At 39.5% G+C, this 144,179-nt stretch overlaps 2 protein-coding genes across 3 annotated transcripts in view; one reads left to right on the plus strand and one right to left on the minus strand.

Annotated features, from left to right (window-relative positions):
• The first annotated feature begins 13,463 nt into the window (after nucleotides 1–13,463).
• GADL1 (glutamate decarboxylase like 1) lies at nucleotides 13,464–81,864 on the plus strand. 2 transcript variants are annotated; one of them, XM_008933512.3, is made up of 14 exons: nucleotides 13,464–13,634; nucleotides 14,414–14,540; nucleotides 16,269–16,359; nucleotides 17,015–17,121; nucleotides 18,551–18,666; nucleotides 25,352–25,431; nucleotides 25,546–25,600; nucleotides 28,978–29,094; nucleotides 35,136–35,200; nucleotides 35,418–35,499; nucleotides 42,471–42,670; nucleotides 46,748–46,799; nucleotides 49,193–49,282; nucleotides 79,166–81,864. In XM_008933512.3, exons 1-14 carry the CDS (start codon nucleotides 13,485–13,487, stop codon nucleotides 79,337–79,339), a joined length of 1,506 nt encoding a protein of 501 aa, XP_008931760.1. In that variant the 5' UTR covers nucleotides 13,464–13,484; the 3' UTR covers nucleotides 79,340–81,864. The 2 variants fall into 2 exon arrangements, with proteins under 2 accessions (XP_008931760.1, XP_017931261.1); XM_018075772.1 differs by lacking the exon at nucleotides 79,166–81,864 and adding an exon at nucleotides 59,084–59,243 and having other exon boundaries at nucleotides 13,470–13,634.
• Nucleotides 81,865–95,732: 13,868 nt separating this feature from the next.
• The window catches only part of TGFBR2 (transforming growth factor beta receptor 2), a 59,204-nt gene continuing 10,757 nt past the window's right edge, over nucleotides 95,733–144,179 (minus strand). The window contains exons 2-7 of the mRNA XM_029961949.1: nucleotides 127,104–127,275; nucleotides 125,250–125,440; nucleotides 111,522–112,321; nucleotides 110,001–110,142; nucleotides 102,256–102,383; nucleotides 95,733–97,902 (exon numbers count right to left, since the gene is read on the minus strand). Coding sequence (XP_029817809.1) covers nucleotides 97,723–97,902; nucleotides 102,256–102,383; nucleotides 110,001–110,142; nucleotides 111,522–112,321; nucleotides 125,250–125,440; nucleotides 127,104–127,267 — 1,605 coding nt within the window. The 5' untranslated portion in view covers nucleotides 127,268–127,275 and the 3' untranslated portion in view covers nucleotides 95,733–97,722. The remainder of the gene's footprint in view (nucleotides 97,903–102,255; nucleotides 102,384–110,000; nucleotides 110,143–111,521; nucleotides 112,322–125,249; nucleotides 125,441–127,103; nucleotides 127,276–144,179) is intronic.

The raw sequence follows: 144,179 nt of genomic DNA on the forward strand, positions 1-144,179 counted from the left end.
ATTCCAAAGTTTACTAATACAGGTGAAAGAGCCCACATATCTATTCTGGATCTGGGAGTAAAAGTTATCTAAGTTTTCCTATAGAAGAGTGCTCATGATTCCTATCTTAATTACTAGCAGGCTGGAGCAGTTCTTCATAATCCCCTTGAAATCCATCAACTTGTTCCTTTTGTAGCACAAAAGTGCTTACTGAACATATTTACATTTTCCACACCAACAAAATACCACATTTAGTAATGGACCAGTACCATCCTTGAGTTCCCTTTTATTCCTAACACACTTTAAATGTTCTATTTATCTTTGGCTCTTAAACCCTGGATTTTTTGCTTGCCTATTAACTTATCAATTTCTGTTATTGTAACTTGTAATTTATAGTAACTGTAATTTATATAATTTCTCTTTGTTTTCCATTTTCTTTCTAACAGCCACATTTGAGTTTTTATGGTAAAGTTACTGCCTTCTGTGATTGCAAAGTCACAGTCTTTTGGCCATTTAATAGAGGCTTTAGGAGAGCTCCTCTTTTGATGTTCACACTAAATATGTTTTGCCTTGTCGGTTCCCTTTACTGTTTTTCTCAGTTTGGGGAAATTAGCTCTCTTGAAGCAGCAGAAATGCATAGTTTTGACTGAGGCTGTCTTTCATTTCCCCATGATGAATACAATCAGCTTGTTCCCAGGCAACTACGAACTTTTTAATTTAGTGACATCCACCAATTTTATCTATCACAATGAGGCTCAAATACTTATCTCTTGCAGTGTAGGATATCTACTGGGCTACAAAATTACCTTCTCCAATCGTAGAAGTTTTTAATGACTAGGTAGAGTCTGCTGTTAAGTTAAAAAAGAGCTATGCTTGTTTCCCCACAAACAAGGAAAATTAGGATACTACTTACGAATAAATGTTTAATTCATGTGCAAATATTTAACTGACTTTTGAAAATCTTTGTCAAATTTCAATCAGGCCCGAATTTTAAGGGAAGATAAACTTTTGGGGGCATTGGTACTTAATTTTTGGACACTTCCAGACCTTTTTGTGACAACAGTCTAATGCCTTTTGTCCAAAAGAATACTTGCTTACTTTTTTAAGAGGTAGTAATTAGGAGGAAATTTATTTTAAGAAGTAGTAATTAGGAGAAAAAAAAGGGATGAGAATTAAAAAGGCCTGTGTTCCATTGAATAGAACTGGTGTCCTGGAATGAACTGGATGTCAGCGACAACTCACCGAGAGCCCTATTCAGCTTGGAGAAGAGTAGGCTGAGGGGGGGGGTGCTAAATGAAGTCTACAACCTCCTTGTGAGGGGATGTGGAGGGGCAGACACTGATCTCTTCTCTCTGGTGACCAGTGACAGGACCAGAGGGAATGGCCTGAAGTTGTGTCAGGGGAGGTTTAGGTTGGATATTGAAAAAGGTTCTCCACCCCGATGGTGTTTGTGCACTGAACAGGCTCCCCAGGGAAGTGGTCACAGCACCAAACCTGTCAGAGTTCAAGAAGCATTAGGACTGTACTCTCAGACACATGGTGTGACTTTTTGGGGATGGTCCTGTACAGAGCCAGGAGTTGGACTCGATGATCCTTGTCGGTCCCTTCCAACTCGAACATTCTGTGATTCTGTGAAAACTGCCCTCGGCGGGCGGCCGTGCCCGGCCAGGCTGATGGCATCGGGCTGGCTGGGCTGGGCTGGACCAGCCCGGCTGCCCACTGCCTGCCTCCGGGAGCGCCACGCAGCCCCGGGGAGAGTTTTGAGGCACCGGGTCAGGTTTCAAAGGCACCAAAACAAACCGTCAGAAGCAGCGACAGCCACGACCCCCCGAGTTGGCAAGAAAGGCCACCCCCGGGCATTATTACCATCCACCAGTGCGCCGCCTTTACGCCAGTTCCTCTTCTGACTCGGGGCAAGCCAGGGCTCCACTGCGGGCGGGCGACCGCTCCCGGCTGCCCCGTCCCGGCCGCCCCCGGCCGGGGGCAGCGGAATTGCGGCGGGCCAAGCGGGCCAACGAGCGATAATAGGCGGCCCGGAGGAGCGCGGGGCGGCTGCGGCGTGCGGGGCGAAGGGCTGCGGGAATCCGGTTTCTCTCGCGCGGGAAGCCACGGGCGGGGAGGTGCCCTCCCCGCCTTCTTCCGGTTTCCCAAACGCTCGACGGCGAGATGGAGGGTAAACGGCCGCGGCGGGGCCACGCCGCCTTCTCCCTCTTCTCTCCCCGCTTCAGCCGCCCTGCGGCCGCCGGGGCGGCGCCGTCCGGGCCGGGCGGAGGGGCTGGAGAGGGCCGGGAGGAGGGGAGAACCGCGCTCTCAGCCCTGCTCGGGGCTTTGAACTCGTTCCCCGGCCCGGGTGGGCTCCAGCAGCCTCCCCACCACGGGTGTCGCTGGGCTTGGCGAGGAGAGGGACCTCTGGGCAGAGGAGGGAGGCAGGGTCTGCGCGCAGCCCAGATGCGGGAGGTGTAGCTGCCTGCTGGGTGTCGACCTGTAACCTCCATTTGTTACAGCGCAGCAGCAGCGTAGCCAGAATGGTTTAATAAGGTACAGGGTTTGCAACAGTTATCGTAAAATCATTGCAGAACAGTATTTTTTCTAATATAAAGTATACATGAAATAAATGATCTTTATTTCATATCTAATATAAATAAATGAAATAAATGATCTTTAAAGAGAGTTACCTTTTATTTTAACTCTTTTTTTTTTTTTTCTTTCTGGCACCAGAATAAAATAGGCATGGTAATACAGTGATTTGCTTTGGAACAAAAGGTCTCAGTAAGGGAGAAGTTAATCCTGTTTTATAAATGTGTTGTCAAGTTTTTTTACCTGCATTAAGAGGAAGGCTTTGCATCATTAAGTGATGAAAAGTAAAAGTTGGCCATATGTTTATGAAAGCTGAGAATGTGCATGACCTGTGGCTAATACAATAATGAGACTGCTGGAGGAAGTTAGCAAATGCAGAGATTAAATTGTGGTACACCTAGGATTCAAATGATTATTTGCAAGGTTAAGAGGCAAAGAATTCTTCGGTCTTGTGAGTGGAAGCTGGTTGCTAAGTCAGAAAATAGTAAAAGTGTTTGCAGATGGCTGCCTCCTCTCCCTCCCACAAGATCAATATTCTTGATAAAAATTTCTCCACTTGTCTCAAATTGGGAATCTCTTATGAAAACAGTGAAAAAAGGCTTGAGATCTAGTATGTTTCTTTTTTCTTTTTTTACCCTAAACATGGGTGAAAAAGCAAAAAAGTTTTTAGCCTCAGGTTGAGAAGTCTCCTAGCTTGTCTCCCATAGGTTGAGTGTCTTGCATTCATGAGTGATCCAAGTTATTAGCACTATATTGGCAGACAAATCGCCAAATAAACTAATATATTTGAAAGAAAACTTCAGGAACTTAATGTTTTGAAAACAATTACTCCCTTTTGCTTTATTTGATATAAATTGAATGAGCATTGTAAAGTTACATGACAATTATAGTGTGATATGGTGATATATATGATATCATATGATCTGGTCTGCACAGTAGTCTAAGGCTGTACTGTAACGACAACTGTACTACGTGAGTAGCAGGAGCAGTGCTATGACAGCAGCTCCAAAAGTGATTTGCTTCAGATGCAGCTTGTATTTATATCCTCTGCCAGGACAACACCAAAAATATGCTGCCAGTAGTCACTAAGACTGAGATCCTGGTGGTTTAGCTGGGTAGTAGTGTTCTTGTTCAAATATTGTCTGATGTATGCTACTCAAAGTCTAATTTTGTTCCAAAATCACTGGCTTGTGTTGGTAAGACAGAATGTGTCTGGAGATAATATGATATCCACCCTTGTTGCTGAAGGTTTTCCAGTCTCTCTTCCTTATTCATGAGTGGCATCTGTAATTTCTGTGTACTTTCTCTCTCATGAGGAATCCTTTACTCTCCCAATCCTCTCTTCCCTTTATTTTTGGTGACTTGCCATGTTTACTGTCAGGTTTCCCCTCCCCACTCCCCCAAGAAAATGTGAATCCATTGTTAAAACCAGACCTTCTGGGCTGATGTGTGAGGTTCTTTTTTCAATAGCAATTTTATGGACTCTTAGCTTTTAAGGTTATATTGGAAAACACCTAGGAGACAAAGTCTGAAGGCACCTGCCTGTTGCAGCACTAGCATTGTGTTTGCTTTGCACAGCCGGAGCAGCTGGCAAAGTGGACACAGTTGGATTGGAGATGTGTATGTGCGTGGAGTTAACACTTGCAGTGGCTGCTGTGGTGAGCGCAGTGGCAGCAATCTTGTGGGGAGACACCGTGGGTTGTTTTCCTTGCTTCTTTTTTTTTTTTTTTTTTTTTTTTTTTTTTTTTTTTTTTTTTTTTCTTTTCTTTTTTTTTTTTTTTTTTAACACTGTTACTGTATCTGAAAGTGTGTGCTTGAGTTTGATCTTGCTGGTTGCTAATTGAGCCTAATTTCTTTCAGACGTCACCACTGTCCACAAGGGAAGCTTAATGCAGGAATGAGTAAGAGGATTTTTTTTTAGGCTATGATTCCACTAACACAAAAGACAGCAAAATCCCATTAATGAGAGGGGGCCAAGTTGTAAATTCCTACTCCTAGCTGCAGAAAGGGATCTTGACTGCACATATCCTTCAGTAATTTGGCATCGGGGTAGTTTTCCAAGGTTGTTTTGGCATGGAGAAAGCCTGGCAAATTCTGTATTCGGAGAAAAAAAATAGGTGAGCTGCTCCCTTGTGGGGAATAAGGCCTGAATGAATTAAGCAGATTCTCAGGCAAGTTGCTAGCTCATCAAGTACAACAAACAGAGTCAGAGCTGGAAACCACAAGGGAAAGGGAGCAGCCAGCATTTATGCAATATGCTGATTTTAACTTCTGAATTGCTGTCTGCTCAGTGTGTATATGGTATGTTTAGGGTGTTATGTGGTTTATGTCACCAGCAGGTTGAGGAGGTGAGTCAGCAAATATTTTGTGTAAGATGTTGCTATGTTGCCATCTCAAACCTCTGTAACATGAAGCATGGTGAAACATACTGGAAGTTAGTGTGACTTTAAGGCTCTGGTAATGTGACACTCAGGTTAGTATTTTGGTCAGAGCAGAGGAATAGGATCTCTCCTGTGTCTTAAAATCTAATCTGATAAAGAGGTCCTAGGATCTTTGCTAATATCACTTCATCAGAGGAAGGGAAACATAGGTTTGCAAGAAATGAAGCTTGCATCAAATAAGGTCATTCCGTGAGAGTGCATTCATGGTACTTTAAAATTAATAAGAATTTTCTTGGCAGTTAATGAACATTTAGTGAAGAAGCTTAATTTGACATTTGAAAAGTTCAATAAATAATTTTTCTTTCTTGATTAAGGCATCTTTTAAGCTGTCACTTATACAACAAGAGTTGTCACTTTTTAATGCAATAAGAGATCTTGTTGCATACTGATTCAGCTATTATTGCCTATTAAACAGTTTAGATTTCATGTGCCTTAATTTCCCAACCCTTAACTATTTTAAGCTGGCTGCTTGTTTAAAGACCATTGATATTTGCATAAGCCTTTATCACACATTCAAGACAGAAAAAATGGACACATTGAAGTACATGTGTATTGTATTTCTTTGTATGTATCTTTGTATTTCTCTGACTTCCACCCAACCTGTGGAGAGATTTGGGATAGTTTTTTGTGTTCATCCCAGATGTTTACAGAAATTAACTCTTTAAGATTTGCAAAAATCAAAAGATAAATTTCTTATGGCCTCTTTTGCTTTGCCTCACATCATAAATGGCAGAGGTTGTTGGAAGTAGTTGTTTGTAAAGCATTGATGAGTCAAGGATACTCAGCAGGACATGGCTAAATTGGGGCCATTTGACTCCTTTTTTATTCTCACATCTGTGCACACAAGTTATTTTACCATTAATGCGGCTTATACATGTGCAATGAGGGAATAATTAATTGAAAAGGCAAATGGTTGTTGCTTGGTGGCATGTTAGAGGTCATTTCTGTTGATTATTGTCAGGTCTAGTCTAAGGGCAAGAAAAGATTTCTTTGACCTGATTCAAATGTATGTATGTCATCCATCTCTATTACTGTTTCTTGACTGCATGTGATCTTTATTTTTTTCTTTAGTGAAAAACTTGTCAAGTGTCAGTAAATAGAATTGTCTTTTAAAGTAAAAGTCACTGGACCAGAAGTTCTTCCATGCCGTGAATAGGATGAGGAAAGTGGTTCTTAGTCACCAAGGCATTTTGTCAGCAAAGTAGCAATAACTCTACAAAGTAGTTGGTCAAACCTAGATAATCTGGAAGAGCTTGTGGCTCTAAAGCTTGGATATCTCTGCCCTTATGTAAGCTGAAAAGCCTCATAAATATGATCTTATGCATTGGCAAATGTCAGGGTTTCAACAAGAAAGGTTGCAGTGTCTCATTGAGCTGCTTAAACTAATTTTTCTCAAGCAGACCTACTCTATTGTTAAGGGATTATTGAGTCCCCTTTTGGGCCAATATATCATATTTTAAAGCTGTTGTATCAGCCTGAAGGGGAAAGAGAAAGCGACAATTGCTGTATGTGCCTGGTGTTTGGTTGCAATGCTAATGTCAAATGACTGATTCAAGTTTTGGCATGGTCAAACAAGGTCAAACAAAAACCCAAACAAAATAAGTTCTCCATCTTCTGCCTTTGTTAGAGGAAAAATGGAAGACATGGGTGTAGTCAGGCTACAGATGGTGTGGTGGCTCTGTTTGGGCCTCTTTCAGTTGCCTTACTGTGACAGGGATCATATGGTCTTGTTGATGAGTCTCAGCATGCATAGTATGGTCAGATCTGTGCTTCTACCAGGTCTCATCCAGACTGATGCTCTAGAAAAGGACTGTTAGTGTCTTCTGCTGGTACTTGCCAGTGTCACCCAGCATCTTGGCCTCTTGCAGCTCAGGAGGGGTTTCCCAAAATCACATAGTTAAACCCATGGCAGGGACAATCTGAAGTGGTGTGTCCAGAGCACTGCTTGGGTCCCTCATCTACATGACTGGTCTCTGCTGATCTGATCAGCAATGTTATAGTCTGTGCAGAGCAGCTTGCTCCATTTAGAAAGTGCATTGGGTTACTTTGAACTACTTTTACGTTGAATTAATATACTAATAAATTATGAATATCTGCATAGAAACTAGTTCAGAGGACCTAGTGGGCTGGAAAGTTACATCCTGATTTACTATGCATGAGCTTCCCTGCGTTAGTAAATAAGGGTGTATCTCAGAGATATGTTGTAGACATGAGTTAGTGAACAGCAACTGGAAATCCTTTGTAGGAAGCAGAAAATATGGAAGTGTTTATGATATTAAGAAAAAGCAAGGGGAAAGAGTTGTTTTGACTGTAAATTGAGTGTAGAGGTAAAACTTCCTAAAATGAAATTTAGACTTTTCATCTATTTCTACATTTTAACTTTCATTGAATCCCATAAAACTAAGCTTTAGTAAATTACTGCTTTCTTAGTTGATTTTGAAAGACTGGAGCTAAAAATTTATTTTATGTTATGACTAAAAATAGAATTCTTGCATGAAATTACAGGCTGTCATGAAGTCTTTTAAATCAAGCTGCAAAACTTTAATTTGGAAAAAGAATCCTTTTTGTGTCTCCATTTTTTTTTTTCCAGCGGGAACCAGGAAAATCAGAGGGATTCCATATATTCTATGTGGGTCACACATATATTCATCACTTCTGTCTGAACTCAGACTCCTGAAGTTAACTTTGCTATCCCATGCACCGTGCCTTTGATTGACTTAGATATTGCAGATTCAGTCACTTTCCCACAGAAAAAAAGGAACATTCATTAAATGTTCATTATCAGTGTGCAACTTTTAATTAAATTAAAACCAATTTTGTTTCTCGTGTGCTTCCTACACTGTTAGCAGGTGTTGAAAATTGGAACATGTGAGCTGAGAGAATCTCTTTGGGTTCAGGGAGTTGAGATTTCCATTTCATAGCTGGCATTTGCCGTTTCTCAGTTTTGCATCAGGGTGAATTCTGATTCTCCACAGCCTTTCTTCCTAATTGGAAATGTTACAACATGAATCATTCCTGCAGTTGCTTGGTTAGGGCATTATGAAGTTTTTATGAAATATTAACATCAATTCCTGAGGTTTGGCTACATAAAAGTTTCTGATTCTTTTTTCTTAACTTTTGTCTGCTGTTTTTGGTTTTGTAGTTTGGGGTTTTTTTTTCTTTTTTAACAAATCCTGCCTAGGACTGTTGTGTATAGCAAGCGCTTGGCACACAGCAAATGGGCACAACAAAATCGTGAGCTTTCCACTAATAAGAGTGCTCCCTCAGAACTGTGGAAACACCTCTGAAAGCAGGACCTCTGTCCTAGCATGGACGTTGTGTTCCCTGTCAGATATTTGTTACTGAGTCTCCTCTCCAGTTTTCACTCTCCTCCTAACCTTTCCTTTCAGAATGGGAAATTCAGGTGTGGGATGGAGAACAGGACCCATTTGTTGTGCTGTTGCTGTTCAGTGTTAACAGTGTTCTCAAAGAGTCTATTCAGGGGCTTCTGAGCCCGTACAGAAGCACTTCTGTTTTCCTTGGGTCCTGATCTATAAAGGTCACATCTGCCTTTTCACAGTCATAGGATTCCTGTGGGAGGGGGCTCTTGCAGCCCTTCTGAAGGGAAACACCCAACTTGTTCCCTGTCCACAGGCCTGGTCCATAAACCTGCAAAACAGGAATATATAATTCAGGGGGAATTGCAAGAGCCCTACCATACCTGTGCCTACTTCTTTTTGTTTGTTTTTCTTTTTTTTCTTTTGTATGGATAGCTTTGCCAGGACACTAAGTGATTTAATATGTTGGATTATAAGAAACCTGCATCTCCTTTACTAAGAAGCAATGTATTTTTGTGTTAAGGCTGAAGTGGCTTTACTTCATTCATATGTACAGAAAGCAGTGATTAAAGAAACAGATATGTCTTTAAAGATTATAAATACCAAGGGACTGAAATTACTGCATAGTGTGGGACATAGGTGCATAGGTTTGTGTTTTAATGCTTTGATACATGATATGGTGCCACAGTAATTCATTAAACATGGTGGTGTGGAGCCTTGACACTGAATTTACTTTTCTTTTGCTGGACACACTGAAGGAAAATACTGAAGTCTTCTGAAGGATTATCCATGACTAGATCATACAGAATGTGAAATTTAAAATTAGTTTCTGATTAATACTTGCAGTTATTACTGCATTTGTTACAAAACAGAAATAAGCCTTTGATCAAAGGCAGCTTTTTGCATTCCCTTGAATAGTCAGTGGTGCTAATACAGTGTAAACTGACAGGATTTGGCCCTGGCATCCAAGCACAAGCTGCTCTTTCACAACAACCCCCCTCTGTTTCCTCATTTTCCTTGTGAGCAATAAATCTTTCTGGTCATCTCATGCTACTTTCCCAAATGTTATTACAATATGTTGTTAAAATGGGCCAGGTACAATGCTTCAGTTTCTTTTTGTAGTGCAAAGATTTAGCAGTCAAATACGGAAGCACAGATGCAGCTTTTAAAATACTTGGTAGTGCTTACATGAAGATACAGAAACATCTGAAAAAGTGTTTATTTTTTCTGTACATTATTCCAACTCCAATTAGTTTATGTTTTCTGCTGGGAAAATAGTATTGATTGTAAAAATGAAATGCTGGTTGGATATTCTTAGGCTTCTGTAATAGAATATTTCTTTCAGGATGAAATGTGGGAATTATGAGCTTGATTTTCCTGCTGCTAAAGCCAGTGGCTGAATGCCCAATTGCCTTCAATTGAAGCAGGATTGAGTCTTCTGTTTTGCAGAAGGATATTTTTAACAGACAATAATCTTTAATCTCTGGTTTAAAGCACTTCCATTTGGTAAAGTTTTAGTTCTGTTTCAAGCCTGGAGCCATTTGGATGAAATTGTATTTGATATATTTTCTGGAAGTCTGTTTTCTGAGTCTGCCTAGGAGTCTGTTTCTGTATTCTCAAGTAGAAAAGAACATATTTGTTGCAGCCTCATCTCTAGATTGTTTCCCTATCATGTCTGAAAACAAGAGAGGTTTATGTGATGAGATGCTGTTTCTATGAAGTGGGCTTCATGCAGAATGTGTTCCTTTAGTGCAATCAGAGGTGTTTGAGACAGATATAAAAGGCCTAAAATTCTTGGAAAATAATATTTTGAGCATTTGATGATGATTTTTTTAAAGAGGCAACATGTATTATCACCTCATAAAAACAGTGTATGTTTCTTAGCATGGATACTGAGCTCTGAGATGATGTTAAAGGCTTACTATTTAACTTGGATACTGCGACATAAAAAGTGAACCTAGAACCTTTTTGGAGGTTCATCTATCTAAAACATAAAAAATTGGTATTGACTCTTTTAAAAAATGTGATAAAAAGAAAAAATGTTATGGAATTTCAGATATTCATCATCTACTTAGTTTTCTTCTTCAGGGTTTTACTGCAACCAAGAGGAAACATGTCTATTTTTTTTGGAAATAATAATTTGGAAATTTCGTAAGAACTCCAGATGTCAGACAGTTATAAGTAGAAGATTAAGTATCATGGCATTTGCAGAAAAATCATGATATGGGAATACTGTATACATCCAGGAGTGCTTTGCAAAACCTGAAGACCTGTACCTCAAAAAATGCATGTGTTTGGGGCTTGATTTAAATGCTGATTGTGAAATAGTTTTCTGTTAATTTCAAGTAAAGGTCTTATAGTATGTTCCAGGGCAGAATTTATCTCAGAAAGTTCAGGTTGAAATAAGTGATAACCAAAAAATTATTGAGAAAGTGGTAAATAATTGCAAGGAGTATTATTCCAGGAAATAAAATATGGGCTAAGTCATGAACTCTTTGCTGAAGCTTTGCACAGGTAAAATGCTGTTGAAATGAAGGCTCTCTTTCATCCCTTCCTTCTAACCTCTCTGCTTTGCCTTTCTCTTCCATGGACTGTGACTTAGTACCAACACAGATGTGGGGACTAGGATGATAGTCCTACCTGAAAGTCCTACCCATTTTCCAGAGTATATCTTCTTCCTCAGGATCCACAAAGTGTCCTAGGGAGACTGTAAAACTGTGTGTAGAGGTGAGCAGACTTGCTTCAAATAGGGAGATGTCAGACCTATCACCCAGCCCCCTAGAGACATGGTAGAAAAACTAATGTAAAGTTCTGCTTTTGCTTTTTGCAGAATTCCTGGAAAAAGATCACTGTCATGGAAGTATTTTTACGTCTGTGCAAAAATGACAGGAACAGGGCTGATGGCATTACCTATAGAAACCTTTTGCACAGCTCTGGTTCTACCAGAGACCTGAGAGGTGGAACAGAAAAAAAAAAAGGAGTTAATGAGTTCTCTTGCTCCACCATCTACTGTTCTTATAACCAAAGGAAGTATCAACATCTGGGCTTTGTGATAGATATTCGTCTCCTGTATATTTTTTTTTAGATCCCGTCTTATTTTTTTTTTGTTGTTGTTTCTTAGCAACAAAACACCTGTGGCATAAATAGAGATGATAGCATCTCCAGGTGATGTTAAGGCTGAAATTTTTTCTAGTGTTTATGTTAAACCTGGATAGCACTTAGGTAGCTATTTATGCATCAACTAACTCTCAATTCACAAATGGTCTCTGCTCTGTCTGCCCAAAGACCTCATGCCTTCAAATTCCTTGGTAATACTTGGTGTTTCAAGTCTTGCAAAGTTGACCTACTAGCTTGCATTTTCAGAGAGAAACCTCTAAGACTTTTTCAAAGCTGCAGTTTCTTTACAGTGCCTCTGCTGTGATGTTCTGGAAAGCATGATGAGAATTGACATTTTTGATGTCTGTGATTTTCCCTCTTTGCCTGTTAAAGATTTAATACTGTTTACCTGCTTGTTCACTGTCTGTCCCATAAGAACATTTATGTCTATCCTGTAACAATGTGCTGAAGGCTACTCTGTTCAGCAAAATTTAGTATATTGCCCATTTGGATTAAAAATAGAAGTAATTTCAGAAATGCATCTGCATGTGTCTCATTTTTGTTGGCAGCATTGTGGGAAGCCTGAGGTCCCATCTCATGTTAGAGTTTTGTCTTGTTTGTCATATCTCTCCTGATAAGTCAAAGTGAACTGAATAGCTTTTCTGAGTTCTCAGAAAGCAAAAAGTCATGGGATTGACAGAGTTTCTTTCAATCAGTGGACCTTGAAATGATGAACTTTTCTAAGTAGCACTGTTGTTCTCCTATATCCTCCTGTGCATGAGGAGCTGTAATTGTGATAAAAATGATGAATGTGTCAGACTGCAGTATCTAGCAGTCTTCTGGAAAGGTGATTGTTTATTTAGACCTGTGAAAAAGGCATCTGTCTTCTGTACTTTGTAACTGGAGCAAAAAGTAAAGCAGAAGATAAAGTCGTTTTGGGCACGGAGCTTTCTCTGTACATCACAGCCTTCCACCATCCTCACTGTAGGTGGAGACAACTTTTCATGGTAGTGCTGCCTGGCTTTATAGATCTTGGCTATTCTAAGGCAAGATCAGTGAACAGATACTGTCTGTAACCCAGATAATTTGGCTGTGGTAGTTACCGCTTCTCCTTTCAGCGCTATAGTGTTTCAAATGTCTGTTCCCTTGATATCTCTAAATGTCTCACTTTCATCTTCATCCTCACGTTGATGAAAACTGGAGTCCTGATCTTGCCATATGAAATCAATACATGAAATAGATACGTAGTTGTCACTATTGGCCAGCGTCTTATAAGCATCTTGGATGTGCTTTCAGAAGTACTGTAAAGGAGGAAGTAGCAATGTGCATATGAAACACATCTGGAGAGTATGTCTTGTGGGTAAAGGTGAGGGGAGGAAAAGGAAAGAGATCATCATTGGAGAAGCGAATGAACAAGATAATCTGCCTAGTAGATTACTGTAATTAGTGACTGAGGGCTCTTAATAGGATAAGGGCAGAAAGGAGTACAGGTATGTGATATTGATAGCAATCTCAAAAGCTTTTATTTTCATGGAGTGTGGGTCAGTGAAGCACTTTGCAAAGAATCCAGAAGACTCAGAGCAAGAGAACTGGCTGGTGAGAAGGAGTAGCACAAAGATACAGGAAATGAAGCTGGAAATTATTTCATGAAAAAGGCGGAGCAGAAGGGATGGCATGTGGAGGGAAACATTTTCAGCTAAGAAAAATGCCCATTACCTTTCACTGTATTTCTGTTTATCCAGCTGTAACATATTCTAAGCCAGAACTGTATTTTCCTCTGTGTTTGGAAGGTTTCTTGCATGCTACAGAAAGCAGTAGATACAATACACTAGGTTATTATTACTTACAGAATAATGGTCTAGTTTCGAAGTAACACATAATTTTCTTCTTTTGCCTGCAAAGATTCTTCCACTAAAATATAGGATTTTTGTACACATTAAAGTCCATGTGAGTTTTTATTTAAGTTTACTGAATCAGCAATGAAAGCATTTTTTTTTTTGTTTATTATTTAGTTATCCAGGCCTTGCTCTCATGATGAGTTTTTCACCTTACAGTTGGTGTTTGCAAACAGGAGATGCTCCAGAAGAAGAATGCTGTTTTGGTGGATGGGGTCATCCTAAATGGTCCAATAATGGACTCAAAAGCAGGAGAGAAGTTTGTGGAAGAGGCATGTAAGATTATAATGGAAGAAGTTGTCCAGAAAGCTGATGATGTAACAGAAAAGGTAAGCAATAAAGTGTTGTTGGGAATTTGTAATGGACATAATGAACAATAAATCAATTTTTTTTATAAGCTGTATTTTATTGCAGAGTCTATGCCTGACTCTGAAATAAGACAGCCTTAAAAATGAAAAAAGAATATATTGTAAAAGCTTTTAATAATATAGTTACCATAAATATCTGCCAGAAAGTAATGAGGGTGGTTTTTTTTTTTATCTCAGAGTACACTGGTCATCTTCTGTGTGATCACAAATGGCTGTAGTGTTTTTCTTGTTTGAGGTGGGGGTGAGTTATTTGTTTGCTCCTCGGGGGCAATGGTATTGGAGAAGGAGGAACAGTGGATTTGGTACCACTGTGAAAGGGCAACATTATGAGATTGCTCTGGGTTTTGTAGAACCCCTGCTTAAGGGGCTGTATGGGAAGAGGACCTGCAAATAAACTGTGCTTGCCTTTGGGCGTGTACTGGTTGCTCCCTCCCTTTGGCAGAACAGCATCTGAAAATGCTGTGATTACAAATCCTTAGCTAAAGGATAGAACTTGAGCTACAGGCCTCTTTCTGTTCTGCCTTCCAGCATTCCCCACTCATTTTTATGGTTGAGCAATGCCCGAGATGCAATAAAACCAACATCCCATGAGACCAGTTTACGATATATAACATATATTACCCTGCAAAGGGAAGTTTTGTGAAAGCAGTGCTGAATGTGGTTCTTACCTTGTACCTTTATAACCTCTTCCTCCTGACAAACCTGTTCACTGATGGTGTCTGCCCCCTCCTCATCACTAGGTCTGTGAATGGCAAGCCCCTGAAACTCTTAAACAGATTCTTGACCTGGAAATGAGAGACACTGGAGAATGTCACCAGAAACTCCTGCAACTCTGCCAGGATGTTATACGATACAGCGTCAAAACCAGTAGGAATGTGATTTCTAATGGAGTTATTTTGTATGCTAACTTAGGAAGACAGGATAATGTTTACAAACCTCTGTTCACCTTTCAGAGAACCGAGGGTGTGAATGTTTGTTTTCTGCTTGCCTATACAAGTATGCAAACACTTGGTCATGTTTCTGTTGTTTGAGTGAATGCTGGTCACCATAGGTTTGACTAAAATGTATAATAATGGCAAACTAATAAAAAACTAATTAATGTAATGTCATTGGCATTAATGGTAAATTCTGTCATTTTAAAGTCTTATGAAAGTCACCAAGACAAGTATCATATAACAGTCTAGCAAAACAGGCAGGAGAAGGGCCTTTGTATGTTATTTCCTGCTGTCTGAGTGATGAGATTTGGAGTCACCATCACTGCCCTCGTACGTTCTTAGTGATGATTACCCCCCATTTATTATTGTTCTTTTTGAGCAATAGTCTTGTAGGGTGTTAATTTGCTGATAGGCAGTAATTCCTGATCCAGACCCTGTGAGAAGAGAGACTGCAGTGTTTCAGAGACGGTACACCACATCTCTGCAGGATTAGTTCTCTCCAGAACCTTTAGTTCTCTCTCAGTTCTCTCTCTAACCTTTCTGCAGCATGTGTAGGATAATTCAATCCTAGCAAAAAGGAATGAACAACATATGTTTAGGAAATAGTGCTGTGAATCAGTAGCTCAGGATTTCATATGTGGTATGGCTTAAGCTGTGTTTTGGAAAGTGAGAAGGACGTTTGATACAGTTAGTTGTGCATTTTGAGGTCGCAGTCCCTGCTGCAGTCACTGTTGCTACAAAGTAAAACGGTAAAATAATTTTGAGAATGAACTCTTGCCTTTGAAAACCGTAGAAGAGTAGCACTACTGATCTACAGGAGGAATACATTAATAATGTGCAGATATAATTACTGAGATACTGGAAAATGTTCTGTTTATCTCACTTCTGTAAATTGCCTTTGAATTATAATTTGGCTCACTATGTTACCTTGGAAAGGATGCTGTATATAAAAGTACGTTGTGCAAATAGTCTTTAATATAAGTAGAGACATTTATTGAGGCCCCAGATATAATATAAATGGAGCCATACAGTTTACCTGGTTTTGCATGTAAAAATAGTGTGCTGTGGATTAAAATTTAGGTGGTGATCCCACTGTTGAACTGACTTGTTTCTATAGTCAGTAAGAGTATAAAATTTTGTCATAATTAGTTATATCTCAGCATTTCAAGGCAGGTAAACAAGTTCTCTTAACTTCTCATTTTAAGTGTGCAGCAAATTTTTCCAAGCTGTTATTTTTCTTCTCTCTCCCTGTATAAAGACTTTGGTGGGAGCATAGTCATAGCTGCCTGGAATCAGCATGTTCCAATGTTGTACTGCTTAGCAAAGTTTGGCTGAGCATCCATTGTGGCCTCTCAAAACCACTGTTTAAACCCAATGAGTTGTCAATCCCTTTTCTTTTTTTTTGATTTTTAAAACTAGTGAACAACTTGCATTCATTCTGGACACCACTTGCACCTCTCAAGACTTCTGAGGTTTGAAAGTGCTTATTAAGTTTACTTTCAAAGGATTGTCTAACCTAAGAAAAAGACAGTGAATCCAGGGAATACTGAGAGAATGGGGTGAATTGTGGTTTGCAGTGATTGGCATTCAACTCAGAGGGACTGTGATGTATTCTTTTTTCTTGTGTATCCTGTCACTTGCTTTTGATCTCTATTTTCAGGTCATCCAAGATTTTTTAATCAGCTCTACGCTGGAATAGATTATTACTCGTTAGTGGCTCGTTTTATTACAGAAGCACTGAACCCAAGTGTGTAAGTGTGGTTCTTTGTCCTCTTGATGATGAATTAGGATGATTTTTGGGACAACAGCCGTTTTTGCATCCTTGCTTCTGATTTCTGTTTTCAGTATTACAGGAGAGGTAGGAATTGTGCAAGAATTTGGGAGAGAAAAGGGTCTGATTCAGATTGGATGAATAGTTCACCAGAAGGTTGACTAATCTGATGAGACCTTTTTTCATTGTTTGTGAGGTGGGGTTTCAGAGGAGAGAATTTTTCTTTTAATGCTTTTAAATGTAGATTTTTAACTTAGTACATAAAAATGAATTAATCAGATTTAGTTGTTCATACCCTATGAGGCATTCTGCACAGAGTTGAGTGCAAATGGTTACCTGTCTACTGTTTACTTGCAAATGTAAAGCTGAAATTTAAGCATGTGACCTACATTAAAAGCAATCTCTGATGTATTACTTTGAGAGTGGAAGTGTCAATGTGATGCTGTCAGGAACTAAGCAATTGCTCTACTGGGTCAGATGCATAATGTTTATATGTTAGAGTTCTACTGCTGATGGTGGTCAACTACTGATAGATTAAAAAGAGGTGCAAGAAGCCTTTATCTAGTTTTAGCAAGACTCTTTGGCATGAGTTCTGTGTTTTTAATACCAATTTTGATGCTTTTCTTTTTGTTCAGATATACATATGAAGTATCCCCTGTGTTTCTTTTGGTGGAAGAAGCAGTCATCAAGAAAATGATTGAGTTCATAGGCTGGGAAGAAGGTGATGGTATATTTAATCCAGGTAAAAGCAGTTCAGACCTCAAACTGAGTCACTGTAAATCACCCAATACTATTAATTCTATGAACATTGGAGTAATGTAAAATATTTGAAAATGCATGCACAAGTCTAGTGATACACACACAGAGTTATTTAAGGTAGGCTTATCTTATATGTTTCTAGTAATAATTTGGTTATTCTGATCAGTAAATGAATGAAACCAGTTCTACATTAAATATAATTATATGGAAATTAATTGTTCATAACTGATGTCCTTTTTGACCTTATTAACAGCAACACCAAAAGCCTTGTTGGAATGAGTTAACTTAGTTGATGGACAGGGAGCTGATTTACATGCTAGACCAACTGATGGTGCCTGAGAGCATAGAAGTGTGTATCCTGCCTATGAACTGTGGGAGCAAGAGTTTACATGAGCTTAAGTCCTTTGAATTTTTGAAATTTTATTAAATGTAATGGTAAAGCTAAACAGATATTTCTTAAGTTGCTTGATAATCCAATCCAAATTTTCAAATGTTCTATAAGGCAGTGTTCCAGCCCACTGTATTGAATCAATAAAGCATAATGGTGATATTTCATGGATTATTCAGATAACAAATTGTTAGGCTGTATATGAAGCTTTTATATCTATTTTGGGGGGAAGAAGAGGAATAAAATGAGTAAATGAATTTAAACTCCCCCTCCAAAACCAAACCAAAGTTAGTAATTCCAACCTACACATGTGTAGTAGAAAAATAAATAAACTAAAATCCCCTAGATTTTTTTAATACATTAGTGGTATGGATTTTTTTTCACATCAAATTTGATGTGTATTTTTAGTAGAAGCCTTGCTTTTACAGCAGAATTTCTTGCTTAAAACAGTGGGATACTGTCAAAAGATAAATTAACTGTAGTTTTTGTGCTAATAATGTAAGGGTTTTTATTGTTGTTTTTTTATTCTAACTGAATATCAAAACCCATCCAGATCTTACCTTGCAGATCTTCCCATTCCCACTCACCCTGCTTGTTGTTTTTTCTAATGAGTTTTTTCTCCCCAAAGTACTCTGAGGCCTGGTTGCCCAAGAGATCTCTGGGCTCTGTATAGTGCAGCCACAGGTGAGCTCTGTGCAGACACCTAAACTCACATTGCTTCAGTATAGATGGGAAGGAGCTGTGGCAGGGTGTTCTGTGTTGGGAAGGACTGCTTGAACAGAGCTCTTACTTCTTGAGAAATATCCCCAAAAAGCATTCAAATATGCTTTGTTTCCATGTGTACTGCAGAGCCCAGAGTTCATTTTATGTCTGTAGCCCTGGGGGGGAGGAGGAAATAAATTGTGATGGATGCATGACTAGGCTAACTGTATAGTTTATTTTTTCCCTAATAGGTCAAGTACTTAGACTCAGGACAGGTGCTAGTACTGTGACTAACGTGATATTTGTATTTCTCTTTCTGCAGGTGGCTCTGTTTCTAATATGTATGCTATGAACTTAGCAAGATACAAGTTTTGTCCTGAGATAAAGGAAAAAGGGCTTTCAGGTCTGCCAAGACTAGTCATGTTCACTTCAGAAGAGGTAAAAAAAAAACTGAAAAAAGTTTTTTGAACTTTATTTTTCCACATCTGCAAAATTCTATCATTTACATATCTGATGGAGCGCTGGTACAACAATTTTTCCATCAGCGTATGATGCAAAATATTGTAACTAAGTGGAGAAGTCTGATAGTAAATTTCTCTGCCAAAGCTTCCTTGCTTTCAGAAAACAAACACAGATGTTCCTGCTTTGAAAATTGCTGATATAAGAATAGGTTGTACATGGGGCAAACCTGAAGCAGAATGCTTGTGGTGTGTTGTGGAGGTCTGCACATTTGATTTCCCACAACATAAAGTCTAGCAGGAACCATAGGTAAGTTTTGGATGTCAAAGGTTTTTTTCTGCATGTTCAATTTGTAGTAAACTGAGCACTTGTGGACCTGTGAGGTGGCTCTCTGCAGCTCCCACTCTGCCTTGTGTCTGAATATAGATGGTTGTGGTACAGAACCAAACCTACCATATGCCTCTTAAAAAAAAAAAAGCTGAACCTTCAGACAGTTCTTTAAATAATTGAAAATATGTGGCTAGTTTTAAAGTTTTTGAATAATATCTGTCCAAAATGCCTGTGGGAAATTGAGCTACATTCATACATTTATTCTAAAGGTAATTTTTGTGACTTTTTTCTCTTCCCTGTCCCTTCAGTTTTAAGTTTATCATTTGATTAATGCAGAGTTGTTATTAATTCTAACTCCACTATATAAAGGCTCCAGTGGAAGTGAGAACCTTGTTGTATTAGAAAACATCTACTTACAGGAATAATTTTAGCTCAGAAGTTTATGCTGCAAACAGTTTGCAGTGTAAATAGACAAGAGGTTTATTTTGGAGAAGCCTGAGGGATGAAGGTGTTGTGTGCTTGTCCAAGACAGCACATATATTTTGGAATTGAGTCTTAATGTCCTAAATAAAGGTGGTTTGTTTTGGGCTTTTTCCCCAAGCAAAATATATTTAGGTTTGTTTTGTTTTGTTTTTTTCAGAAAAGTGTGTGTATGAAATGATTTGCCAGTTCATACTTAATCCGCAATGTCACATCTTCAAAATAATTAAGGAGGTAAAAGTGAGGTTGAAGCAAGTTCCATTACTGCTTTTGAAGTGAAGCACATAAATTTTTTATTATGAAGTAACATTTTATTTCATTGCAAGGTTTAAATAAAATGTATATTCTTGTACTCTAAAATAAGCAAACATTTAATTTCATGTCAAATTTTAATTGGCCCCCGGAGTAAATTTATTTTGGTGCCCACGCTTCAACAGAAAGACCAGTAGCATAAAACATAGAGCTGATGAGCAAAAATAAATTGGTAAATTATTTGTAAGGCCATGATTTTGATCTGTAATACTTTGCTTGATTCACAAAACCATGTTGTCTTCAGTACTCAGTAATCACTTGCTGAAAAACTGATGCTTTCAGTAGTTAGATAGTATGACTATTTTCTAGGATCTCTAGTGTTTACTCATAGTTATGAGAGAAGAGGTAGGCATATTCATATATACTTATTTTGGATCCACCTGTACTGAGTTCAAGGTGCGTGGCCTTTTGGGAACTTTTCAAATATGTCATATTGAGAATATATGTAATGAATGGTCCACACTGTAGATAAATATATAACTGTTTGTGTCATACAGTATTATTTGGTTTATTTTTAGTTTTTTGTTATTTAGCATTTTGCGCCTTTGAATCATGGAATCATTTCAGTTGGAAAAGACCTCTAAGATCATCAAGTCCAACCTTCGACCAATTACCCCCATGTCTACTAGACCATGGCTCTAAATGCCACATCCAGTTGTTTCTTGAAAACCAGGTGACTCTACCACCTCCCTGGGCAGACTGTTCCAATGCTTAACAACCCTTTCATTGAAGAAATTCTCCCTGATGTCCAACTTGAATCTCTCCTGGCACAGCCTGGGGCTGTGTCCTCTTGTCCTGTCGCTGGCTGCCTGGGAGAAGAGGCAAATTCCCACCTCGCTACAACCTCTTTTCAAGTAGTTGCAGAAAGCAATACGGTCTCTCCTGGGCCTCCTTTTTTTCCAGGCTAAACAATGCCAGCTCCCTCAGCCATTCCTTGTTAGACTTATTCTCCAGACCCTTCACCAATTTCTCTGTTCTTCCCTGGACATGGTCCAGCACCTCATTGACTCTCTTGTAGCGAGGGGACCAGGACACAGCATTCAAGGTGTGGCCTCGCCAGTGTCGAGTACAGGGGGACAATCACTGCCCTCTTCCTGCTGGCCACACTATTTCTGATACAAACCAAGATGCCATTGGCCTTCTTGCCATCTGGGCACACTGCTGGCTCATGTTCATCTGGCTGTCAACCAGCATCCCCAGGTCTGTTTCCACTGGGCAGCTTTCCAGTCATTCGTCCCCAAGCCTGTAGCACTGCATACTGTTGTTGTGACCCAAGTGCAGGACCCGGCGCTTGGACTTGTTGAACCTCATACCCTTGGCCTTGGCCAATTGATCCAGCCTGTCCAGATCCCTGTGCAGAGCTTTCCTATCCTCCAGTAGATCAACCTCCCAGCTAACTTAATGCCATCTGTGAACTTACTGAGGGTACACTCAATTCCCTCATCCAAACATCATTCGTTTTTGTTGTGTTGTGTGTGTGGTTTTTTATTCTCTTTTTTGTGGTTGTTGTTTTGTGGTTTTTTGTTTTTTTTTTGTTTTTTTTTTTTTTTTTAACTGAAGGGGTACTTGGAGAAGCGAATTGTTTAAAAAACAAATCCTGGAGAAGTTAACAACCTGTGTTCATCTTTGTCATGAATCAGCCAACAGCACTAGCATGAAGAAACCTTGAGGCTATAATGAACTGAGTATTGATAAGGAATCAAAACACATAGCTGCTCAAGGCCCTCTTGTCATTTTAGGGCTTGGCTGCAATGCTGTGTTCAAGTGAAATGATTTTTGCCTGGAGTTACCAAGTCCCAAAGTTTCAGTTTGGCACTGGGTGGATTGAAAGAGTTGCCCTGCTGCAGAACAGAGGAAGGCACAGATTTGTCAATGACTCAGTTTTATGTGATCTGGGGCTATAAATTTTTTGTATGTTCTTGGATAATCTGAAGATGTATGTTTAATGCATGGCCCACCCAGGGTCTGTTTGGCCTTCAAGAATAAAAAGGCTCCTTGTTCCCGCAAGTAAAATGGTGGTGATACGCAGTGAATGCTGTCTGTGCTGCTACTCTGTAGTTCTTTTGCTGGACCATTACAGAGTGATTCTTCTTGAGACAGTAACCATAGAAGAGGAATTGTTATATCCCACTTTCTTGTGGCATGATTTGTGGCTCTGCAGGAGCTGAATACAGTTGTAGTTATAGATATCAGGCCACCTTTTTCTCACTTTTTGCTATTTGAGTCCCATCTGAGCTTTATTCTGACACAAATATGTATTGCATTGATCTGAAAGGTAGAAATCTGCTAAATTTGAGGTAAGTGAGGGTAGAAGAGAATGTGTAAACAACTGAAATTTGCATGCTGATATGAGCAGTTTTTTAAATGCAATGAATCTTAATTCCTCCCCGGTGCAACTTGATCATGAAAGTAATAAAGTGAAAGAACACAACATTAACTCATCATGTTGTCCCCTGTTGAAATTAAAACAGACAAAAATGAATAATAAAACAATCTCATAATAATGTAATTGCTTTATGCAATCATGTTTCTAGGAAACTTTTCAAAATCAAGAAAAGACGAATTTATCTTTTGTTTTAATGAACACAGGATGGAAAGTACCTTGTCTTTGCAAACATTATTAGGAAACAAAAACTACATCCAGATATAGGTAAATAGTACAGCAGCACATCTTAAATCCACTCTTCCAATTTGATTTTGTGATCAAAGGTGTTAATTTCTTACTGCAAATGGCTATAGATTTAATAATTTTTCCCAACAAACAAAACTACAATAGACATAGCAAGAGTTACCTGAATTCACCTTTTATCTGGATATTTCTTTCTCCTTTTTTTTATTTATTTTTTTTTAAGGGAACTATGAACAAGTAAATTAGTTGACATTGTTGTGACTGTTGTTGTCTGGTATATTTTTTCTTAAAATGATGCACTGCAATTTAGCCTAATGGCTTCTAGTAATGATAGTGGGGGTGGGACGGGGGAGAAATTCTTACGTTTTCAATCAGTATAACTGAAAGACTACTTTTTGTATCAAAGAAAGCATATTCCAAGTCTATGTGGTAGTATGAGTCTTGTTCCTTTTCTATCCTACTGAAGGACAAAAATTTCCAAGAGGTGCAGAAATACTTTTGGAGAAAAAAATAATGTATCTTACAGCCTTTTATTTTGGTATTCCCTTTGTACTTCTCTTTTCCTCTGCTTTTTAGTATAATCTCTCAGGTGCTCAAGTCTTTTATCTTTCTCCCAGTCTTCCACACCATTTTTTATAATAAAATACGTGATTTAGTGATTGTCTGCTTACTAGTATACCGAATTTGCAGGTCTACTGCTTTCTCAATCTGGAGGAATCTGATTAATCTTGGTGATTCATACCTTTCATTTGAATATAATGGATAGAAATCAGTGATGGAGATAACTTGTATTTTAAGTGATTCACAAATCAGTCAAAAACATCTCCAAACTTCTACTAAACAACACACAACCACTTACAATCATTATTACCATTATTGATGTAATTTGATGTAATGTAAGACTAATTATCCACCTATGTATGTTATTATTCTTGTAACAGTTTAAATGAATGAGTCTTAAAAGCTTTGTGGATGTGTCATGTTACAAAATTAAGCTTTCTTAAAACTACTTTCTAGTATCGGGTAGTGTCTTTGTCTGCTTTTATTTAAAAAGTGGGTGATGGTGGGGGAAACGTTTTTGTCAAAAAAAAAAAAAGAGAGCCCTTTGAGATCATCCATCTCATCAAAATAAGCATGACAGGCTTTATTACTCTTAATGTATTCATGCCCACACATTAAAATGTTGTACATTTTTCATAATTATGTTCTGCAGTAACTGCATTTGTGTGAACTCTCTGGAAGAAAATGGAATTAATTAACCACCTGGCTTCACCTCCTGTATGAGAAGTAACAATTCTAGACGTCTTCATGGTTGCTGGGGCACGCATTATTTTAACTCTTCAGTAATAACATGTAAAAGAGCCAACTTTATTTTTTTCTGAGAAGGGCAGTGCTAATCCGAGTGTTGAATGACCTTTGTTCTGAGAAGAACTGTCTAGTGATATGGGAGGCTGTGCACTCTCAAAATTGACCCCACTGCTATGAATGGGTAGGCATTTGGCATGCTGCAGGTCCCTCAGAGTGGTTTCATCTTCTAAATATCTTCAGGTTAAGAAGGTTACTGCATCTTAAATTCCCAGGCTAATTATGAAGATGAATTAAGCAGAGATCAGTGTACTCTTATTCTGGCATAAGACAAAATGTTCTTGTGCTGGAATAACAGTACTCACAGTAGAGCAGGTCCTTATAGAGGTGAATGTTGGAAATATGGTAAGATAGTCCATGAATGTTTACTCAACAGAAAAAAAGTTGTATGGAGTGATCTGTAGGCTTGAGTATCCTTCTCCCCAAAGTCATTTTACCACATTCAGATTAAATAAATACTCATTTTGAACATCCTCTCTTACACTCACTTCACAGGCTTTGTAGACTGATGCCCATTATTCAACACTAGGTGAGAAGTGGACTGCATGTGTCTGTACTCATTCAAAAATGTCTCTGTGATGAGACCTAGCTAAAATTCTTTGCTGAAATAGTAACTTCATTTTCTGAAAAATGCAGACTAGTCCAGACTGGAACCTTTTGCAAAATCCACGTTAAATTTTGAAGATGTGCTGAGTCTTGTCTGAAGTCTGCTTGTTTTCATAATGGCTTCACAACACCATGGTTTTCAGATCCCTTTGCAGAGAGAGGACTTTAAAAGCCTTGTAAGTCCCAATTGTACCACATCTGAAGGCTTTGGTAGGTCTTGGGAAGGCTTTGGGTAGCTCCTTGATGGTGTGAACAAGAGTTGCTGAATTAGGCCAAGGGTCAGTTTAGCATGGTATCCTGTCTCTGGCAGTGGCCAACAACTGAGGATTAGAGAAAGCATGCAGAAGAGTTACAAGAATAAAGTGGTAGAGGCTTTAGATGTATCATCTAAACACACATCTTAATTAAGGGTCCAGATTCCAAGGACTAGTGCTTTTTGACTTTCAGACCTATTAATTGCTTCTAGTTTTTTGAGTTCAATAGCCTTCTGAACTTTCTTCTCATGCCTTTCCTAACTCTTACAGTCATTGATACTTTTGACTCAGTTCTAGCAAAACCTTTTGAAGCAATTAATAATTCTTCCCTGATGACACTTTAAAATTTCTACTTTTCATTCTAATGCAGAACCAGCTTTAAAAAAATTTGTATGTAATAGAGTTTCTTAGTTTTTTTAGGCCCACATTTTAAACGTGGTACACATCTTTTTTTGCATTATTTCCCCAGTTTTCAGTGTATGTTATTGTTAAATACAAGATGGACTTTGTGATTCGTAGCTCATCAGTTTGATTTTTGTGTTAGAATATGCTGTTTTCATGGCTGTTATGTGTAGTTGAATTAATTTTAGTGTCACTGTTCCCTATGTGGGAATTCCCTATGAGGAATTTATTTCTTTTGTTTTAATTGCATGTTGTTGTTTTTTTTCTCTGTGCTTTTCACTTACAGTGTCATTACTCCATGAAGAAGGCAGCCTCCTTCCTGGGTATTGGTACAGAGAATGTTTACTTCATCAGAACAGATGAAAGGTAAGAAAGCAAGAGCCATGAATGTGATCTCTCAGCCTTTTTAAAATGCATTAGTGCTATACATAACAACCTATTTGAATGTAACTGAAAAAGTTTTAAATCTGTGTCCCTTAGAGGTAAGATGATACCTGAGGAACTGGAGAAACAAGTCCAGCGGGCCAGGAAAGAGGTGAGAGGGGGAGAGAGAGCATGAAGGAGAGAGGAGTGTATGCAAACTGTGTGCTTCTGTCTGAGTGAAAGGAAGGAAACTAAGAGTGAGCAAAATCTTAAAAATAGGGCAATTAATGTAACAATGGCTTTCTTACAGGACAAATCTCTTTTCCACAAACTTGTATAACAAGTCAAGGCTTATAGGTTCTACACTCTTAGAAGGGAGGAAAATTCCACAGGGTGTTTGCTGCTAATGAAAGTCCTGAGTACAATGCTGCTCTTAATATTTAGCACATTTCTTACAGGATTTCTTTTTCCCTTGATCCTTTTTTTTTTTTTTAAATGGATATGGTATTTGTTTTCCTAAAAAGGTTTTTCAGGTAATTACAGCACCTGTTCCTCTATCCTCTGCAGTAAGCAAGAACTGTAAAGTGTCTTAGTCTCTGAAACCATCATACAAGCTACAAATGCTAAATTCAGTCCTTTCTCTTACTGTAGGAAGAGTGCAGAGGTGTGCCTTTTTTTCCCTAGGGACTTTACCAAGTAGAAAGTCAAAGGCCAACATTTAGAAAGGTACTGATGTGTATATTTGGACAACATTAGCATACATTCCTATAATCTGTAAGACATTGTTTAACTATAGTCAACATAATTTATTTTAGAGAGCCTGGAGGACTGAATGTGAATTCCAGGAACATCTTCTTTTGGCTTGGTTAGCTCACCTTAATTTTCACTTCTAGTTTGTGTATCAGAACAGTAGGATTCAGAGTTCAGTCGTGATCTGTGAATACAAAGTAATTAGTGACACGTGGATGGCATAAATAATACCTTCTATTGAATCCTATCTTGGGAAACCTGCTTTTGTGGCTGGTAGAAAAGCCAAGGTAGTGCTGTCCTGTCATGCACTGGCATGGCCACAACAGCTTTCAGTGAGATCTGATTTAGATACATCTTCTGCCTGACAGTCATCTCTGAGCTTCATGCTAGATAGTATAGCTAGTGATACATGATAGCCCTAATGACCTAGGAAACTCTCTTGCTTGCCTCTCTCTTTACTTTGCATTATCTGAGCAAGACAACCTGTACTTTATTCATTTGAGCAAGATGGGGGAAATGGCTGAAATAAAATGGAGCAAGAGGAAGCAGGCTCACATGAGAATGAACTCTTTGCTCTTGCAAAAACAGAATTTGTGTTTGTTCATGTAATACTAAATGTAGTGGTTATTTGAAAGAAATCATCTGGCATTTATGATTTTTTAAAAAAGGTCAATCCCAGTATGGTGCTGTGCAATTTAAAAACAAATGTTCTATATCGAAATGCTCTGCTTACAGGAAAACACGATTTCACTTGCATTTTAATGGAACTTACAGGTGTATTGGAAGGTTTTCATTTCATCAGAGCTTCTGTAAGTGCGTCTGTCCTTGACTAAGTGCTACTTTACAACTTTTACAGAAGGACACTTCAGTGAATTGCAGTAAATATTCTAATGACTCTAGACAAGAGAGGATGTATTTGCTAGTGACAAAACCACAAAATGATCACTGAATATGAATAGCAAGAGTCTTAGGACTCTTTTTAGAGAGTTTAGTCAGGAAGATTTGTTTAACTCTATTGTCAAGAATAACAAAAATTGAATTCTCTTCTTCAAGGAAAATGTGTAATGGTAACAATTATTGGAATTCGAAGAGATCTTAGACTTGTCCCTGTATTCAGTCATGCTATCAACTTGCTGTTTGAGGACCTTTGACTTTGATGTAGCTCTGGGAGAAAATTGGTGGGAACACTAGCAGAAACTAGATGCATCAAATACATCTTTGCCTCGCTTGCAAGTGTTTTGTACTTGAGCTTCAGGCTAGCTTGTAAGTTTGACTATTGTGGTACCTTGTACTAGGAATAAATGACCAAGAAGTGAATTATAGGCTGGTAATTCTTTGTGAATGTATGGGATTAATTTAAATTCTTTCCAATATTACTTTTCACTGCTTTAGCGATTTGTAAAGAAATTTTAAAATACAAATAAATCATAATTATGTACCAGTCTAATAGTCTTCTACACTGTAAAGAAGTATAAAACTGTTAGAGTGCAAATGTGAATTAAGCCTATCTGTCTCTGTAGATATTTAAAAGTGGCAACAGTTTTTCTTTTTTTTATGAGAGATCAGATTTCAGTTGAGTGAAGATACATGAAAGACTTGTGTAGAGTTTGATTTTTTTCAGCTGATGTCTGTTTTCACCAAGCTACATTGAGTTACATTAGCAGACAGACTTACATCATCTGAAAGATTTAATTCCCTGCAAATGAACTTCAGTGATTCCAGACTGTACAATGTAACAGCAGCTTTAGTGCCTCTTCAGTAACTGCATTGTCATGCTGTAGGCCAGATGCTAAAACGTGCAGACCAGTTCCTTCAGCATGGATTTACCAGCAAGTGAGACTATGCAGTCATTGCTAGGGCTTGATACCCTCAATTTCACAGAGCTGTTACAGAATCCATCAGTTCTTTTAATTGTTTCAGTTTCTGCTCCAAAGTAGACACAGCCACACAGATCTGCAAGGGTACGTGACCTAGCCTGCTATTGTAAATGCACCCCTGCCATTAGTTGAATGGAAAACCACAGAAACAAAGATGGATGGCTTACAGTGGTTGCCTGAGACTGCAGCCTGACAAAAGTTTTCCTTATCCCAGCTGCCTGACCTTAAAACTATTTGAGATTTCCAGTGATCTCTCTCCTAACATGCAGTTACCATCTTACAACCCTTCCTGTTTTCTAGACAGGCGTAGGAACAAGGGAATAGCACTGTACTGTAGGTCAGGCCTGGGATCAGGCAGCGGTGACCGTCCCTGTCATGGGATGTGCCAATGCTGCTGAAGGCAAATCGTGTTGTCTAACTGAAGTTTCCTCTTCACCAGGCAGAGAATAGGGGTATTGTAGAGACAGTGCAGGTGGAAACCCTAGAGGGATGAGACCTTTCCTTGCATGGATAGTCTGCTGTCTGAGCTAGTAGCTTTATTTTATCCATCAGAATGACAGCAAATATGGTAGTGAAATATGAAGACTGAGAAGTGAAAATCAGTGTATAAAGAGAGATGTCAAATATCTGGTGTGTTTTGATTTTGGCAAAACTGGCATCTGTCAAAGCAATCTGAAGCTGGTGAAGTCTGCCCTGGGGTGGTGTTAACTAGAAATGGAAAATGAACTTTCTTTTTTTTTTTTAATGGGAAAAAAAGGAGTCAGCACTTTTAAATGCAGAACCTTCTGTTGGGAAACTAAATGTAGACTGTCACATCTTTGTCCTACATTCCTAGACCTTTCTATACTTTATTCTCTGCAAGTATACTGGAGCAAATGAGCAGTGCAAATTATAATTTTTTTTGTTTTGAATTCTATTGCAGGGGTCAGCACCATTTCTTGTCTGTGCTACAGCAGGCACAACAGTGCTGGGAGCATTTGATCCTCTGGATAAAATTGCTGATATCTGTGAAAAGCATGGCCTCTGGCTTCATGTTGATGTGAGTTTGTATACTGCATGGTTTTGTTTAGCACTGCTTTTTTATAATTGCTATTTTGCTTTGACTGTTGATATTTCTTTTTAAAAGTAAGTTGGGCTCTAATAACTTTTCTTTTTAATAGGGACCAGAAGTACATTCTGACTCATCTCTGTTATATGTGCTGCAAAACAGAAAATAGCTTGGTTCTGACAAACAGTCAAAGCTATTTTTTTTAATTGTCAGGTTATATTTCAAAATTATTTTATAATCAATTTCTTATTCTTGCTACCTCCTAAAAATGCTTAAGGGGTGATTATATACAAGTATAAATTTGAATTATTTCCATGTTCGGTTGGAGAATAGACACATTAGAATTGTGGTGTGCAGTTCATACAGGTTAAAATAAAGATATGTTTCTGGCTCAACCAGTCATAAATTATTCTGTTTCATATTTAAGGTGTAAGTTTCCTTACATTTTTCTTTTTTTAAATTTCTTTGTAATTTTAGGTTTGGATATTAAAATCTATTCATGAATCTTTTTGGAATAATCCTTGAGCCTTTTTATTACCTGAAAGAGTAAATAAAGATAGGTCTTCATCTTTTCTAAAATTATATTCTCTTTAGAATTGCAATACCATGAATCCAGAATAGCTACATTAGAAGTTGTGGAGCAACAAGAAAATCTAGAGCAATGTTAATGGAGATTTTTAGATCTGCTTTAAATTTTTGAAGTATTTGTTTAAAATTGAATATCCAGAGAAAAATCACGTAGGCAGTGATGTGTGTTTCAAATAAATGTCTCACAGACATTGATAAATAAGGTCACTGTATGAGTGAGTCAAAAGAGTTTTCTTATTGACTTGGAGGTAAAGATGCAGAATCTAGGCCTCGTATTTAAAATATCTGCAAAGCCCCCTCATGGCTGTGTGCTGCTGAGAACAACCAGTAAGATTTTCATCAGAAGCACAGCACTCAAGCTTCATGCCAGTCTCTTGTGTGTCTGTGTACAGCTGATGGAAAGAAGGATGTATTTGGGATCTGTGTTGAACCTCAGGTGAGCTGAATAGATGTGGCTGGACCCATCTCCAGTGGCTGTAGGAGTACAATGAGTAGTCTCCCTGTAGCTGAACTAAAATTAGATGGGATAAGCCTGGGCCATATTCTGAACCATGGACAGCTGATAGTGTTGGAAAAGAATTAACTTTCTTCTTTCGATTTTGCCTCATGTTAAACTAAGGTAAAAATGCCTGTGAATATCTTTAAGTCAATTTTCTGTTTGAAAAATGACTGTAGGTGTCAGATGTTAATAGATTCCCAGTAGAAGGACAAATGTCCAGTAATAAATTGGGTTTATGGTCTGGAAGACCAATCATTCTGTTAAGATGTGATTCATGTTATGAACCTCTCAGTGGTTCTCAGAAGTTCTATCAGTATTTTTTCTATTTTTCACATTCTATGAAGAGTTGAATGGATGGCTGTTTCTTTATTTTTTGTTAAAAGTTTCTAGCTGTATTAATAAGAGAACAGGATATAGGGAAAGACTGAAAGCTTTCCACGTAAGTGATGTCAATCATACATGTATGTACAAGTGTACTGTGGTAAAATGAGCAGACTGTAGTTCATAATGTGATATTTTTTCACTCGGTACCACTGGAAATGGATTTAATAAAATAATATGCGAACAGATACAGTGAAACTAAGTCTCTGCCATTCAGAAAGACTGTACAAGAGACACAGGGAAGAACTGGATTTTTATCTTTGTTTTTAAGCAGGCTTACCTCCTTCTAGCCTTATAGGCAAGAATATGATATTTTTGAAAGCTTTGAGAATCTGCAGTCCTCTGGCTTCTTGTTGAATGATTTACACATTATGCAGTCTGAGTTATAAAAAGTGAGTACTGCTGTTTGGGCCTGCTGTAACTGTGAAGGAAAAAAGGTACAGTACAGACAGAACCAAGTAAAATTCTGTCTAATTTAGGACTTTTAATGTATCATTAATGGGCATCAGGATTGTCTACTGTAAATGCTCTCACGAGCTATTACTAAGAATAACCTATATGAATGTCGGTGGTGTTATTTCCAGATTTACAATGATTTATCTCATTTCAGAATATTTTCTGATCCCAAAAATCTATGTGTTTGCCTTAGGGAAACTATTTTCATTAAATATGAAATGATAAAGCTGGTGATTCTTAGGAAGAGCAAAAGGGCAAAAGGGAGAACATCAACATAAAATTAGTGAGATTCAGGAAGATAAATTTCAATAAAGTCAGAAATAGTAGATAAGCTCTCACATGGAGATAAACCAGAAGAGGTAAAGGGAGTTACAGAAATTTTAAGAAGATAATACTAGTAAGTCCAAACTGTCCTAGCAGTCAAGCTGTTCAACAGCCTGAGTGCAGAGCTATAACAAGCTTATTTTGTTCACATTATGGTATTTATACAAGCATTCCAGTTGCTTATTTTATTCTAATCCACATCTATGGTGCCTTTCTTAATAACTTGGTGCATCAATATGCACTCAAGTTCCAGCACTTACATATGTCATGTATTGTCTTCACGCAGCTTTAAGTACTATATATGAGTATTTCTTCCCTGATGGTCCTTACTTTGACTCTTCTTTTTTTTTTTTTCCTATTAGAGGCCAGTACAGAAAATCAGGTTTGACTTATTAGCCTGTGCTTAGGTAATTAGTTTAATCACTGTGAACACTGTGATATCCATCATTCAGCTGAAAGTGATTTGCTGCATATGAAACAGAGTAATTTTCTCATACCTTGTTATCAATTACATTACGTTGGACACAGGTGATAATATTAATGTTTAAACCTACCCTGCATTGATCTCAGCTGGATTTGTCATCAACAAAACGTGCCAGTCTAGTTTGATCAATCTGCCTTCCTTCTGTAGTCTCATGGATGGAGGAGAAGCAGTTAACTTTATTGTGTATTTGCAATATCTAATCAAAAAGCCAGAGAAACATGCCAAGCTGCAGCTCTGGTAGTGAGTGAAAAGCTGGCTGGAAAATCATACCCAGAGAGCAATTACCAGTGGTTCACTGAAAGGGGAAAATTTTTTGAGCAGGATTCCACAAAGGTCTGTCCTAGGTTAGAAGTTATCTGTTATTTTCATTAAATAACTTGGATGAAAAAGAATACACTGACAATTTGAAAATTATTTAAAACTGCTGCAAGAGGCAGTGGAAGGACAAGATTAGAAATCAAAGAGATTTTGATAATTTGGAGAAAAAAGTGGAAAAACTAGGCTACAGTTCAATAAAGATAGTATTCTAAGTTCTAATAATCAAGTGCACAAATACAGGCTGGATATGGTTGGCTAGACAGCAGATCTTTAGAAAAAGATCTGGGCTTTGCAGTAATTCACAAATCAGTGATATTTTCAAATAAAGTTAAATGTATTTCAGAATTAAATAAAGAAGATACATAAAATGATTCTTCCTGGTATGTACTTCATCTGCTTTATCTAGATTGTGTCCAAATAAAAAGATGCATTTCGAGAAGGTTAAGGACCTACAGGAGAAAGATTAGAAAATGAGAAAGCGATGCAGATAAACAGAACCATATCTAGAAATCATGACCGATGAGGAAAGATGGAAAGCACTGATGTTATTTAAACTAGAAAGGACAAAGAGACAATACATAATAGTCTGTAGATTCTTTAAAAAAGAAAGGAATAATCTCTACCCCTGACCACTGAAGGTGTGACTAGGGGTGACACTGTTTAGGTCTGACACTTTAAATTGAAAACAGTTTGTTACCGTTAAACACAAATTAAGTGGCTAAATTATACAGCCTCAATCATTAGAGGTCTTTAAAACCACAGACAGTGATTCTCAGTTGTCTTGGGTGTCTTCTCATTTGTGGTGGGTTTTTTTTTGGTGGTGGTGGGTTTTTTGTTTTCTTTTTGCCAGCCCTGGATCCCTAAGCACTTGATCTTTGAATTGGGTGAAGAAACATGGATCACAAATTTATCTTGTACTCCTGTGGCTCAAGGAGAGATTGAAAGGTGGTGAAGATGCCTTGACCTCCACTACTATAATTCCTCTCTTCTAGATCTCCAGCAGTAGTTTTTAAAACAAAGGCAGAAAGTAGTGCCAGTAGTGCTGTAGAGGCAGAAATTGCTGGTGCCTCTCTGCATCTTATTTTTCATTTTCATGCTAATTACAAGCCATGTATTCATTGATTAGTAACTTCTAGAAAAGACAAGCATTTGACAGAAATGAGATGAGTATGTTGATCCTGCCTTTGGGAGTGGCACACGATTGAGATGACCTCTTGAGTGCCTTTCTAATCCTATTTTTCAGAGATAGTGTGAAAATTTCAACTTTTTAAAACACAGACACCTTTAGATGCAGATTTCATGAAATTTATTTTCTTTTAATGTGTTGTTTATAAATTATAAAAGTCAAGGAATAACTAAGGGATTGTTTTGACTTTATTGAATCATAGAATGAAAAGAGTAAAATTTTCTATGAATAGGAAGTTCAGTTTGATTGTCTTCCCATAACATGGCAAATTTGGACCAGCTGGAAAAACATAGCTCAAAGTTGTGGTTCTGCAGGTAGAATCCTTTCCTACCTTAGGTCCCAGGTGTAGATTGAGCGGCAGCAAGGATGTTGTGAGCATGACAATGTAAAATATGATGTGGTGCATTAATGTACTGCATAAATGAGAATGATGTGTTAAGACAAGTTAATAACCTTTCATTTCCCCTGTGAGCCTTTACCGTTCCTGTCTCCCAGAGATAACAGATCTTACTCCTAATGTATGGCCTGTGAAGCAAATACTGATGCTAAATTTGTATGTCATCTATCATATCTGTTTTTTTCAAGGGAAAAAAAAGGAAGAAAAACTAAACAAGCATATATTCTCCATGCTTAGGTCAGGAATCTTTACATCAATGATTTTTTTTTCCCCTTCATTAGCACAAAACATATGAATCTTTCTTTTAAAATAAGCTGAGTCCAGATGTTTTGTGGACTGATGCCTTCTGTGCATCTCTGAAAAGCCTTGCTTACTTCACAGATAGTTTGCTTAAGTGTATTCCACCTGCGTGAACATGGAAAATCCTCTTATTTATTTATTTATTTATTATTTATTTATTTATTTATCAGTAATTTCTCAAATGCACTGTATGACATGTCTGCTGTTTGCAACTTTCCCCTGTGGATAAATATTGTTGTCTGAGAACTGAAGATTCACAACACCTGATGGGTGAAATCTGATCCCTGCAGAATTCATGAATAAGGATCACATTTCCTGACTCTGATTGTCCAGAAATTAAACTTGTGTAGTAAAAGCTTATTGTCTGAGTTCTTTCTGTCATCCATGGAGATGTATATCTGCAAAAGATATCACCCAAAGATGGGTGTCTGGAGTAGATGACACTCAGTAAGGAGATTCAGTAGAGAGTTCTTCTCTACAGAGAAGGCCTAAATGATTCTCAGAGTACACTATTAGTTGTTAACTGACCTGAGGGAGATGTGATGAGTCTTAAACCATTTTAAGGTCAGTTGGGTTGCTGGTAACAGAAAGGCTGCTGTTGCACACTCCCTGACTTTGCTTTTCATATGTGTGGAAAATCCAAGCCTGGACTTTGCAACTGGCAGAGCTTTTACATTGTCTGCTGTTTCCTTGTGAAATTCTCAGGAAGGGAATGGCTAGCAGGAAGAAAATATGCAAAATGGGGCCTTCTGCTCTCACTGCTGAGGTTAAGGCTGGGGGAAAGGAAGCAACTCTATTCGGTATCAGGAATGAGTCTGCTTATGCAAGGACACTTCAGTTCATTGCCTTGCTTTCACAGAAGGGCCAGTCTAGTTTGTGGCTTATGCAGTGGCACAAACCATTAACTCCTCTGTTTTAGGTACAGCCCCAGGCTGCCATCTTTATTTCAGTAGATGATACTAAAGGCAAAATGTAGCCCACTGACCATGTAGTAAACTAAGTTTTAAATGAGATAAGACTTCTTTATAAATTATTAGTTGAAGTATTATGAAAAGATCTTTATACAAATATTTTCTTGGCTCTATAAATGTTCTAACAGGCTTCTTGGGGTGGCTCGGCTTTGATATCAAGGAAGCATTGCAGACTTCTTCATGGCATCCACAGGTAAGTCAGTTTAGTTCATGGGGTCACTTACCAGGGATTGAGATGGAAGTTGTATGGCCTGTTGGCCTCCATAAATAGAAATTACTTAGTTGGAGAGATTTCTGAACCTATGGTGGGAGTGGGGGGGATGGTAAATCTGATTCGTCTGCTTGGATTGTTTTGCTGTTTTTGATTCTTTAGTACCCATGATTATAGGTGCAATTTATAATTTTCGCAGGGCTGATTCTGTTGCCTGGAATCCCCATAAAATGTTGTTGGCAGGAATACAGTGCTGTGCTCTTCTGGTGAAAGACAACTCTGTAAGTCCTCCTGTCCTTTTTTTTTTTTTTTTTCTATTGCAGTAGGCTGTCACTGCTGTTATATGGAAGTAGAAATAATTAGAAAACAGTTGCAAGTCATTTTTACTATACCACAGTGCAAAGGCTGAATTATATTATTTTGAATTTCACCACTAAATTCATTTTAATAAAGGGTGAATAAGAGAGCAGGTTCCAAGTCACTGTACCCACAAGTGGTCAGATTTTGCAGCTGGTGCTAGTTAACTTCTGTACATGATTTACATTCAGAATTGAGTATTTTGTCGCCTGGGCCTGCAACACTTAAACACAGAGCTCATCAAAGTCCTCAGAATAGCTGACATCCATCGGGACTGCAGCAGTATTGCGTCTCTGTTTAAAGCAGGCAGAGCTTGTCTTCCCATCCTCTTACATAGGTACCTCAAAGGGGGAGAGGGATAGGAGGCAGATCACATCCAGGAAAAGGTGCTGAGCCTTCTTTGCTCACTCTACCAGTTTTTCCTCATCACCAGGGTGATTTAGACTTTCCAAAAGCCATGACTAATTTAAAGGTCTAGCAAGCTAACAACAGAGCTTTGATCTCAAGATGAGTCTGCAATATAGTAAAAATCCCTGCTTTTATCTTTGTGGAATTCTTTTATCTTAATAAAGAAACCAGTAAGAGGTCAATTATTTCAAGCTCCGTTTCAAACTCAGAACTGCTAAAACTTATACCCATTTACCACCATCAGGGTTGAGTTTCACCTTATATAGGTTATAAATGACTGAACATCATGAAGATATGGAGCCCTGGAGGTTTGCACCACTATTTTGTGGCCATGGTTTGTAAATTACTCTGTCAAAACTACTGATATTTTCTATTCAACTGCTAGGGTTAGCTATCCATGTAATTTGTTACTAACTTCTAAAAGTAAGAACTGATGAAGACCAAAGAGCATAGTTGCTAATTGGCACTCTTTTGGAGCTGATTGCTCTAAGTCAGAGGTGAGACATGGCAGGACAGCAAGGAGAAGTGTGCCTCCTCATGTTCTTAGGTTAGAGTCTGTAGGATTAAAGAGGATTAGACCTCAAGATTACTGTCCATCACTTTATCTTTATTCCAGGATGAAAAACAAACAGAATGACGTTATTGACTAAGATTAATGTGGTGTCTTAATTGCAGACTTGGGAAGATTTCATTGCTGTATTTTTAACTAATTAGCCCTAGTACATAGATATAGCCCCAGGTAATGATTAGACTACTTGGACTGCATAATAGAAATTTCTCAGGAAGAAAGAGGAAAGAAATGAAGAAGTTTGAAATGTTCTAGCTGCTCAAGCATTTAGAGTCACTTTATGAGCACTGTTCCAGCTTCAGGGCTCTAACAGCCATGTTATATTCTCCTTCTGCGCAGTGTAATGTCTCTTAGAGCACTCCTGTTCCACTTTTAAACCACAGCTGGGCAATGTTGTATTGGAAATATTTGTAAAGATGAATCCTAGGTCATTGAGGGGTGAAAACACAAGTATCACTGATCATAGATCCCGTTGTATAACAAGACACCTTCTGGAAAGTAGAAGATTTCTTTGTGTTGAATAGAAAGGGCATTTTACTCTGTGTTTAATTCTTGGAAAATTGACACTTATTTTGTGTATGTGCCAATGCAGATTTTATATGGAAAGAGACACACATACAAATTTGAGTACTTTCTTATTAACTAGCTGGAATATAAATCCATAAGAAAAAAAGATCAAATGCATATTTAAGACACTTTGACAGAAAAGCCTTGCTTCACTTTGATCCTCTCCATAACCAGAATAGGTAGCTGACTCCAGTTTTCCATTAAAAATGTTATTTTCACACCAGTAAGAGAAGGAAAGAGCACGTGTATCATTTTCTCACTCGAGAGCTTGTTCCACTTCTCCTAAAGTACATAAATACCTATGGCTGCAGATGAAGCACACATTTACATGTGAACATAATTCCTTTGCATTGTGGTTAGGATGCCTCAGTGGGAGCTGGAAGAGTTTGGCACACATTGCTCTGCCAGTGAATGTTCAAAGAACCTCAGGTGGTCACTGAAATGCTGAACTCTGCAAGAAATCAAAGCAGCAAAATGTTAATCATGAATGTTAAGTCCTATTTATGAATCACACCCTATCTCCCTTTGAAAGACTGATAAAGGAAGTTTTGTTACTCTGTCTTCTCATTTGCTTTGAGGTCCATTTGGAAACTGTGGAGTACCTCAGAATTAGGCTTAGTTGATTATAAGTAAACAAATTAATCCCCTTCAGTTTTTCTTTCTCTCTTTCATACTTTCTGTATGAAAAGATAACCTTTAGAAGGTATCATCACATTTCAGTTGTGGTGGTAACACTGTAATTTCCCATTAGCAAAAGTAATAGTGACTAATTTTGTTTGGTTTGGGTTTTTTTACCACTTAGCCCCAGTATGGTTTAGTATTATTAATAGGCTTAAGACATTGTAGCTAGCCTGTTAGAATAAAACATTGTATTTAAGTATTTTCCCATACAGATTTAAAAAAAAAGAAAAAAAAATAAACTGCAGTGAAATGCTGATAAAAGAGTATCTTCCAGCCTTAGTGAAACAAAACTGGAATATTTCCAAAGAAGGTAGAGATAGAAAACAGAAATATGTATTTGACTTGATTAGATGGGAGAAGTATTTTCACCAAAGGGAAAGAGAGATTGGTTAATCCTCTATAAAAGCTCAGATCAATGACAGTAGTTCTTCATTGCTTAAAGCACTCAAGAAGTGCACAGTTATTCCTTTTTCACTGCCATGCCCTGAGTAACTTTCATCACTTCTCTAATAAGATAGTCTTGCTCAGAAAACGCTTGTATTGCTGAGGCATGAATTGCAGTGACTGTTTAAACACAAAGCTAGATGAAGCAATAATCTCAAAACATTAGTGAAGTCAGTTTTGCTCTCCAATGTTCTTAAAGTGCTAGGAATCAGTCTTGGGTTGTACGTACTCCCTTAAAACCACAGAGCTACTACAGTTTGTCCTTGCTATAATCCATATTGGTGGAAATATTATCACCATATAAATAGAGAACTACTGTTTACCGTCACTGCCAGTGACTCATTAGAGTGAAACACTAGGTTAGGTAATTAAGAATCAATTCTAAGCAATGAGCAGAATTTTCACTTATTTGTTAAGAATAAAGTCTCAATGTAGCTAATTAAATCTCAGTTTAATGAGAATATAATTGATTAAGGAGATGGCAGCCATCTACAGTGTAGTCTCTTCCTCATCATTAGCAACATCATAGAGATATCTACGTCCCTGATTCCTTTCCATGGCACCTGCAGGAAATACCTTATTCTCATTGCTTTTCACTTAGGGTTAGTGCAACTGAGAGCTCTTCTCACCTCTTGAAGTGAATTCCTAGAATGGCCTTTCACACTGCACTCCTTTTGAGAATTTTCAAGTGTGATGTTCATACTGCTTCAGATAAGGCAAATCAGGGAGATGTTTGTCTTGGGGAAAAAAGATATTTTGTTAATGAAATTGAAATTCACTTTTAACTAGCAATGAAAATGGAAGGAGATCAGAAGACTTGCTGTAGGTAACTGTTCAATGAGAAAAATGTGTTGAATTATGAAAATGGAGCTCTAGGTTTCAGTATCAATAATTATTCATTAATTTCCCATTAATTAGAACACACAGCAACTATCCGTAGACTTCATCAAAATCAAAAGCTCTTTGAGACTTCACAGTAGACTGGGGCCTCCATGAAAATAGTATTTCCATTATCTAAACTTTAGCAACCTGACTATAAGTCTCTGAAAACGGTAGAAAGATAAAAGGTGCTGAAGAAAGATAGTCAAAACTTGTCAAATGGGGCACTTCTAATGAAATTTTTGCAATTCTTCTAAACAGATGGAGCAGCTCAGTTACTGTGTGGAAAACTCTTGGCGTCTTCTTGGGACTGAGAGCATTGAGTTAGAAAACATATTTAAACCATGTTTCTTTCCTTTTTTTTTTTTTCTCTTCTGCTTTTCCATAATTTGACTAGGAAAATTGAGATGACTTTTTATGTCTTCAGCATGTAGCAAGTTTCAGTCTCTTAATTTTGAGACAGCAGCAATCAAAGAGTAACTGCTTTCTTAAGCATAACATTTCTTTTGGATTTTTTTTTTTTCTGCTGTCCTCCCTGCCCAAACTCTGTTCTGCAATGTTGCCTTTCTTTTCCATTCTCTTTCTTCTCCACCTTTCTTCTGTAATATTTCTTTCTTTCTCATGATGATTTTTGTTTCTTTTTCTGTCTACTCTGGTAACATGCGTGAGGATGTCACTGTGCTTGCCTCTGTAGATTGATAGTAGGCAGTGTCTTCAGCAGGATTTCTTGAACATGTTGCATTATCAAGCATGTTGATTATCAAGGATCATCAAGCCAGCATGTCTTGTCAGCTTTGAATGTGCCAGGAGCGTAGGACAGTACCTGCTTTTTTTTTTTTTAGTGAAATATATTCCCATGAACTGGAGTTCACCCAGGGCCATTGAACTATTTGTTCTTGTTGTGTTGTCACTCTATAGAGTTTAAACTATTAAACTCTGCAGCTGTACTGTGATCTTAAGTGAACTTCTCAGTCTTTCTATAATATTACCAATTGAGTTTAGGTTTCTTGTGAAAAACAACAGTTATTATTTTTCAGAGGACAGGCATGAGGGGAACTAATATTCTGTGATGTCCTCTATTGTGTAGCTGTGTTGCATTCTGATAAGACAGAAGATAGTCTCACATTGATCAATACGCTCACGACAGAAACACTATGCAAATATTTAAGTCAGCAAAGATAAAAAAATTAACTTAAATTTGTGGATAGACGATGCTGCCTTTTTTGCTTGGTGTTTGTTTGTTTTTTTAAGACCATGTCTAGTAAACTTGTTTATTCCCTGAAAATCGAGGTATGTAGATTTAACTGAACAGAGCACAATGGCTTCACAGAATGACTCCTGTTCCTTGTTGGGCAGCTGCTAGCCAGAGAACACAAAGCTGTAAAAAACCTGTAAAGTATGGATGCTTCAGTGCTTGACTGTCTGGTTTCTAATGTCCTTTTTCTGCCTTTCTTTTTCTGAGAAAGTTGGAAAGTAACTGTGAGAATCTTATACGTTACAAAACACTGCACCCAGCACTGGCTTTTCAGCTATGGCTACCCTGTGCTGCAGCTGCACCTTATCACTGATGATTGCAAAGGGAGAGAGGATGCTGGCCCTTTTTTCCCCCCAAGCTGTCACATAAACTGTCTTTTCACAAGGCTGAATGTGCTGGATCTATGACTAAAGAGTTCAGACTGAATTTGCTGTACTTTTAGCAAATCAGCAATATTACAATGGGATTGTCAAACCCTTACAGAAGCTGTGGAGCAACCTTTGGTGGCGTTCTCCTTTTGTGCTCTTACAAATAGGTGCGTAGGTGGGCTTTTTTATTTGCGTTGCTTTTAGTATTGATGGAGGGAATTGAAAAGTCTAGGAGAGAGGCAGAGTTATTCTGTATATGCCAGTGGGTTAATTATCTTTTGGTGTTTTTTGGTCTTGGCCTTTTTTATCTATTTTACTGCCAGTCCTAAAGTTATCAGTAGTGTATTGTAATGTAGATCAAGAATGATACCTCTGTTACAGGAATATGACACTTTGATTAAGAGTGATGTCAGACCTGTCTGCCATTTCAAAATCAGACTTGCAGCAGATGCAGAGAAAAGAATGAAATGTGAAGTACTTTTTCTGTTAGTTCAAATTGAAGAGTGATGTTTAACTGGAAAATGAGTTGTGGTCTTCTGTTTAGCAACTTGTGTCTCGCTGTCTGCTTCTGTTCCTTGTCTGTTCTGCACAGGCTCAGCTGTCACTTAAATAGGTGTTTCCAGATCTGAATCAGATGCAGTAGCCATGCTTTTAAACTCATCTAAATTTCTATTTGAGTATTATACGTTGTGTTTTATTTTTCTTACCCACTTCACTGACAGGTCTATAACCTTTTCTTTCTTCTGGGCCCCTTGTAGGGCCACCGTCATCTTTGATTTTGTAACCTGCTTTCTGCCAGCCTTTCTCTCTACCTCACAGTATTACAGAATATATTTTGATATTTCATTCTTCAGCCAATGACCAGTCCTATGCCACCTCTCTTCCTCCGTACCTTTAAACCTATAACAACCTCTGTGCTTTCTGTTTCACAGCCTTGTTCTCTGCTGGAACTTGCCACATTACTCGTTAATCTTTGTCTCTTTTCTGCTGCTCATCTCACTCAGGCAGCCTCTCAGAAACTGGAGGCTGGAGATAGCTGAATAAAAATAATTTTATTAACAAACCATGATTAGAGTATGTGAAAGTACTTTTCTCAGGTTTATTTTCAAATGTTAAATTTGTCTGAACTGTAAAATGAGACAAAAATGGGTGTACTAATCTCCTTGTGGTGTTTCTGCTCAAACAGCCAGATAGCCTATGCTAAATCTACAGTGATTATTTGCTGGTAAGGGCTAAACATTTATTTTTTGGGGCTAAAATCTTCCTTACCTGCAACTAACCAAAGAAGGAATAGATTGAACCATTTGTGAACATGTAGGAAGTTCCTCAGGGGCTGTCCTTCCATCTAAAGACTGGAGCAGTGGACGTAGGTGTCTACTTCTTCTCCCTCTTTCCCATCCATATATGTCTTTGGGCAACTCTTTCTGTGATACCCACTTCCATGATTTCTTGAGATTCTGACTCAAAATTTCTCTTCAACCTGCCACTCTTCAGTGACATTATGGAGAAAATAATAATAATGAAAAAGTTTGCTTGTTGTCAGTGCTGACTTCACTGGGTTTAAGTTCATCCAGGATTCTTAAACCACACCATACGCTTTGGAGAGTATCCTGCACATCCAAATCTGTTTTAATAAGCCGTACAGACAGGGAAAAATAGGCTTTGGCTTGTGAAGTGGTTTGATCAGGAAGCCAGGAATCTAAGTCTCTATTGTGTTTCTAATAGGGCCTTCTGAAGAAATGTTACTCTGCTGAGGCTGCATACCTGTTCCAGCAGGACAAGTTCTATGATGTCAGCTATGACACTGGTGACAAGTCCATTCAGTGCAGCAGACGTCCGGATGCATTCAAATTCTGGCTGATGTGGAAAGCATTGGGAACAACAGGCCTGGAGGAGAGAGTAAACAGGGCACTGGCTTTGGCAAGGTACCTCCTCACAGTTTTGAATACATCTACTCTGTCTAATTTGCCAAAATGCTGACACTGCTGATACTCCGTATCCCAGAACAGACCACCTTGTTACTTTTTCCCCCTCTCCTTTTGTTTGTATATAATAGGAGGAACTAATAACAATAACAGTGTTATTACATTTGCTATAATATTTAGCGGTAATTATTGCTTTCAGCAATAAGCGTAGGTGTTGGTAAACAGTGTTGTCAAACATTTATATTATCTGAACCAGACACAGGATAGACTTACCAACACACCTTCTTCTAACTCAGCTGTGTGTTCTGGTGTCGATGTAAAAACAGCCTCATGTGCCAGGATCTTAGCTGTATCTAGCAATAAGTGAATTAGCCACTCTCCTGTCACTTCATTCCTCATGACCAAGGAAATGCAGAAAGCTGATGATGCAGGGAAATTCTTATGAGAACACTGTTAATGTTAGGATGTACTAGAGGTGTATGAAGGCATATTGTTCTGACATACTGCTTGTTTTTTCTCCACAAGTTTGTTGAAGTTCTTAATGCTTACAGTGTGTTCTGTTAGGGACAGAAACACCTTTTTCTTGCGATCTTCCCCACACATGGCCTCTTCGATTTCACTAAGTTTTTGGTCTTGCAGAAATGAGTTTCTCAACTGAATTCAGCAGAATGATTGCTAGAAGGTGGTTCTAAAGTGATGGTGATGTCTTGGTTTCTGGGAAGAAGCTTCCATACACAAGGGGTTTTCTCTTCTCATAGAAGAAATGATTTTGAAATAGGATAGATAATGTCCCATTAAAAAGAATTAACTTTAAGTATCATGTTTGTTCAGAATTTATACAAGATAAATCACAATGGAAATTTCACCAGACTAGCTACACGTTTCCATAAGTCAAATCATTGATATTGACATTTTATTTTTTTTATATGAACTAGCAAGACAAAAAGAATTGAATGTTTATTTGAATGAAAATTAAAGGAATAGCCTCACTGTAATGAAGTTGCTTAAAAGGTAAAAATACCCCTGACCTAAATCCAGAGTGGATTTAAAAGGAATTAAAAGAAAGAAGCAAACCCAGAAAAGCTCAAATGAGCCGTGACCTTTTTCTTTATTTTATTTTTTTTTAAAACCACTAATTTTTTGGCTGGCTATATGTTTTTGATATCTTCTGGTTAAGTTGCACCTTGTTTTTGTTCCGAAGCATTGTACTGTTCCTTGTCTGTACAGAGTAAGTAATTCATTCCATTATTAGTAGGGGAATTCAGCCTTATCAAGGTCATTGGCCAAGATTGTTTGACTGACTGTGTAGTGACTAATGACCTTTATGGGATTGATATTTCTGTTTTAATGTTAGGATCCAGTTGGTGGCACTTCTAAGGAGCGACTGGCTTGTCTCTTCTGTTTCTTGATTGTTTTGCGGTTTTTCCATAAAGAAGAAATTTAATTTTTAAACTTCCTGGAACTAGTCTACTGACTATAGAATTTAAGGGCAATATTACTTTTTTTTTTTTTTCCCCAGTAGCCAAGCAGACCTGCAAAGGTTTTAGGGTAATTGCAAGCATGTATTTCTGGTACATCAAACTTTGTTTATTGGCTATTCCAGTAATATCTTTTTGTTCTGGAGTTGTATCATGCTTTCAGTGTATTAAATATCCCAGGAATATCGTGATGCTACCTATTTGGAAAGGCTCGCTTTTAAAATAGCTAGAGTAGAGCATCCAACTGACTGCTTCAGATTTTTTTCAGATTATTTTTTCTGCCCAATGATTTTTAATACAGGGATGTTGCTTTATGAAGTACACTAAAAAAAACCCAGAAGTAAATGGCTTTTCAAATACAACTACTGTAAGCACCTCTGCATTTTATGCTTCAGCTTCTTTGCAGTTTTTCTGCATTTTCTCTTCTGACACCCACTGTTAGCAGACGTATGTCTACTTTCACTGCAGATCTCTGCCCCTTATTTTCTGCAAGGCTTAATCATAGCAAATGCCACTGGTCTGTGTACTTCAGTCCTCACTAAAACTCAAACCCTTCTGACGTTCTACAACTGTGACATGATAATAAAACTTCACTGTCAACTGTGGAAAGATGCACAGAGTAAATTGCTCCACTGCCATCAAATAGTCCTGGCAAGATAAATCATGGGCGATGGATTTTTCTAATGGCTGCCTTCTTAGGCTATTGGCAGTGTAGTTAAGAACATGATTAACAGTGTTGTGAACTTGACCGACATCAGACAGCCTATGTCAGATGGTGGTATAAAAAGAAGGCACTTGTGGCAGGAGGGAAAGGTATCAAGCATTGTGAAATAGCTCTAACAATTCAAGACCTCAAAAAAAAAAAAAAGTGATCATGCATAGATTTCCCTTTTGTGATTTATTAAAGAAAAAATAAATTGAGGACCACTGTCTTATGAATAGCAAGCTGATGTTGCTGAATATTGGTTTTATGGCACAGACAAGTATCTTCTAATAAACAGAACAAAAGCACCAAACTTGTTTTACCTAAGACATTTACCCAACAGAAACAGGTGCCCCCCAACATGCTCACATGATATCTACCCTTCTACTTGCCTTTCATCATGCTTCTCTTTCAACCTAAGTGGTAGCCTGGGCATTAACAGCTGGATAACAAACAACTGCATACAGTGGGATCTAAATGGTCATGACAGAAACAACCCAGAACGCTGATTTGTTACGGTGAGAGGGAACATCTCAACAGTGCACACCACAACTCCTAGGCCTGCGGTGCTGTGGGAACTGGCACTCCACCACAGTGATTGCTTTGCTGGGGTGTGTGCTGAAGTAATGAGTCACAGGCACAGCACTTGTTAATGACAAACAGTGTGACAACTCCCTATGCACAGCTTTGAAAAACATGTGCCATCCAGGGTATTGTTTATTGCTTCCCTAGCCGACCTGTTCCTGCAGCACGTCTGCCAAATAGATACAACGGGGCTAGAGGTGTCCCTGTGGGGGCAAGTTTCAGACACGTGGATAGGACCACTGAGGGTTATTTTGGCAATATTTTTTTTCTTCAAGTAGTGGATAAAAGAATTACTAGAGATGACCAGTAATGTAGCTGCAGGCAGGAAAACGCCAAATAATAAATACAAAGAACAGATTTGTGCAAAATCAGTAGTTAAACTGTGTCAGTTTTATTCCTGTTAGACAGCAAAATTTTCGTGTAGAAGACTAAAATTCTGTTGACATGGAAAAGCTGTGTGAATTTGAGGTGAATTCTTTGGAGTTTTTCTTTGGAAGGCTTTGAGGGGAGGAGAATAAAGAGAGAAGTCCCAGCTGTGTCCTCTTTGCTTCAGAATTCCTGTTTGATTGTGCCATGGCAAAGTTGAGGTCATGTTTTAAAAAAAAATCTATAAACTGAAACTGTTTGTGTCTGAAGTTTTGATTCAGACCCATCTTTCCATTGAAGACTTCTGGGTTTTTCATGCTTGTCAGGGGAGAGAGAAAAGAAATTCTCATCTCAGTATGTTAGCATAGGATGTTCAGGGATTATTGTGCATAAGCAGTGGCTCACTGAGTGGAAATATACACTGTTATGTACAGTGTGGAACAAGGACAGTACTGGGAAAATTGTTGGTCTTCAAGTACGCTCAAATTTTTAAATTCTGGGCTAAACTAAGAGGTTCTGGTGATAGTAATAATGCAACAGGTGTCAGGGTGACTACGAAATAACATTGCAACACAACATCAGCACTTGAGATGGAGGGATTAATTTGTAAAGAGTAACATCAATGGAAATTTGCATTGGGAAAGTTCACAACCTAATGCAAATAGGATCAATTTGTGCTGTGTGACTCCATTGAAAATCTGTGCCTGAGGACAGATTTTGACTTCTTCTCAACGTTCCTTGGCTGGCTGTAGCCTTCGTTTGTTTCCAGGAACTGATAGCTATTGCATTTTCACAGCAGGTAGAAATGAGGTTTAACTCTGTAGTTTCTTTAGTGTGAAAAAAAAAGAAAAAGGAAAAAACCCCACACGTTAAAGACCTTTTGTTGTTGTTTTCTGTTTGTATTGTTTTGTTCTATGCTTTAAACCCCTGCATTTTTAATTACAGATATCTAGTGGAGGAAATTAAAAAAAGAGAGGGATTTCAGCTTCTTTTGGAGGTAAGTGAACATGGAACTGAACTGCTGTTGTTATTGGTGGGGAGTGTCTACTGTTTGATTTTTGCTCTCTTTAGTCAATTACCAATATGTATTTGAAGTATATAATTTAATAAGTGTGTGTATCCACAGATATGACTGAACACACATAACACGTGCTGTATTCCCTGTTAGGATAGATGAAATACAAAATATAAAAAATATTTTACACTATTTGTACAATGCAGATTGTCTCTTTAACTTTGAACACTGCTAATTGACTGAAGAATTTTAGGCCAGCCACTTTACTTTTTAGTAAAGTGGCAAGTCTGTAAAAAACTGACCACTTTTTGTTATTGTAGAATACCCAGATGTGAAAGCTGTTGAGAACAGAGGCTGCTGTTTAGTTCCTGCAGAAATGGGACATCTGGGTTAAAAGTGAGATTGAAGGGAGTGCTATAGGATGGACTATAGCACTTCCTGAGAAGGAAGTTGAGCAAGGATTAAGAAAAAGATTTCAGGAGTGCAGAGGGAGGGACAAGCAATGAGAATTCAAAGAAAGACTGCTGTCAGGCAGCTAGGCCCAGTTATGTGAACCCTTTTCCTGAAAGTAAGTTGGGCTTCAGACAAAAAGCTTAGAAAGATGATCCTCTATGGCCTGGAAATGCACTTGTGCTTGAGTCATCTTGAACTCTTTTGTGTGTAAGTGCTTACCTGCTTGGATAAGAGCTGTGGCAACATAACTAGAAATAGAGTGTGAAGCATGGCTGGGGGTAGTTTTTTAGGATGAATGGTATTTTCAGAGGGGGATGATATATTTGATGTGTGAGAGGAAACTGAGATAATCAAGAAAGCAGCACAGGCGATGGCAATATGGTAATATATGCCATCTGTCTACTCCTGCCATCTGAATTTAAATAGTTTTAAAATAAACCCTGTAACAGCGAGCTAGTGCTTGCTTCTGAGGAAGGCACTGCCTTTTCAGTGTCTGTGTTTATGTGTGTAGTCAATGCATGCTCTTTGGGGAAAGAAAAGGGACTTTAAGAGCTGAGCTTTATTCCATTCAGTGGCAACACACGGCAAGTTTGCAGCTCTGTTCCTGCTGACAATGATATTCTTCTTGATGATTAAATTGTATTTAATGCATTCTTTGAAGTGAAGCAGAAAATGATATGAGCAGCTCTCAGTGCCCTTTCATGAAAGAACATGTCTCAGCTGGTGGGCTCTCCTCGTTCAGGAGACTGCCTGGGATTATAATAGCAACCACGTTCACAGTGGGCTAAAGAGATGGTGTGACTCAGCTACCAAGCTCTCTTTTAACTTTTTTTTTTTTCTTTCAACTAGTACCAATGAGGGTGGCATGTGGGAGAGGAGAGGGGTGTGTGAGATCATAATCCATATTATAATTTAGATGCCAGTTGAATACTGTGTTGCAAATAGCGTAGGTCAAGATTGTTGTAGTGGTTTTATGAGTTGTGTTGAATGGGATTAGAAGGCATATCTGTTCCTCATGCTATTGCTCTCTGTACAAATAAAATAAAAATTGTTCCAAATTAGCAGGAAATGTATAGAGATCGCAGACTAGTTTGCTGGGAATGTGTTCTCTATCATATATGACACAGAAATCTCATAAGCACAAAATGCCTTATTTTATAATGTGTGGTGAAGAGATGCTTTTGTTGTGAGCCTTGCAGATAACTCTCTACTGAGTTTAAAGGCAAAACTTCTCTGGAGGGAAACTGAAATATGGAGTCTTGGCCTTTGCCAAAACACCTGCTTAGATATTGGACAAGATACATTCAGGATATTGCTCATACCCTGCAAAGGATCCAGAGATTCTTACAAAATGTGGAAATAGAGAAAACCATTGTCTAGCACTGTATAGTGTGCTCTGTGATATAAAAGGAGATTGGCATTGTTCAGTAGAAAAATGACTAGATGTGCAAGTGTTAAATGGTGACAAAAATTAAGCTTTTGTGTTTTGTGTAAAAGACATCATAGGAAATTTCCATCAAAAAAGCCCAAAACACTAAAAAGAAAATGTATTCTTAAAGGTTGCTTAAAATTTGAATTCTGTAACTTACCCTTCTATGCCTCTCTTACACTTTTCCAAACCAAATTTTTTTTGTGAGCAAAACAGAGTTAAATATGGATGTAGGAAGATGAAATTAAAACCCCAACAGGTTTCCTTTTTCTGGCAGCAGGAATAGAAATGGATGATATGAAAACTATTTCTAGTTTCAAAAAAGGGATACAAAAGGTGAGTAGGAGAAGGAAGTTTTAATGAAAAGGGTATAAACTCAAAGGCTTCCCTCCCTCTCACCCCAAAAAATAAAGCATAACTCTTTGACAAGCTGTAATATGTATCCCTGTCCCATTTGTTACATCTATAAGCAATCATTTGTTCTCTTGTTTAGCCGGAGTTTGCAAACGTCTGCTTTTGGTACATTCCACCAAGCTTAAGAGAAATGGAGGATGGACCTGAGTTTTGGCAAAAGCTGCACCAGGTGAGTGTCATGTGTTACCTGAGACTTACTAATTTATCTGTGTGCCAGATAAGTATGTGAAATAGCCTTTGCTCACTTTTATAACCTATCAGTAGAACAGGGATTTAATCCTTAAATAGATGTTGGTAGGATTGAAGTTTTTTCTCCGCTTAGAAAAAGCTAATTATTTTTCTCTTAATGTAAGAGGTGTAGGCATTAACAAGTATTCAGCTCACTTCAAAGCTGTTTAGCAGCTGGCAGAACTGAGAGAAGAGGAACAGCATTGTATCTGCATCTCTTGTCTAGACAGATTATTCATTACCTGTTTCATATACTTAGCGCTGTCCTTGGAACTTGGCTTGCATTATCCATGATAATCTATGATAATGCAAGCGAGGAAGTGCTTAAGAATATATTTCTGATGTTAAACATAAATGACAATAGGAATACAATGGGATAATACAGTGGGAAAGACTTCACTAACGAGTGTTTTGGTAACTCTTTGCCATCCTGATAGGAAATCATGAACATCTTGAAAAAAAGCAGCAGTAAAATTGTGAAGTTACTATCAGGGAACTCGTTAGTTAAGACTTAATTAAGAAGCCACTAGACATTGTGGTATTATGTTTTACTGAATAAGCTATTCCGTGAGGAATTGAATTTAATTCATTGTTTGCTTATCTCTGGAAGAGCTTTGGTGTTCTGCATTTATTTTTTCCTAGAATTTGCTACTAGAAATTTATACTAGAACATAGATGTGTATACCATATGCATACTTGCATATGGTGTGCCTACTATGCATACAAGCTATACATACTGTATATACATGCATGCTTCCTATAACATCTGCTCTCAGCAGCTTCCACTGGAATTGCTTTCAATTTATGCTAGGGGCTGGTGTCTTTAAGGGAGAGGTCTTCCTTAACCCTGTCTATATTGTTTTGGAAAGTATACTTTGGTAGTACAAAGCCGTGCACAGCTGTAGTGTGGATGGAAGGGCTTTGTGTGACAGTTTCTTGATTGCAAGCATTTCCTGAATATTCCCTTCATTTCACTAAAATGAGCTATTCACAGTTTGTCTTTTCACACCACATTTTAATGTCACAGTTATTCTGTTTATCCAGAAATCAATCTTCCTTTTTGTTGACCTGCATATTTGACAATAATTAGGGAAATATACGTCTTAAAAATCCCTACAGCAAGTAATTGATTTACTCAACTACTCATTCAGCAATATTGTGCAGGATAACATGCTGTCTTCTAAGGTTGGCTATGAGTTTTAGTGCTGGTGAAAGTTGATAAGCAAATTGTTCTGATTTCAGCTCCTCAGCTTCATGAAGAATTTGCATAGTCCTATGCAAAATAACCCTGAAGGTTTTCTGCTGTACTGGCTCTTCTCCAGTTTCCATGCCCACTTCATGTGGAAATGTGTCAGAACTGAGTGGGTCACGGCATGATACCTAATTCTGATGTCAGCTATCCTACATAAAAAGTGTCTTCCCCACCCCCCATCCCCCCCGCCATGGGCTGTTTATGTTGAATTCTGTGGCCTGGCCTTGAAATTTAGGTGTACAATTTTCACTCTTCAGAGTCTCCTACATTCAAAACAGAAAGGTGGTAGGAAAGAGGGACCTGAAGGATTTGGAACAGCCACTAGCTGGTTATTTGACTTATCACCTGAACACTTTATGGAAAGCGAATTAACATGGGGGTGGGGGGAAGTAAAGAACAGCATAAATAGTGCGTTGCTCTGTTAACCAGTAAAACTGGGAATTCTCTGCACATCCAGAGTGTGGTACACATAGAGTGTGGTACCACTTTGACCTTTTGGGATTACAGCAGGATGTGGCTGTTTAGTGAAACTAGTTCTATAAATAGTACAGCAAGGCTTTGGATGCAGTAAGCCATAAATGATCTGACCACGTAAGGTGTTTTTCAGTGCCATTCCTCACAAGTGAGGAGGGATTTCTTCTTGTAGAAAGTGTACAAACGGGCTCTCTGTGGTAATTGAGGAGCTGCTGTTAGATCCAACTAGAAATATCTGTAAGTGGTGTTATTTTGTCATTGCAGTCTGGGGGCGGTTGTCTCTGACCTAGAACTGACACAACTGACGGGATGAAGGAGCGATGGCTTTGCTAGTGCTGTATGCGCCCTCCAGTGGGATTTTCGCTCCTCTTCCTCTGGTGACACTGTAGGATTTACTTTGTTTGCTGCTGAGGATGGTCAGTGTGTCGCAAGGTCACAGTGAGAGAAGTGGAACTGGAAATTACAAGCCAGAAATGAAAGTGAGGGAAGAAGTAAAAAAATGCAAGCAGATAGCATTGTGATTTTCATATTTCTTCCATACCTGTAAGTATCCATGTGTATTCTTTCTTGTAACAATCTTCTCTTTAGAAAAGTCAGCTTTCTCAGCTTATGCTGAAGTGTCTGCAGATGATGTAGAATTAGCTGATTGTTAGTAATACTGTCTGGAAAGCCTCCTGGCAGCACAGAGGGTGCTAGGGCACAAGGAAGAATTTGGAGGTGTACATCTGGAACTGTCCTATTGCCATCCTGTTGCTAACCCAGGCAGCCAGTTGTGTCTTGTGTATTCTGGATCAGTTTGTAGGCTGCTCAAACTCAGTGGGTCTAGGAGACACAGAAGTAACCATCTTTAACAGATCCCTCCTCCTGCAGTAGCCTGGACCCCAGGGTACAATATCTATACAATACCTATTGACCAAGGTTTGAATGGGAAGGAAAAACAAGACCTCCAATTGGTTATATCAGTAAAGTTTGCCCTCTATATTTTGGAAGAACAAGAGGAAAAAACTATAAAGGATCCTGGAGCATAACTGTAGGTAGAGTACTATGTATTGAATACTGCTCAGTAAAGAAAGCTAGTTGTATATTGCTAAGTACCTCAAGATCAGGGTTCAAAAGTGTCAGTAGGTTCCTAGTAAGTCTTTTGTGATTTACTAAACTTTGCCTTGTCTGTAGTTCTAAAAAACATATGCTGGAGTATCAGATTTCCAGTAGTTCAGTAAAGCTTTTATATACAGTTGTTAGTTTCAGTTACTTAAAATTCCAGCATCTCAGTCTTAGACTCTACTTGTGTGGTGTGGTTGATGTTTTTTGTTTTGTTTTGTTTCCTTCCTGCCCTTTTGAGGATTTTTGCCCATGTAATACAAAATTTATTGGCTGTAATAGAAGGCTCAGGATACAATGTCATACTAAATCCTATATAGCTTGGAATGCCATTTTTACCCCTCCTCCCTCCCCCTTAGTAAAAGGTAACCTTATTCCTACCTTTCCCTCCCACTTAAAGGGAAGGCTACAGCTGTCTGTTATGTGAAGGCATATTTGTAAAATAGCCTGTCATGCTGACTGGTGTTGTGATACATTTATATAATGAGAGGTTTCATATCAAAGCACAAATGTATGGAGGGTGAACAGGTGTTGCCTTGGCAACCTCTGAATCTTGTGGTCTTTGTGGTATAAATAAAAAACTAATCAAGGACCTGATTCAGTAGTATTTAGGCATTCAAAATACCTATTGAACAGGGTACAAGGTTTGAATGGGAAGGGAAAATAAGACCTCCAGTTGGTTATATTAGTGAAGTTTGTCCACTATATTTTGGAAGAACAAGAGGAAAAACTATATAGATTATAACCATGATAATAAATGCAGTGAGCCCAGGTTTATGCGTAAGGAAGGTCCCAAGTATATCACTTCAAGTGTATTTTCACTTGGGATTTGCGTGCAAAATGTTATTTGATTTGGTGGCATCCCTGTGTGCTACACTTTGAGTTTTTCTTATGCTTGTACAAGAAAACAATTAAACAATATTTTTATGTGTGTGTTTGAGGAGTAATGAGAGAGGCATGTTTCTGTGAACTTTCCTTACGTGAGTGATTTTTATGGTACAGCAAGTAGCCTATTGCCTCTAGCATCTAGCTGTCTTTGACATGAGTTTCACTGGAGGGCCACATCAAATGACAGGAAAATCAATGGTAAGATTTACACAGAACTATATGAGAGTTAGATTGGCTAAATCATTTGTCTGGCTAAATCATTGGCTTCTATGACAGGGTGACCCACTTAGTGGATGAGGGAAAGGCTGTGGGTGTTGTCTGCTGTATTGGGTCTGGCTGAGCTGGAGTTCATTTCCCCACAGTAGCCCTCACAGTGCTGTGCTTTGCATTGGCAGCTAGAAGGGTGTTGATAACACACCGGGGTTTTGGCTACTGCTGAGCACAGCATCAGCACTGTAACATTCCTTCCTCAATCGAGGGCAAGATCCTGGGAGGGGACACAAGTAGGCCAACTGACCCAAACTGACCAAAGGGATATTCCGTCCTATGTGACGTCAGCTCAGATATAAAAGCTGAGGCAAGGAGCAGGAAGGCAGGCATTGCTTGACTCCAATGGCTGCCTGCTGAGGAACTGTTACGCGTGCTGGAGCCCTGCTTCTTGGGGGTGGCCAACCATGGCTGCTCATGGGAAGTGGAGAATAAACTGCGTTATCTTTCACTTTTGCCCGTGCAAGATTTCACCTGGCTTCTGCTTTAATAAACTACCTTTTCGCAGCCCACAAGTTGTTTTCCATCTTACTCTCTCCCCTGTCTGGCTGGGAACGGGAGTGACAGAGTAGCTGGGTGGGCACCTGGCATCCAGCCAAGGTCAACCCACCACATCTGCCTAGACTTTGGTAGTGCCATCCCTTTATCTTTTTGTTTTCTTTTAAAGCACCCTATCAATCTGTTGTGGTCTGCAAGAAACTAAAATCTACAAGGGGAAGAGATTGCTTTGGCAGGTCTAAAAGAAAGACCCTCTAGAGAGGTCATTTCAGCATATCAGATGGGGACCTCCAAAGGGGTTGTTTGAAGAAATTTAGTTTGCCAGGGAAATCTTCAAGGTCAACAGAAGCTTCAGATTCATCCTGTGTGACATGAGGCAGTTAACCAAGGAAGCTGCTTGGGGAATTGGCACAGTTTTTCTCTGTCTTTAACATGGACAACAAGAAGGGGAGCTCCAAATCATGACTTAGGCAACCTGAAGTCAGAAGTACCCTTGGAAAAGACTTCATTATTCAGAAGGGGAACCTAAGAAGTGCCAGAATCCTTGCTTGGCAGTGATTTATAAATACAAGTAAAAAGAACCTAACATTAAATCCTCAGCATGCTCTTTGCTGTTTTAGACCTCTGTTTCACAGGCTTCTGGAGAGAAGAGCTGCAAGATCTCCTGATTCAATGAACCTAGCTGAATTCTCAGTATTGTGCTCAAGAGGGGCAGAAATGCAGCATTCTTGGAGAGGTGAGATGAGGAGGCCCAGTGGAGGCAGAGCCGCAGCCAAGGATGTTAGGGGAGAGAGGTACAACAAGCACTGAAGCCACAAAATGAGTAATATGATAATAATCAACACTTACGTTGCAGTGTGACCATTCCTCAGCAGAAGGTGATGCTCAGAGATTTAAAAATTAAAATAAGCATTAATTTGTTAAAGTAACAACATCTTATTTTGCAGCTAATACTACATAATATACAGCAGCAGATAAATAAAAATTTTGTAGATTAGCTGCATATAAATGACTGTTATTGTTAAGAAGTCTGAGCTTTGATAAATAAGAGGGAACAGTACAGTGTAATATAATAGCAGAGAGAAATTATAGTGGTGTTTCAGTACCTTGTTAATGAGGGATTCACACTTTCTCTTTTAGTATGTGGCTTTTTCTGCAGTACAAAAGTGACTGTAGCTGTTAATTAAACAAGATATTTAACCTGACTGTTTTAAAGGTATCCTCCATAGAACTGAGTTATAAAAACACAAAAATAACATGCCTTTTTTTTTTTAAATTTAATTCAAAGTAGAATACTTTGGTTTCTGACTGCATATCTGCACATAACTGCAATTTATGTCTTCGTTCTCTGTTATATTTATTCTTGCATGAATGCTGAAGTAGTAGTGGTAGACTAAGGGGCCAGATTGACAGTTCTTCATCAGAAGTAGGAATCAATGCATTTTACCTTGGCAGTGTCCATTTTACCTTAGCACTAGACCCAGGTGTTAGGAACACTTTAGTATATATTTTACATTGGTGAAGTTGTACATCTGCTTAACTTTCAGCCACATATAATGGTGTGTGAGACTGACCTGATTTCACATTGCTCTTTCATGGGATGACTGGCATATCGGATATATTTGTGGGGCTAGAATGGAGCTATGTTTGTATAACTGTACTGTAACCTGCAGTAGATGGAATAAGATAAGGCAAAGGTGTGAACTGCTTCCAGCCCATGCTTTCTATAATAGTCTTGAGTGTTACTGTAGGAATTCATGATATGGCAGTTTTAGATAATCTGTTCTAGCTCTCTACTTTGTCCCTTATCCAGACTGACTTTTTAAGGGTGTGTAGTACCACTTGGATCCAGTTAAAAGCAGTCCTATTCATGTAGAAATATTTACATATTTTAGGTCAGTGGTACAGTTTCAACTGAGGCAAATAGACAAAAATCAACATCACTAAATTACCTTCCACTTAATTTTAACCATCCTTTGATAGGTGGCTGTTTCTGTTCTCCCCCCTCAGTCCCTTCCCAGACTTGGTGATATCAGGTGATATCTTGAACTGATAACATTTACATCTCATCCGGCAGTAATAACACATCTGGCAGCAAAACATCTCTGTATTAAGAGCACTGTTGCACAGCTGCTAAAACTACACCTCAGTTCTTGGGAACAAAGAGAAGAAGCCCCAGTGACTTTAACACTGTACGGTTTACTAGATGAGAATGCAGGGCAACTTTTGTCAGGGACTTAACATTGAGCTGTGCATGTTCAAGGCCCTCTGGGGACTGAGGTCTATTGATCCCTAGTGCTCAGCCTATGGAAATGATCAAAGCTGTAGGGAGGGAGCCTGCTGCAGCTCCATATGTTGCATTCAAGCCGAACAAGGATTTCATCTTCCCCAAGCCACCTGCAGAGCAAAATTGCTCAGATCTCCAGAGATGAAGTAGGTTTCACACTAGTTGTTTCTTGCTTTAGATCCTTTTAAGGATAATGGAGGGTCCAATCTTTTCTCCATGTGGTAATACGCATAATGCCATGAAATGAAGCTGGGAGTGATAGAAAAAGTGGAGAGCAGTATTGTTAGGAAATAAAATCACAAGAGATTCACAGATTCAAACTAAAGGACGGAACCTTCGAGGGAGATCAATGCAAGATGTGTTTTCATCACAGTGTGTAATGCTCTGTGAAGATACCTTATCTAGCTCAGGAACTAGGAACTGTATGGCCACAGGTTAGGTATGGTACTTGATTCAGGTTAAAAATGATCTCAAAAGGACTAGTTAGTTAATATGACTGTTCTTTCAGGACTTAGGCAAATCACCTATAATAGTGGAGTATTTTTTCTGTAGATGTACTTCCTTCTTATGGGGGAAGCATGGGTTCCACTTGCCCAATAGTTTAAAATTTTTGCATACTGCCTCACTACACCTGATGGGCATTCTAGCTTTCAGTTCAGATATAGAAAACAAACAACCTGATTTCGAACCTTTGCATTGTTAAAAGCTTCACACATAATAAGTCTTTCTATTTATTATTTATATACAGGAAGCTTCTAAAAAGTCTTATTTTCTAACTGAAAGATCAACAGAGGCTGTGGGGATTCAGTGGGATTGCATTCTCTGCTTTATTGCCATGGATTCAATTGACTGAAGGGTGCTTAAGCACTGCATAAATGCTTCTTGCTTGTCTGTGTGAACAAAGACAGTACTATTTAATTTGTATGGCTTTCAAACAGATACAGCCTGTTACCAAGAGCAGTGGAAACTTTGCATCCATTGTTAAGTGTCTCTCAGACTGTAGAAAGACCAACAGAGTAAAAGAACTCCATTTCTTTTCCAGAAAAGTGAATTTTTGGGAGGAATAAGTGAAAGTGGTGCAATTCATATAAATTAAGCAGGCAGTTGGTGGCATACCTCAGAACATTTATCTCTGTGTTTGTGCAGAATTGAAAAATCTAATCTGAAAACTATATCAACTTTATGACACTTTTAAAGAGTAAATGTTAAGCTATTTGCTGATTATAGAAAGCCAAAGGGAATTTATAATGAATGTAAGAGTTTATAATCTCTCTTTTTTCTTTTTTTTTTAATCCATCAAGAGCACTTCAACACCATCCTTTCATCATTTCCAAATAGCATAATAAAAATAAGCACTTTTTACTTGGAGTCATGTTGCCACACAGAACAGTATTGCATTTTTGTTCATTACTGCTGTAGAAAGGAAAAAAAATCCATATTTTGCAATGCAACACTGTGAAACGTTTTAGAATTGTCCATGTGTGGTATTTGAATATAAATGTGTGTGTGCCTATGCATACACATGTATATGAATATGTATTTACGTATTGGGATCATATAAAAGACAATTAGTATTGAAAAGGAAGAGGATAGCATAATGCATAGTATTACTGAAGTAACTACATTCTTAAAAAAAACTTGTTAACAGAATCAGAGAACACTTGAGTTCAGAAAGGACCTCTGGAGGTCATCTTGTCCAAGCTCCCTCTCGAACAGGGACACCTAGAGTTGTTTGTCCAGGACCATGTGGCTTTTGAATATCTCCAAGGATGGACATTCCGTAACCTTCCAGGGCACCCTGTGCCAGCGTTTGATCACCCTCACAGTGAAAAAGTTTTTCCTGATGTTCAGAGGGAACTTCCAATATTTCAGGTTGTGCCCATTGCCTCTGGTCCTCGCACTGGGCACCACTGAAAGGAGTCTGGATCTGTCTTCTTTGCACCCTCTTCAGGTGCTTACATGCATTCATAAGATCCCCACAAGCCTCTTCTCTAGACTGAACAGTCCCAGCTCTCAGCTCAGCCAAACCCACAACCCTACAAAAGCAAATGACCTCATTCCTCGAAAACATATGCTTTTTAAGAAATGGTAACCTCAAAATATATGATTTATTCTTTGACAAAAATACAGTATGCATTCTTAGCACTATTTACAGTCAAATATTTTCATTCTGAGCTGCGGCAAATTACTATACTCTTGATATATTTTGTTGGTTTCAGCTACTGCATCCAGATTCCTTGCTACATAGTACTTGTTTGCCCAAACAGCATATATTTTCCTCTGCTTAAATAGGACTAATTACTCTTCCTTTGATTAAGTTTGGAGTTAGAACATATTGACTAATATTGCAAATGGCCTTTTGTGCCTGCCTGTGGAGAGGACTGCTTTTAATAAGAAAGCAGAATTTAAAGGCACTCCACACATTTAATTTAGTTCTGTTTGACCCTATAGACTGTGTTCTTATAAAGCAGCATGGTGCTCCTGCATATCTGTGCACCCCTTCATTCTGCTCTCTCAGTGCTGTATGCACATTAATAATCAGTGATGGAAGAAAAAAAAGTTCAAGTTACAGGTTGAACTCCAAAAGAGAGCTTTTCTGGAAGTATCATAGATCATGTTTAATAGCCTGTGGATCAAAATGAAACTCGGTATGTATCACAGGGGAGCTCAGTAATTGAAGCATTCTGGGAATGTCTAAGTACTGGAGTCCTGAGGTCACTGGAAGCTTCATTCTGTGCTCAGTTTTTGCCTGAAAAAAAAACCTGTCTCCTTCCTCTGTCATCTTTTCTTCTTATAACAAATAGTAATCATATTTTAATGCACTGACTTAAATTATATATTCAGGGGAACAGTAAATTTCTACCTCCTAATTTTCTGTAAATGAGGAAACCAGTCAGTCAGAGACATTAGCATTTCAGAGTATCTCCAGTACACTTGACTCACAGCTATCTCCCCTCTGTGCTGGGTGTCTGCAGAATGGTCCCACAGGAGCCCTGAACATGTTCTCTGGATCTGTGAAGCTGATCTGCCTGCCAGCTCTGAATTTACTCCTTTCATATGAGAAGCCTCAGGGGCTCTCTGAAGGATCCTAACTGGTCTCCTGGTGAAAGGAAAGCAATACTTTGCAACCCTGGAGCTGCACAGGTGGTATTTTGTGGGTAGGGGGGAGACTGTATGGGTTTGTCTCAGAAAAGCAGCAGTCACAGAAGAGCTTTGTGGACTTGCTGCACTGTGGTTTGCACAGGGGATAAATTTTTTTCCTGTGTGAAGGTGGTGGAAGGAAGGTTGACTTTTGCAGCATCCTGACAGAGAAAAAGACTTGTAATGAAACTATGGGAAGCCTGGCCAAGTTGAGACCCTTGGACCTTTGAGTGAGTGTCATGGGGCTCCTGTGCCAGGGCTGCATTATGTGACTGGGACAGAACTGGACTGGTGGGGGGCATGCTGTTTGATTTGGAGCCCTCAGGGTTAGAGTAGCAAGGCAGCCCTGCAGCCCAGATCAGTCCCATCTTACAGTGGCCAGTGGTGCTCCTGGAGGACCATTGTGGTTTCACCTCATTGTTTCACCTTGTGCTTGTAAGCTGCTCCTAGAGCTGCCTCCCTGCAGCTGCCCAAACTGCGGCTCCTTGACCATGTGAGGATTTTGGTATGCAGTTCAGAGAATCTGTTTTACAATGGGAGTTTGAACTGAATGGGGTTGCTGACTGAGGAATACAAATGAAGGAATAACAGTTGATTTTTAGGTGAGCATTTGCAGTGAATGTTTTAGGGTACACTACGGATCGATGAGGGGACTGCCCAGCAGAGCCACTGACTACATGATGGTTATATATATTCCTTAGCCATGCTAATAATTGGTATTTTAATGCTGAAGGGCACGTGTAGGATAACAGTAATGCCTGCCCCTCCCACTGGTCCTTTGCATAGGATGAATCTCATTGAGAGTGAAAGCAAAGAGCATGGCTGAACAAAAATTATTCTTAGCAGTTGTTTAACTGTTAGTACATGATTTTTCTTGCTTTTGCACATAGCTGAACTGCAACATGTAACAGAAGTCACCACCCTCTTGGCACCTTTTGAAGTGCTGCCTCTCCCTCTGCAAGGGTGTGGTAACAGGACCTTCCTGAATGCTTTAGATATCTTATAAAGGTACTTGAACATGAGAAATTGCAGGTGAATTAAATGACAATCTCATGAATGAATGATGAGTGGTAGTGTGGTATGTTGGTAATGGCTTTTTAAATGAACCATTTCTACGCTACATAGTAAAGTTTCCTTCAGTTACAAATCTTTCCGGTGGCATCATGAATGTTCTGCCCTGCCAGCTGGTACCTGCTGGGGCTTCTGAATTAATCAAGTGTCTTCTACCATTCTGTTGGGTTTGGCATGTTTAATAAATAACAGCAATGAATTGACTGTAGTGCACTAATAGTTATTTCAAGTGAAATAGCCCAGTGATTTTTTTTTTTTTTTGTAATTTTATAGGGAGTTGGACAGCAGAAAAATAAAATCTTTGAGTTTCACTCTTAATTAATGGACTGCTACAGCAAGAGTTACTATGTATTTGATGGAAAATAAGATATTTTTTCTGTCTTATCAACCAGAAAACAGCAGCTGCTGAAAGTATAAGCCTTTATTTTACCTCATAGGAAAGGTAAACTTCCACTGTAGTCTGTTTGAAACATGAGTGACAATTTCAACATGGAGTTAGAGCCTGTCCGTGGAAATATTTCATTGTATTTGTCATATCAGGCAAAGTGGGGAACTCCCATGTTGGGTGGAGTTACAAAGGATGTGGGTAATTTGGCAAATGGAGCATTTCTAGAAAAGAACTACACACATACCTGAGTTACAAATATTTGATCAAAGAATTTTTTAGTAGTTGTTTTAGGGTACAAATGAAACATTTATGGCTTTACACTTCTGTTTACGTTGGGCAGCTTAGGCAGAATTTGTAAAAGAGCAGTAGTTTGCGCGTCCTTCCTTTGCACCTGATATTCCAGTCCTTTGTGAGTCTGCACTTTCAAATGGTGTCAGCTGTCATTTATTGACTTTCAGAAAACCAACAGTGAGGATCAGCATCAAGGTTAATCCAGATCTCTGTGGAGCCTCACTAGCAGCAATGTTTGATTGACACCCTGTTTTCCCTACATGTGGATATATGCTAGTTATTCAAATCTTGCTTAGTTCTACTGTACTGCTATTGTGTGGTCCTAATTTTTTGTGCCGTTCCTGTGTGAATTGTTCCTGCTATTTTTCATCTAAATGGCTTGTGTAAGGCTTTCTTATTAATGCTCTAAGTACAAGTAAATCATTGAGAAAACTTGTAGTATCAGCAAAATAATGATGGCGGGCTGACCCAAAAAACTGGTGTTTGGCAAAGATATGAATGTAACTGAACACAAAAGACTACATTCTGAATCTGTTTCTATCAATTTTAGAATTTCTACGTATTCTTATCCTTTAACTCATTATAAATTATATCCAGTATGAGTGTTTCTTTTTTTAACTTTATCTTCATGCTGACTTAAGCATCCTTATTTCACTAGGTCTATCTCCTTACCACTTCTAATAGTAGTGCTTGTTTTCTGAAATTTCCATAGTATCCTAAAAAATTATCCACAGATTCAGTGAATCAATTTTGCTTAGGTCTACAGGCCTGGATGGATTGTACCTTAAAGTTTGCCTTCAGTAGATCCTTAACATTTCAATAGCTGCTGATGGCTTGGAAAGTTCATCAGATTTGTGGTAGGAATCCCTCCCAGCAGAAATTGAAAGCTTACTGAGCACTTCTGCCTTGCCTGCATTTTTAATGATTTGACCATGGGTAACGTTTCAGTCATCCCTAATGTACACACTAAACTGTTTCTTCTTTTCCTAGTCCTGTCAGTCAAGGTTCTCTTTTCCTTCTGATAAATTTTCTTCATGTCATGTTTGTATTGATTGCTATTTGATCTGCTTCCCTCTTTCAACTTGTTAAATATTGCTTTGCTATCTTCCCTTTGCCAATAAACCAGGATGGGCTTTTAGATAAAGCTGTCTTCTTTCTTGATTGAAAGATTGCAGCTTTTGGCTATCTAAGCTCTTCTTAAAGAGTTTTAAGCTTTCATCTGTCTTTTCCACCTGAAGTTTTTCTGGAAAATAAGTCTTTTGAAACACTCTTTGTGATCATGACTATCCTTTTCCTTAGGCTGAAGTGAGTATAGTCAGGTTGTGATCAGTACTCAGGAGGAAGTGCTGATTTATAGACCAACAAGTAATTTCTCTCTGTCACGGTATGGTTGGAAATGAAGATGTATCATCGCACTGGTACAGCACCACAACTGCTGGTGAATTGGGACAGGATGTGCAAAACTGTTGTATGAGTTGGAGACTGTAGATATACTAGGTCAGTGTTTGTGTAACAGGATGCGGTGACTGGGGAAGGGAGGGGAAACACAGCCAGTGCTGTGTACCAGTGTGTCTTAACTGCTTGAACGATGTCTCAGTTTGATTAATATAATGTAGAAATCTACAGATGTCCCATCCCTGGAAACATTCAAGATCAGGTTAGACGGGCTCTGAGCAACCTCACATAGTTGAAGATGTCCCTCCTCATTGCAGGGGCGTTAGACAAGATGACCTTGAAAGATCAACCCAAACAATTCTATGATTCTATGTAGCATCTGTGCTTATGAATCAAGTTAATTTTTGCAATCAACAGTGGCTATGATGCAGTTTTGTTGACCTGGAGGGCTCAGTGCTGAAGCTGCGAAAGTGTTCTTTGAAAATGGTTAGGGATGGTGATTAGTACCTGGCTGGAGGACCTGCCCTGGATACCCAGCTCTGGATACCATGAATGGGAGCTCTGAAGTGTTGGTAGCTGTGTCAGGGCTCGGGCCCAGCTGGCTGAAGAATTACACCTACGCTTGGGCGTCACGTCTGGAGCACAGCTTTTCCGAGTGGTTTTTAAGCCGCAGCTGGTAGTAAAGCCAGGTGACCATTGGGGGGCACCAGAACAACAGTAATGTGTGGAAGCTGCTAATTAGTACTCTGCTGTTAATGGCTATTTGGCGCTCTCAGGGAAAAAAAACCCCTGTGTTTGAGGAGGGAAGGTAATTTCTTTCAGTTCTTAAATCGACATAAGTTCCTCAGTAATACTGCCAGCTCTGTTTTGAAGGCATGAGCTGTTAAAGAATAAACTATAGCAAGCAAGAGCTATCTCCTACTTTCCAGGCAACACTAGGTTTTTCTTTCTTTTATTTTCTTCCCCCCCCCCCAATCCTTTGTATAAAATTATGTACTTCTTTACAAGGTTTAAACTAAAAAGTTATTTGAAATAAGATATATTGACTAATTATAATTGAGAGATCAGTGTCTAATAAAATATTAAACTTCTTGTAAAGATTTTACAGTTCTTCCTAGGCATTTGAGTGTCCTGTACAGGGTCTGAACCCAGTAATATTTGAGGAGTTAGTATGCAGTTTTAACAGTAGTTGAGCATCGTTGTTTGTTTGGTTTTTTCCCCTGAGTGACAATGCAGCTGATGGTATGAATTTTTTAATGTAAAGAGATACCTAGATGCATGGGTGGATATTGTATAAAAGGGTCTATAAGCTAGTGGTAATTCATGGTGTAAAAGTACCTTTAACTGCTCCTTGACCTGGCCTCATAATAAAATGAGGGGAAAGTAATATTTTTCCCCTTAAAAAAGAAGACTGTTCTGCTGTCTACAGGCAAAGGCTTCTTCCAGGTGTCTCCTGAAACTCCTCCTGCTAATCTTTGTTGAAAATTCACAGTATTATTATTTAATATTGAAGGTATGAGCCTGTTTTAGTAAAGATGTGTTTTCTGTTTTGTTCTGTTCTTTTTAAGTAAGTTTGTTGATGTGAAGATATTGAGTTTCTGTGTGTCGAGTCACAGTGTGCTTTCTGAAGAGTAAGGATACTAGCCAAGAATTAGCATTGTTTGGCCAGTCATGTTGGAAAGCATAGTACAAGCTGTCCTGAGTCATCTGCAATGTTCAAAACGGAAAGATTCCAGAGACTTTCACCTCCAGTGTTGCTGGTGCTCCTCCTCTGTCCAGCTGTCTTACTGATTTACCAGCCTTGAAGTCTCAATTGCATGGATAAATGTTGAATTACGATTAGAATGTGGGCTTTAGTTATAACAACACAAACAATTAATTTTTGCAAGTGAAGAATTTTGCAAATATTATTTCTGACTATCTTGAAAAAAAAAATAAGAAAACAATGAAATGAATGTAGCGTTTAGACACCTGGAAAAGACACAAAGACATAATGAAAGGATTCCTTGCCTGAAACCATGTTGCTCTTTCTCACTAAGTAACTTTGCCTGAAAAAGATACTACTTCACTATGCAGGTCTTGCTTTCTTTATATCCCTAGACCATCATAGTCGCAGACTACTAGACACAGTGTCATCATGAAACATCTGACTTTCATCAGGCAGCTAGAGGCATCTGGAAATTCCTGTTTTTTAAAGTTCACTAAGCCTATTTGAAGTCTTCTAGAAATGATGAAAGAAACCTGTTAATCCTACTGCTGCTTCACTTTATATCAGCAACTCACCTCTTAAACCTGTGCAGTTCTTTAATTCACACACTAGATGGTGATCAAAAGCAGCCCAAGTTGTGTGTTCTGCTTCCCAAAGTCACAGCTGACAGTGGAAAATGAAAGCACAAGACTGACCATTTTTCCTGCCAAGCTTTTAAACTTTTTTAAGCTGTCCATGAATGATTAATCTACTTAGTAGAATCATCTTAAAGATTAAGGTAGAGATTCTGCTAAATTCATATATCATGTTGGAACTGTGATTTTTAAATCAGTTGTTTGATAAACACATGGGGACTGTTTCTGTCTGTGCGATCATGAAATATTCATCAAATATCCTGTGACTTCAAGCTGGGGTTAGTGTTGTTTCCACAATACAGGAATTCAAATATATCAGTTCTTAAAATAGTTGCTAGGGACTGAAACTCAAGTCTCTGTATGTACAGATTGATTACCATCGGTTATTACAAGGTAGTAATGAAAAAGGGAGAGCACTACACTGAAAACATGATTACAGATCTTTGTAAGATTAAAAACAAACCAAGGAGAAACCATTTCTGTACTGCCCACCCTGAAATTATAAACCTTGCTCTAATCCTGTAGCTTGAGAATACTACTGGCTTCAAAGGGAAAGACTACAAGATGTACTGTGGTTTCTGTAATGGGAAAAATGCATTCCACTGAAGAGAATCAGTCAAAAATATTCCTTTTACTAAAAAACCAAAGTATAATATTTGAGAAGGGAGTCTGATAGATAGACAGATTAGGGACATGGGGAAATCTAGTACAGTACTGTGCAGAGTGACTGTAGTGAGAAAATACCAATGGTGCAGTGTTTAGATAGTAGAAGGGGAATGTAGGTCTCACAGGACTGTAAGATGTCATTGTACAATACACTGGCTTATACTATAGCTATTATAAACCAACAGAATAGTTCAAATAAACACCTGAAAGAAGGAGAGTATCACATCAGCAGTAAATGTTAATTGTTGGGAACTTTTTTTTGTCTTCTGTGTACATCTGTAGGTAAGGCATCAGAAGCCTGTCTTGTGACCAGTGCTCAGAGCCACTTGCATGCATACATCCTTCCTCTGGCAAGGTTAAAAGCTGGTGGAAACAACCCTCATGCTGCTCCAGTGTGGGAGTAGGTCCCATGGGTGATGGTTATGGCAAAAATTACAGTACTGTGGACCCACCCTCACGTATGGAAAGATGGATGAGATCTGATGGTGCATGGAGCAATGGCATGGCTTAAATTAGGCTTAAACTGAGATTCTGGGTTATTTTTCTTGTTTCTGAGCAGAACACAGGCACTCAATGCTGAGGCCTTATCCCAGAAGCTGGATAAAGAGATACCCCTTGGATTTAACCTCAGTGTAAATATTAGTAACTCTGTGACTATTGTGAGGCAGGCAGTGAAGGCACCGGTCATCAGTGGTTGGGAAGCTGGATAACAGTAAATAAGTGTCTGCTCACAGGCAATATTAGGGTTAAAAGAGCAAAAGGAAATTTGATGCAGCTAACACATGTTTTACACTGGTGATCTGTGTAGCAATGAGGAAATGCATGGAAAAGCAAGATTCCAGACAACTGAGTTGATTATATGATTCATACACTGACTTTTTAACTCAGCACTCATCCCAGTTATAATGAGAATCATCTGAGGGAAGTAAAATAACAACAGTTTGAAGCTTGTAGGAGGGTAGTAGCTTATAGTCATGTTAGATGTGGAGAACCATTTGTTCTGTAGCATGTTGGAGAGCTGGAGGTTCTGCCATGTAACAAGATGGAGTTTTTTCTTTGGCTTGTTTTTCATGTTTGTAATTTTTGGAGGTGTCCACTGTAACCACTGCCTTTTGTTCTAAATTGGTCCTATACAGCTGCATGTATACACTTGCATGGATGTAACATATGCATGCAAATAATCTGTGCTTGCATAAAAAAATTGATATTTGCATGTACACGTGGCCAGCTTGGCAGCAGTGCATGAAAGGAATTAGCTAAATTTATAAAAACTGGCTCTGAACGTAGAAGGGAAATAGCGTCAAGAGAGCTGAGGCACACTCTCTGTATGGAGTTAGCACGTATTCTCACAACTGTTCTTGGTTAAAGACAGCTCTTCCTCAAACAGCATCAGAAATGCAAGCCTCAAATTGTCTCATTCTACGTGATAGGATAATGAGGTAAAAACTTATGTGCATTTAATCTTAGTCTGAAGTTCCATTTCAGGTTCATGCCAGATGAGCCTCCACCCCAAAGAGAGTTTTCTAATGATCAGTATGCATTTGTTGGACCAATGGGATGCTCTTGGGTTCAAACGCAAATGATTTTTTACACACAGAAAATGATTCAAAGCACATGTCCCTAGCATTTCAGTGAAAATCACAGAATCATAGAATGGTTTGGGTTGTTAGTCATGGAGAAACAATCGGTTTCCCTTGATTCTGCTTGTGCTCTGGATATCCTCCTGGACTGTGTCCAAGGCAGCTTTTGGGTCTATCCAGCAGTTCCATAGCCTAGAAACACCAGAGGAACATGGATTTTAGGTACCTTTGAGTATGCATGGACTTCATCTTACCTTGCTTTAGCCATCTAAAACTTAGGCAGAGGTCTTCCTCTGAAGACCATGGTGGAGGAGAGAAGCTTTCCTAAATTGAGTCCGTCTATCTCAGGGCCTATCTTACTCTAGGCTGAAATGAATCACTCTCTAGAGGTGCCCCTTTTTCTCTGTTAAGTAAGGGCAAAGCCTAGATGACTAGCTTAGACTTTTAGACTAACTTTTAGACTGCCAAAATGATGGGAGTTGAATCCTACTTTCCACAATTTATCTTCAGTTCTGGAGGCTGTGTCTCTGGGAAACACATGTTGTACAGTTCAATGCACCTAACACTTCCTCTCAAGCTGTTACTCCCCTTGTAAGAGTGTGAGACTCTTACAAAAATAAGTAACTACAGTCTGTAAACAGTGCAGGTCCTGAAGGAAAAATACTGTCAAGGATCAATATAAGTCAATATACAGAGCTGGAACTTGGGAAATTGTAGTCTGTGTTACTGATGTGTGTGGCATAAAGAAGACAGAGTGACCAGGATTTGATTTTCTGTGATCCCTCGTGTCCTCACTGAGTCTTCACCACCAGTGAAGCTCACACCAGTCAGCAGCCCTAGGTGTGCTCTGGAGTGCTGACCACTGGAGGAGTTGACACCTGCACTGCAAGTGGGGCACTCTGCATTGCATCCTGATGCTGCAGTTCAGCTGTGGTTCCTCCAGGAAGGAAACCTCTTTGATCCAAATGGGATGAGTTTGTGTGTATTTTACAAGAGTACTCGCAAGGCAAATTTGCACTAAAAATATCCTGTCCTGCTAACTAATTCACTCATGTACCTGAATGGTGTCTGGCTTTGGCACAGAATTGTGATTAATATTTCAGTCATTATTTCCTTTCTGTGTGCCTCAGTTTCTTTTAGAGATTAAGGTGGAGGTAATAGTATTTCCTCTTATCTATGAAGTACATTGAAATGTGAGGATGGAAAGCAGTGTAAAACACCAAATTAGAAGGAATTCTTCTCTTATACTTAGGAGTATGACTTCTTCCTTTTCTCTTTTTCTTTTCCCTAACAGCAGCTACTTACTGCTTACACTACTCCTTACCTGCCTAGTGCGTGAATAGTAGATGGATGTGGCTTTGAGAGCATCAGGTTTTTAAGACAAATGAAAAAGTTTAAAAAATGGTGTAGTTCACAGAGAACTTTTGATACCTTAGCTATGCTGGTCCTGGCAGAAGAGTGTAAGGAAGGTCTACAGCACCATGAAGGAAGAGCTCAATGAAATGTACAATAATATAATCATGGTAGAGAAAAATAATTATTTCTATCCCCATATATTTAATTTTATTGGATATTATATGATTTAATTATCAAAGCACAGTAATTACGATCCATGGCAATACTAATGACTATTGGCAACAAAGCTCACGAGGACACACAATCTAATTAGCTTTAATGGGATGGATTTAATAATACATTGGATTAACATCTGTTAGAATGAAGTATCAAGATTTATTGTTCTCTGAATAAATATTGACCTCTTGCTCTCAGGTCAATAAATCTTAAGCTTGCCTCCACTTAAATGAGTATCCACTTATTACATTAACACTCTTCTGTTTCCTATCACCAACTTCAGTAGGAGGAGAGGGGAGCTGCATTTCCCTCCTGCTGCATCAAACACTTCTTTAAGAAACTGAAGGTAAACATTGAATTTACAGACACTTGAAAAAAAGGGTGGGGCCCTAAATTACCCTTCCTTGCTGTTGCTCTATAAAAATTTTCAATCAATTACTAGTAATGCCATAGAAAAAGTGTATAGCTTGCATCATCTGCTCAATTAAGCAGTCTTTATATTTGTGTGATGTTGTGAGTGGTGTCAAAAATATCTGTGGGGATGAGTGGGAGGAAATCCAGCTCCTTCATGTGTAGTGAGATACAAAGTACTTTCTAAGACTTCACTTTCATTTTGTGCTTCAGATATTTAGGCACAGATTCCTTTCTAACTGTAGGCATTTCAAGAGAAATGAGATGGAATATGTTTCTTTTTCATGCCTACAAGGGAGGAATTTCTTGTTACTCTCCAAAGGGGTCAGTGTCGCCAGAATAATTTCTTATAACAGAGAAGGACTCCTCTAAAAGCAGTAGAAAATCCTTGAGATTGATATCCATTCAGCAGGTATTTAGACCTTCCTTTCAAATTTAATAGTTATAAGAAAATATGGGTTAGTCTAACTCTACCACAGGTGAATTTAGTTATAAAACTCCCTGTACTTCAATGGCAGACTTCTGTAGGTGAATGTTTATTAATGTAGAGAATTTTTTGCAGACACAGCGTCCAATCAGAGAGTTTATAAATTTTTGTAGGAAGATTATTTGTATTTATTGAGTTCTGCAAATTTTTTTTAAATAAAGGAAGTGAAATCTAGAAAACTTTAATGGATGAGTTTTATATAGCAGATCATAATTGCTTTCAAAGGTCTAAAGATTGTTCTTGTTCTCTCTCTTTCTTTCATAAGAGTATCTGTGTTGGTGCAGAAGCCTGATAAAAATGTGCCAGTATTTCACCTTACTTTTATTTTCTTTTTAATTGTGTGTTATTTATAGGTACATGTGACACTAAGGGAAATTGTGGCATTTGCTATGGTCCAGAGTGAATATCTGGTCAGACTGGTGAAAGAATAAGGTTCTCAAAGCAATTTGGTGCACAGGATTAGAGAATTTCATCTGTGCCTCTGAATACTGAGCTATGTCCATTGGGGTATAGGGTAGGCCTGAGGTTAGCAAATTTTTTATTCCATATATTCCTTTGAGGCTACAAAGTCTTGCAAAATGGATTCTAAATTTTGTGCCCAGTCTGTTGTTCCCCTTTCGACTGAACTTAAATTATCTAGGAATTGACTGCAGTCTGATTCTATTTACCTAACACTGTTATTAGTCATAATTACCTATATTTTCTGTCTGTAGTTTGCAAATACTTGTAGGTGCAAATCATTATTTTCCTTTCATTTTTAACCCTTTCAGACTGCAATGAAATTTGCATATTTTGAAACCCTAGAGATCCTGCTTTGCTCTTTCAGTTTCCTGGTTGTCCATGCATTTACATATTTTGTTAATGATTTGTAACATATTTTAGATTTAAGTTGGGGATAAAAAAAAAGGAAAACTTAATCACTGGGAATGAGGAGAGGAGCAAGGCTGAGCTGGAGTGAACATTGTCTTGGGGCAAGATGTACATGAGAAAAATATTGTGTTGACTTTGATAGGGCTCCATGTCGTAGGGTTTGTGGTCTTTATTTCATAGCCATATTGGGCATTACATAAATGAGCCTCAGGTAAGAAAACAATTTTAATAACTGACAGTTACTGGTCTTGTATTTCACTGTATGGAGGGGCAAATGGGATAATTTTCTTTGTTAAATTGGGTGAACAGGTTAGACAACTGCCTTTCTTTTGTGTTAGCAGTCTGGGTCATGGTAGACACTATCCCTTCATGCTCCCCAAGACATTGTAAGAAGCCTCTGAGAAAGTCAGTAGGATGTTTTTAAGGAGAAAAAAAACCAAGACAAAGGTATCTAGTTTTCTTGAATTACTAATTTTTCTTTAGTTCTAGTTAAAGAATATAAAGAAATATGCATTACTGTTCTTTAATTCTTACTGTAATGCAAATGCAGAAGGTGCTACCTTATGCCAGAAGCTGACTTATGCAAGTAGTAAATAAGATCTTAACAGCTGAGAATCATTCCCACTTTCTGAAGTGACATTCCTTTTTCTACACTAGAAGCATATTGAGTTTCTGAACTCGTGTCACCACATAATGCAGTCGTTTCCTATCGAAAAGTATTCCTCCCAGCCCCAGACATTCTCATTACACCGTGATTTCTTTGTCCCCTCAATGAAGTAGAACTGAAGCTCATTCCTGTGCATACGAACCAAAAAGGATAAGGTTTTTTGTTGGTTACTCTGACTTTCAAGGTGGCAAGCTACCCTTTCATCTTGGATGGAAAAGGGGAGCTTTGGCAGGGTTGAAAGACCGGAAAACCTAGTCACTAAAATGGGAACTTAAAAAAATGGTGCTCAGAAGAACCTTGTGTATGTTAAGAAAGCTTTTAAGGTAATTATTTTTATAAAACTAGTAGCACTCAACTATCTTTTAAACAGATCAGAACTCTGGATTTGTATTGTGTGCTAGCCTCTGGTGTTTTCTTAATGCCTACACTTTCCACATGGCTTGTTAATAAGACCTTGGTAAAGCAACACAGAAATGACAGAAAAATAATAGGAATTCCATGTGAATTGTCTTGAAAAGCCACATGTGCTCAGACAGAAAAAGCCATGGGACTGTGCACTTGGAAAATTGTGTTGTTCACCAATGTACTTTTTAACTGTAAATAAAAATACATGCAAACTTGTTTAAGTGCTGATTCTGTTCTGGGGGCTATTCTGTCCTGGCTCTTCCTTTTCAGAGGCCAATAACATTAGTGTAAAAGCCTTTGAAGGCTATTTTTTCTTGCATAAATGATCGACTAAAGAAGTCACTTAACACAATCAAAATCCAAGGCCAACCCACCAGCTCCTATTATTCAGGTCATTTTCAGTGCTTTGTGAGGTTCATTAATGTGTCTTCTGGCAAAAAGCAATGGATGGAAAGATGATTTGCAATATATTGCAGTGCAGACATACTGTGCAGCCCTGAGTGTGAGTTGAAGGTGCACAGAGAATGTCAGTATTGGGACAAAAATACCAGAGCATCTGTTCTCCTTTGATATGTTAGTTGCTCTCAAGAATGTGGAAGTGGTTACTGCTATTTTGACAAATGCACTTATTTCTGCTTTTGTTGCCTGGTGTGGCACAAAGGGAACACTGGCGCAATAGTGCACGGCAATAATTTATTAGTGGTTTAGGGATGTGGGCCCAGAACAAATTCTAGACAAAAGAAAAACATGTTTGGGTTTTACTGAGCGCCTTGGCTACAGCAATGAAGCTGTGATTGGATGTGCAAATATTTGGTATTTCGATTGTCCCAGTTGCTGTGACAGCTGACAAATGGTCTGAGTTTCTTTTTAATTATCACCAAAAGGGAAAAAGCCTGTTGTTTTAAAGCCAGCAACTGATGTTGCAGCAAAAAGCAAGAAAAGATATTTAACAGTGGGGAATATAATTTCTCGGTGTAAAATATGTTGAAAGCACTATTACTTCCAAATATTTATAGTATTTAGCTAGTGTTGTAATTACAGCCAAACAAAAGTGTTTTGTTAATTTGTATCGCATCCAATGATCAATATTAAGATGCCAGCTACTGTTCTTACTTCATAAGTACCGGTATCATTGATGTCAAACTTATCTTTTCTAACCATTCTGGGAAATGCAGCAGATATGTTGTGACATATATTGTGGTATGCCTGTGAGACCTTTTTGACACAGGAATTTTTTAATACACGTATCATACCTTGTGGATGCTCTGTACCATTGTATCAGGGCCAATTACAGTAGAGAGAATCATAGAATCATTTAAGTTGGAAAAGACTGTTTAAGTCATTGAGTCCAACTGTTAACCCAGCACTGTCAGGTCCACCACTAAACCTTGTCCCTAAGTGCATACCACTTCCCTGGGTAGCCTCTTCCTATGCTTGACCACCCTTTCAGTAATGAAATTTTCCCTAATGTCCTGTCTAAGCCTCCTCTGGTGCAACTTGAGATCATTTCCTCTTGTCCCATTGCTTGTTACTTGGGAGATGAGACCAACCCCCACAAATATATGATGTAGGAACACATAATACTTCACTACCCTGAAGGAAAAAAGAAACATATTACCCAAAAGAGGTGTAGTTATTTGTCCAAACAGCCTCTGGGAGAGTTTGGGACCAGTCTTATTTGTTGAGTCCGTGTCCAGTACTTCAAACCATCATTCTATCATTTAAGCAAGATAAGAAACAATACTGTGAAGACCCACTGTATTTAATAGCCCATATGTAAAAGTTTAAAATTGTGTCTGAATACTTCATGAACTGGACTTTTATTTCCTTTTTGTTTTGGTGGTAATTGTTGTACAATAGTTGTTTTCTTAGGAATATGCATGGATCCCAACTGCTCATTTCTGTCAGGAAGTACAACTTGTCAGACTTTGAACAACCAGTAAGTTGCCTTTTAAGTAACAATCATGAACTTCCAAATGAAAGTGTTTGCCCCTTCTGGAGGAGCCAAAATAGATTTTTTTATCAGATGAGAGGGACTGTTCTGTATAAATTTGTCTTCCATTGCAAGGAATAATTGAGACAAGAACACAAAATGTGTTTTCCATATCTGTGAAATCGTGAGAATGTGATCTTTCCATTTTGTCAAAAGGGCAGATTTTTTGTCTTCTAGCTACAATTCTTCAGCCAGTTTCTAGTGCAGTATTCTGTAGCCTGGAAAATTTAATCAAGGCTGTATTTGAGGAAGAGAAATAGTTTGAGCTGGTAATATGCTCCTGTCCTTCCAACTCTGTCAGCCTGCTTTTATTGATCCCTAGAAAGGTTATTGATTTGCTGCGAGTGTGGCTTTCTGTAGTAAAAGCTGAAGGCTGTTTGCAAACTGCCACCTGAAGCAGACACATAAGAAGGAAATTTAGGTGATTGCATTCTGCTTCCATTGAAGACCATGGCAATTTGGAAATTAATATCAGAAGCAAAATGGGGTCTGGTGACTGGGAGTTGCTGCTCCAGCAGCTGGAATAGCTCTTTAGCTTTATGTTGCATAGATGCTCAGTGACCTGGGAATTGTTCAAAAGATTTGGAAAAATGTTTCTGAATAGCAGTTGCCAGTATTGACACTAGTTTTTGTAAGCATTCTGTCTTTGTAGTACTTGCTGGGCTAGCACATTTAGTCATCCACACTACTCAAAGCTGTTCACATGGGATGTCCAGACAGGTTTTGCCAACAGAACAGACAGTCCTATGAGTTTTCTCATACTTTCTGTCTTTTCTGAGGTGCAAAAATTCTACAGCTGTTACAGTTAAGCAGTGTCAACACTTTTGATCCCACATATTTATGGTTGTACAGAAAATACATTTTTTGGTTTGGCCACTGAATTGAGAAACTGGAAGTAATTCTTGGTTTTAGTTGATCAGAAAGAATTTTTGTTTTCAGGCAAGCTAAAATGAAGCAATTTGCTTAGTTTCAATTTCCTCACTTCTTTCCTACTGGCTGCAATAAAAATGGGTCCATTTCCAATTGAATTTGAGTTTTAATTGAAAATAGTGTTTTGAAACAAATACTCAAAATATTTTTGTTTTCAAAGTTTAGAAAAACTTTAGGCTTTTCTGTTTTGTTGTTTGTTTTTTTTTTCCTAGGTAGTGCTGTCTTAGGATATTTGTCAAATTCATGACTTTTTTTTTTCCCCCTGAAGGCATGTATTCTCAAATTTATTGCTTAGCAGAATATGGTTACCCAGCATTTTTAGCAATTTTGCAACTTAGTGTTTTGCAACATTCCTTTTGCCTTAGTGTTTAAATAAAAAAATTATAGAATGTTGCTTTTAAAGCTTATAACCTCTAGCCTTCAGTTTGAAAAAACTGTTGTGATATGTAACATCAGGTATGACTAGACTATCCAACTGTGAGAACGATGTGAGAATGATGCCAGTACAGGGAGTATTCAGGTAGCAGAGATGTGGTGTCAGGGGCATAGAATATAATTTTTGATGATATTAGTGGGACTCGGTTTGAAAATACTGAATTAAGTCTAAAATGAGATCTCTTATAGATTAAAGGAGGGCATCAAGAAAGAAATCTATAATCAAGGTTGACATGGTCTTCCATTATCAGCAAGCTATTTTGCAGTTATCCAACCTGAGCTTTCTTGCATTTTCAGCATATCTGTTAATTGCGATTGTCAGAGACAACATTAGTGAAGAAAAATAACAGGCTAATTAGAACCAGTAGGTGCTGATTTCTTTATTTCAGCAAAATGAACAAAGTAGCATATTTGTTGGGAAATTCTCCTTCTCTTTAGGACAACTTATTTGGCTATCCAAACCCAGCAGCACTAGTGCAGGTGGGGTATGTATTTTAAAAGTTAATGGGATTATGTGATTTGAAAAGTTAGGCACCTGTTTACCTTATGTGGTTTTTTGTTTGTTTTTGTTATTAGAATAAAATTTACAAACCAGTTCTTACAAATGTCCATACTGTTCAACAGGAGGCAAATAATAGTAAATGAATACCAAACCATAATACTGTGCTGTGACTAATGGAGTAAGAACACCACCTATTTAATGGAGCTGCTCTGTAGATTTCACTTTACACAAGAAACCCATGTGCTAGGAGGTTGTTTTTAGTTTAAGAACCAGGCTTACGAAGTTTGACCACTTTGAGAATTGTTTTGGAGGTCTTGCTATCTGGAAGAAGAAGAAGAAGAAGAAATTATCTCAGATAGGTGTTTCATCAAGTCCTCTGAAAAGATTTTTATTGTCCAGACTTGGGAACTAGCTCTTCGAGACACTAAGTATGCGATTCCCCTGCTGAGAATATGCTCAGCTCTTTTTTTGAGTCAGTTTTTAAGGGTGGTTGCCAAAGTGTGTTATGCTATCATGACTTGAGCCTGATGGAAATTCTTAAAGTGTTGGAGAAACTTGGATTAAATGTCACTGATGAGTCAATCAGTGGGACCCAGTGGTTTTAAGATATTGCCCTATGGTATGACTGTGCAGAATCAGTTTTCTCAAGGATACTTGAGATATGGAGAGGGAGATATGTTGCTCTCCTGATCCTCCGGTGTATTAGGATTTCAGCTGTAGCATCCAAGTTGGTCCTGGCTACATATTGCAGTGCTCTGTGTGCGTATATGTGCTGGGAAGGAACATTGACATCTTTGTTGTAAATATATAGGAGGATCAGCTGTAGTCTGGACTTGTGATAGAAACAGCTTAAACTTCAGGGCTTAAACTTTTTGTTGCTTGTAGTATAGCTAAGTGCTGGCTGAGAGTGAGAGAACAGATTATCCTGTCACTCAGGTAGGTAGAGGAGGAGCTAAGCTACTCTGTAATTTTTGGTCTATTTAAAAAAAAACCCCTCTGCTATTAATGGTAAGGGAAGTAGAACTGTTACAGCCTCTATGTAGGTCTCCACAGGGAGAGTGTGGTGCACCCATCAGTCCTCAGGCTAAGCAGTTCCACAGACCTTTGGCTGCACAGAGCAATGTGAGCAGCCCTGCTGCAGGATGACCTCCCACACATGGCACCTTCTCCCCACCTTCCTAGGTGGAAGAAGGACCTGCTGTAGTGAGCATTTGAAATGATAATCTCCAGGATGGATTGGCAGGGAAGGCTAGCAGTGGGAAGGAAAAGGTGAAGTGAGCAAAGGAGAGAAGAGAACTTTGGGTTTAGGATATATTACACTTAAAATTCTGAGACTGCTCCACTGGCAGGCCACAAAAAGAATTAGATTTACGATTTGAAGTAAGTTCCGTAGTAAAATAATTGGACTGGTGAAGCAATCTCACTCTCACTAAATTGCTTTCCGAGAAGCCTATCCTGAATGGACCTGTGCAGCTTTTTCTGATATCTGAGCATCCTCAGGTCTCATTGACTTTGGTTGGAATTAAACTCATTGAACTCCTCACTAGGCAATTAGTTTCTTTTAGGTCTAATTTTTCTGCTGCAAAGTGGTAGTTGCCTCTCCCTTCTGTTAGCAGTCATACCCTGTGCTCCTGCCTTAGCATGCATGTATCATTTTATTGTTCTTTTGTGAGACATGTACTTAAGCGTTTGGACACAGATTCTGTTCCTTACTGCTTTCTGTGGATAAGTTCCCTGACAGTTTTGTTACACTGACTGCACAACTGTAGCAAATAGAACATGCAAAATACTTGATGGAAAATCTTTCCAAAAGTAATCCTGTCAAAAGCTGTAAGATTTTGTTTTGGTTTGGTTTATTTCTTTATGTAGGAAGTGCTTGTTTTGGCTTCAAAAAGGGATGGACAAACTTCAAATTAAGAGGACGGCTTCATTAGCATGAAGGATGAATGAGATAATTGATGAGATCGTGAAAGTGAGGTTTTTCTACCTTTCGTTTTCATGAGAGAAGACCTATTGAAATGCAGTATATTTACAGTCCTCAGATTACTGAAGCCATAAATGTTTTTGCTGTCATGGTCTCCATTTTTGCTACTGCACATTTTGGGATGATGGATTGTGGAGTGCCAGGTGTTGAGATGAAGAGAATCAATAGTGTGATACAAAAGATGAAATAACTCTGATGGAACATCAATAAAGGCTAAAAGTTGCCATAGGGATTTGAATCTTAAAGAAGAGCCTGAGAAAGTGTATTAAGAAGAATTTGCTTCTCCCCTTGCACTTGTAGTGTCTTTATTCCTTGAGCAGAAGTCACTTGGGGGTTCTTGTCAAGTACAGAGGTGGAGGAATTTTCTCTTTTCTGTACGTATATGGTGTTCAGCACAGTGCCTCCTGGGCACAATGTCACAGTGTCATGGTTATTTCAGGCCACAGCTGCTGTGGGTTACCTACCCCTTGTGGTACCAAGGATGTGACCTGCTCATGGTGGCCCTGAGGCAGAACAATTTACACTGATTTTTTGCACTGGATTTTAGTTAGAATTGTGACTCCATCACTCTCATAGTTTAAAAAACAAATGCTAAATAAACAATCTAGTTTTATCACAAAGATAAAGCAAAATCAGAGAGATGAATCAAGTTGGAGCCATAAACACTCCGCCTCTGAATTTGATACACATTTTGAAACAACTGTAGTTTAGACATGTACCACTAAAGAAATACGGGAAAGCTAGGCTGTTAGTGTTGAAAACCTTACCTGTTTCTATCTAAGCAAGTTGTACAGGACTTGCCTAGTAATATATGCCATAAAAATAAATCTATTAAGGTAAGGTTGGCATCATCATTTTCCTTTTGCAAATCAGGTGATAGTATCTGGCCCAAACTTTTAGGTCACACGCCTATTTTCTTGGTTCAAAGTCAAACCATCACGGAAAGAAAAAAAGGAATACACTGTTCTGAAATACTGTGATGTTATTTCTAATATATTAAATATACATAGAATATATTAAATATATAATATATTAAATATTTTAATAATATGTTAAAATGCCAGACCTTTTAAAAAGTACTACTTCTGTCAAGTTACTTATTTGTTGAATTTGTTGAATTATTTCTTCCAAGGAATAGAGTACTTAGTCCAGCAATTCATTTCAGCTTATGACCTATTTCAAGCATGACAACGCAGAACTACTCACACACCTAAAGTTAAGCCCAAGATTAATTGGCCAAAGTTTACAGCCCTGCTGGGATAAGATCAAGTGCTCAGCTATAAGGACCTGATTCTGCCAATCTCACTCATGTTTTTATCTGCAGTTAGACACCTGTGAGATTTCATTCTGTGCAAGAGTGGTGCAGACAAATGCTACTTATGCCTAAATCTAAGAGATGAAATCTTAAGCTTCAGAATCAGGCCTTCTCCCTTAATAGACTTCTTTGACAGATTAAGTTTCACAAAGGTACAATTGAGAATGTCCTCTAGGGGCAGCTGCTTTGCAGATGTGGGGGGAGAAGGGCCATCAAGGGAGAGAAGTCATTCTTAGCTTAATTAGTACAAGGAGACAGACCCTGCCTTTAACTAGCTGTGACTGGGTTCAAACCTTTGATCTAAATCAGGAAGACTAGGGACCTTAACCCAGTCTTTCCCATGCCACAGATGAATGCCTCAAACAGCAGGCTTTTGAGGGGTTTAGATCTTGCTCTGATTCTTTCAGGAGTCCCAGAAGCTGAGGGTCTCAGTGCCTCTAAATCTGCAGGCCTGAGCTTTGCTGTTACTTGGAGCAGGCAGTGGGAAGACAGGCAAGAGGTGCAAAACTCAGACAGTTCAAAAAAACTTTTTAGGTCACAAAATACAGTTCTTGCCCAAAAATGCTATATTTCTGAGGGTGACATCAACCTTTTTTTGTGTCTACTTTCAGGTTGCTCCTATAATTAAAGAGAGGATGATGAAGAAGGGCAGCATGATGCTTGGGTACCAACCTCACCGGGGCAAAGTCAACTTCTTCCGTCAGGTGGTGATCAGCCCACAAGTTAGCCGAGAGGACATGGACTTCTTGCTGGATGAAATTGAACTTCTTGCTAAGGACTTGTAGCTGTAGATCGACAGCATCAGGTGCTGCTCACGTGTGATATTTGGGGAGAGAGAGTGGCAGCAGCATTCTGGTGTTATTCTGTGAAAGGTAGTAAAAAGCTTGACATAGAGTTTGGAAACTGTCGTTGTATAGATTGAAGTTGAGAACTTTGCAGGTAGAACACCCCTTCACTGGAAAGTATTTGCTGATGGGGGCTGGGACAGGCTGGTGCTTGCAGCACCATTGCTGCCATTCTAAGAAGTGTTTCCTCGGGCGCGCTTCTGCAAATGGTATCTATGTCCCAGGGAAGGCAGCTATTTTCTGGGTGCCTGTGCACAGTGTAGCTCAAACTGGTCACTTGTGTATGCAGGTAATATTCCTCTGAAGTTGCTGTGAGAAGTGGTTTAGCTCAGTGAGCCTTAAGATGCTAGTTAATTATCTACTCTGTCAATATTTTAGTTTGGTTGGTGATTAAACTGATAAGACTGGAAATTTTGAACTTATATGAAGAGTTCCTCAAGGGCCCTAGCTAAGTGGATTGCCCAGGTTTTCTGCTGTGAGCACACGCAGACTGGAATGAGGCTCACTGCAGTCACCACACTGGGAGGTTTGCAGGAACCTCCTGCACAAAGTCCTGAGTAACCAATATTGACCTGCTTTGACCAGGTTGAACCAGGTGACCTGTTAAGGTCTGTTCCAACCTACAGGATTTTGTGATTCTAGGAAACACAGTCATTGGGTCCAGTCAGTGTTTGCCAGTGTTGTGCACCCCAAATATCACCACCGCTTTAGCACAGCTGAGAATATTGGAATAACACTTAGAATTTCTTAACTCTTTGTTAACAAGAGCTACCTACCATTTCTGAACTACTGTTTACCTTCTTCTATTTTTAAAGTATAAAGATTTATTTAGAAGCTTTTAGATGCACTTTAAAATTATAACAGAGAAAAAATATATATTTACCCAAAAGATGCATATTTTTGTGCATAGTGACTATATATTAATAATATAGAAAAATTACTTATTTGTCATTATTTGTTTTGTATTTTGCTACAGATTTGAGATGACTTGATCTTATGTTATCAGTGTATAATTTGTAATTTGACTCTGAAATTACAGTAGTAGTGATCAGAGAAGGTCTTCCTGTGATTTTAGGATATGAACAGCTTGAACATTTTTGGTCAATCTTAGGTTAGAAAACTAAGTTCTGCACTTTGTGTTAAGAGTTAAAGTATATGTTTCATCTGTTTTTATTCTATAAAAATGATCTATTTTATAAAGATAGAAATTTATTTCTTGGGATGAAGTTCTTGCAGCAAACTAATGGAAATAGCCATGTCTTTCACCTTGTAACCAACATCTGCTTGTCTAATGTTTTGATGTTTGTTCCTTATTCTGTATTTGAGGTAGCACTGACCAATATGAACCTTTCTACTATAATGTTTTCTGTCCTGAAAGCTGTCTTTAAACACAACACTTCCTCATTTTCATTTCCTACACTGTACTAGGATCCAACATTGCATGAAATTCTTACTTCCAATCTCCAAGACGATGGTGTGAAAAGTTTAGCAAGGCCATGATAACCAAGGAGGTCGCACTATCAGAGCAGTAGTTAGGAGCAAGAATCATCCTGCAGCCCCTGACAGATGCCTTTAACAGTGTCCTGGAGGTGAATACGCTTGTGCTATCATAGTGATCTAATGAACTTTAAACCAAACCCATGTTGATAGTAATATAAAAATGAGTATCATAATGTGGCCCCTGGATTTTGCCTTTTAATACTCACAAATCACTCAATCATTAATTGGCTTGTCTTCTGGCTGTACCAGCTACCAGGATCTTGGAAAGCCCATACCTAAATTCAGGGCCCGTGAGGCTTATTTTGCCTCCTGGTCACTGTGGGTGGAGTGCAAAGTACACAAGGAGTGCTGGATGGATGGGATGACTTTGCTGTTGCTTTCTGAGTTAGACAAGATTGTTATCCCTTCTCCTTCTTTTTGTTTTTGACCTTGAAGGGAAAGACAATACAGTGTCAGGATGTTTTGTTTATGGTGAGTACTTGATTTTTGATTCATGAAGAAGTTATGACACCTTTCATCAGCACCACCGCTATCAAAGAAGTGTTACTGTCTTGTTTCTCTTCATGTTTTTAGTGCATTTCTCTGTTTCCAGATACTGTAACACTTATGGCACATGTAAGACTGAAGTAACGCAGTTTGTTTCTGTAACAGTAGTGGCTACAGTATTTTTAAATGAGAGCAAGCTGGAACTTCTTTTGTGTTTGCAGAAAATAGGTCTCTGATCAACATGTGCACTGATTTCTTCAAAGCTATAGGTTAACCTTCCAGTGTGATGTGAGTACCTTATCTAATCTCCATATAATTTGTATTATTTCTGACCCTTTATCATGTCCCAGGTGCACAATATTTCAGGACTAATGTAATTTTCTTATTGTTGCTTATTTAGGACTAGTATGTACAAAATATCTATTTTGTAGCTGGTGATTTTAATAAAAAGTGAAGTAAATGACAGCCTTATAAATATAGTCTGTGTTTGTCATTTGTCAGTTCTGGAACTGCAGAAGGTACCTATGAGCACTCCAGACAGATAGCACTTCAGCTTTAAAATGTGAAACCTGGTTTGACCCTGCTTCAGGATGTGGTTTATCTGTGTGCTGTGCCCATATCATCTTTAATAAATGCTGTGGATGAAAACATGTCACAATTTATCTTACTCTTGCTTTCAAATGCAGAAGATAAGTTGTCTGCGCAGAAATGCATTTAATTTTTTTTTGTCTGTTCTAGCTAGTTGAGATTGGCTCATGAACTCCTGCTCCTAATTACTGAGAAGCACCAAATTCTGGAAGTAGTGAGGTACATGCATAAATCAGTGTAGAACCTGATCCATTGGTTGACTGTAATTTCTTGTCTATCCCTAATAATTTTTTCAATAGAAAAGGAAAGAAATACTTAGACAGAAGGGATGCTGAGGCAATTTTTGCTCTTGGTTGTATGGCTGCATCTTGGGAGACCTTTGGGCATTTTGTGATGGGTCCATGTGCAAAAAATCACTCACATAAATCAGTATACCTAGAACCGGTAGACCCCGTCTTAGGACTTCTATTATGAGTTTCTGTGATTGATTAATACTAATCATTAGAGTGTGGTTATGTGTGATTTTAGTGCTTCTAACTCCCACTGGTGTAACTGGAAACCCTTCCTGGATTGGGCCCTGAGTTTTATGACTGGGATCTTCCATTTTAATGCCAGCAGTTTTGCACTCTGAACATCTCAGTTTGTCTAGTTGAGGTTTGTGCCTACAGGTTTGGATACATCTTTATTTCTGTGAGACTGAATTGAAATGTATTTTCATTTGTATCCTTCAATGGTTCATTAAGATGCTTTTCAAATAGCATTTGACCTTGTCCCTAAAGGACAAGAAATGTCCTTTGAGAAAGGTGTGGTAGAACTGGTAGAGTTGCATTCCCAGAATGGTAGGAGTATGTAAAAGCCTGTTATGTTGCCTGAGGCTTCCTCATATACACAAATCACAGCATTAATTCATGCTGTAAAAATTTTTACTTTTAAATCCTTGTACCTTTATAGGACTTACAAAACTGATATGAAATATTGAAGGCAGAGGAGAATAATTCAGAAATACTAAATGTTAAGCTTGCTCTCTCTATTATGTTGCATGTGAGCTCTGTGACAAGCCAAAAGTAAGCCGAAAGTGGCGTTTGGGTCCCACTCTTTCAACAGTGCCAAAACTACCCAGCCTCTTTTCCCCATTGGCTGCTTCCATGGGCTTTCAGCAGGTGAATAAAGCTTGTTCATCCTGGAAATCAGTTGCTGTAGGTAGGGCTGACTCACACCTGTCCTCCTTTCTGTGGTGTAACTAGTAAATGCTGATAGTTATTTGAGCTTATAAGCACTGTGTCTAGTTCAGTAACTGCTAAATATTACTACTGTTACATCCTGAAATAATGCAATTGCGCACGTTAATTTTGTCTTAATTGCTCATGCTAATTGCAGGTTAGATGCAATCAAAGCAGCACTGCCTGGCAAAAGCACTGTGAGCACAAGAAACCCTGGTGGAGGGGTTTTCTTTCTTTAAATTGAATCTAGTCTCCCACAATTACATGGTTTTGCTTCAGATGTACAATTAGATGTTATTACTCTAATTCTGTAACTACACAATAATCAGCCAAAAATTACTTTGAGAAACAAAACAAAACGAGGAAATTTGCACTGCAATAAGGGGAGTGTCAAAGGTTTCAAGGCAAACCCACAGAAGGAAACAATGGTCGTGTGAACGATTAACCTCAGCTAAATCTGTTGTACCTGGCTGTGCCTTGTGTCTGTGCTGCAGGGGTGGAGTGGGGAAACCGTACAAAGCAAAGGACTTGCACATACCCTGGCGCTGCAGCAGTCTGCCCCAGCATGCCATGTCCATCCACTGTCCTAGAGAAGCCCTTTCAGAAGGCTGGACGCTTTGTACATGCTTACACATTAACGATTTTTGTATATATCAGGGTAAAGTTTGTTTTAAAGCAGTCTCAATAATAAAAGTGACACTGAAGGGGTAATCTTTAAAAGGTCCAACAAAGATGACCGCTTTCAGCCTTGGTAGCTCGTATGCAACTAAAGAACAATTGATCACATTTTTAAAATCTTTTAAAGAAAACCAGTAAAATTTTTATTTTATCAGGGATGAAGGCAAATAATAGAAAGTGAAGGATGGAGACTCTTAATAATTCTGTCAAACGCAGATGTTCTGTTTTGATGGAGTAGTTTCTTTCATGTAAGTAGCTTGTACAAAACTATTTAAAAATAGAAAGTATGATGAAAGCACTTGCCATGAAATAGCACGGGCCCATGGAACGTAACATCTGCCTTTGGGACTGTGTAGTCGATATTGTCCTCTGCCCAACACTGTTCTTCCAAGAGACTTTTACCCAGCTTGTCATTCTGGGAAGCGACTCCTTAAATCTGGCATGCACTGACACTGGCAGCTTTATCCATATTCCCTTTTCATGCCAGGTGATATGGATTTTATTCTTCCTCTGTTTCTGTGCCCTCTCTCATGCCTGTACATTTTTTCATAGGGATATTTTCAGTATTTGGAGCTACAGGGAAAGTGTAGCAAAAAGGGTAAGATTGAAAGCTGAAGCAAAAGCAGTGCCAGGTTGGTATATTGATGTGATGTTTTACCCTCCTTTTCTCCTATCTAGATGCTCAGACAACAATCACTCACTTCTGTTGGAACTATGGAAACACCAAAATCGTGACTTCACGTGGGAGATCAGTTTAGCCTTGTGAAACTGAATAAGACAAAGAGTGGGAGAAAGAAATGTTAGTTGTTCTGTTTTACAGATGAATGATACACAAGGAACTTAAAACTTCTATTTTGTGAAAACTTGCACTGTGGCTTTAGGAAAATTGTTGAAGGAGTCACTACCAGGAGACAGTAGTGAGTGAAAAATGGGACATACTGAGATACGGGCTTAGCAGAGGGAAATGCTACTAGACTAGCCAGAGAGATTTCTGGGAATAGAAAAATTGATTTTCTAGACTGGACTCTTAAAGTATTTGCTGTTGTATCATTTGGGAAAACCTACATAAGATGGGAAGCAGGACTGAAAATGTAAGGTGGGTAGGATTATCTAGTGAAAGATGAAAACAAATAATGGAGAAAGTTATACCTTGGTATTGATCTTGAGCTAATGTAACTTCATACTTTCATTGCTAACCCTTCCAGAAAGATCAGACATATGTTCATGAAGTTTGCTGATGAAGCTATGCTGGAAATTTTAGAGTTTGACATGCATGAAGAACTAGGTGATTTTTAAGAACATGTGACAGGTGAGACTAAGTCAAACAAAGTGCAAAATCTTTGAGGACTTGCAAAAAGCTGCAAGAACTTCTTGGTTAGAGGTAGATCATGTTAAACACTTGCAAAACAGAAAATTGTGGAGATAAGTATAATGATAGCATAAATGACAGTGTATGAGCTAAGCCTAAATGACATGTAAATAAAGTCAACCATCCAAGAAATTCAGTGGTAAACATCAAAGCAGATCTAGCCTCTCATCTGGAGTATAGCAGGAAGGAAATGCTATGTGGGCAGCAGGCTCAGTGGCTGGTCCAGCTCTTATCTCAAGCTGTGAGCAGTGAACAGTGAGAATATTAATTGGCGCTACAGAGCCAAAGCACAGCACTGCAGAGTCGTGTGCTCCATCTACTGGTGTGTCCTCTGGTAACCAACTTGTTCCATACTCAGGATGTCTCTTCCAAAGAGCGCTCCTAGTTGTCTCACATGTGGCAGAGGAGGGAATTGGAAGTAAAATTTCTTGAGATTTTTCAGGCAAAAATGACCAGAATGTCAGAAAATATTGCTTTGATTTAGGCAGTCTCCTGTGAAAACATTGAATTTTAATAGATTTTAGGGAAACATATGCAGACCTGTGATTATTTCTTGTCATCCTGCCTAAATAGTGACCAGAATGTATTTCCATGCTATGTAACTCATGATGACACTGGTGTGTGTGTGGCATCCAAGCTGAGCAATGAAGAACTCAGGGCAACATAAAAAATTCACTTTCCCTATTTTGAGCCTCTCAGTTGAGCAGTAATTCCTTACCCTTTCTTTTTACCAAGGCTAAAAATGGAGTCAGGATCATACAAGCCTCTTGTAAGTTGTATGGCCTCTGAGTGCTCAGTTTCCAGGCTTGATTTTTTCATAGAATCAATATACTGAGTTGGAAGGGACGCATCAGGATCACCAAGTCCAACTCCCAGCCCCACACAGGACACCCCCAAGAATCACACCATGTGCCTGAGAGCATTGTCCAAATACTTCCTGAACTCAGGCAGGCTTGCTGCTGTGATAACTTCCCTGGGGAGCCTTTTCCAGTGCCCAATCACCCTCTGGGTGAAAAAACTTGTCCTGATATCCAACCTAAACCTCCCCTAACTCAGCTGTATGCTGTTTCCTTGAGTCCTGTCATTGGTCATGAGAGTGAAGAGATTGGTACCTGCCTTCCTCTTCCCCTGTACTCTGCAATGAGGTCTCCTCTCAGTCTCCTACAGGCTGAAGAGACCAAGTACCCTCAGCCACTCCTCATATGGCTTCCCCTCAAGACCCTTTACCATCTTCATTGCCCTGCTTTGGATGCTTTCTAATAGCTTAATGTCTTTTTTATATTGTGGTGCCCAAAACTGCACACAGGACTCAAGGTGAGTCTGCATCAGTGCAGAGTAGAGTGGGATCTTTATTCTGAAGCAATCCAACTGCTGGGGTTTTTTGTTATAATTTCCTTTCCATGAGAGGTATCAAGTGTTCTACAGGGAATTGCAAAAGAAGATGTCCTGCCTTCATAATCCAGCATATTTTGGAATTTCTCATAGAACAAAATTTCCAGCTTCTTGACTGCTCTGAACTCAGACCTTTGGAGGCACAGACTGAACAGAGACCTGCAACTCCTGCAGCAGGAAAACATCTCAAGATGTCATTGAGAAGATATGACCTCATCCTGAGATAGGATCAGTGATGCACTAGAGAACTAGTGTCTAACCTTTGCCTAGTCTATGATTCATGACCAAAAATGCTGGACAACCTGCAGCCTTCCCATTATTTCATAATGGATAATCTAGATTTTTCCTTCTGTGCTTGATCTCCACCATGATTAGGGCCAACAAGTATGTTTTCTTCTTTGTGACTTCTACATGTTCAAAGATTATAATCTTATTACCCTTTGTCTTCTTTTCTAGTCCTGCATTACAGTCATTCCTCCCATTTTACCTCGGAAGCCATATTTGAAAGTCTGCTGATTATTCTACTGCCCAAAACAAGACAGAACAGTCCTCTGTAATCTCACCATGTTTTAAGGGTGGCAGGATGACTTTGTACATCTCTTTATACATCACAGCATGATGTTTGCCCTCTTTTGTAACAGCAAGATGTGATTGAGTCTTGTCAGGTTTGTGATCCACTCTGAGCACTAGAGCTTCTTTGGCCAACTGCTCTAAGTGGCTTTTCCCTATTAGATATTTGTACATTTAATTACTCCTTTTTAAGTGCTCCTCTAAAGAGGATAATATTTTTTTCAAAAAATTTGTTCAATCTGTCTAGAACAATTTGAATTGTCAATCAGTCCTGCAGCACATTTGCAGCCTCTCATAGCATGATGCAGTTTGTCCAAAGCATGTATTTTTGTCCATCACCTAGACCATTACTTAAAACATTGAATAGGAACTAGACTAGAGTAGCTGCAGAACCATACTCAATGCTGCCTGGGGGTCCGTATAGGAACTATTATGTCTTTCAAGCCAGTGCCCACTCTGCTTGAATTTAGACAGCATTTCCCTAGTTTGTGAACAAGAGTACCACTTGATGTGATGTTAAAAGCCTTTCTAAGCTCAAGACATACAATGTTTATTGTATCTTCTTCATTTTACAAGAGCTACTGTTCTCTACGGAAAAAAAATCATGATGAATCCATTTTGATTCCTACTCTCTTCTCATTGTTTTTCAGTCGTCTTCAAATAGTTTGATTCTTCCCACCCCTTGTAATTTTCTGAGACACAGGAAACTGAATGGGTTCTCCAGCTCCTTTTGCACCCTTTCAAATGGTAAGTGCCACCTCTGCCCCTTTGACAATGTTGGAGCAAGCTGTGCACCCTCAGAAATCCTCAGTGGGTCATGTTCCAGCTCAGAGGGTTTGGTCCTTTAGTGGCTGAACCTCAGGTTGGCTGTGGATGGAGCTGAGCCTGGAGGGTGGTGGAAGTCCTGTTGAGGCCATGTGCCTAGCTGCTAACTCTATGGGAAAGAAAGGGTCTGGGAGGGGAAGATGGTGAAGTACCTAGTCTTGCCTTGGTACAGAGTCATGGTGTTGCTGGGACATGCATTTGGCTTTGGAGCCAGACGTGTACTCCCATTTTATGCAGGGAAGTCAGAATAGTCAAAGAGAAGCTTGAATAGATCTGAAATTGTGAGGATGAATTTCACTCAGATTGGTCAGGCTGAAACAATACAATATACTAAGCATTTTCCACCCTTTTCTTATCCTGTGCTATTTCATGAATTAGGCTTTTATTGTTTGATCGTAGCTAGAGAGAAGTTTTTCCTGATGGGTTTCATTTTCTCTGTTTTTTTTTCTTTTTTTTTTCTTTTTTTTTTCTCTGTTTATTTGGGGTTTGTTTGTTTGTTTGGGGTGTTTTGTTTTTGTTTTTAAAATGTTTTTCTTCATAAAACATACCTTTAGTTTGCCAGGTTTCTTTAGAGCTGGAAGACAAAGATATTACTCTGGTTCCGGAGTGTTGAGCCTGATGAGATAATCATGTAGGAGATATGACATTAAAAAAGAAAGAGCTACTTTCCCTTGCCTGATTAAGAACCCTTTCCCCATAATTATTGTCTTAATGAAAGCACAAGATGTGGCTCATAATACTTATGATTTCATTTTAATTTCTCCCGGAAAACAATTAAAGTAGTTATTTAAAAATGTATCTCTTTCCATAAAGTATAGCAAAATGGAGTCACAAGCAGATGCAAGTTATTCTTCAGAGCATTTGATATCCTCAAGTTAATAATTTTATTATTGCCAAGATACGTGTCTCAAGCAAGAAGTGTGTTGCTATGAAGGTGAGAGGAGACATTCACTTGGTAGCATTCATACATTCCAATTGCTAATGTGTTGGCCCCACGTACAGAAAAGGAGATGAAAAAGATGAACATCATTGTTTGACCTGTCTGACCCTGTATCCAAAACTTCTTTCATGCATTTGTGCATGAAATAAATTTCCATCTCCTCTAGGAGCTAACATGATTGATTTTGCACATCAGGGCAAGTAGTGCAGAAATAGAGAGCTCTAGCCTAGCCATCATGTGTGGCAATCAGGCCTCAGCAAGGATTCTCAACATGTTCATTTGAAAATCGAAAGGCAAAGATTTCTTTGTAAAAATCCATTGTATTTCTTGCTTGGACTTTTGAACCAAATACTTTGTATTATTAGCACCAATGTAAAGGCACTTAAAGAAAAGAACAACCAGTCTTTAAGATAGTCTATGAGCACTCTCCATTTGTTGGTGGGAAAAGCACATTGTCTGTACTAAAAATCTGGCCACAATAATAAGTCAAATTACTGAAGTCAAATCTACTGACCTCAGCAGTGTTACAGTGGAGTGAAGGGATGATCCTAATGTGAAGTCATGAAAGCACATGGAGTAGGCTTCTTCTCTCCAAATTTCAGCTGTCTGACCGTTTGATGCCCATGCTCAGGCTCTCTCCTGGCTCCCTGTGCAGCCCCACTTCCGTGTGGCCTTGGGCAGACCCACTCTTGCCTGGCTGTAGGAGCCAACTTTAGGCCAAGCTGTTGATGTGGTGAAGATGGTGAGACTGCTGAATTGCTTGCTTGCTCTCAGGAGATTTTGAGACTGTTTTACATTGAAAAGTGAACCTTGCTCTGCCAAATAATAAAACTAAATTGGACTCTTCCTCAGATCAGGAATGAATTTTGTCTGGTTGTGTGTCATGGCTATAGTAAACAGTTTATACTCGGGCAAAGGCTGTGTTTAAGTATGACTGAATCCTGTTTGGTTTACTGTGATTAACCTAAACAATTTAGAAATGTTGAAATAAGTTAATTTAAATTCTTTCCTCCATTTCCTATGGCTTTTTTCAGGTTAGGTTCTTAAAGCAACTATTCCAGAAATCATTTCAAGGCAAGCAAGTTAATGTTAACATTCTTGTATTAAAATAAAATTGTTTTTTCCCTCATCCCCCATTATTTAATAAGGCTTACATGTTCTTTCCAGATGTACAGAAGCTAAGCAACCTGCTACTTAATAGGAGATGTCCTTTTGCTTAAAACACGGGAACATTCCTCAATGCCATTCAAAGCATTACAAGAAATGGTCTAATCCCCTGCAAGTTGCTTCTGCAGACTCCTCCTCAGTGATGAGGCTGAAGTGTTGGTGATGTTGTCATGTCACAGAAAGACTGCTCCTGCTTCTCACATGGGGATTAGTTGAGCAAAAGGGGTTGAGCCAAAGTACATGAGCAAATCTGTGTAAAACTGTACAAGGCTTAACAACTGGAAAATTAAAAGTGTTGGTATGAGATTTATGTTCTGTCAAAACCTTTTAGCTAATTAAAGGTATGACCTACTTTCTTTTGCCTCCAGAAGCACTGGATGGTTTATGGAAAGCAAGTAAATTGGTTGAAGAGAATTGGTACCTTGGCTTTAATTTCACCAAAGGAGGAAACATCACCTTTCCAGAAATAAGTCTGGATTCAAATACTAGCAGTTATCATCTTTCACTTGCTAAGTGCCTCTCTTATGGATGGGCTGCACCTGAATATGTTGCCTGCTAACCCATGTGCTGCAAATTATAATTCTCCTTGGTGGCAGCACCGCATAGCTGTTTTTCTTGGTGGTATGAGCAGATGGGCTTTGTGTCTTCTTGCACTGGATTCTTTCTCTGACAGCCTTTAGTTCAGTTTTGTTGGATCAAAGATGAAACACTGTTTTTGTCATTCCAGGCCCTGTGTCAAAAGCTTCGCTCTTTCAAAAAATAGTGCTTTACTTTAAATGATGCTCAAAAAATCACCGCGATAATGCAATGAAAGAGCCCAAAGTAGGCTTTGTATTTCCATCTCATTCTCTCAGGCAACAACCCGGGGCACTTCTGGGTCTGGGGAGGCATTTCTTATACATTGCCAAACAATGTATTCCCAATTTAATACAGATATCTTTATAATCTTATTTTACTGGGTAGTCAGAGCATAGACAGCCTTGCTAGATGAGTGCACTGATCCTCTCAGCATTCACGTATAAGGAAGTCAGATAAAGACCAGCCTTAAGAGCCAAACATTTGCAGCCACACACAGACAGATGTTTATCTGAGGAGAAGTTTATACTGGCTTCTGTTTGAGAACTAGAAAGACAGTTTTCACCTTCAAGTGAAAGCAGGAATTAGATGCAATCCATAGTTTCTGTAAAACATTTTCTAACTTTAAATGGTCTCCCGAAAGGTTGAATCATGAGGACCCTGGCATATTTCTAACAGAAGGAAATCTATTTCTGGAGCTTTTTGTGTGGCATGGAAAGTGGTGTGTTTGGGCTCTGTTGAGGTGGGGGGAAAGCTCCATTTCTATAGCTCGCCATACAGCTCTGATAACAGGACCTGCATCCAAAGTCAGTTTAGCTCATTCAAAATAAATAACTTCCCTATACCCCACACACATGCATCTGGGGCTGAAGCACTCTGCAAAAACGAAGGTTCTTACGTTACAGTGGTGGGGGGATGAGCTGTACAATACAGAAACACCTGCTCACACAGGGCTGGAAATGTTAAAGGGGTGTTTTCATTCCTGGCTCAGTGGGTGGGATTCATGGGGAGGGGTAGAGAGTCGAAGGTGAAGTTGGTGGGGCTAACGTGAGTTGCTCATGTGAATAACAAACTGGAGGAAGCTTCACTTCAGGGGTGTCAGGAGGGAACAATGTGGTCGTCTTCTCCAGAAAGATAAGGAGACAACTATGGTCTGAGGAGCCTCACGCAACCACTCGTGGAGCGGAAAGACAGAAAGCCTGACTGGAAACGTGACCACCATCTCCATGAAAGCTGGTTAGAAACACATCTGATGTGTAGTTCTTTTTTGCTTACCTTCCTCTGCATTGCGCCTGCCCTAAATAAGCAGAGTGGCAGTGTGTTAAACAGGTGTATGCAATGGGTTAGTTTACTCAGGTGCTGTTTCTAGAGACGGACAGCCCCTGGTGGTCAGGGCAGTCCCTGTTGGGGTAAGGATGAGGCCGAGGGGCAGAGGGGTGCAGGTGGAAGGGCATGGCTCCAGCCTGAGGAGAAGCAATGGTGAGGTGCCCTTTGGGAGGTTGTGCTAGGCAAGCTCAGCTTTTAAACCCAAATATCTGGTTCAGGTCTTGTTTGGAGACACAAACGCAATGAGAGAAAGACCAGCACCCCAGTCCAAAACCAGAGGCAGGAGGGAAGTCACTGCAGTCCCCGTTTGGGCATCTAAAGGTGCTGAGGAAAAGGAGTGGCCGGGTGGGGGTGCTGACACCCTGGGCTTGAAGCCATGGATGGGTGAAAAAAGAATGCAAGGTGAATTGCTTTTTGTTTCTTCCATAGAAAGGCCTTGCTGCAATGGAGCAGAAAGAGGGGAAGTGTTTTCAGCTGTGAGTGCTCTCTCCTGTGACACACATGAGATGATTAACCCTGGAAGAAATGCCAAGGGTCTTTGCTCCCCCTTGTTTCACATAGCAGTGTACTTGTGCAAGAGACATTTCAGCAGGGAGGGTTTAATCACGTCAACTCAATCAGGTGACCATCTAATTTTTTTAAGAGTTTAGCTACCTAAATGAAACTGTCTGAAGATATGGTTTTATCACCATTATAACTGAGCAAATAATTCACAATAAATAATTTATGAGCTGCCTTTTGCCTTTGCCTCTTCATGAAGTGATTAGATGGTGCTCAAAGCATTCATTAGTCAAGAATTTTAAGTCTATTTCCTGGGCTTGGTCCTCTCAAGAGCCTCACAATTTGGCTGTATTTCAGCAATCCACTGACTGTCTCCTCAGTTTTCTGCCCATGAGCAAGGCTGTTCAGTTGCCAGAGGTCAAAAACAGGTGAGATCTGCCAATAGATCAAGGCATGGTGAGGAAATGTGCTCAGGACAACCAGGCTGGGACACCTTGGGCTCAAGCCAACTCGGTCTTATGGGCCATGCTGGGAAATGTAACCCAGTAGGACACAGGTGTCTGAAAGTAAAAAAAATAATCAAGCACCAAAATCCTGCAATGAGGTGCATCACTTATATGGACCCTGAATGAAACTGGAATTTCTGCCATTCCCCCCAGCAAGAGCTTTCTCAACATGCACATGGTGTGCGCCGACTTGCAGGAATGTTTGCCAAGTAATAAACAGTGTGAAGGCAGCCAAACTGCCATTCATGAACAAGCAGACAGTCTGGAGCAGAAATCACTCATCTTCTCTGTGGCCAGAGGGAAAAATTGCCACAGGCAGCATTTTATTAGAAACATAATGCCAAAAAAGAAAAAGAAAAAGAAAAAGAATAAGAAAAAGCAGGAGAGAGAGAAAGAGCTAAGGATCAGGAAATAAATTAATCAATGTTCTTCTGGAAGGAAAGGAAGCCCTTCGGCCCCAACACAGCTGGCTTGACAAGAGGACAATATTGCAGGTGCTCTCCATGTGGCCCAGTTTGTTTCCAGGAGCATGCAGAATAACAGTGTCTTAATGCCTTTCTATTTCTTTTTTTTTTTTCTCTCCTCAGCAGCTGGGTCATAATTTTTTTCTCTTTTATCATTCGTGTCTATTTCAGTAGAATAAGGGGGTGAATGCCCCATTGTGCTGGAAATTACATGAACTGGTAACACAGAGGCAGGCTGCACCGGGAAACTTCGCTATCCAGTATAGACCACTGCATGGTTCAGTAGTAAATCCAAGGTCTGCCTTCTGCATTGCACAGCTGAGCCTCCTTGCTGTGAACCCTGGTGATAAAATGCTGACTGACAAGCTAATTAAGAGCTGCTTACAGCAGGATGTTGAATACAATATTTAGGATAAGAAAGGTAGGCAAAAGCCTTAACTGAAAAAAAAAAAATTAAAAGTATATAGTGTACTTAATTTCAAGGATATTGTGTACTTCAAGTCTGAAAGATCTGTGGAGTTTGCCTGCTGCATTTTTAAAATTCATTTTATACTTGGTTTTGCAACACTTGCTGTGTTATGCCAAAAGGACTCAGATTTGGGCCAGTGTAAACAGGACGTCAGGGCTTGAATCTCTGCCAATACATGGCCAGCGGTGGGCACATGCTGGGGCCAACCGCAATGATGCTGGGCTTGCCTAGACCTCAGCAGGGCGCTGTTGGAAACACAGAGGTGTGGGTAGTGAGGCTTTGCATGCCTGTAGGGAAACTGAGAGCTGTTTCATACCTGACAGAGAGTAGCTTACTTGAAGAAAGAGCTGGTCACCTGCAGCTGTCTGCGTGAGGGGCACCGAGTAAGGGCCTTCTTCACAAAGGCCCCATTTTGACAATTATAGATTAAATGTGGCCGCTGTGCTTTGCACCACAGCTGACATTGGCTATGTGTTGCTCTGTTCAGAGAACCAGGTGCCCAGGGAGACTGTGAAATCATTAGCACTGAACATGCTTAAAATTCCACAAGGTCTTGAGCAACCTGATTCAAGCTTCATATTTTGATTATGACCCTGGACCACAGAACCGGCAAGGACAGTAACTGAACTGGATAGCCCTGTCAGCCTCAGTTATTCTGTGATTTTGCTTGACTCATGAACAAAGACATGTGGGTGACTGTTTAAGGCAGCCTTACTTGAAGGTTCAAAAGAAGATATTCAGTGCAGTCAAGCATGAACGCTAGAGGAGGTTTTGGCACCAAAATACAATCTGTGAAAAAAATGGCGTTGTCCAGAGTATACCAGATGCCCACTGGTGGACTGCACTCTATGTAAAGGCTTAGATTCAACCTAAGTCACACTCAAGACAATTTGAAGAGGGCAGAGGGAGGTGTCTTGCTCTTTGTTTATGTGGTGCTTGTGTTCAGCACGTCTTCCATGGGAGGGGTAATAGCTTAGAAGGGTAAAAGCTCTGAGTGGAGAGCAGAAGCTGTAAGGCATAAACACATTAATCATACACTTCTCAGTGACACAGATATAGTGGGCTGTCTTCTGGCTCATTTTAACATTAACATCAAAATGACTGAGGTCTAACTACTGCCCTATCACAGAACCACAGAATTCATTTGGTTGTAAAAGACCTTTAAGATCATGGAGTCCAACTGTTAACCCAAAACTGCCAAGTCCACCACTAAACCATGTCCCCAAGTGCCGCATCAACACTGAGAACTGAGCCATCTGCAAGTAGGAGAGCATCAGCTGTAAACACTTTTCTCCCTCCCCTCCTTTGAGACTAGTGAAGGGATAGCAGTGCAGGGGCTAAGGGGGCAGCAACATTGGGTATCTGCTACTGCTGTTCTGCTGAAGGGCGGTATGGTCGCTTGGAGAAGGAGTCATTAGCAAAGCAGGATATACGCACGTTGGACACACTTAAGCATGACATTCAGGCCCCTGGTAGGAAGGAATAGACTTCAATAATTTTAGGATAGGGTTCATTTTAGGAAGAACCTTTTCCCTACTCTGGATGCTTCAGAGATGAGAGACAAGCTTGACTTGGTGTTATTTTATTTGCTCCAATAAACGTTTGATTTATACAAAACAAAACAAGACAGAAAAACCCCTCAAACAGTTTACAGATCAAGTTAAGTGTTTGAAACTTTTGATATACAAGAGTATATATTGCTCACATTCCTATTTCATACATGATGTACAGGTGAAATATTCCTTAAAAGAATAAAAATTTCCCTTTACATGTAGTGTTAAAAACCCCCATAAAAATGTCAGTATTGTCAGGAACTACCACATGCCATTCCTTGACTTTCGGTATGGATGGAGGAAGAGAAATGGGCCCTGACATTTCACCTGCCTGGATATGCCCCCACCTGCAGCCCCCACCTTTGCCTGTGGCCCTGTGAGTTTACAAGAACATTTCCCCCCTATAAAATTCGATATAGTATCCTCTGAATTCCACTGTAGATGTGGATATTTTGCCCTGCACTGTTTAAATATTTCTGAGTAGTTTTGTTAAAATGAAAAAAAAAAAGCAGTTACAAAACCATTTCAAATAAAATAAAATATTTTCCATCATAAATCTTAACTCCTATTTGAATACATGATTCCTATTGAGTTGCATGGCAACATCTTCTAGTGACATATTGATGTTTATGTGTCAAATGTATTTAAAAAAATCACACCAGATACATCTGTTCAGGACTGGTTTGTGCTGGCTGAATTTCTAACTTCCAAGGCCTGCTGACATCCCATGGGGAAAAGTGGATAAATCACTGCAAAACACCTAAAGACAAAATTTTTAGCGCTTATTAAAAACATTGCTGTCATTTATATAGGCCCAGTGTGATGTCAACTGTCTTAAACATTTTGGGGAACTGAAAGAATGTAAGCAATGTCCAAGGGATCCTGTTGAAAAAAGTCTTTCTTGGTTTTTGGTTGTGGTTTGCTTTTTTTTTTTTCTTCTTCTGTGAATTGCTGACTTGCTGAGACAGCCCTAAATGCTGTGGGCAGGATATGCCATTAACCTATTGCTACAGAGCTTTCCCTCACCTCCAAGGTCTTTTTGCAAAAGTAAAGGCACCAGCTGTTGTCTCTTACTTTCGAAAGTATGGAACGCAGTCAGACTGTGGTGTATCAAGCAATTAGACATGGTGTACAGGGAAAAAAGAAGTTTGATCTTACAGCAACACAATCAAGGTAAAAGGAAGGGAAAAAAAATAGTACTGCCCACACTCAGAATGCACAGCAAATATAAAACATCTGCTTGGATTGTTGCTGGCTCTTGTGTTCTGTATGGTTTGGGCATGGGGATGGGAGGAGGGGAAAGCTCATCCTGCTCATATTTTGCAACCTGCTTGCAAACAGCATGAATTCAAAGCAAAACAAAAAAAAATACAACAGTAACGACCTTTGTATCAAAACACACATGTGGGAAGGGCCAAACCTCCTCACACTCCTGTTCTGGGACACTATGAGGACGCTGAGGTTAAGGTGAGAGGAAAAAGGCATCCCAGAACTTTCCACAATGTGCTGCAGACAGGACCATGTAGGTACAATTGCAAAGTCAAACTGGACTGTCTGCTGCGAGACTGCTCCTGCAACTGTGAACTGCAGGGCCCCAGCCAGGTGATCACAGCACATGCTTTGAAAGTCATCTTTTTATTGCATGTTATTCCTATCTTTTTGGCAGAGCACTTAGTGCACAATTGCTGGTGTGGTGCTATACCAGTCCCCCCAGGCTCCTTCCCTAAGGGGAGGGATTTCTAATGCACTGGTCCTTTCCTGGAAGCACTTTTTTCTTTCAGAGCATGAATGTTTATAGATATATAGATAGATATATATATATATACATACACACACATTTTTTATATATATGTATATATATATATAAAAATAGCAATTTTGTAGTTATATACAGGCATTAATAAAGTGCATAATGTTATTGGCTATTTTCAAATCTCATTTCCTGAGGAAGTGCTAATATACATAGCTCCTCCTATGACATGATGCGGGCTGCCAATGCTAGGGTAGGACAGCTACTCCCCAGCTTTTAATTCACAGAATACATCTCCCCGTCCAGAGTTGCAGCCTAAAGGGAGTAGTGACAGCCTCAGTCCTCCAGGAAGCAAGTCAAGGCACTGATCAAGACTTCTTCCTTTGCCAAGGCGAACACGTCTAGGAGTGACTTCCCTCCATTTTTGAGCTCTCAGGTACATACTACTTTGCAGTGGTCACAGAGCCATCTTCAGGGATCTTCTCCTCCGAACAGCTCCTTCCCGAGAGCCTGTCGTGGTGCTTGAGCTCGCTGAAGCGCTCTGCAACGCACTGTGCTGTCAGCCGGGCCTCGGGGTCGTGGTCCCAGCACTCAATAAGAGTTTCACACACCATCTGGATGCCCTGCAGGGAGCACAGAGAGAACAGCCATGATGGGGCCAGTCACCACCAAAACCCACGTGTGAGAGCTGCTTTAGTGCCCTCAGAAATTCAGGGGGTTACTCATGTGTGTCCTGGAGGTTCTTTATGGTCTCTGCTGTGTCTGTCATGGGGGTATTGTTTTCTTTTTTTTTTTTTTTTTTTCCAAAAAGAAACCCTACTACAATATTTTCAGCACTTTAGTTGGCACTGTCATTTCTGGGCATGTGTTCTAAAACATTATAACAAGAACAATGATGCTTTACACTAGTGCTATAGAATCAAGTAGGGGGTTTTCTTAATAAATATGATCAAAATTCTTTGATAACATGACTTCCTGCTTAACCCATGCCTTTGAGTGCCTGAATTCTGTTTCGGTTTTTCATACAAAATTCTGATTGCCAGCAATATCAGACCGTACATCAGCTTTTTATGAATTCCTTGTAGACTATCTAAATCTATGTGCGAATATGGGCCACAGTCCCAGAAACACTTGAACACGTCACTCACAGTTATAACTATTTAACCTTCATTTTAATTCTGATTCACATGTTTACAGGAGCAAAAAACCAGTTGCATCTCTGTAATGCATTTTATAAACATGAGGTATTTGTCAGGAAACTGTGTGTTTTGCTTTATGACACTAAAAGCCCATTAAGTAGGATTTATCTTAAACTTCTCATTTAAAAAACCCCAAAACATTTCACAACACTGCATTAATTGCATAATTTACCTAATTGGTGATGTTGACTGATGTCAATGTTAATAGCAGAATGTTATTGTCTGTATACAAATAACATTAGTTTTATGCTGTCATTGAAACTACTAGCAGTAAATTAAATTAAATATTAAACATTAACTTGAAATCAATAGTGCAGCAAATCTCATTAGGGGAGGGGTGGGGGTAATTGTAATATGTAAAGCCATTCCAGAATTTTATCACGATGAATAATGAGTTCATTACAAAAACAAGACTGCAGAGGAAGGAAATGAATATGGAAGAGCTACTACAGTAAGAGCAACTTCTATGGAGTTCAAAGCAGATCCTCAGCTGCTGCAAACTGTCACTGCCCTGAGGAAACTGATGCATCACTGCATTTTAGATAGCACAGTGTGAAACACTGATGGGATTCAGGCAAAGGGAATTAAATCCACCTTCATTAAATGTCCTCTGCATGTGCTATCAGGCATCCACTCCCTGCGTTCAGCTCTTAGCTGAACTCTTTTGGAGCCAGCTGTACCCACCTTGGTGACACACAAGCATAGGTTGATGTGATGCCTTGTACTGGGGGCAGACTAAGGTCTATCTTTTATATAGGGAAGAAATCTGTGAAGTCGAATGCAGGATACCTATGTCCAAATCCATGATCTTTTTACTTGTTATACAAACCCCGAGGTGGTGAAATTCACAGTGTATTTTAGCGCTCTACTCCAGTACCCTGAGCTGCAGCCCTCCACACACACAGCCTTGTTGCCATGAGAGCAGCCACGAGTTTGCCCTATGCCTGAGCACCATGGGATCCTGAGCCCAGTGTTTCTCTAGCCGAGTGCCCTGGGTATGCTGGCACACGTGAGCCTGCCATTACAGCTGGCTGTGCATGCAGTGAGCTCCTGGACACTTCTCTCCAAGGCCTAGCCAGCAAAGCAGTATTGCCTGGCTGTACTGCTGCGAAGTGCAATGCCCTGCAGTGCCTGCAGGAGTAGCCCTGTCCCCAGCCTAGACAAGTCTCTGAGCCACCTAACACTGCCCCAGGCCTGCTTTAGGTTCCAACGACTTTTAGGGGCCTTCCTCACCTTCTATTAGACGTGGCATCATCTGACTGTTAACAAACACAGAGCAGAAATATTTGCTGACCACTTCTGCCCTTGCACTAGCATATTCAATATCTCTTTTATATCCAGCAGCATATCAGTACTAAGCTAGATTTCTTTTTGCTTTCGGGAAAACTCTGATTTTCCTCAAGTTTACTGACCACAGATCTTACTGTTCTTCTGTTTCCTTAGCAGTTCTTTAACCCTCTTTACCTTCGTTTTTTTCACAGGTGAGACCATGTCTTTTAAATATCCTGAGAAATATCTCACACTGTTCCTAATTTTAAGAATTTTCTAATATTTAACTTTTTTACTCCCAAATGAAAAGCTCAGTTAATTGCTTTGTAAATTGAGCTCTTCTAAAGTACTATATATGTATTATCAGTTTGGACTTTGTTTTGCCTTTATGGAAAAAACCCAACTGCAGTCAGCTCATGATCCCTTTTACTAGCTTATTGACAATTTTGATAAAATTTCTGCAAAAAGTTATTTTTTCTGAAGATGAACAATAGTATAATCTCTCCTTCCCAGCTAAGCTGGTAATTTAGAAGATGGTTGTACCTATGGCTTCTAAAAATGTCAAGGGCTTTTAGTACTGGTAGTATCAGATATCCAGGTGTTCCTCAAAATATAGTTTACTCCCTCATTAAAACCCCCTCCTCAATAACCTTACTCTTCACAGCTGAGTACATAAGGAACAAGACCCTGGAGTCCAGGAAGGGGTCGCACTGTGCCATAGTCATCAGGTGGCAGGTGTTCATGGTTGGAAAGATAACTGATTTTGGCCACTCAGTTGGCCTTTTTTAAGTAGATGTTAGACTAGGATTTTAAGTTCCCAACTGGAATGAAAAAGGGAGTGTTACATTGCTCCTGATGGAAATACTAGATGATCTTGCTTGCCTGGGCTTTTATAAATGTTTGTAATACTTTTGTTTTGTCTGTAAAGACCACTCAGCATATTTTATCGACAAGTGGAATGACCAACCATCATTTCCCTGATATGATTCACATTTTATCTCTACTGATAAAACTGCTGAGAGCAAAGGTGAAGAAATGCATGCCTTTGGCTTATTTCCATTTTGTTTCATCTACTGAGAAATGTACTATTGCCTGGTGCTTGTGAATGGAGAAGGCTGACAAAGTGCCTCATGATACACAAGGGAAATGGACTGCTAATGCATAACCTGAATAAAATCAGACTGGCTTGCTGAAGACTAATTTCCTATTTCTTAAACCTGTCAACAGTTGGAATACAACTATGACTGGTGTCCATGATAATGTTATCTCTGCAAATAGGGCACTGTTCAAGTTATTTTACCCCATTCCAGGCAGAGCATCCTGCTACAGACCCTTCAGCAAAGTTACCAGTGGTGAATGGAGAAGGGGGTCATGCTGCTCTTGGTGTTGAATAATGTTGAAACCAGTCTGACTCGAAGTCAAACATTCTGATAGTGAGATGAAGGTGTGGTAGACCTGGTAAAATACCCAATAAAGGAACAAACAAGTGATGCTACTAATAACTTATCTAAAGCTGCTGAGCTGACACAGCTGGCTTGGAAACACCTGACTGACAGTCAATCACTTTATAATATAAAAGCCCAGTCCCACTTTTTAATGGCAGAGTCTTCTGACATAACCCTTCTTGGAGTGTGTGTGAAGATACCTTCCATTGAGTGGCCATTCCTCAAGGTTACTCCTCGAGGCTGAGTGGAAGACATTTGCCTACAGTTGTTGGTTGGTATGAGTGGGTGACACCAGTCTCCACTTAATTGTTTTTGATAGATATAATATAATTGCTTCAATGTAATTGCTTCAGTATTGCTTCATAATGCCTCATACTATACTAGTACTTCTATTCTGTGTAATAAATAATTCTAAGATCTTTTTGTCTAGTCTTATTATAATAAATAGTTTACATTTATATAAATATACCTAGTTTGCCATCCTTGATCCTGCGGAACAAAGTTGTACAATAGTTCAATTACACCTACATAATCCTTTAAACATAAACTGTTGACAAAATCTAGGGGTAAGATTGGATCCAGCCACACTTACACTCCTCTCTGAGAAGGAGTTTAGAAAGCAAGGGGGTCCTTTCTGCTCCCCTGACTCAATGGGAGGGCTTCTCTAATAAATTTTGTCTGAAGCTCCCATTCTGCCCACAACAGAGGCCCATGTATGAAGTTGTTCTCTTTGACCTTTTAGAGCCTACACAGTGTGCTTTAAGGGTTTAATTATCCTGTGGCTCTCTGGATGATTGTTGGATTTCAGGCTTCCAACGTTTCTCTTTTGATCACTTTTAGATTACACTGGTGGGCAGCAGGAATCCCAGGGCTTTGGGGCAGGCATGGTGCAGGCACTGTGGTGCCTGAACCATGACAGCACCTGTGTCACCATGTGACAGAGCTCTACCCCGTGCAAAAGAGAGGTCCAGCCTTTGGGCTGGACACTGAGTTAAGGCTCAGGCTTCAGGCAGCAGCTAAATGTATAGTGCAGCTCCCAGTCACTCACATGAGGTGCTCTTACCTGATGGTTCAGCCAGGAGCTGGGGATCTCAGGTCGCCCTCTGTCTCTTAGGACGTTGTCCTTCATGCTTTCTACACAAGGGTGTTCTCGCACTTTGGAGCCGAATGGGGGCTCGTATTCTTTCACTTCTGACAAGAGAAAAAGAAAACACAAGGGTATTCAGCTGGGCTGTGCTGCTGCCAAGATTGAAGGGAGCTGGCTGTTCTCTGGAGGAGTAGGAGCTACTGATTAGCTGCTCAGTGCCACTGTTCTGCTTGACCAGCTCCAAACAAAGCAAAGCCAGTTGGCATTTTTAAAAATGTTTCAAATGTGTTTCTCCCACACTCCCCCTCCCTCCTCTTTTGTTTCCTAGCCAACAAAACAATTTTCATTTAAACCCTTTAGCACATAATCATATTAGCAACAGTTCAAGCAGCAGAGTAACCTATAATGGTTTGTGAGCCTTTCAATCTCTGCTGAAGTAAAACACACAGAATTTGTAAGGTGAGTTTTGCTTGAGCCAGGATTGCAAGAACTGGTCACCCTTAGGTTTCCTGGAGTCCACACACACTTACCAGGTGAAATATAAACTGAAATCTGTCTAGGTAATGATAGTTGTGAATGTTCAGATTGTTAGGATGAAATAGTTGCTTGAAAAGGACAAAGATACAGTAAGGAGCAATGCTGGAAGCTGGCATACTACTCTTGTTTATTCCTGAGCCACATTCCTTTGTAAAAAGTAGTAGTCTGCTCTTATTTTAGACCTCTTTCCCAAAATGGGTCAGTTTTGGCTCATGATGCAGGGGCCACATCTTCTTGAAGGCGCTGATGCCATTCTAGTTTTTGTTTGCATGTTGCATATTTTCTTTGCTTTTCTTTGGAGAGAGAAAGGAAGAGGAGACATATGGGACCTCTGGAGAAAACTCAAGAAATCTCTGAGAGCGGAAATATTATAGTAGATGCTGACACAGTGTAGAAAATGCTGTGGTTTCTTTGGGAACAGATGGAGACTTTACTCCCAGGCCTAATGACTTGCTGGTATTAGATAAAGATTTATGAAGCTGGCCTGTTCTGCTGCCTCTTATTTCTTTCTAGGAATTAACTGAGGGCAAGAAAAACTGAAGTGTAATCTACAAAGCAGTCTGGAGAATGCATGTGAGTGCCTAGATGAAGTGTGAAGAGAGATGAACGAGTGGGGAGACACAGTACCATTGCATAATGTTACAACCAAAGTTCAACTGTAGTGTCCAGTGTTGCTCACTCCTCTCAAGGTGTAAAAAGAAGCTCTGAGAAAGGTGGTAATGATTAAAGGGCCAGAAGAAATGGAAAGAACCTCTAAAGCTTGGCTTTGTTTACTTTGAAGAGAAAGGTAAGAATGGGATCATATAAAACACTACTGAAAATAACTAATGATCAAGATAACACAGGTCAGATCCTTCTGTCATGTCCACGATAAAAGCAAGGTTGTACTGAAGATAACTAACTTCGGACTTTTCTCCAAAACCCTAGAGCCAAGTTACAATAACAAACATTTTGGAAGGGATATTAAACCTTGTGCTTCAAATGTTCCGCGTTTAGACATTCAGCTGCAAATAACTGTGTGTGCAGCGTAGCAGATCACTCCACAGATGCCTCCTGCAGAGCTCTCCTTCCTTCTCCCTAACTATCTGGTGCTGACCACTGTCCACACAATGCTCTGGAGAATGGTTGTAGTCTCCTATCTTCTCATACATAAATCACTTTCTTTAAGACTCAAGGGCTAAAGTCTGCTTTACTTTCTTTCCTGCACAGGAGGGCATACCAGTTTCACCCACATTAATCTGAGTTTGAGATTACTTGGCCAAAGTAAATTTAAAAGACTTTAGCCCTAGAAGTGAATTGGGAAGTTGCCATCTTGCTGGTCAGACCTGAGTTACTACGCAGTGGATGCACAATGATTACAGTGCAGATACCTCTACTTTCAGAGCTAACCAAAATATTAACGTTTGCTGGGAAAATTTAAATAGCATGACCTAGATGGCCATTCCCTACGCCATCTCCACCAGTCGTGGTTTAGTTGTGGTAGCGGTCATGGACACCAGCCAAGGCTCTGAGATCTTGCAATGTAAAAAGTCAGAGGAGTCTGTATGTCCAACAGAGGGAAGCTGGTGCTGTGGTGCTGACTGGTGCCCTCTCATTGACTTAAATCTGAAGGTTCATGAGATGGTTCAAGTGGGGGAAGGGAAAGCCTTTCCTGGGAATTGACAGGTTCATAATACATTTTCCCTGCTTGAGAAATTGTTTATATATTATGAACATTCCTCCTCCAAATATAAAGATTGAATAGGTTTTTCACATTTGGGCTTTCTGTTTTGTTGTTGCTTTGTTTTTGGTTTTGGTAAATAAAGAGAAATTTAGGCCAGATGCCAATTTACTGTAATGATGTTCTACTAATACAGTTCTGCCTTCCTTCAGTTTGAAAAGCATGCAGCATCTTCTTGCTATTTATTACTTCTTCTTTCCCTTGGAAAGAAAAAAAAAGCCCACTAAATCCTCACACAGTAAGTCATCCTTATGTTGTGGAATCTCAGGTGTCAGACACATTTTGCAGTAATAGCTGGAGTTGTTCATGGATCATGTTTACGTTCTACAGTAGATATAACAGATGTCAGTTTGAGGTAGGTTAAGATGTTTGGGCCTATGAGTGGCTGTATAGAGATGCTGATTCTATTTTTCATGTCTTGTATGTTTCTTTTGATTGGTTTTAGATCAGCTGGGCACTAAAAATGGCAACTGGATGAAGTACTGTAAATACGTCAGGTACCATGAACTACAGCACCTTTAGCATTCAATAATGGCAGAGGTCCTTCAACCTTAACTTCCAGCATTTAATCTTTATGGTTGAGAGCTGCCATGCACTACTAACTGCTATACCTCTAGTTTCCTTTGACATTGGCCTGGCTGAAACTCTCAGAAAGGCTGGGACGGGATTTTTAGCCCCAGAGACATTACTGAAAATCTATTTGTTTTGCGTGATGAAAGTTTGGAAAGTTTGGCTCTCTCATGTGGTCTTTTTCTACTCCAAGCTTTCTGCAGTGAAATTCTCTTTCTTTGGGTCAGAAGAGCATACCCACAAACACTGTTGATGCTCCCTCGTGATCTATCTTACTGATTTCTAAGGGACAACTCCTCATGCTGGATGATGAAGAATCAAAGCAGGAGCGAGGTAAAAGGCCAGCAAAAATCAACTGTGAGGCACAGCCCACAGTAGTGAGCTTTTGTTCAGGAACTGCACATCCCTTTGAAATGCCCCTCCCTTTAGAGTTAAGAGGGGACAGCTAAAGAAGGGATAAATTAGTTGATGGCGGAGCTACTGTGACAGCTCATGCACACACACAGGTCGTGTCCTTCAGATAGTGTCTTTCTTCATATTAGAGCAATTTGGGTGTTGGATCTACTAGCTTGCACTAGTTGCACAAAGGGAAAATAATGCCTAAAGCAGAGGCTCAAAAGCTGTTTCAAGGCCAAGTTTAAGGAGCTGTCAAATGCTTACTTCACAAATTTCTCTAGGTTTCCCTCTTGAGGTGAAGAATGTATTGGGATGGGTGAACTCATTGTACTGTTTCCCTCCCACAGATATGTTTTAAGTGACTTCATATCTGATGATCAAAGACACAGGCACCCTTCTAAAGGTTTGGGAGTGCATGAGCTCTGCCACCAGTGTAGGGTTACAGGCTGCTTAGTCACTATGTGTTGAATCCTGAGGTGGGAAATTAGTGGAACACAGAGCACATCAGCGCTCGACATGGACTGTAGTAACCTTATCTACTGCTACATGGGCTTGTTGAAGGATAGCACTTGCTACCTTACACATAGTACTGTGGTGACACTTTGAGAATTTCTAGGACATAGGTGACTGTCATGGGGTGAGGCTGTACTGTGTGGATCTACATGCCACCAGAAGCCAGGGCAGTGCAGACATGCTCTAATTGGGCTCCACTTCACAGAAGGAGAAATTTAAATCAGACCCCAGCTGCAGCGACCTCAGGGCCCACTGTGCAGGCACAGCCCTACTGTACTGGCTATCTAATTGCTCCCTGCTGCCAGAAATGTCACCTCTCCACATCGATATGATGAAAGCTAAACATTTTGTGAGGTACAGGGTGCACAAGTGTTTAGATGCCAAATTGTGGCTTTTGGCTGACTCTCACTGAATAAGCATAAGATTAATCCTGGTTTTATTCACATGAAACAGCTCTGGTAAAGCAAGGCTGCCATTTCAAAAAAAGCCCTGCTACTATACTGAAGCCAGCCAGTACTCCAGGCAGTACAATACTGCACAAGCAACATCACCATTTTCTGAAGGGTTTCTCTTCCCCCTCTTCACCAAACCTGTGTATCCATAAGTTCCCTTTCCTCTCTTTCTCCCTTGCCACCCCCAACAGTCCCTCACCCATAGCAGTTGAGATACAAAACAGATGGTTTTCTTTTCTTTCTAGGAGGCTGTCAGAGAAATTACACTTGTCTCAGTCACCAAAGCTGTGTCACTCTGAAAGCAAGTGGTTGAGATGAAAATTATATTTCTTGCAACGTGCAGCATCTGGTGCACAGCTGTTGTGCTGAATGAAATACCAAGTTAACAGCAGCATGTAGCAGTCGAAGTTCTCCCCAAAGTAGTATTTCTGAGTTTCTAAATATGCCTCTTAAATTATACTCTGGTGAAAAATCAGTCAAACTCGATCTTTGCCTGTCTCCCTTTCCCTCGTGTCCCATTTCTGCTTCTCCATATTTAGCACAACAAAGTAACAATGAACAGCATGGCCTTTCTCAAAAGCTGATCCCCACCTGCTTATTTACTACAGCAGCTTCACAGTATGGATTGTGCTGCTGGGTATTTTTGTTTAAATGTCTGCTGACTGAAAAGCCCTGGCATTGCTTGGAGACTGTGTTTGACAAAGCTGCTGTAGTGAAAGGACTTGCTCCATCACCTCCTACACTCACTGAACACCTGCATGCTGACAAATGAATCCCAAGAGCTCCCTTTGTAAAAGAAATAAGTCACTGTACCTTTACCTGGCTGAATGGCAATTAGCCTCCCTTCCTTGCATGCTTCCCTCCCTAACTAAAGTTGCTAATGCTGCTGCCTCTGCTTAGACTGCCACTCTTGCCCTCTAAATTGCAGCCAAGCCTGCCCTGCAAAGATGGTGCCTAGATCTTTCGGGCTCCTTTGAAAAGGCTGTCTGCAATCAGGTCCGCCTACTCCTGCGTGTATGTGAAGTCATTTTTCTCATAGCCCAATAGTTTAGGAATTAAAGAGGGGTGTGTGTGAGCAGAGGCAGCTCCTTGAGAAGGCTGCGAGGAGAGGAGGGAGTCTCACAAGTAACAGATGGGAGAGGGAAAGCAGAGGGGGAGCTGCAGTCATGAATCACTGTAAGGGTATTTCACCAGCTGGCTGCAAAGATAGCCAGACTGCATGAACCAGGGGAAAATCTAAGAAGGAAATGAGAGTAATGGTGCAATGCTGTTGCAGCTCAGTAATAGTGACAAGTCAACGGAGCTACACCCTGGGAGTTGTATATAACTGCTCTAGATGGAGATGCTAAGCCCGAGTTCCACCCCCTACAGATCTGCCCAAGTACTCCTCCTGGGGTTTTGCTGGGGACCTCACCTCTGAAAAGATTACTGAAATAGGGAAAAAAAATTCAAAAAATTTGATTCTGGAGATGAGAATTACTGAGGGATGAAATGAATAGGGGAAAATCAGGATGTGGGTGGGGGTTAACTATCACCTTGAAAGCAAAGGGGATGCTGGGTTAGAGAAATCTTTACTTTTCCTGAAATAACTTCAGCTCTTCTTCCTAAGGTTAAAGTGGGGCAGTCTTTTCTAGCTAAACATGCTGGTGATTTTCCTTCCTTATGAAACTCCCTTTATATCCTCTTTTAGGCAGTTGCCTTCTGAGAACAGCAGCAATAAGGTTTGTTTTTGCCACCATCTCCATTTCACCATACTCAGCAAATATGAACAGGAAGGGACTCAGGAATCATCAAAGATAAAAGATTCACAGTGAACAGTTCATATTTATATTAATAAGGTGAGTTTCTAAATGCAAGAAACAGAGAGAGCTCAAGAGACAGAGCAAAGTTCTTTTTTTCTCAAGTTTTAAATCTCCTCAGCCACATTTACAAAGTGCTAATGAAAGGCTGAGGCTGTGCCAATGCTCTTAGAAACAGGCACGATCACGACTGTTAAATATGGATAGGTTTGCCTTGGAATATGTCAGACTGAGGTTCAGTTCCCGAAACACCACATGTTTTTTCACTGAAATGTTTGACTAGAAAAGATCTTTTTTTTCCCCATGCTTTTAGGCTAGCAGTTTCTGCACACATACTCGCTTTGTAGCTTTCCTGGCAGGGTGCAAACAGGGGCAAATCTGTTGCCCACAATACAGCCCACCCAGCAAGACCAAACGTTGGTCAGGCATAGCGGGAGACTGAGATGGATGCATTCCTTCCTCCTGGCACATGGACATTGTGGTGCAACCACACAGTCATTGTGCAGAGTGGCTTCAGAGACTTCCCTTGTGGTATCCCACAGATGTTGGTAGAGAAACAAGGAGCAGCTATGCACTTCCCAATATCCATTGGGATATTGGTTTCCCTCCTGTACACTGTGTTCCTCACAACATACTGCTCTAGCGTGCAAGATTGTCCGGTCTGTGTCTATGGCAGCCCTTCAAGGTGGAACTGAGAGGAGCCCGATGAAAAGGGAGCCTTTGTGGTTTTGGAAGATGGCTAACAAATCTAATAAGAGTTGCATATCTTCTATAATATCCACATTAGTGTTATCTTTCACAGCCCCACTCCTTAGACTGCCTGTGTGAGCCCTGGATTGCGCAGCAATTTTTTAGAATGAATGTTAGACAATTCCAACAGGGTGAAGAATTTTATATGTAACTTAGTCTTATTTTAGTTCCTGAAGTAAGGTGAAAATCTTTGAACATAGCATATGTAATGCAGATATCTCAACAGCAACTCTTCTGATTTCTAGCACATACAACACTGGGAATTCTGGGGCAGCTTTAGGCAAAGGAGAAATTGAGATTTTGTTTCAGTGAACAAACTCTGAATATGAACAAGCATAGCAGCTTTTTCTGAAACTGTTCTGATAGTCAGTTCCAATAATTTTTATTTTGTTACTACACTTAATACAGCAAACATCTCTTGATTTCTCATATGGGTGATCTCTTGTGACATCACAAAGCAGCAGCTGGTGATTTTGGGAAAGCAGGGAAGTTTCTATATCACTATGATGGCTCTTACTGAAATTATCAATTAGTAATTGTGACACTTAACTGGCCCTTACTACATTTGAGAATTAACATTCTATGAAAGTAAACGTGAGGCAGTTATCGCTTCTTGGTTTAAACATTTCCTATTGATTTATGTTTCAAATAATTTTGGGTGACATCAACTAGACTGAGTCAATCCATGACTACTCAGTATGTCAGAGGAAAACCAGACTTTAATAATCCTTAAAAGCGATTTACCTAATAGCAGATTTATCTTTACAGCAACTGAGGAGTAATTTTCTTGTGTGCTCAGGTGCTTGGCCTTCAAGCCTGCTCATGCACGTGTACATCGCATGCTGCTGAAGGATGTTTATTTACAGCATCCATACACACTAGAAAAACTGGTGAGATTTAAAAAGAGTCACCCTCTGCCAGACAACCACAAGAGCATGTCTGTCTCAACATACTTTTAGAGATAAGAAAACAGATGGCACTTACCTCCGACAGCATTACAGCGAGATGTCATTTCCCAGAGGACCAAAGCCATGGAGTACACATCTGTTTGTTTGAAGGACTCCATGTTCTCCAGGTTCATCCTGGACTCCAAAACCTCAGGGGCCATATACCTTGCTGTGCCAACCTACAGAAGAAGAGATCAAGGAGAGCTCATGAGCTGAAATTGTCGTTCATATTTTGGATTCTGCTGTGATTTAACTTCAGCTTTCAGGAAAATGGTGCCATTTGACATGTATCCAAAAATTCAGGCCGTAGTTGGCACAGGCCATATTTTCTGCTGCCAGGGGAATCTGGCATTGTCCTGACTACCAACTTACTTGCACCTCTCTTGGTAAGGAAAAACAGAAAGCAGCCCTTTTTAGTTCCTTAATCAAATAATTTTGACACTGACAAGTTTTCTTGCTCTTTGGCTATTCACAGATAAACTCTGCCCTTAGGGCCTGAAGCAACTGCTGCAGACCAAGTGTCTTTCAGATGAGCAATAAACATGTTGTATTGTTTTGCACTGCGTATTATAGTGTTAGCTGTTTCTTTTCATGGTAGGCTTAAAAGGAAAGTACATGCAGGCCTGGGAGAAGAAACACACAGATACTGAATGCAGAAGCTGGTTTCGATTTGAATTGAAACCAGACTGAAGAGTTGCCCCTGAAAATGTTATAAACCAAAATATTAGTTCAATATGAGGCAAAAGTCAGTGTAAATGGACAGGCTTTTATGTGACCTATGTATAAAAATATGAATACAAAAATACACATATAAATACATGTATACTTTAATAATTAGGAATGAATTAAGTTAATAAATGGTCTGAATTTATACTATAGAAGTTTTCATTAGAAGAGAGAATATTTAGAGATATACTTGAAATATGTAGTCTTGTAAGCATTCATAAGCATCCCCCTGGCATCCCTGTCAAGTAGATGAGTATTATCCACGCTACTCAGTTGAAAAAACACAACAGGGCAACTATTTTCATTTGACATTCTTACATTTGCTTGCATGTAGAGAATGTACCATAATCTTAAAGAGTTGTTTTTTTTTTTACTTTTAAAACTATTATCTATTACTACTTATCTGCTTAGACCTTCTGAGGATAGAAGACTGACTTCACACATACTGGGGTACACCAAGAGTGGGTCTATTCACAAAAAAGTATAATGCCATCAGACATGAAAACTGTGTCAAAACCTCACAACGTGAAGCAGATCCTGAGTGTGTGTGTACGTGCACTGCAGCAGCACCATGAACAGTTACTAACAAGTTCACATGTGCTCACTATAAGTGAGAGGATGGCTGCATCATATACATATGCAGCTCTCTAATCATAACAAAACCTACATTGCACTTCTCTCAGTGTTGCTTCAATGTTTAGAGCCTCTTTGTTTATAAACCTGTTCGCATTAATTTTTAATGATTTTAAATAAAAGCTGCCATAGCATCTTATGGGTTTTTTTCATCTTTTCAGCCCGGGAACCCTTCCACCCTTTCAAACTTCTAACTTACCTGCCCGCTGTTAGCCAGGTCATCCACAGAGAGAGAAGGGTCCAGCCTCAGGGATAACCCAAAGTCACAGAGACAGCAGGTTAAATCATTTTTCACCAGGATGTTAGAACTTTTTAGGTCTCTGTGTACAATAGGGGTTTTGGGACGACCACAGGGTGTGTGATCACTATGCAGATGGGCAATCCCTCGGGCCAAGGACCCACCCAGTTTCCAGAGGTCCTCCCAGCTGATAATGTGCCGTGTGAGATATTCCTGCAAGTTTCCTTTAGCATGGAAGGCAGTGATCAACCAATACTGTTTACCAAGATCTGTCTTACGCTCCTCTGCTGTCAAGAACTGGAGGATGTTCTCATGCTTGAGGTTTACATCTGAAAAAATGTCTTTCTCAGTTTTCCAGGAGGCATATTCTTCATAGGGGAAAATCTTGACTGCCACGGTTTCATACTGTTCTGATGTGTTTTGCTTCAATTTGGCTTTATACACTTCAGCAAACCTTCCTTTGCCAACAACAATGTCCAACTCAATGGGCAGCAACTCTGTGTTGTGGTTGATGTTGTTGGCACAGGTAGAGCTGATGTCTGAGCGGTCATCATCTAACATAATGGCACAAACATCACTGCAGTCCTTATGTTTCCTGGGCTTAACATTTTTTTCCCATGCCTTGTTGAGTTTCCTCTTCTTATGAGTGCGGTAGGCATAAAAGATAACAATGACAGCAACAGAAATCACCAGTAATGGGACAAGACTTATGATTGTGACTTTGGAAATTTCGTCTTTCTCCTGTGGCTTCTGAGGGTCGTCTGTAAAGAACACAAGAAATACATTAAATTATATCATAAGTTTATATATAGAGGAGGCTGACAATAATTATAATTTTTATCCAGAATGCAATATATTATCTTCTCCACTAACAGTAAGTAATAAAAATTGTTACTGCCTTCTTGCTTCAAAATGTTATTTTGTATATAGGCCTCTGCTTACCAGGACTTCCCTGTCTGCTTATTTTATAAAAAGCCAGAACTGAATGAGAAAGAACCTAATGTAATTTAGTAACTTTGTTCTTCTCTCAGGCTTTAATGCATTATGGATGAAACCTCTTCTTTCCTGAATACAATAGACAAAGTTTCTGGCACTTACTCTGTCAATGTGTTCCTGAAAGATCTGCTCATTTAACCAGTCATTATTAGAACACACTAATTTTTCCAAGATAAATAAATAGAAAATGCAAGCTGTGAACTCCCACTTTTCCAGTTATCACTCCAGATCTAGTACATTTTAATATATTTTAGTAGTAAAGTTATCTTCAGAAAGCCTGTTCACACAAAACTTGCCAATATATATGGCAATATTCAGGCACAATATATATGCCTGCATACTTATCTGAAAAGAAAAAGCTCATTCTCATACTTTGATGTATGTGAAAGACTGTTGCTAGAACAAATTCAAACACCTGCATGTAAACAGGTATGTCCAGAACTGTCACCCCACCCCACGTACTTTTGCACGGATTTATGTATCTGAACACTTCCTCTGTTTGTCACTTGCTGACTGTACACTGGCTGTCCTGCTGTAAAGCAGTAGATGGTTCACTCCAAACTCCATGCCTGGTGCAGTGCACACACTAACATATTCTGGGGTGTAACATACAGGAAAGAGAAGAACAACAGGGACCTATTCTAGAATAGGGAGATATTCCAGGAAAAGTATGGATCATTATCCTAGAGATGGGAACTGCCCTGCCACCTCTAAAAATTACCTTCTAGTTCAGTATTTCTTAGAGAAGATAAAGTTTAAAAGGGAACAGTTTTATTCCAAAAATAGATTAAAAGTGGGTCAGAGTTTATCTGAACCTGATTTGATCGAACACATGGAAATGTCTCAGTCTATTTCTTCCTTTTGTGTTGGATAAAATGTACCATATTGTTTTTGCATGAGGGAGGGGATTGATTGGAAGAAGTCCTGGGAGTCAAACCTGAATGGACTAAAACAACTGAAGCTGCAACTGTAGTAGAGCAAGCGGCTTTTGTTGGCAGCATGGCACTCTAGTGGATGCATACAGCCATGTCACTGACTCAGGTTCTGTGCATCAGGCCAAATAAGTCAATATGAAAAGGAAACGTTCAGTAAGCTCTGAAGGGAAGCTGTCACTAACTACATTAGCCACAGGCCTCTATTTCCCCTACTCGGTGCCTCTCAAAATGAAGGTGAGCAATTCTAAAAGGGATGGGAGAAAAGAGTTTACAATTAGAACAAGGGGTACCTCTGACCCTCCAATTTCACTTGTAATCACTTTTCTGTTTAAACCCAGTTGGCAAGCAGCAGGAAACATGAGCTATTCAAAGGCAGGTGACAGGACATCTGAAGAGTGTATTCTTTTTTTATTTGGAAAAAAGTTGAATCCTGAACCAGGATGTGCTTCCTCTGTTTAAAAGGTTCTCCAACCAGATGTAGATCGAATAATTAAATCCTAACCTCTCTCACAGGATTTCAGGGAAGAGGAAGTGCCTTTCTAGCACTGGCATTCCCAGTCTAGCACAGGTCAATGGCATGCACTAGCAGCATCTACAAACAAAGAATATATTTCCTCCATTTAAGCAAAAGATTATTTTAAGTCAATCTCTCCTTCCAGATCTATACAAACCACAAATCCTTGTTCTCCAGTGATTTCTCTTGGCAAAAAGATGTTAGTAAATTTAAAAATTCTTAAATCTAAAATAAAAAAACCCCAAACCTAAAAGTTCATCACAAGTTACAGGCACCATTTCTGCTTTTCAACTTGTTACAGAGGGGGAAAAAACCTCAGTTTTTTTATGGCCCTTACAGGAGGAATATATTTAGAAAGTCCAGTGTCACTGTCAGTAAACAGAAGATTTGCATTGCTTATTCCCATGTGCCTTCTTTGCTTTCAGAAAATCTGCTTTATAAAGAACTTGGAAAACACCTCGGTGGAGTAGAACAGACTGCTTTGTGGGACAGCGGTTTTGGAGTTCTGGCTGCAAGCAGGCCACAACTATATGACACAACTGATCTGTAACAATGAGAGAAAATTATTTTTTTGAACATTCAGGGTTCTATTTTGTTGGGTTTGTTTTGTTTTTGTTTTTTATTGGCCACAGAAAAACGTTCTTGAAGTTTGGGCTCTGCCCTTGGAACAGAGTAATATGTCATCTGTATCATGTGGTATACTCTTTTACAGAGATGAACATGTCTTTTTAGGGCCTTTTAAGCTCTTTTTCTTTGCCACAGGGCTGCAATACGTAGACCAGATATTTGAAATACAAATGTCTTTCTAAATGAGTGACAAAACCCCCAAGATGTATATTAGTTCTCTTTCAGATTTCTCCCCATGAGTCCAAGCAGTTGGAGGTAGCTGGAAGCATTTTCAGATTTGAGAAGTAACTCACCCAAAGTCCTCACTCCTTGATTGTTATGGCTACCTGCATAAGGATTTCTGATTGTTCCTATAAGGCCCTAGACCAGGCTGTGTTATTTTGGCCTACATCTGAGAACTCTCCAGCAGACTTCACAGCCTCTTCAGCTCTTTCTCTTTTTGCACAAGAGAAAGCTCTGCTTGTGGTGCAGGGGGATTTCTGGGTGGAAGGGAAAAAATGTTGATGTTGCAAATGTTACTTGAAAAAGAATGAGAAAAAAATTTAATCAAAGCAGAAGCTGAGCAGTTTGGCCACTTCCCCTGAGCACTGTATCATGCTGCACCCCTGCTGCAAAGTGACACATCCGCTTTGGCACGGTCCCTTGGAGGAAGCAGGGGGTGAAAAGCATACAGCTACACATCCCCACCTAAAGCAGCAGGGATGAAGGCTCTGCTAATTTTCTGTATTTAAGACACCAGGCAAGTCCCACTCAAGGTTTGGGAAGTGCAAGAATGAGCACTCATCAGGGTGTCAGTACTGACAAGGCTGAAGTCTGAGCTTAGGAAGGGATTGAGCTTCCTGACAGCAGAATTAAAGGAGGTAGCAGGAGCAAAGAGCTGGTGGCACTGAGGTGTGGCCTGAGCAAGACACTTCTGGAACTGCCTTTGATTTTGACTGATGATACGAGAAGAATCAAATCAGCCATTCCAGCACAAGCTAACGATGGGATACTTCTCTGTTGAATCTGTGTACAAAATCAGGACAGGATCAAAATTCAGAGCATAGCTGTATGTTTTCATAGTGGCTAGCCAACATTTTCTGGCTTGACTACAGGAATCTAAGAATAAATACGTTCATTTGCTTATAAATAAATACACATGACTCAAACCCCATAATTTAAAAAATGGGTGTGCAGCTTCCTCTTTCTGAGCATGGAGTGAGCAAAACCCAGCTGCACAGGCAGGCAAGGAAATGGTTAAATGAAGCAGCCTTTCATGTTTTGCAAACATGCTCCTAAATAACTTTCCCCACCCAGAACTATTATTTAGTCAGATCAGTTCTTTCTTAAGCTTCAAAAGAGCCTATTAATATAGCATAACAATAGAGAAGTTGAGCTAAAAGAAAGCTTCCTGTATGCAGTTTAAACTAAGCAGGAGCCATCTGCACAACCCTTAATGTTACCTAAGCCTCGAGGGAACAGAACTCAAGTGCCAAGGAAAATGAAAACACTGTACAGCCCCTATTCAGTCATGAAGCTTCAAAGCACAAGAGCCTGTAAATTCTTTAGGTTGGATTAGGTGCCTTTGATTGAGCTTTAGTGTCACTGAACTTTGGAAACAAGAAATAAAACAATGGCAATGAAATGAGGACACACACTTGAATGCGCAGGGCAGCAGAATGCCCTGCCAGTACTGACAGAACTACTTCCTTGCTGTCTGCTGCTTTTGTGAGTTCTAAAGTTGCTTTCTATTGAACTGCTAGTGAAAGCCACAGAGCAGGGCAAGAATAAATTTCATATTAGCAGAATTCAGGTTATACATATCCATAGTGACGTATTGCGAGTTTGTCCAGTGTCTTAAAAATCCCCAGAAGCACAAAGTCACAAAACTTGGTTCCAGACTCAGGACTGTGATCTAGTTATTTCGCAAGCTCCCAAGACACAAAGCAGCCCTTTGAGCTGACTGGAGGACAACTCCATTTTGTAGCAATTCTGAGGTTTCAAAGTTTGGTTTGAATTCCACACTGGAATAAAAACTAACACTTTTTGAATGTTTTTGCTTAAACAGAATTTCTGTTCAAATGTTGCAATTTGGCAAGAGGTGTATGTGAGTGCTGAATCCCCTCCAGTGAGAGAACTGCTATGGACTACGGGAGCTTCAAGTTCAAGACCTGCTCTTTCTGGTTCAGGAGAGAGCTTTGCATCCCTGCGTACTCTGAATTAGAAAAAAATGTGAGTTTGAACCTTATGTGTGTACTGATTTCTGAGCAAGGCACAAAGCAATAAAATATGGAAAAGCCTGCCCATCCCTTTAGTGCTTCTGGATGAAAGCTAGTTCCACAAAATGCCTCATTTTCAGTGAAATGAAATTTCCTCTGAGCAGCTGTTTGGAGTAACTTAATTTATCTCTATTGAAGAATCCTTAAGTGAAAATGAAATTCTGTCGCTGTATCTCCTGTACCTTCCTGATTTTGGTCTTTTTAGAATTAAAATTGCTTGTAAATCTTCAGTAAAGCATTTTTTGATGAAAAAAATTGATTTTTAAAAGAGAAACTCTGCTTCTGACATTCCTATACTTTTCCCTGAAACCCTTATCTTGATGAAGAAAGTGGTCTGAAAGTTGATCTAACTTTTAAAAACTTCTGCTAGTTTTACAGGCATCATTTTGGAGGTTTTGAGAATGGGGATGGGGAGTTTTATAGGGGGTTGGGAGGGTGTTTCCTTAGGAAAAATGTTGATCCTGACTTAAAATACTTGACAATAATCAAACTCAAATGCCGCACCTCAAACTAACCTGTAATTCTTTATCTTGATAGTTTCTTGGAAATATTTTAATTTTCCATACTTGCTGGAGATGAAGATATTGTTTTTTAATTTAACAGGAAATCAGTTCCACCCCTCACTCAGCTCTATGCTGAACCAACTGATGGCAGAAGACAGAGATTACTAAATTTGAAAATCAGAGTGGGTTCTGTCTTGCTATCCAATGGAATATAAACCCTGATATTTCTTGTAGTCTTTCTTGAAAGTTAAATTCCTTCAGCAAATTCCTGAATTTTAAAAGAGCTTTTTTTGGATTAAGTAAACCAAGTCTGTCAAGGCCAGTAACTTGTGCTTGAGCTGTATGTCTTCATCTTTTAGTCTAAAAGGAATATTACCAGGTTATCCAAAACAGTATCTTGTCTCCTGGAGAGGCACTACCTCCAGTAGCTGATAGGTCTGCCTGGCCTGCTACAGAATCATAGAATTGTTTAGGTTGGAAAAGACTTCTAAGATCATCGAGTCCAAGTGTTAAACCAGCACTGCCAAGTCCATCACTAAACCATGTCCCTAACTGCCACATCTGCACATCTTTTAAATATCTCCAGATATGGTCACTCAACCACTTCCACAGGCAACCTGTTCAAATGCTTAACAACCCTTTTGGTGAAGAATTTTTCCCAACTATCCAATCTAAACCTCAACTGCTGCAACTTGAGGCCATTTCCTCTTGTTCTATTCCTTCTTAACTGGGAGAACCCCCACCTCACTACAACCTCCTTTCAGATAGTTGTAGAGAGCAATAAGGTCTCCCCTGAGCCTCCTTTTCCCCAGGATAAACTACCCCGGTTTCCTCAGCTGCTCCTCATCAGACTTGTGCTCCACACCCTTCACCAGTTCCTTGCCCTTCTCTGGACACACTGCAGCACTTCAATGTCTTTCTTGTCGTGAAATAACAGAAAACAGGACTCAAAGTGCAGCCTCACCAGTGCTGAGCACAGAGGGACGATCCTTTCCCCCAGGCAGCTCTCCAGCCACTCATCCCCAAGCTTGTAGCACTGCATGGGGCTGCTGTGATCCAAGTGCAGGACCTGGCACTTCACCTTGTTGAACATCATACAACTGGCCTCAGCCTGTTCAGATCCCCCTGTAGAGCCTTCCTACCCTCCAGCAGTTCAACACTCCCACCCAACTTGGTGTCATCTGCAGACTGGCTGAGGGTGCACTCAATCCCCTTGTCCAGGTCATTGATAGAGATATTAAACAGGCCTGTCCCCAATAACGAGCCCTGGGGAACACAGCCTGTGACTGGCCACCAGCTGGATGTAACTCCATTCACCCACACGTTTTGGGCTAGACCATCCAGACAGTTTTCTACTCAGCAAAGGGTCCACTTGTCCAAATCATGAGCAGCTAGTTTCTCCAGCAGAAATGATGTCAAAAATTTTCTAGAGTCTAGGTAGACAACATGTATAGCCTTTCTCCCAAAGACAGTAGAAGTTGAAAGGTAAAGCAATCTCTAGAGCCTGTTTCTAAAGCTATCTTTCTAAAATACTGTCATCCACATGGTTCAGAATTTTTGCCCTAAGGATGTTTACTCAAAGGTATGGGAACTCATTCACTTGATCTTTTGGGTATTTGGCCACCTGAATGTTGCTCTGCAGTCAGTAAATGGCTGGCAAACCAGACCCAGCTCTCAGAGCACTTAATGCATATCCTTGCCCAGTGCCACCACTAACCTCTTTTCCTGAGAAGTAGTAAGGCAAAAGCATGAGCAGTTTTGGAGCACACTCACTGCTGCTCTCCCCTGCAGGCCAGCAGTTTTGCCCTCGGCATGTGACTACCCAGGGTATCAGGACCCAAGACTTCTCTGTAATACCTAGGGAAAATCCCCAGTTACATGACCCAGTCATATGTGTTACATGTTGGAAGAGTCATGCATATACATCTGTCACCTGATGGGAATGGCTGCATCTTAGTCACAGGGGTGGGAGGCAGGCAAACTTGATTGCCTCTGGGTGTCTTACTTCAGCGAAAAGGCTGGGCAGCAATGATGTAATGGATATTTCATCTATTGTAAGCAGAATTTTGTTTCTCAACTGATTGCCAAGCATGCTATTCAGCACCCAGGAGGTTTAAGAAACTCTTAAGCTCTAAGACAGAACAAATAGTTTGTTGCTGTTTTTATTCCCTCACTGCTGGCTAGAAAGTGTAATTCCTTGATTTGCTGGCACAGTACTCCTTTGCTTAAAATCTCCCACCCCCAGATGCATTCCCTTCTTATCTCTCCCATTCTAACAGATCATTTCACTGTGTCTACATGGCATCTCTCACACATTTTGACTTTTGTAGCTGAGCTTTCCTACTCAGTGATATGAGAGCCGACATATTCTAAATTTACATGATGTGACTGTTTTTCTGTGATACATGGCTAAGTTATACAGCTTGGGTGTCTGCTGCTGTTTGCTGGTGGTTTTCTGGAACAAATCAATCTCTCCAGTTTCAATATGTTCCAACAGATGCCACACATTAACCACTATTTTTATTCTCAGCCTGAGTTTCACCCCTCCAACCTTTCCCAAAATATTATGTTGCCAGTGTTAGTTACAGTTTGTTTCTGTCTGTAATTATTAAAGTCTCTTCCATGACAACCTGATAAAAGGTTGGCCACATTCCCACACTTATTAAGCTCTCAAGTGATGCAAATTGTAACAAATATGCCAACCAGACTGGAAGAGTGCTGCCTAGTTTGTTTTTATACAAATTTGTAACCAAGCTGGAATGGTTATTTTCCTAGGAAGCAAACAATATAAATAATACAGAGCAAACCCAAATTTTGGCTTCTTTAGCCTCTTTCCATTCTATTTCCTTTCTATCCCACTAAGTGATTCAGACATTCAGCATTAGACAGCCTCTCCTTTGGTTACACACAGCTGCAGGCACTGGGTGGGACTCTTGTGCCTGTAAATACCTAAGAGGAAACATAGAGAACAAAGCCAATATACAAGCGGTGAGAGGCTGTGTGACACGTTATGTAATGCTACTGACCTCTTTTATGGGGCAGCTGGAAGACAGTTACCTTCTGAACATGTTAGTTGGATAACAGAAAAAGAGATTAATGAAAGCCTTTGTTAAAATCCACTTGGAAGCAGTCCATCTGTAATCATCTCCCTTCTGTTGTTCCTTGAGCACCGGACAACTCATCACATAAGTATTTATGGTCTCATGACTGTGCACAGATCTTAAGTCTGTTCTTAAGTTTGAGATCCTTCTATGCAGTCAAGTAAAATCACTAACATTTTGACTCTAGTAAGGAGAGGAAGAGGAGAGAAAGAAAGGAAAAGACGGGCAACATGTTAGAGACAAGTGAGAGATATCAAGTTAAGGAAACTCTAAAACATCATCCATATCTCCTGTGATCTGGGCATAGGACAAGGCATTGCACAGGCATGCTTGCAGTGCTTCAGGCAGCAGAACAATATTAGCTCTCCCAGGTAACAACCATACACAGTGAGCAACCACAGCACTTGACACACTGCAAATCCATAGACTGTAATTTGTTCAGGCAGATGACTCACCCACAATTGATTAATCAAATACTTACATCTCTTACACTCTCAATTAGCCAACTTTGTGAAACCATGATCAATGTGAAGATTGTTAGCAGCACAACTCTCTCCCTTCCTTGGCACACTTCCCCAGTTAGCTTCATTATTCTCATAAACTCTTGTTGACCTGCTGTTCATGTCTATCACTGAAGTTTTGATACTCCAAGGCAACTATCTGGATGATTCAGAATTTGTACACATTGTTGCTGCTACAGATTTCTCCCGTATTTGGGTGAGATGGGAATGCCCAAAATAATGACCTCATCTTGCAGGACATGAGCAATTAACATAGTCTACCTGAACAATCCCACAGACACCTTGGTTTCAAGCTGCATACCATGGCAAGACAGGTGATGATAAAATATTACCGCCATGTAAGTTATTAGAATGAAACAACTGTAAACCAAATAGAGCTGTGTTAAAATCCTGTTTCCAGATTTTGAGTTCTCTGCGTTGTTGCTTGGATTTGAATTTGATGCCCAGGATAACAACTGCATATATACTGACAACAGTACTTAAAGGATTTGTTTTCCTGTTTGCAATGTCCAGTGCTGGGTCACCCTTTTGCACATCACTGAATGAAAGTGCCTGAATGAGCTGCATAAAAGGAAGAAGTTGCATGGCATAGCAGGTAGGTCACGCACTTTGTAGCCAAGGAAATGAGATTCCTGCATATTACTAAGATTGCCTAGTCATCTTTGCCTGTGGAAAATGGGTGAGATGTGGGACTGGAAAGGGCCCTGTCCTGCTTGGTCCTTTTGGGTAAACAAGCCTTGACCTCAGTCAAGGAACTCAGGATTGTTAATAAAAACCAACTTTGTTAGACAGTTGTCATGCTCACACTGGCTGATGAATAGAGGCTGGAAGATGGTGTGGCAAAGGGAAGGTTGAGGAACAGAGATTCCCAAACATCAAGGGAGGACTGAGAGAGACTGTGCAAACAACTACAGATAGACCTGGTTCATCACAGAAGGTCAAAGCATAAGAAGGTAAAGCAAGATGTAGAAGATCCACTAGACACAACCAGACATCAGGGAGGAAAAAACCCTGGTAGTCTAGCGCTCATTTTTTCCATGACAGTAGGGCCAGGCCTCTGTCTGCTGCCTAGTCAACCTCTAGCCACCCAGGGCCTTTTCACCCTGATTTTAGTTAATCTTTTCCAGTGGTTTTGTTCCCTGGCTTTGCCTTTGGGTAACACTGACATTAGACTTTTGAATAAATAATAATTACAACACACTGGCATTGAGTTTTGCTGTGAGAAGCATTTTTCCACCACAGGGCTGTAAGTCGCTTGCCAGTGATTCACAATTTTGTTTGGCAAAAAGGGGATGTATTAACAAACAAATACACAGTAGTCAGATTTACAATGGTTACCTGTCTCCTTTATATTATTTCTCCAAGAACTATAGAACATTGTTTGGAGTGATTCTGCACACAGTATTTTCGATGAGGTGCCTGTGGCCTGAAACACCAGGGATCTGAATCAGGGTCAGCCCCCTGATACAGCAGAACTACAGGCATGTTTAGGTGCATATCTGACTGTGTTTTTCTTATTTTGCAGACTGGTCATTTAAATGAAAGTCCATACAAGAAATAGGCATTTGATTTGAATGTAACTATTTCAAACATTTCTAAAGCCACGCTTGGGTGAGTCACAACACCTCCCAATACCCAAAACCCTTAGGTGCTTGTGTCTAAAACTGGAGTCATGAGATTTGCCCTTCACATTCAAGACTGATATGAGCCAACAGTGCTATAAACCAATTCTTCCATAAGCAATAACAGCCCAGCTGTGAATCACTAAAACATAGTGACTAACGTCAGGTGGAAATTAGAACTTGTTGCCTTACCCATAATTTTCTTTCTTACCTCAGAAAAAACAGAAACAAATTAAATCTGGTCTGTCTCAAGTGTGTATGCAGGAAGAAGAGGTAGAACACTAATCATTTATAGCAACAGCTTGAAAGGAAAGGCTGTGATTAACAGGTGAAAAATTACAATCTTTTTTATCATCTCAATTTCTGCTAATAAATGAGTAAAATCACTGTTTGATCAGGCTTTTTTAGAGTAGCTTTTGTCTGCTCTCTAAAACTACAGAATATGCAAAACCACTGCAAAAAATTCTTGCTCTGGTGGACAAGAAATGTAGAGTAAAAAAAAAAAAGGCAAGAACAATGTATGGAATAGATTTGGATGACAGTCATTCCAAAGGCAAAATTATTACAGGCTATTATCTAGTTGTCTGGAGGAGCCATGGACCAGCTGGCTGTGATGTTCTGCTCAAAGTTAAACACAGACAGGAAACCGCATGTCTGATACTGTAAAAATCGTTTGTCTTCCTGCCATGGCTAACCAGGCAAGCAACCCAATGGGGCTGTTTTCATTTAAAAGAAACACTAATCCACAACAATAAAAAAAGGAATGACAAAGCCTCAATTCTCCCCCCTTCCGACTGCAGTTAATGCCTGTGTTTGTGAATGAACTGGAAATGTTACAAAGTGAAGTTTTACATTATTTTAATTTTTGTCTGTAGTTATTCACTTAATACATATGAATGCAGCACATGGTTTTCATGAGTCACCTAGAGTGCTTACAGCACATGACCTAGAAGGAAAAGCTCCACTCGGAGGAGTGAAAGGAATTAGGGCAAAAAGACTGGGTTTAAATTTATATTACTCCTTTTAGGCTATTCTGGAAATGTGAGTGAGGCTGCAGAGTTGCTGGGAATTAAGGCACTTGGTGTTGAATTTCTAGAACAGTTTTCATAAACATACACACTGAAGACACACATTTATCACGGTGATTGCCTTCAGCTATACAGCTCCAGGAGAAACAGCTATAAGATGACTAATTCATAACAAATTAGCCAAAATCCACAAGGGTGTGGTTCATGCTGTACAAAAACACTAGACAGCTAACACAGAGTAAGATCTATTCACTGGGAATACATTCTCTTAAAAAAAATCTAGGCAATCTGTTAGAATTAGGTCCTGGATCTACCCCCTGTGCTCACATCAATACCAGTATATACTCCAAGCTCTTTAAAGCTCACCCACGTAAGGGCTGGTCACACAACCACAGATCAGCAATCAGGTTGTCTGGTTTCAAATCAGGCTTGGGGAGGGAATAAGGAAGAGCATGGGACCAGATATGGACAGACTGGGCCAAGGGAAAAAAAGACTTGCTAGCTTTCTCTTGTCTAATTTGTTGTGGTTTTGTGACCTAAACTAGTTCGCCTTCTTGGAGGACTGGGAAGTGAGAGCTGGAAGTCACTCACACAGTTGTCCACCTCAGTGCAGTCACGGACCATGTTTTCCAGGAGTAGAAACAGTGTCCCAACCCTTTGTTATCTCAGGTAACGAGGATCAAACTATATCCTGTTCTGAGGAACCTACAGGCAATGAAGATGGGTTCTGTGTGCTGCAATGCTTTAGAAGTGTGTGCACACAAATTTCTCCACAGAAGGCCTCAAAATTGCCTGCAAGAGACCTGACTTCGTCTCAGTAAAAGCATCACTATGGGATCCAGCAGGCAGGAGAAAATAAAGCAAGGGGTGTGTGTGTGGACCCACGCACATCCGTGTGTGCAGCATGAGGTCCACCAGCCCTATACACACCTGCACCACCTTTACTATGTTTGCAGTGGGCTGAAGTAGAATGGGGACAGGTCGTGATTTGGTCTATAGTCAGATTTCCCTGGTTTAACTGAACCCACATACACTTCCTTTTGCCATAGTAAGAGCGAGGTAACATATCCCCCTGAAAAGGAACCTTCTAGCTACTTCACGCCCACCACAGAAGAAGGGCAGATGGTCAGTTACAACAGAGAATCTGACTTAAATTTCACATTCTATCAAGTTATCAGTAGCATTTATATATGCAGATGACACACTATGGCAATACAGCCTTTTCGAAGAGGCAAGACCTTAAATACAGAATTTGCCTCTAGTTTAGGTATTATAATGTAATTAGTATATGCTGCATTTTGGTCTGTCAACAGAACAAATGTAAACGTCTTGCTTTCCTCTTTAATCAGTTTTAAGTGCAATGTCTCAGGCTGACTATCAGACTTATTTCAAAAGGAGGACAGCCTGGCAGAAAGAAATATCCTCTGAACGCACAAAAGGAAGGTTGAGATTTTGCAAGATTCAAAAGAGACCAAAAGAGCTCCTGCAACTAGAAGTTTTCCTCCACAAAATGCAAGTCCAAAGTACATTGGTATTACACAGTTGCAAGGAATGTAGGAATGCAAGGTAAATTATTAAACCTACCTGATGTAAAAATGAGCATATCATTGCATTCTTCACTTGTACAGGAACACATGAACATCAATCCCCCATCTTCCTTCTTTTCCCTCATCAAACACTTCTTTGAGTTGTAGTCATCCAAAACGTGACCATAAAGTGTTTTTTGGGGATCATGGCAAATTGTTTCTAAGGTCACATTTTCATCATTCTGTCTCCTGAAAATGAAAAGGAGAAAATTGAAATCAAAGAAGGAATATTTTACAAAGGGAGCAGATAGGACTGCACCTGCCCAAAATTTGCCTCTTTTGAAAACATAAATAGTACTTAAAGAGCATCATGTATTCTTTTCTGTCTTTCCTGATTTGGCTGTGTCTGGACTCCTCACATTTGTACAATGGCACAGCTATTCCTGTATCATATTACCACAAAGCTCGGAAGAGTGCCTTTGGAAATCTCATCCAGAATTATTCAAGCTAGTGTTCAATGAACTGCTGTGAACCTTGGAACATACTTTTGGTTTTTGTGGTCACTGAGCAGACAGTAAAAATCTGTGTGAAATTATGATAAAAAGAGAATTATTTCCTCAAAATCTGAGGAATTTCTATTGAGTTGGCCTTTTATTTATTTTTTAAGCCTACAATCAGCAAAATTTCTGCACTGCACTGAAGGAGTTATCTTTATATTTTAAAAAAACCTAAACAAATAGAAAACAAACCCCATCCCAATACCAATAATAAAACTGATGCAAGCTAGAGTTGCCTCACTATCAGCTGACAATCTGAAACATATTCCTGTATTCTGTCCTGGTCCATAGATTTCATTTCATTGACAAAAGACTGAAAGGTAAAGAACCCTTTAAACACAGTTCTTAACTCATTTGCCTTTTGAATAAATGACCATGAAAAACCTGTAACATATCTTAAATTTCACTACAGTCCCTTTTTATGGCAATAATAGACACTGATCAGTTATTAAAGAAGCACAGGACGAATATAGAACAGCACACTGGAACTGCAAATCAAATGTCTACTTCCAATTACGCTGAACATCTCTTCAAGTCAATGGACACAACTAATCCCTCAATAAGTGAATTAATTATGTCTCTGGGTAAGGGCTTCTAATTATTCTCCTAAATCAGCAGCAATGCTGCAAACACACAGTTCTGTTCCTTTTGTCCAGTTATGAATTCATTAACAGTGTTTCTTGTTTTCCTTGGTAGGATTGGATTCCCATTTATGGAAATGCAAAACCTCAGTTTTTAGACTGGAACACAAGTTTAAAATCAAGAAGTCCTAAACAACTCATTTTCATAAACTCTTGATTTCTTTGAATCAAGACATAGGCTGTATAAAAGGCATCATGCCTACATCGAAGTCACTAAATACACAGAATTTTGTTTAACATTAGGAGAAAGTATTTCTACCTGGCAATTTACATGGCAATAAGCCTCCTGTTCTATCTACATAATAGCCTCCTCCTATCTACATAATTTAGTTCACTTTGAAATCTATGAGAGAATTGTCTTTCTTCAGCAAATGTCACCACAATACTCTCTTGAGTCTCAAATCTGTTTCTACTCTGAGTGCTGTGGGTGGATGCAGCTTACTGGTTTGAGCAAAACCATCCCTCTTTTCCAATAACAGCATAAGCTGCAACAGAACTGTTTTAGAAGAAAAAAGTTCCCAGAACATTTCATATCAGAATTGTTAACCTCAAACAACTCTCAGTATGCTGACCACAGATATGAGTGGGAAAGGAGAGAGCAAAGCCTGGTGAGGGAGCAGGGACATTCTGAATATCAGAGTAATTAAGGAAAGTACTAAGCAATGGTGAATTAGGGTGTGCTCCCATCCCCACCTGTATGACGAAAAAACTTACCATATAGCAACACAGACTTCACTAGTTTTCTCACAGATAGAAGTGATGTTGCAGTTGCTCTTGCACTGATGTTGATTTGAGCAGGTTGTTACTTTAATGTCACAAAATTTGCATAGGTTTGGCATTTTCAATCCACTTTCCTTATTTCTGTCTACAGGTGACATAAATTCCGCTTAAGAAAAAAAAAAAGAGAAGGAAACTCAATAACGGTAAATTATCAGGTTGCATTATTGCTTATTAAAAAGATAAGGTTTTCAGCAGCAGCTAACATTTCCTCCCACCTTAAATTAGAAAATTTTTGATCTTTCACAGCTACCAATTTTCTTTACAACAAGGTAAGTGCCACAGTGTCAAGACCAGGTTAATTAAAGTGAATTTGAAAAGTGAAATAAGCTTCTATTGACTTCAGAGGGAGCAAAAGTTGCTTTGTAATTTGCAGAATTAACTTTTTCCAAGACCAGTTTGCACTAAATAGTTCTCTGTTGACATTATTCACAGGCAGCATATCCCCACGTATAAAATTGCCAAATTTTATATAATTTGGCACTGTGTGCCAAAGTGACTGTGGATATCTTAGTGAGAATGCACATTAGCTGTGTGATGAATTTTGCAAGTTTGTCTTTACTAACCTAAGGTATAACATAGGTGTCATCCCTAGTCTGATTACTCTTCACACAGAAAAACACAGAACTGGAACTGCCTTTCAGCTTAAGGTAGACGGTCGCAGATGAAACTCAAGCTGGATATGCAACAGGGCATCTCTGCCTCTCATGTAATCTACTACAGGAGTCTTACTGGGCTAACTCAAGGGGACTTGAACTCAGACTAACTTGCAATGACAGCCTGTCTTGTAGAAGTCTACTTTGACCCAACAGCTACATTTTTGCACCCAGGCATTGAATAATTACTTGCTTACTGATTCTGAGTCTTAGTACTCACCATCTGCTTCAGTGCGGCAGCAGTAAGGAAAGAGGTATTTTTTGTACCACTGTATGAATTTCAGGAAACTTACTTTTAGCTCAAAAACTATTTTGAAAAGCCAGTGTGACTATAAGGAAGAGAAAATGCTGACACAAACTTCTTTCTAAAGCTAAAATGAACATGCAACTATCTGAAGTGGAGCAGACAATCAACAACAGTTTCAGTCTGACTCATTTTTTAATATAATTTGAAAAGTAGGTTGGATGACTTTAGGAGATACTGGGCTTCATTCATACAGCAAAGGCCTTCTCTTGTAGCCACCTGCGTGTTAAAACTATGTTCATACTGCTTTCTGTGGCCAAATGTTGCTAGTCAACCAGTAACAGGCAACTGGGGATTTGTAATTTCCCCCTCTCTCCTCAATTAGCTGAGAAATCAATTTTTTCCTTCTAGAACTTCACTCTTTACTACCATTAGAATATTTTATTACAGGAAATAAATATACTTGATTTTTCCAGAATGAAATAAAAAGGCCTCTTGCTAACATTTTCAATGGATTTCTGAGCCATTGTGAGGGACTGAAAGAAAAGTTTTCCCCCTCCATCCAATCACACATCTTTCTCATCACTAGCATGCTCTGGTGCTGATATAAAGTCTCTGCCATTGGAATCAATGGCAAAACTCCCAATTATTTTAATGGTATAGAAGAAGGTCCTATGCAGAAGGGATGGTTAGGGTGAGCTCACTGGGTGTGGCAGTGCACTTCCCCCCGCCCCCCACCCCTGTTTTTGGCTTAAGCAATAGCTAACAGCAGTGGCTGTGATGGCTGCACCTGGCTTAAGCTGGACTCTCGGAAGACAGATAATAACACAATAGCTAAGGGCCATAAAACTTACTCAACAGCAGAGGGCTAGTTGAGCATGCGCCAACCAAAATACAGCTGGTATGCAAGTATTATTGCAAGTATTATTGTAAGTCAATCATCTTACTCCATAAATAGGGAACAGCCCAGGGTCCGCTGAGCTCTCCTGTGTGGCAGTGGGCTGCACGCCAGGATCTCCCCTTGAATAGGGAAGCCCCTCAAGGTTACTCTCCGAGGTTGAGGGAATCCTTATTGCATTAAATACTCAGTAAGTGAATTGGGAATAAGCACACTGAAACTTTGAAATCTTAGCTAAGTGAGATAAATTATTGGTTGTGCACATATAATCCTTTAGACATAAACCATTGACAAAGCCTGGAACTAGGTCTGGATTCAGCCACATTTAGAAACCTCTCAGAAAGGGGTTTAAAATACAAGGAGGTCCTTTATGAACCTCATGACTCAACTGGAGGGTCTCTCTGACAGTTTTGTCTCACCTTGCCCTCTGTGCAGTAAATAATCAAGTGTACCTTGCCATCAAAGTTTGTTAAAGCACTGTCACATTTACTATCAAACCTTGCTAAAACTCTGGTTTATGTCAATAAACATTGCTACCTCTTACAAGGGAGGTGTGTCACTCCATTCACGACACTGGGAGCACTTAAATGGGTGGAGAATGCTGGTATTATATTATGGTCTCACAGAATTTTAAGCCCCAGGTAAACATTTCTTGTTCTTAATTATATGTGTTGCAACAACTCTCAGAAGCCACGCAGAGGAACAAAGCCTCACTGAAGTAGGTGTGGTAGGATCTCAAAAGGTCTTGAATCTAGCACTCTATGAAATATGTGTTAACATCATCATCATTATGGCAAATTGTTCATCTCTTCTGGATGGTACCTCTTATTCAGCACAAGCTGAAGAGAAACTAATAGCTGTATCAAATTTATCTAGGCTACAGTAATGATTGAAACAACCTGATAGTGAAGGACTATCCCTCTGCCCAGAAAGAAACAAATCTATGGTCCTAAAAGCCTGGATGAACAATACAGACCAAAATTCAGGGAGAGATGAAGTGACTCACCCAAATTTACACAGAAAACCTGTGGCAGGATGCCAAGTATCTCACTACTGGCATAGGGGAAAGACATCTGCTGCTCAAACTGCAAAGACTTTTGCTGCATCTACACTGCTTTCAGCTCTGAGTTCACATGGCTCTGTACTTCACTGGGCAGCTGTGTCGTGATGGATGCCTCTGCCATAACCATGACTCAGTTCTCTCTAGTGCCTGCAGCACTGGAGCCAAAAGCCACATGAAGGTGGGTCCTTAGGTGAATTGGTTCAAGCACATTGTATTGGTTGAGAGGCAGGGCTTGCCACTATGCTATTCTTGGCTATGCCAGGTTCTGCCAAGACTCACCCACTGGAACAAATGGATGAAAAGACGTTTGGACCTCTTCCAAGGAGGAAAAAAAAAGCCCCCTGGAAATCAGCAATCTACTGTGAGGTCACAAAACTCACAAACCTTAAGTTTCTAAGTTAGTGTGATAGGCCTTAATTTAATCACTAGCAACAGTAGCAAAATCTGGGCACTTAGGGCCAAGTAATTTCTGATCAGGTTAAATTACTGGCAAAAGTTAATGGGGTTCTGGGACTTCCAGAACTGACTACACCCATATTTTCTCCCCAGAATTCTTGTAACAGAGGCTGACAGTTCAGTGCCTCTCTATTCATGCCTCTGGGCAGTTCAAGGTAATGGATAAACTGCCCAAGTGTACAAACTTTATTCCATGCTTCAACATTTGATTTAAAGTGAGACTGCAGTTTACCTTTCCTAATATTAACATAATGCTCTAACAGGTGTTGGTGTGCTTTTCATTACTACAGCTTGGCCATACCCACTGTGATAACCCATCTAGTTCTAAACTAAAGTTGAGTTTGACTTTTTCTATCTGATGCTGAAACCAAACACTGCAAAGGGCCTGAGAAGAAATTGGGAGTCAGATGTGAACCTCAGTATCACTCCTCTGATCACAGTCTGGTACTAGACTGAGGATTTAGAAATCCTGAAAACTTGGTCTCCTTCCAAGTCACATGAACTCACCCCTACCTCTAATCAACAAAATCCTGCCTGGAGAATGACAAGTTGGTAGGGTTCCTCCCTAGGAAAGTGTATTTACTCATTCCTCCAGGGGCCCACAAGCAAGGAGTGGCTCACTACCAGCAGGGCTGCTCTTCTTCTTGTAGTCACTGAAATGTTCATTTCTCAAAATATTTGACTATCCTGCTGCTCACTTCATACCCCATGAGCAAACTCCTCAAGATTTTCTCCTGTTAAGACAACCAAAGTCAAACACCACAGACAGTAGCAACCTCTGATTTTGCATTAAAAAAATAGTGGATATAACAGAAAAGTCAACAGAGAAATCACAGATTTGCACATGCAAAGGAAGCCATCCTACAATGTGTGCTTGTCTCCAAAAATTTGAATTTTCCATCTACTCTCTAATGTTAGTTGTCTTATTTTGACATCTACAGGAAGCTTAATTCTAGCTTTCCTTGCTTCTTTGTCCATGGAGAGGGCACCAAATAAAGACTGCAGTTTCTTGGCTATGAGGCTTTCAGCCAACCAGTTCTGCATAGATCAGTCACCATGGTTAAAATGCATGGAACATGCAAGCCAACATGTGGGCTTGATATGGAAGAGACACTAGAATGGACACATAAGAAATATCTACTCCATGGACTGTGGTGGAGCCAGGCTTGCAGGACACCAATTCTGCTCTATGGTTCACATCTTTATTTATGATTTCTCAGGACATTATAACAGTACACCTCACCCAAAGTCTATTGACTGTCTTGAAGTTGTTTGCTTTGCCTCTGTTGTTTTTTAGATATGCAACTTTCATTGAGGCTTAAGGCAATAGTTTACTTTCCTATTATATTTTAGTATCATTACAGAATTCTCACAAGCTAACAACATTTAAATAAAGCCCAAACCCAGATACTGTCTTTTTGGGAATATCTATACTGGAAAACTTTTTCTGTCTTAGGATGCATTTCAGAAACAGCAGCCAATATCTCTTACTCCTATCTTGTAAAATGCTGTCACCCCACTTCTATTCTCTCATCCAGTGCCTCTGGCACATGTATACTTATAAAATAATATTGCTGAGCAGACAGATCCCATCTCTTAAAAAAAATTAAAAGAAAATTGCTGAGAGAGATATTGGGATGGGAACTCAGCTAACTCAGCAGCCATGAAATAATTCCACCTGATGGGAGAGACTTGAATTTAAGACTTCACTACATCATGGAAATCTGCAAGGAGGACAATGTCTTTGTCAGAGAGTCTTGAAGCAGATTGCCCTTGTTCTCCCAAAGACCACAGCTCCATGACATCATAATCTCAGTGACTGAAAAGCAAGTAGCAGCTATGAAGAAAATCCAAACTGTATTACCTCCTCATTCAACAGAAAGACATCAGGTTTTGCCAGGAGCAGTACTAAGCACAGCATGATTTACATTTTGACTACCATCCCCAGTACACGATCTATAACCTCAACAAACTCTGACAGTGATGGAGACACACGGAAGTGGAGAGGTGATGGTTCAAAAGCACATTTTTTGCCTTAAAAATATTGATGAATTAATTGCAGGAGTGAAGGAGTCAAGGAAAATGTATGATCCAAGCTTTGTTTTTAAGACCTGGATATATCCTGATGGCTATTCTTAATTATACTGATTATGTTCAGTGCTGTAATACACGGAAAAAAAGACAGAACCATGATCAATCCTGAAGATAAAAAAAATTATGAGTTACAAAATCACAAGACTAGCCAGACAGATTATGGAAATAAAGGAAGGGGAAAAAAAACAACAAAAAAGCCCCGAGCAATCAAAAAACAACTGTTGGGTTCTCCTTTACTTGCTGTTGCTGGCTGTACTCTAAGAGTGTTTTTTGAGACAAGTTTTAAAACTTTGGCCATAAACAGAAGGTTTGGAATTACTGTCTAACTAAAAAAATGAAAAGATAAAAAGAAAAATAAATCACTGGAATCCACGAGGTTAATCTTCAAGAAATATGTCAGCTATTGTACTACTCATCATACAATCACAGGAGCTGGCAACACTGCAGATCACCTAGTAACTCCCATCATAACACCTTTGGGGTAACCCAATGAAATATGTGTTTTCAATTTTTCAGTTACAGCTGCAAGTTCTAAGTTTAATGCCATCTGAGTTGAAATGTAGTGTCACTGGTACATACTCCCATACTTGCTATGTGAGTATGAGCTCATGTAGTTCATACTGTCTTTGACACAGCTTTGGGCTGCAGTCCCTTGTCTCAACTATGAGTTACCCCAGCAGGATTACCATGGATACAGGACTTTCATGATTTTGTGACTGTTTCTATTAAGATTAACAGCAATGATTATCAACAGTGCTGAAACAGCCTCTGTAAAGCCAAAGAGCTATCTTTTACGTACAACTAAAATACATCAGAGGAAAACAGGTTCCATGAATGTTTAACCCACCAGATATTTAATTATCTCAGTGGCAGTACTCCAGAAAACCACATTCCTACAGATTGTTTTACAGAATCTTTCAGCCTCGATTTTAGTTACAGATCAGTGATGACCAGGGAGCACAACAGTTGCCTTAGCCAGTACTTACAGATGTGCCTTTAAGTGTACCAGTTGAACTTTTGTTTGCAAAGCGGGACCTTTGTGTTGCTTCCGTGCATGATCAGACCACATCGGGGCTGATAAAAGCCAAAATAATTTCCTTTTTGTAAACACATTTCTTTGCAAAGTACTTGGAGGAGACGCATGTCATTGCTTCTCCCTGTCACATAATGGCTTTTGCCCATCATATGAAAAAAATGCAAGTAACACCTATCAAATGACAAGAGTACAACTGTGAATGCAACAGGATGCACGTACAGCCCTGAAACCCATCCTACCACAAAGCAGCCCCAATGAGTTGAGCAAAAAGAATGATTCAGCAGGGCCCACAGGCTTTTTTCATGTTTGTGCGAGCTATGACATACTTTTCAGCCATGACTGAGAAGTCTGCTAGGAAAGAAGAGGGTAGACTAGGTAACCCCTTTCTGACCAGCTAGACTCAGCCAGTAGCAGTTTGGCCACCCCCAGCTGAAGGAAGGCCAAAGCAAAAAAACTGGTTCACAGCAGGAAGACACTGATGGACTGCACCAAATTTGGGTGCACTTCCCACCTACCAGCAGATAAGGCACAGGGGAAGTGTAGAGGGAGAAGACAAAAGGAAAAGGAGCAGGAGTTGGAAAACTTCATTTAACCTGCAGTGGAAGTGCCTGACTTTTAACAGCAAGTGGAACTGGCAAAACTTTGCTTTAGGGATTGCTGCAGGCACTGACACAGAAACAGAATCAAATTTGGCAGGAGCTGGGGGGAGGGACACGTTCAGAGAAAACAGAGAGGGAACAGCATACTAAGCTGGAGATCTTGAAGATAAAAATAATTTTTGTATTTAAATAATTGAAATAACACTATTTTTATCTGCTGTTTCCAAAATGAGCTATCATTAGCAGTTTTAATCATGGGCTGGGCTCTTCTCTCTGGTACAGGGCACAGCAGTGATCTGCCTCAAACACGCCTAAGAACAGAGCTCGCTGCCATGACTCCTGACTGACAGTAGTCCAGCTCAGAGGAGACTCCAGTTCAGTACTTACAATAGAAGCATGATCACATTCTGAAAACAGGGAATAAAAATAACATTATTGTGATACCTCAAATAATGAGATGGATTTTTACCTGTGGATTTTTAACTTGCAGCTCTCTTCCACATTTTCTGGTCACTGTTTAGCACTCCATGGTAGGCGGAACAAAAGAATACTGTCTCTGGGCAAAGAGGCTGAAAAAAATCTAAATGATGGCTTCCCATAGGGCTCTTAAATGGACATTTCATCTTCCCTGACTTTAACCCGCAGCCTCCCTAATACAGCTGGTAAACAGCACACAGCACTGCAGAATCGTAAGTGATATAACATGAAGATCAATTTATTCAACTATGACCACAGGGTCTAGCGTTTTTTTTTCCTGCATAATGCATTAAATTGGGAATTTACTGGAAGTTGTGTTTACTGTTTAACCCCTCCTGTGTCTTCAGATATACAGTGAATATTGAGTACATCAATGCTCCTCTGATTCTCAAGATAAGCAAAACTAGCTTTCCTACTTTGTTGGAATAAGCATGATTCATGGTTCAGAACTGACATTTGCATAACTAATTCTGACCTGTACAATAAAAAGCATATCTTGCATCTTCATCTCCTTTTGTATTCTCATCTGCTCAATGAAAGCTGCCATTACTTCACTTGAAACAGAGCTGAAAGAGCATAAACACTTCAGCTTTATACAAACATTAATTTACCAACTTACAGGGTCTGAGAAGAGACAGCAGTGATTCAAGCATTATACAATTATTTCTGTGGCACTTTTTCATGACAAATGAGTCTCTGTGAAAAACCCCCCAACATTTAAAACATACATAAGTAGGAACAATTCTGACTCAGAAAAACATAAATGTGTCTCCACTCGCTGCTACAGAACCTCAACAATACAAACCCATGCAATTGCATCTTCTAAGCAGTTTGAATGGAGTTTCTGAGCCCATTGTGCCTCTTCCTTCAGCCAGTTAAGAAAGTCTGTTTATAGTAACATGCTTCACTCCTGCTCCCTCGACAGTCACACCACCAACAACCTATTTCAAAATATGACAGGGCTCTTCATTCTTCGTAATAGCGATGGGGAAGGTGAATCATTTGTCCTGATGGAGGCACATATTCCCTCCAACAGCTTAATTTATTTTCTTCTCTTTATCTCTCTTACTACAAGAGTAATAAGGAACATCCACCTTAAAGAGTCATTTGACCCCATTTTCAAGGGTCTATTTATTAAATTCCCAGTTTCCAACAGGGAAATTCAGAAGTCCACCCGGTACAGGTGGGACAGAGCTTTAGAACATTTTCTAATAACATTATGGTTAAGCTATTTCTATTAGTTGTTAACTATTCCATAGAGATACATCCTGGCACTTCAGTTTATCTGCAAGACTACTGAATGTGCTCAATGTCAAACTCAAAAATTCAAAAGGTCATAAAAAAATTAATCATATTCTTAACGTGTCAGTGGTGCTTATCCAAAGGCATTCCTTTCTTACTTACTAGCAGTCCTAAATGTCTGTCTTGTGATATCTGCTTAATGCAAATGCAATCTTGTCTGCCTTTTTAGGTGCACTCTTAGTGGAGAGGCTACAGGTGGGAGGAAAGCAGAGAAGTTTTGAAGTCTCAGGGCATCTTCTGCTAAACCTCTGGGCGGCAGAACAGATTAGGATCTATGGTAGAGGCAAAAAGGCTTATTTCAAAAGTGTTAGAAGCTTTCTGCTACATTGTATTGCCAAACCCTCCCGTCCTTCCCATGGGGAATTGCAGTTGTGATGGACAGAGTAGGTGGGCACATGGGTACAGTTCCCATTTTTCCCTTACACAGTCGGCTGTTGTGCTGGCTCATCATCCGCAACACCACAGCACGCTGTGCAGATGGAGCCTGGCCCTCAGCTCCCACAGACCACTGCACAACCAAAGACACACAGAAATCAAAAATAGTAACATGCTTGGCCAAACACTCACAAATGACACTCTTATAGGGCTTTACTCATATTTAGTATACAGTCTCACCCTGCTTAACTTTCCAAATAGCTTCAAGTAACTAAGTGCTGGCCTGGTAAACACACACGAGTTTAATGCATTAAATTAAAGGGGTGAAGGTTTTAAAGTTTTGCATGTGGATCCTTCAAATCCTTTTAAAGCTGATTTACCTTGATAGAGGTTGCATTAGGAACAAGTCTAGTCAGTCTCAAAGTTGAGAATTACAGCACACAAATTTGTAGTGGTTTACTCAATTACTTTTAAATCAACTATAAGCTGAAGAGGTCTGAATTCTGTATGTGAAAAAAAGCTTTCATATTACTTGACTATCTACCTGCAGTGTTTTCAACAATAATAAGGAAGGCTGGAGAGACAGAAAAAAATCATTGCTTCCAAATGCAAAATGGAAATTATTTGAAGACTGTTCTCTACACTGGCAGCATGCAGCAACTCAGGTGGCAAAAAGCCAAATCTTTCTCCTGAAAATACAGTTAACTCCTACTAAAGTTAACCCTTGCTACAGTTAAACTCTTGCCAAATGCATATCCTTCATTGTATTCAAAAGAGCAGACTACGGTAACTAAAACATAGACAAAACGGTGTAAATAATATCTAAAAGCAGCTGCTGTGCATTACAAAGAGTTATTACAGACCAGTAGATGCTTATTAATACTGTTTGTTCACTGAGGAGACTGGCAAACACCAGCAAACCCTCTCTGGTCTCAGAGAAACCTCCAGGAAAGGTTATGAAATATGTTAGTCTAGGGGCAGACTTTTGCTTGCTTTTTAAAGTAGTGAAAATGAAGCATAGACATTAAGACTGTGACAAATCACACAAAACAGGAAATTTAAAGTTATGCCTGACTCCCCCAGGTTCCCTTTGATACAGCTAGGTTACTTGGTGAATCAGAAAAAGTATCACTCTTGTATTTGCCATTTTATGCTTTTAATTTTAATTTTTATTTGCTTTACAAATATCCCCTTAAAACTACCAACATACACTTTCCTCGCAGGTTTGGAAGTCAGAAGATCATACCCATCCTCCCTTTTGAAAGGTTCCTGCCACATGTAGCTTTCTAGAGCCCTCAGTAGATCCCTCCTTTGTGGATGCCATGGCAGAGCCCCCCTCACACTCACACACCTTTTCTGACATCTTATTTTTAAAGTTGTTCCTTTTTGATGCAAGGAAACATATATTTTGAGAACAACAATTGTCTGCCTCATGGAGAAGTCTTCAGACCATTTTAAGAAAAATCACTAATTTGTTCCTTAAGCAGTGTGAACACAAAAGATCTTCCCTTTTCTCCTTCTGTCTGATGAGGCCGTAGAGAAATATTTGCACAAACAGTTCCAGTTTGCAAAAAACAGCAGTCATGCTCCCCTGCTCATTATTTGTTCACATCCCTCATTGCTCTTTCTCTTCCCTCACAGAGGAATCAGACTGCACCTTACCACACCTCCCTCCCCCTCCAAAGGCCAACTTGACCCAGAAGAGTTCTCCAGTCTAGACGTCTATCTGACAACACAAACACAATGAAGAATGTGGTATGAGGAGCGGCAACCCACAGCTAGGGTAATGAAAAACTGCATATTTCAGCAGCAGTAGCACTGCTGAAGGCACAGAAAAGTCTCTGTGGATCCATGGCTGCAGTTACTTCTGGGGCAAGATCGCGCTGCCCAGCGCACCAGGGACATGGGGGAACCTGTTGTTTGCTGCTATCTCCAATCCTACAGTCTAGTTTCAAATGCTACTTGCCCTGAGACAGGAGATGTCACAGCCCTTCCAGGAGAGGAAACAGGGACTCAGTAGTTAGTCTGTTCTGCCAGGCATCATCACTGCAAGGGCAGATGGGACTTGCTTAGGACTCATCCGCATGGGTTATACTTTGGGCAGCACTCCAAGGATCGATGTTTCTCCCCAGAAATATTTGCAGAAGCCCCTCAGGCCTCATAGCTGTTTAAATCCACTTTGAAACTAGATTGTAGGTTATTTTGACTTCAAAGTATAGAAAAAGGACTTCTGGTGTTTCAAGTCATAGACACTTGAGGCATCTGAGAGGACAGGTACTACTCTCTGTGGCTGTTTCTTCAGCTGTACAGAGACTGAGGAGATGCCTCCTCTTCACAGGATGCTGAAAGAGTCAGAAAGAGTCTTGTTTTTAGAATATAATTTTTTCAAGAGGAAAATTTTAGAATATAATTTTTTTTTAGAATAGAATTTTTTCAAGAGGAAAGACATAGAATGGACAGGGAGTTCTGTGAAGCACCTCTGTCTGATGCGAAACATCTGATTTTGCTGCAGTTCTGTACTGTGAACACAAAAAATAAAATTCAACCAGTCACCTCAATTCTGCATTGGGGAAAAAATCTGACTAACGTTTACCTGACACTACCACTACTCTCAGGAAATGCTCTGCAAAACCACACAAAAATTTCGTCTTTTGCTCTGAAACTTTTGCTGAACTGCAACTTGTATCTCTGTTTTCAAAGAGTCTGAGTTTGCAATTTTTTTTCTGAAAACTGGAAACAAAATCCTGTGGACCAAAGAACAAAACTTTAGTCAAACACAGCCAAACCTAAATAATAGACTTGGAATTAAAAAAAAAACAAACACACAAGGCAAAAATAAATCAAAAGCAGTCTTAAAATATAACACAGTAATTGGAATGGGCTGCATCTGTTCAAATATCGGTTTAAGTGTCACATTCACAAGTAGGAAATACTTCATAATTATGAAGCATAAGGGGCACAAACGGTATAAGTAAGACATAATAAGATTTTAGGTACAATGGCATGGTTTGGAGCATATAAATTCCAGGACTGCTGTTCAGTGTTTTAATTTTACCTAAACAGAGGAATTCGAACTGAGGTTCCCCACTCTTTTTCTGTGCACAACTTCATATTGAACCTCTGTATTGGCCCTTCACAAGGATACCTTTTGTGTCAACTGCTGGAGCATGTTCAAGTCATGAGTTAGGGGGTGCTTTGTGCCTCAAACCAGAACCCACATTCTTTCAGCATGATTTCAGCAACCTACACAGCCAGGACTGGAAGTGACTGAGCAAACTGGCTTCAGCCTCAGCTCTTAAGGCCACCATAAGCAAGGATGAGGTCTGCATGGCAAGAGTCTCTATCCCGTACAACAAAAAACTGTATGTGTGTACACCGGTGCTACTGAACCAAAACAGAATTTCCGTGGCATTTTATAACACACCAGTAAGGACGGGGAGAAGCTGTGTGCACACAAAGACTCACAGCTGCCCAATCAAAATAAGCATTTAAATGGATTAACCAGACAACTGTGCTTTCAAACTCGCAATCGTTACACAGTTACATGATTCAGAGGGATTTATAAATATTTGTTTTTCCAGATAAAAGGAGGATACTGGCAGGATTTTTTAAAGTGCATTCACTGTCACTATCTGTCCCTCCCAGCTATAAACAAACAAATAAGGAAACAAAACAAAAACAAGGATGTTATGCATGCAAAATGTTTAGCCACAATTTAAGATTTGGGGATTTTGGTTTAAGTTTAATATAAAAAGACAACTTAGTAATGTAAGGAGTATAAAAGGTCTAAATTTGTTTAGCTTTTTGAAGATGTCAAAACTTGAGAAATATTTGAGAGATCTGGATTTAAGTTAAAGTATATCCTCTGACCAGAGGATATTCCGACTATGGTACTAGTTTACAAAATAATCTAGAGATTCTGGTAAAACAGAATTCCATGCAATTTCTTTCTCTAGACCTGAATATAATCCACCCTTCCTAGTCTATTTGAAATACTGTTTCAAGGTAAAAAGTCTCATTTAACAAGTCCACATCCTTAACATATACAGAGGCTCCTCTGTCAGTCACTGATGGGCAAACATGTTTACGTGGAAGCTCTGTTCAGAGCTCCTTTTTACTGTGAGAAGCCATTTTCCTCCAAGAAAATAATGTTTATGAACCATTCTGTCCCCACACAGCAAGTTTTGAATGACAGATTCAGGAAAACAGTATTAAAAAGAAATTACTCTTTCATAATCCATCAGCTCAGCTAAAATAGTAAACCAGAGGAAAGTGTGACTCGAATGTAATCCCTTAGGAGTAGAATCACTTTGAATAGATTTAAGGAAAAATACACATCCTTCTCAAATTCAGTACCTTGGATGGTTATATTTGTCTCTGTCAAGTTACATGCAAAGAAGTAGAATAAGAGAATTTAATACCCTGGGGATATGTTATCTTCATAGATGTATCTAACTTCCACAACTATTAATGGGACTTGTATACTGAGTATTGAGAAAAGGGCGTATGCATAAAAACACACACTTCTAATGATATTCAACCTCAGGAAAGCTTTCTTTTGCTGACTTCTGTTGCAGAAATCCTACTGCTGTGGCTTGCTGCTAGTGAGTTATCAGATTTCTTGGTAAAGAAGTATCTCTCCCAACAAAGCAACATCTCCTTTATCTGCCAAATTTGCTAACATATCCCCACGGGTATTAGCTGTTCCTTTTAAAGCATTTGCAAATTACTCCCTCCAGTTACCTTTGAGACTGTGAATCACTAGCTGGCAATACCATGCTGCTAAAATAAGGGAACAAATAATCGGTTGCTTCATTTCTACTTGAGGCTGAAATTTTACTGGACTTAAGGTGAAATAAAAGCCATGGGTGAAACCTGCCCATTCTGAAATAAGTAGTTGTTTTACCCCTAAATCTGTCTCTTGATAGTTCACTGAAAGGTCCTTATCTTTGCCATTATTTCTAAATCACATGCAAACAATCAATTAATTATACTATAAAACTGAGTATTTTAAAGACAATTGCTTCTATCTGTGTGCATGGTCCAGCAGGTAAGCCCCCACATTAAAAAATTAACCTGGACACTAAAAAACTTGCATGTAGGAATATAACAGTTCTCACTCCATACAAAAATGCATTACTCACTGCTTGCAGCAGCCAGCCCCCAGCAAGGCTGGCATTACAATCTAAGGTGAGGACATTCCCACATCAGGTGCTGCTCAGCAGGAAGGGACTTGCCAGTCTAAAATGTTTAGTCTACCTGCCTGAAGATGTGTGAGAGACTGCAGGCTCTTATACTTTGTTTATGATGAGGCAAAATAAAATTGTAAATTTGAAATGTACACATGGAATTGGTTTTCTAGGGTTTTCCCCTCATAACGTAAACGTGGGTAGAGACCTTTCCCAAATCTTCGTTCGTGAAGCCCAGCCATGATGCTTTAGATACAGTCGTTATTACTGTAAATCCCCTATTTCAGTTCTCAAGCTGTATCTTTAGTCATTCTTAAGACCATAATATTTCACCAGGACTTCAAGACAGCATATATACTTAAAAGCTTGTTTAGAAAAACTAATTTAAGTGTCTACAAAACAATTCCTTCTACTGAAAAGAAAGCTGGGAAGAGATAAGACCGAAACAGAAGAGCAAGGATATCAAGCAGCAGCTCAGAACCTACCACTGCCTCTTGATTTTCATCCAAATATCTCAAACTTCATCCAATTACTTCAACGATTTCTTTTTTCTAACAACTGAGAACTATGAAAAGCAAAATATGATGACACTTCATAAACTTTTAAACGGTGAAGTTCATTTCTGGCACAACATAATGTTCCTCATTCTGCTACTGCAGGATAGAAGATGTTTACTGTCACATATACTAGTTAAATTTAATAGGATAAGACCTTCAGCAGATGCTAATCTGTGATTTCTGAGTGTTGCCATGTCAAATTATACTCGCTGATGTTTAACAGTTTAGAGTCATTGAATGTTTCTGGATTTTGGTCATAGCACATCATCATCCTTCATCTGGAGGGCACTTATTCAACTGTAGAAATCAGTGGTAGTCTGCAGGATGTCTAAAGCCTTCTACAATATGCCTTGATCATTTTAATCAAATGCAAAGTGGATTAGTAATTATGTCATGAAAATACTACTTCAACAACTGCCATTGCAGAGGCTGTGCATAACATGGTCATAGCAGCTGAACCACTCAGCATCCCTTTAAACACCAAGAGCCAGTTGCATGTTTTGTTATGGTTTCTGGTGTAACTGTTCAGTGACATGGGCAGCTCATTCTCTAAAGCTGTCACTTCGGCATTTTTCACAAATACTGCACTCATGTAGAACACAGCATGTTTCTAAAAGTGTTCTCATAAAAGAAAATAGAAGCTTTCCAATCACAGTAGTAGCTTAGGATATACCAGAGGAAAGTGTTCCGTAGGAATAGAGACATTTTTTTGATTCCTTGGATGTAAAATTTTATAACTCATGCATATTTGAAATATCTCTGTACAGCATTAGTTAGCAGAGCAGCTTAACTGTTTGTTATTTCTGGAGATGCTAGTCTTAATTCTGAGAGGGATGTGAGTGATACCATCCTGGTGGTGGTAACCTGCTGTATCACATACTCATAGGTTACAGGACCTCTGTGACTCTATGGATGATATTCCCAGTCTGGCCTTCTGCAAGTGAAGCTATTCCACTCAGTTAGTTTTGCAAAGCCCTAACTTACCTGGGTATATGTTTAACAAGCAAAACCCTGTCTTGATTTAGAGATTCACATTGGAAAGTCCATCACATCCCTTGGCAGGGCTCTAATAACAAAAGTATCCTATTTGTTAAAAATGCACACTTTGTTTCTGGAGTGGTTTCATTCACCTACAGCTTTCATTTGTTGGAAAGGATCTTGTTCACCTTTCATAATATCCTCCCCCAGAGAGTCTAACGTATCAAGTTAGCACAGCTTAACACGTTGTTTTTCGTCAACTAACAGCCGTAAACTTCCACGTGAGCTCCCCTACCCACAGCTTAGCATACTGGCAGAGCAGATTTAGCTAGGTTGCACTACCTTACCCTTTCCTTGAGGCAAAAACTCCCAGTTACTGGTGTTTGTTATTTGTAGTATCTTATTAAGGCATGGCAAAGTGCCTGCATATCTGACCAAAACTGTACCCAGCCACAGAATAGCAGCTGTAGTGACTATTCCTAATTCTTTTGTTCTTCATATGCTGAAAACCACAACAGTCCATCATTTTGAAAAGGCAGGCAGTCCTTAACATTAAACTGCTATCTGAAAATGCTAAAAAGACAGCATGGTTCCCTAAACAACAGGACCTCCTCCTTCCCTACCATCTGCAGAGCTAAGGACAATAGATCCCTGGTAAAAGCGAACTACATCTCAGTTTCAAAAGCACAAAATGGAAACTTAAATCAAAACCCACCTTTTGAAGGGAGAAGTAGTGATTCTATGGGTAGTCTAACTACTTATGTTAAGCAACAGCTTGGAAAAGCAGGTGTCAGTGTTTTCTATTTCTAGGAATGTGGTAATGATAGTGGTAAATGTGCCTTGTCATTAACTTTCAAGGGTAAGATATTTCAAATAATTAGTGGTTTGCTTCTAGCATTTGTTACCCACCTTCACCCATGAGAAGGCCAGCATATTTCTGACTTCAAACCACCAGTAGGTATGTGCCTGATAATCATACTACAAGTCACCAGAACAAAAAATCCTAGTTAGGAAATGTACGAATTCGTTGAACCATGAATAATACATATGTGGACAACTGAGGAAAGAGTTAGGTCTTAAACGGTCAAG

This window comes from Manacus vitellinus, unplaced genomic scaffold, assembly GCF_001715985.3.
Source record: "Manacus vitellinus isolate BGI_N305 unplaced genomic scaffold, ASM171598v3 scaffold_3_pilon, whole genome shotgun sequence".
NCBI lineage: Eukaryota > Metazoa > Chordata > Aves > Passeriformes > Pipridae > Manacus > Manacus vitellinus.

Coding starts and splice junctions, on each gene's coding strand:
- GADL1 (XM_008933512.3), top strand. CDS start 13,485: ATGCTCCAGAAGAAGAATGCTGTTTTGGTGGATGGGGTCATCCTAAAT. Junction 16,360..17,014: donor GAAGCACTGAACCCAAGTGT/GTAAGTGTGGTT, acceptor CTTTTTGTTCAG/ATATACATATGAAGTATCCC. Junction 18,667..25,351: donor TCATGTTCACTTCAGAAGAG/GTAAAAAAAAAA, acceptor TTTCACTTACAG/TGTCATTACTCCATGAAGAA.